The sequence below is a fragment of the Capricornis sumatraensis genome, chromosome 23, assembly GCF_032405125.1.
Source record: "Capricornis sumatraensis isolate serow.1 chromosome 23, serow.2, whole genome shotgun sequence".
Taxonomy (NCBI): domain Eukaryota; kingdom Metazoa; phylum Chordata; class Mammalia; order Artiodactyla; family Bovidae; genus Capricornis; species Capricornis sumatraensis.
This window is the reverse complement of record NC_091091.1, coordinates 42,429,601-42,551,496: the sequence shown is the minus strand read 5'-3', so window position 1 is coordinate 42,551,496 and position 121,896 is coordinate 42,429,601. Positions and strand designations below refer to the sequence as shown.

Genomic DNA, 121,896 nt, shown 5'->3' with positions numbered 1-121,896 from the left:
GGATTGAACCCACATCTCCTTTGAGTTGAATGCATTGGCAGGCAGATTCTTTACCACTAGCACCACCTGGGGAGCCCAAGCCAGCATGGGGCCCTCTGTGTTCAGTGCAGGCCCAACACCTAGCCCCCTGAAGGACTATGACTACCTGTCAGGATGTCCTCAGCCCTGCTGGGAGCTGCTGCTCCTGTGGGTCATTCCTGAGCTCATGTTGCTGCCACATCTCCATCCCGGGGGCAGAGGCAGAGCACTCCCACCTGTGCAGGGGCTTCTCCAGGGGCCCCCGCTTCCCCTTGGATGCCGCCCTCCAATCAGGTCCAGCCAGGGTCCCACATACAGCACCCATGCTCTCACACCACCAAGACCCCTGAAAAGCTGACCATGACTGGTTCACTTCATCCAGGTGTGGGTGAGGGCTGGCTGTTCTGCAGGGCATCCCAGGTGAGTGAAAGTCGTTCAGTCATGTCCGACTATTTGCGACCCCACGGACTATACAGTCCATGGAGTTCTCTGGGCCAGAATACAGGAGTGGGTATCCTTTCCCTTCTCCAGAGGATCTTCCCAACCCAGGGATCGAACTCATGTCTCCCGCATTGCAGGCAGATTTTTACCAGCTGAGCCACCAGGGAAGCATCCCAGGGAACACTGGTTAAGGCAGAGGGGGCCCAGGGAATGCATGCCAGAAGAAGGACAGACAGCCCAGGAAATGCTTAAAAATCATTATATGCGCAGCCCTGGGTCATGGCCATGCTACTGGACCCTCCTCCTCCAGGCCAGGCTGAGGGTGGCATCTCCTTGGAGGAGGGCAGCTGGCAGACCCTCTTCTTAGGCAACAAGCGAAACTGCACAGACTCTCTAGGTTGAACAGGAAGCAGAGAGGCCTGGGGGCAAGGGGCTGGGGGCCAGGCTTTACCTGTACTGAGCAGCAGGGCCCAAGGGATGACGCTGGACAGCTTCATCTTTGCAGCCTGGCACCAGCCTCAGCACTGAGCCTGGCCCCGGAGGCCTGGGGCTATATACACACAGCAGCTGACGCCTGACCTCCTCCTCCCCTGGAGCCCAGCCCCGCAGGGCTGTGGGAGCCCCGGGTTCTCGAGAAGGGAGGCGCCTGCTGCTTCCCCCCTGTCTTTGTCAGAAACTTTCTGTGTCCTTTCCCACCCAGACTGGGGAGTGATGGCCTGGTCTCTCCCTCTCCTGTTGTGTGGTCCTCAATGAAGGCTGGCAAATCAGCCACAGACCACCAGGGTGCCCTGTTTGCAGGGCCCTCTTCCCTGGGGCTCAGCTGCAGTGTGTCCACTTCTAGTTACTTCATAAACCTCAGTACGACTTGGATGGAGAGAAACTGAGACCCAGAGAGGCCGAGGGACTCGTCCACATCCCAGGGCACCAGTGGCAGACGCAGGACCAGTCTGACGTCCCGGCTGCCTGGTCTTAGGAGCCCTCCTGTGTCACTCAGGGCAAAGGCAGGTAAACAGCCCCCGTCTGCTCCAGGTGCGGGTCACGATTGATGGGGAAGCTGACGTACATAGCCTGTGTGTGGTGTGTCCACAAGGGTGACCTGGGCGCACGTGTCGGAATTCTTTCTATATTTATTATATGGAGACCACGTGGCTCAGTCCGATGATTGTCACAGTTGTGAGAACCCAGCAGAAGCCCCTATGGAAAACAGTGTAGCAGTTCTTGAATGTTCCACGCTAGTTTCTATATGGCCCAGGTTTCTACTAGGTATTTACCAAGGAAATGAAAACGTGCGTCCAGACAGAAAATTGTACATGAATATTCATAGCAGCATTATTCATAAGAAACAGAGTGAAAAAAATCCAAATTTCCATCATCTGATAAATAAATAAAACATGGTCCATCCCTAAAATGATAACCATTCAGCCATCAAAAGGAATGGCAGCCCACTTGCCTTCCAAGGACCATTACCAGCTACATACACACCAACCAGGAGAAGCCGATGTCCAGTTTCCTGATTAAACAGCTCTGAATTTTACCAAGTCTTTCAAAGCATCTTGGTGATTACAATTGTTTGAAATAATGTCCTCTATTAAAATGTGCATTTCTCCAACTCCAGGACATTCGGCCACTTCTCCAGTGTTTCCAGTCCAACCCCACTTCTTGTGAGAAATGTCTGTTCATACATATGTTTGAGCCAAGCTTTTATTACTGTCGCATCATTCATTCTTCCTCATGAGCTGCAGAAACTTCCTGCTCTTTCTAACTCATACCTTTCTTTACAGGAGCCCTAATGGGCTCCCAGTGGGAGGGACATTCCACCTCCAGCAGAACACAGGGAAGCTGTCTGAGCCATCTGCTCATTCAGGCTCTTCTGACTGATGAATGGAGGAGGAAGTTTAGTGGACAGGGTCTCCCTCTCAGAAAACAGTGCTGATTCTGCGCCAGTTGGTTAGGCTCCCTGGTTGCTATTTGTATAAAATATAATCATTCCTCACAGTTCTCCTTCCATCTAGAATCTCCCTTCCCTTTCCATTCTCTGTTGTCCCTTGCAGTTCCCTACACACAGAATACTCCCTGGCTCCGGTCTGTGGACAGAACAAGGAGCACCCCATGGCTATAAATGCCTGGATGGAGGGAATGCGGGAGCCATGGGGGGGAGGCAGTTGCTTGTCTTCCATCCCAGCCCAAGCATCCTACCTTCAGTCCCCATGTGTCAGGCCCGCTGTCCTCCCCAGCAGCGTCCAAGCAGGGCTGTGACTGCCTGGGGAGAAAAGAAACTACAGTCCCTTTTCCAGGGACCCTCAGGAATCAGTCTTAGGTTCCTGAAGTGTCTGTGCCCCCTGGAGGAAATTTATGACGTAATAGTTTTTGAGGACTTCCGTCCCCAGATGTTTGTCCCAAAGCTCACGCCTGGTTTTTGAGGTTCCTAGACAAGCCTGGTCGCCTTGCTTCTAGCCCCTTCCCTGTGGCCTGCTCCCCAGCACACCTCTCCTCTCCTCTCCATGAGATGCGCTGGGTGTCTGCACCCGGTTCCCAGACCCTCCCTAAGTGTCTCCCACCTCATCAAATCTTCCCAGCTGCTCTCTTTCTAGACCATCCCATGGATAAGCATCGCCTCCTTCTCAGTGACCATGCTTTTATTCCCAGGGAGGCTCTGAAGTGTCTGTTAGGCATTTTGTAAGCTGCCTTCCCAGCCTGGATTCCCTCCTCATTGACAGAGAACTGCAGTTTCATTCCATTTCTGTTCCCCTTGTGTGTGCCATGGACCACGGGAAAAGCTGACCCCAGATCGAGCTCTGAGAGGAGGTCAACAGGGAGTCCTCGTCCTGGCGATGGTGCAGGAATGAGCATGTCCCCAGGTGAGGTCTGGCTGCAGGGGAGGTGGGAAAGGTCTGCTCCACGTCCTCCCAACTGAGGGTGAAGCCAAGTCACGAGGGAGGCAGAGCAAGAGGCTGGTGGGGCCGCCAGTCCAGAGCCACTGGGCAAGCTCCCCCCAAAGCCCCCTCCCTTCCAGCTCCAGGAGGCACTGCCCGTCCTTGCGGTTGACGGCGTTTGAGATGGGGGTCCCAGTCAGAAGGAACCTGACTGACAGGTGCAGAAAAGACAACCTTACCCCTTCAGGTTCCCAGGATACGAGGGACACAAAGGTTTTCTAAGATTCCCTAGAGAGTCTTAGAAGAACAACACCTCTCTTTTGTTTGAGCCCCAAGCTAAGCAGACCCGCTCTAGCTCTGCTTTTCTTTGGAGGGAAGGCCATCATTCCTAAACCTGCCAGCACATTATTGATGAAACGTGATGACAGCCGTCTTGTGGTATTCTTCACTCTGCTGCTGCTGCTGCCAAGTCGCTGCAGTCGTGTCCGACTCTGGGCGACCCCACAGACGCAGCCCACCAGGCTCCGCCGTCCCTGGGATTCTCCAGGCAAGAACACTGGAGGGGGCTGCCGTTTCCTTCTCCAATGCATGCATGCATGCTAAGTCGCTTTAGTCGTGTCCGACTCTGTGCGACCCCATAGCCGGCAGCCCACCAGGCGCCTCTGTCCACAGGACTCTGCGGGCAAGAACACTGGAGTGGGCTGACACTCCTAGGAATGCTCTTTATGTCTCAATCATAAACTGTATGTTTTGCTGTGTGTTCTTTCTAGTCATGATTTATGAAAGCAAACTTGTTTCCTTCAATGACTAATTTCTAATAGCTTTGTTACAACATTAACAGTTATTCAATTTTTTTGAGTTTGTTTCTGTATCCATTGAGGTGTTAATATGGATTTTAGTGTTTATTCTATTAATATGAGAAGTTACTTTCACAGATTTTTTTTTATTTCAAGTTCTCTTTGCATCTTTAGGATAAATATTTATTTTTAAGAATATTTTTTTAAATTATGGAATTTAGTTTCCTGAAGTTCTGTCCTATCCTTTTTATTGTATGTTTGCACCTATGTTCATAAATTTTATTTACTGATTTCCTTTCCTGTACTATCCTTGCCTATTACTCATATCAGATCATACTTTTATCAGATTTTTCTATATTTAAAATGATTTGGGTAGCCTTTTTGAGTTCTCTAAGATATTTTGAATAAGATAAAGATAATTGAAAACAACAATATTTCCTTGTAAAACTGCCTGAAAGTATGGCCTTTGAGCACAAAACTTTTTTTCGCTCTGTAGACAATTTCAGGGCATCAGTCATCACATTTTATTAAATAATCTCTGATGTGATTATGAATGGATTGTTTTCTTAATTTCTTTTTCTGATAGTTTGTTATTAGTGTGTAGAAGTGCAATAGATTTCTATATATTAGTTTTGTATCCTGCAAATTTACCAAGTTTATCAATGAATTCCAGTAGTTCTTGGGTGGCATCTGTACTATGGGGCTTCCCAGGTAGTGCCAGTGGTAAAGAATCAGCCTGCCAATGTACGAGTTCACTTCAGCTCAGTTGTATCTGACTCTTTGTGACCCCATGGCACGCCAGGCTTCCCTGTCCATTACCAACTCCTGGAACTTATTCAAATTCATGTCCATTGAGTCAGTGATGCCATCCAACCATCTTTCAACCCCTTCTCCTCCTGACTTCAATCTTTCTCAGTATCACCATCTTTTCCAATGAGTCAGTTTTTCACATCAGGTGGCCAAAGTATTGGAGCTTCAGCTTCAGCATCAATCCTTCCAACAAATACTCAGGACTGATTTCCTTTAGGATAGACTGGTTTGATTTCCTTGCAGTGCAAGGGACTCTCAAGAGTCTTCTCCAACACCAATATTCAAAAACATCAATTCTTTGGCGCTCAGCTTTCTTTATAGTCCAACTCTCACATTCATACATGAGTACTGGAAAAACCATAGCTTTGACTAGACGGACCTTTGTCAGCAAAGTAATGTCTCTGGCTTTTTAATACGCTATCTAGGTTTGTCATAGCTTTTCTTCCAAGGAGTAAGCATTTTTTAATTTCATGGCTGCAGTCACCATCTGCAGTGATTTTGGAGCCCAAGAAAATAAACTCTATGACTGTTCCCATTGTTTCCCCATCTATTTGCCATGAAGTGATGAGACTGGATGCCATGATCTTAATTTTTTGAATGTTGAGCTTTAAGCCAACTTTTTCACTCTCTCACTTTCATCAAGAGACTCTTCAGTTCCTCTTCACTTTCTGCCTGTGATCTGCATATCTGAGGTTATTGATATTTCTCCCGGCAATCTTGATTCCAGCTTGTGTTTCATCCAGTCTGGCGTTTTGCATGATGTACTCTGCATATAAGTTAAATAAGCAAGGTGACAGTATACAGCCGTGATGTACTCCTTTCTCAATTTGGAACCAGCCTGTTGTTCCATGTCTGGTTCTAACTGTTGCTTCTTGATGTGCATACAGATTTCTCAGGAGGCAGGTAAAGTGGTGTGGTATTCCCATCTCTTAAAGAATTTTCCACAGTTTGTTGTAATCCATACAGCCAAAGTTCAGTGCAACACATTTGACAAAATTCCTGCCAATGCAGGGGAAGTGGGTTCAATCCCTGGGTCAAGAAGATCTCTTGGAGTAGGAAATGGCAACCTGATCCACTAGTCTTGCCTGGAAAGTTCTATGGACAGAGGAGCCTGGTGAGTTACAGTCCATGGGGTTGCAGAGTTGGGCACGATTGAGTGACTGAACACACGTATTCTATGATGACATCTGTAAGCAGTGACATTTAGCTTCTGCCTTTCCAGTCTGGATTCCTTTTATTTCTTTTTATTTTCGGCTTGCTGTAACTAGGAATTCCAATACCACGTTGAATAAAAGTGGCAAGAGTGAGCATCCATGACTTGTTCCTCATCTTGGATGGAAATGCTTCCAACTTTTTACCACTGACTATGATATGAGCTGTGGACTTGTCATATATGGCTTTTATTATGTTGAGTTGTGTTCCCTCTATATACACTTTGTTGAGAGTTATATTTCTTTTTTAAAAAACTCTCAGGAAATTGTAATCCATTACATCCTGTGACAAAATATGCACCAAGTACCCTTCATTTCTCTGTCAAGTCTTTCTTATAATTTATGTGAAATTATCTCATATGTTAGGTGCTAAATAAAACTCACTTTGTACTATTAGAAAAAACTCTCAGGAAGCATGGTTTTTTGAAGCAGAAAACTTTGAATTGCTAGTTCTTTTTTTGACAAAGATATTTATTGAATCAAAGAAGTAATGAATGGATGAATGGGTAAAATACTTATTTTTAAAATCTGTCTCATTATGCTTGTTTCCACAAAACCATTTTTTGACCATGCCATACCACTTGTGAGATCTTTGTTTCCTGACCAGGGATCACACATGGGCCCCCGCAGTGGAAGGGTGGGGTCCTAACCACTGGACCACCAGGGAAGTCCCATCATGAGACTATTTTTTTAAGCAGTTTTAGATTCAGAGCACAGTTGTGAGGCAGGAACAGAGGTTCCCCACATAACCCATGCTCCACACATGCACAGCCTCCTCTACTATCATCAAAACTCATCAGAGTGCAGCATTTGTCATAACTGATGAATCAGAGTTGAATCATCTGAGGTTCATAGTTTACATGAGGGTTCACTCTCGGTGTTGAACATCCATGGGTTTGGACAACATATAATGACATGGATCCATCGTTATAATAGCACACAGAGAATTATCACAGTTTTCAAAATCCTCTGTGCTCCACATTGTCATCATTCTCCCTTAAGCCCTACAAACACTGGCCTTTTTATTGTCTTCATAGCTTTACCTTCTCTAGAATGTCAAGTAGCTATAATGGCACAGTGTATAGCTTTATCAGATTGGCGTCTTTCACTTATCAATAGGCCTTTCAGTTTCTTCCACGTGTCTTTTTGTGGTTTGATAGCTCGTTTCTCTTTAGTGCTACAAAATGTTCCATTTCTGGACGTAGTTCACTTTACTGACCCATTCACCTTCCAAAGGACATCTTGGTTACTTCTGAGTTATGACAATTATTAATAAAGCTGCATAATATCTGAGTGCAGACTTTCGTGTGAACATGTTTTCAACTCTTCTGTGTAAGAACCAAGATATATGATTAGATACCACATGTAACTGGTATCATATGACATTTGTCTCTCTCTCTGACTTACTTCACTTCATACGACAACCTCTAGGTCCATCTGTGTTGCTGCAAATGACATTATTTTATTCTTTTATGGCTGAGTAGTATTCCATGGTATGCATATATCTCTCTACATATGTATATATACACCACATCTTCTTTATTCTTTCACCTGTCAATGGGCTTTTAAATTGATTCCATGTCATGTCTATTGTAAACAGTGCTGCAATGATGTATATTTTTTAATTAGAGTGCATGTATCTTTTAAAATTATTTTTCTGTATTCATTTTTGACTGCACTGAGTCTTCATTGCTGCAGGCTTTCTTTAGTTGTGGACATCAGGGCTACTCTTCGTTGCGGTGAACAGGCTTCTTGTTGCAGTGGCTTCTCTTGTGGGGCACAGGCTTCAGTAGCTGTGGCACACAGGTTTAGCTGCTCTGTGGTGGCATGTGGGATCTTCCCGGACCAGGGATCGAACTCGTGGCCCCTGCATTGGCAGGCAGATTCTTAACCACTGTACTACCAGGGGAAGTACATATATCTTTTTAAATTAGAGCTTTCTCTGGATATATGCCTAGGAGTGGGATTTGTGGATCATATGTTAACTCTATTTTTAGTTTTTAAGGAACATTTGTACTGTTCTCCATATTGGCATCACCAATTTACATTCCCACCAACAGTGTAGGAGTGTTCCCTTTTCTCCACATGCTCCAACATTTGCTATTTGTAGATATCTTAATCATGGCAATTTTGATCTGTATGAGGTGATAATTCATTGTGGTTTTGACTTGTATTTCTCTAATAATTAGTGGTATTGATTCATGTGTCTATTGGCCCTCTGTGTGTCTTCTTTGGAGAACTGTCTATTTAGGACTTCCGCATTTTTTTGAGTGATTTTTCATTTTGTTTTGTTTTAATTAAGCTGTGTGAGCTGATCATACTCTCTTGGTAACTGTAGCATTGTAGTAAAATTTGAAGTCAGATAGAGTCAGTCTCCCAGTTTTGTTCTTCTCCTTCAATAATTTCTCATCTATTTGAATCATTTCCCTCCACAAATAAAGCTTTCAATCAGCTTGTCAATACCCACAAAATAACATGCTGGGATATCAAAAGGAGTTGCATTGAATTCGTAGCTCAATTTAGGATCTTGACAATACGGAGTCTTCCTGGCCGTGAACATGGATTGCTTCTCCATTCACTTAGCTGGCCTTTGATTTCTTTCAATGGAGTTTTGTAGTTTTTCTCGTAGAAATCATGAAAAAATTTTGTTTGATTAAACCCTAAGCATTTCATTTTGGGGTTCTAAAGTAAATTATATAGGTTTTATTTCAAATTTTTGCTTGTTCATTGCTAATATATAGGCAAGCAATTGACTTTTGTGTATTAACTTTTTCATTCTGCAGCTTTACTATGATCATGTATTACTTCCAGTTGTTTTTTTTTTAAACAATTCTTTCTTATTATCTAAGAAATGATCATGTTACCTGTGAACAAAGTTTATATCTTCCTTACCAATCTGAATGTTTTTTACTTACTTTCTTTGCCTATTGCATACTAGAAGCAAAACTTTTCGGTAATCAGTATGATACTGAAAATGAGTAGTAACAGAGGATATACTTGCCCTGACCCAGATATCTGTGGGAAAGCATTGTCTCTCAGTAAGTATGATGTCAGCTATGGGGTTTTTATACATATTCTTTAACAAGCTGAGGAAGTTTCCCTCTGTTCCTATTTCACTCTGAATACTTCTGATGAATGAGCTGAATTCTTTCAAGTGTTTTCATGCATATATTGTTCTGATCATGTGATTTTTCTTTTTTGCCTTTTTGATGTCCTAGATTACAATAATTGATTTTTGAATGTCGAACCAGACTTGTGTACTCATAATAGATCCTACATGACTGTGAACATAATTCTTTTTATACATTGCTGGATTCAGTATACTAGGATTTTGTTGAGAATTTGCACCTGTATAAGTTTTAAGTTATTTCAAAATAATTTTTTAAGAAATATCAGAAGTTATGCTTTCAGTGATACCATTGGTCACTTTAAGATTCCAATTACAGTCTTTGCAGGAGTGTTCTTAAAAATTAATCTTAAAAAAATTAATCTAGAATGCTAGGTAAATCCATAAAGACATAAAAGATTCATGGTTGCGAGGTAGTGTTAACCTTCCAATTGGATGGAGGGGGAGAGGGATGACCATTTATGGGCACGTGGCTTCATTTAGGGCTGCTGAAAATCCATTGCAAGTTGACAAAGATGGTGGCTGCCCAACATGGTGATTCAGAGAAGGCAATGGCAACCCACTCCAGTACTCTTGTCTGGAAAATCCCATGGACAGAGGAGCCTGGTGGGCTGCCGTCTATGGGGTCGCACAGAGTCGGACACGACTGAAGCAACTTAGCAGCAGCAGCAACATGGTAATTATACCAAATTCCACTGAAGTACACTTTAAAATGGTTCATCCTATGTTATATAAAATCCACCTTGTTAAAACATTCACGCAAAGAAGCTAATCCAGAGTGAATATCTGTTCCAGTTGTTGACTTCGTTGGCCAACATGTTTAGCATTTCATCTACTTTATGTGTTGTCGTTTGGTTTCACAGGTCCATTTGGAGTGGGATGTTTTTGTGAATCTCCGTGTCTTTCTTCCTCTGCCCTGTCCCCATCCTCCATCCCCACACTCTCCTCTCCTGTCTTAGCAGTTTTGCAGTGACCTCCATGTGACTCTTTCCTGGGCCATGAGCCCAGAATCAGCTGAACCTCCTGCAGAGGGACTGGGAAAGGGCAGCTCTAGTAGGAGATCGATCAGAGATCCGAGAGTACCAGCTGGGTCTGTCTTGTGCCTCCCACAGTGGGGCCCCAGACCCAGCAGATTTTCATCAGCTTCTCTTGGCTGATGGTCATTGGTTGGGTTGATGCTCATCAGTCCCCATGAGGTTGGCCCGCTCCTGGTCCTTCCAGTAGGTCCTGCCTGTGAGAGAGACAGGGGTCCCAGCTCCCATGTAACCCCTGAGCTTCACCCCACCAGCCATTAGTATTTCATCAATGTTTCCAGGTCTTAGAAACATTGTTCTTCTATTTGAAGCCACTTGAGCTTTTGATTTTTCTCCCCTATGTTATCCATATTGTCATGCATTGAATTGCAGGGAGGTTTTTACCCAAAGGCCAAGGAATGTTTCTCAAAGTGACTGGAAAGTCGCCTTTGTAAGAGCTGAAGTTGGGAGCAGTGAAGACCGCAAACTGCTGGCCTGGACCAGGTCAGCCAAAGATGCTCCAGAGTGACTCTAAAGTGTGAAATGACTTAGCTTTAAAACAACTGAGCCTATTTAAAGTCTTGAACATGTTTTTATGTTTACCCCCGAAGGAATTCAGAACTTCCCACTGTAAAATATGTTGATATGGCCTATTGACTATTTTGATTTAAAGACACTTGGAAAAAAGGCAAATCCAGAAAAATAACAACGTACACACATGCACACTCTGTCCTTCTTTGTTTTTCTTATAAGCAGGAAATAAGTTGCCATTGAAATGCATGCCCTTTATGCCAGAAGGAAATAACATTCTTATCATCAGGACATAAAGTTGAGTCCAGAGAATTTTACACACAGAGATCTTGATAAAATCATCCTATTTTATCCTCCCCACATGATGTAATTACTTTTCCACAGTTGCTTCTCTTTGTTGAAACACATATAGAAGCAAGTAAATTTCCCAATTTGGGGATTTTTCATTTCTTAAGAAGTCTCCCCTCACATTATGTTCAACTTGCACTAAATAAGCTTGTCTGCTTTTCTCCTGTTGAGTTGTCTGCTGTCAGCTGAAGTCACAGGCCCTGACACATAAAATCCTAATAGGGTAAAGGTAAACTTTGGCCTCCCCTTCAAGCTAAACTGGACTCCAGTTCAACAGCCTTATCTCCAGGAATGGTGTCCATCTGCTTTCCCGTGTTAGAGAACAGAGTCAGACACATTACTGACACAGTTACAAGCTGAGAACAAGTCCAGGGATGAGCCCTGGGCCTTATCTGACTGCTCTCCATCCCTGCAAAGCTCAGCCCAGGGTGAGCTCAGCGCCAGGGGCTTTGTGGACACAGCCTGTTAGCAAATGCCAGCTAGTCCTTCTGAGAAGGCAGACAACTCCCAAACGCCTTCTTCCCCCCAGGGAAGTCAGAGCAAGACTAGCCTCCCTTCCAGGAATTTCCTCCTGAAATGGGCTTCCTGTTAGAACTGGGTCCTGAGACTCCAGCCACCAGGGACCCTTCTTAATTAGAGACTTTTTTTTCCATTTCTTCTGCAGGTGGAGACTGAACATGAGTGATGACTCAACGTCCTCAAATGGTGCTGGAAGACAGTGTCCAGACCACTCCAGATCCACACTGACACACATACACACACAGGCACGCACAGAGACACACACACACACACCGCAAAGCCCCACATGCTTTTGTAACTCAGGGTCTTGATCTTGTCCAGAGCAAAATCTCAGGTTTTCTCACCCATCTGTTCTTAGCTCCTAGAGACCAAAATCACAAAAATGACCAATGACCTGAGCCACGGGTGGTCTCCCAAACTCTGTGCTGGGACCAAGGCAGGTAGCAGCCACCTTAAACCCTGCACTGTGACCTGGTCTCCTGCCTCCATCTCCTTCCTGTCTGCTTTTGGTGGTTGTCATGGGAAGCTAGACACCAGGTCCCCTGTAGCCCTGCCGCCAGAAGTCTAGGTTGACTAACCCTCCCAGTTTGTTGGGGACAGAGAGTGTTCTCAGGACACAGGAGAGCTGTGCTAAACTGAGAAGGTCCCAGGGAAGCAGAGGTGAGTGGCCTTCTCCCAAACAAGAGTGATTTAAATGAGGATCCACTGGCCAAAGGACAGAGGACAGAGGTTTTATTGGCCACATGGCCAACCCTCTGCTGCAGCATCCGCCTGGCCCCTGTCAGCCTGGTGGGAGATGCCTTCACAAAAACTTCAAAGGTTCCCACTTCCTGTATTCCCTGACTCTCCACCAAATCCACTCTCCTCCTCACACCTCCCAGGAGACCATATGGGAGGAAGGAGATGTGTCCAGGGTCACTGCTGGTTTCTCTCCTGTGACCCCTTGTAAGCTCCTGACATTTTACCCTCTCAACCTACAGTCCCAGCTTGACCCTCAGGCCAGCCTCAGCCTCCTGAAACTACCTGCTCCATCAAGGACTCGTAGCAAGAAGGAAATGTCCCCAAGGCTCTTCTACAGAGGCTGTAATGTGTCCTGGGAGGGGAGGCAGGCAGATGTGGGGGTGGGTGGCAGTCTGCCCACCCACGATCACCTTGCCTATGAAGACCGCCAAGGGCTGCGAGTGGCAAAGGCTGGGAAGCTGTGTTGGTCCCGTCTGCCCACTGCTCACTCCACAGTCTCCTCAGTCTTGGGGTCACTACAGAGCAGGGCCCCATGGCCATTTCCATTCCTGCGGGAGCCCCTCTAGCCGTCCACCAAACACGAAGAGGTCCATGCTGGCTGCAGCCCCGGAAACAAGTGACCAATCTGGCAGCTGCTTTGAAAAAAGTTCTTTATTCAGCTTGCCCTTTAACAAGGAAAGGCTAAGCTATATACACCACAGGCCAAAGAATCTGGTTCCTAAAAGGTCAGAAAAGAAATTCTATCCACAGCTGCAGGCGGAATTTTTAGGTCCCCGACCTGCTTGCCTGAAATTTTGTCCCTGCGCTGAGCCTGTGTTTTGGAGGAAATCTGCGCTCATCTTTCTCACCCCCCTCCTCCATCCACCCCCACCATGCACCGGGCCAGAGTTTAACACAGTTATGTGCGCTGGGTACCAAGCTCCGGACACTGATTTCTTCCCTCCTCACGCGCTCCAGAGCACAGGGACTTGGGTCTGAGCACCGCGTCCTCCTGCTTCACATCTTAGTGCTTGGAGGCTGGGCACGGGCGGCCCACACTCTCCGCCCCAGTGCCAAGGCTGCCACGGCCACGACCATGACCACGAGGACCCCGGCAAAGATGGTGGCACTGTGGTAGCTCCCGTGGGTGCTGGTCTCCTCCTCCGTGTCCACCACCCGCCGGTCTGGGAAGGAAAGGAGACTCGGGGTCAGGATGAGCCCAGCAGGGAAGGAGAAGGGGAGACAAGTAAGGGCTAGGTGGGGGAGGGGGTGTCCCAGGGCACGGTGATGGCAATCAGAACCGTTTGGCGGGAGGGAAGAAAAATAAAGGGAGAGAGGTGTGCTTTTCAGGAAAGTGAGGCCAGATTGCCCCCACCTCAAGGCAGCTGAGTATCAGCCCTGGGAGATTTCACAGTGTCTTGTCAGCTCTCAGGAGCAATGAAGGATTCTAAGCAGAAGGGCAGAGATGGGCTTTGGGATAGTCTTTCTGGCTGAAGGCTCCTAATGAATGTGAAGGGAGGGAGTTGGGGCATTTGACCCCATCTGGGAATGGCTACAAAGTCCCAGCAAGAGGAAGAGACATAGGACTTAAGTTACTGCCCTGCCTGTGGGAATAGAGAGAGGGGAGAGATAAGATTGGTCCCCATTGGCACCCTTTGCCTGGTCCCTGCCCCACCTTCCTTCTCTCTGTAGCTCCACCCCTCAAGGCGGGTGACATATGATGGAGCTGTGTCTCCTCCTGCTGGAGCTGCAGGGGTTTTGATTTATTTAGTTCTATCTCCTGGCACACAATAGATCTTCCAGAGATGATCTTCCAAAGATCACACCAGTCCACCCGAAAGGAAATCAACCCTGAGTATTCACTGGAAGGACTGATGCTGAAACTGAAGCTCCGATACTTTGGCCACCTGATACAAAGGGTCAACTCATTGGAAAAGACCCTGATGCTGGGAAAGATTGGATGCAGGAGGAGAGAAGACGAGATGGTCGGATGGCCTCACCGACCCAGCGGACATGAGTTTGAGCAAGCTCTGGGAGATAGTGAAGGACAGTGCCCGACTGAGCAACTGAACAACAAAGATGCCTGGAATGCTGAAAATGTGAGGGAAGAGCCTGGAAGCAGCCAGACTAGGGCAGGGCCTGGGTCTGGGCCCTGGGAGGGAGGGAACTGTCAAAGAACCTCTGTGAGGAGGAGCCTGTGCCTTCAGGGGGATTTGTGGCAGCTACTGCTGCCCCATCACTAACGCCACCACATTTGTTGGCCTGGCCCAGCCTGGAACAGAAATGATGGGAATCCCTCTGCAAACATAACCTCATCCACACCCACAACAGAACAGCACAGCAGGGGAGCTCTGCTCCCCATTCCAGGTGCAGAAAATGAAATGGCTTTTCCAGGGTCAACCACTGGGAGCTGTCAGAAAAAACCAGTCCTGCCTGCATCTACACGGCCCTGCACAGACCCTGAGGTCACGACCCTGAGGGGAAAGTTTGTCCTCATCATAGGTAATAACGTGATCATTAATGTTAACATTGATGACAATATGGCAGGAACAAAGTCACTGCTCTTTGCAGCCAATGACTTGTACCAGGCAGAGGCCAAAGCAGTGTAACTAATGGTGTTTTATGTAACCCTCTCTGCAGTCCTAAGAGTATTAATGTTTTTGTTTCATGGATGAGTGTGAGATTTGTATTCAGAACCCTCAGGATAAAGGTGTCAGGTGTGCTGTGTCCCAGGTTAGGACTGTCTTGACCAAACCCCTCACATGCATCCCCCCACAGACCAGAAGCCCTTGGGAGAACATGGGAACCAGGTCTAGTTCAACTCTGTATCGACTCTGTGTCATATAGCACAGGTGCCCTATTCAAGGGGAAATAGGACACCCACAGAAGCAGCCTGAGTCCCTGTGGTTCACGGTCCAGGGCCCAGGCAGATGGTGGGGTGGGAGGGGGGCCACCTACCCAGCTTCCTCTTCTGGGGCGAGGCCTGCAGCTGGATGGGTCCCAGGACGACGTCCACCTTCTCCTGGTAGGAGCTCACGTCCCTCTTACCCCTCACGATGCAGCCTCTTTTGCAGCGGGAGAAGGGGTCATACGCCCTGCACACGACCATCTTGCACTTCAGGTACACGGAGGGGAAGCGGTTCAGGAAGTGGAAAGAACTGAACTTGAAGCGGACGATGTTGGACGAGGGCTGGTGGTAGGGTCGGTAGGTCTCATCCTTCACACACCTGGAGGAGCAGAGGAGTTGCCGTGAGCTCGCAGCAAGGCGCTGCGCTCCTCACGCCACCCAACCATGCACGGCGTGTCCTCCGGGGAGGATGGCGGTCACCAGGCCACCTGCTGCCTTCACAACCCTCCTGTGGGCCACCTGCTGGGCAGGCTCTTTGTCCACTGCCCCATCTACCCCTGTTTAACCTTCCCAACAGACTGGGATAAGGGCTTCACTACGCTCATCTGATGGCTGAAGAAACTGGCTCAGAGAGGTGCGATTTTCCATCCAGGGTGATGCAGCTAGCACGGCACTGAGCTGGTTTCTCAACCGCAGTCTGCTTCAAAATCAGTGTTGCTCCTGCTATATGCATATCTTTGGAACCTTAAGGCTCGCCTGGAGTTTAGTCACTTGGTCTAATTTTACTTTACAGCTAGCCTGCTGGATGGCAACTGACAACTCCCTGAGTTCTCCAGATACCCAGAAATGATAGCCTGGCTGCTGAAGCCTGAGCTGCTGGAGCCCAGTCTGCCTTCCTTGCGCTCTGGGCTAGCTGGGCATGAGTTTATCAGGTATAGGCCGAAGTCCACTCCCAGAAGATGCTACTTACCCGCTCCGGATGAGATCGTAGGTCAAAGATGTAAAGTCATTGGGATTCGGTGATGCCACACAGGTGTCCACAAATAAGGCTAGGGAGGCTCTAGAACGGAGGATTTCAGCCTGAAGGTACAAATTCTGGTTTAGGTCCACATAGTATGGGCTGCTGGTCACTGGATACAGGAACGAGGAGGATGTATAAAAGGAAATGTTCACGTCAAAATTGCCGTATTGTATGTTCTCAACCTCGATGGTGTCATTAGTAACATAGACCGTGTTAACCCAGGTGTTCTGGAGCATCTTGCAGCTGACGTGAATTTGGAGGTCCCTCTTCCTGTTAATGACGCCGCCTGAAGCAGTCGCTTTGAGGAAGTTGGAGTAGGTAATGGTGTCATTATCCACCTGGAGGGGCAGGAAGGAGAGCAGACGCAGGCAAATGTCATCCACTGAGGGCATCTCATTGCTGGTTTGGGTTAGGAGGAGATTGAAGTGATGCTGCAAGACTACAAAATGCTCCCAAAGCCTCAGAGAGATGGGAGGTATCTGTCACTCTGGCTACTGTTACCTGGGGTAGACACACTTCCCAGCAAGGTTCTCTCCTTTCACACCTCCCCTTTCCTTTGCCTCATGATACAGACCACGAGGTTGGTGGTCCTCCCGGGAGCTGCTGCTCATGGAAGGATGGGTGTGTCTGGATGACCCCTACCCTGGCTGTATGACTAAGTTGAGTTCGATCTTCCTGGCTCGGGGCCCTTCGGGCTGTTCTGTTTCAGTCTCACTCTGGGAGAAATAAAGGGAAGCAGTTGTGAGGGAGGGGCGGCTGGCGGGATTCGATTTCACTGTGCTGTGGGGATGCGTGTAGCTAGTGCAGCTTGGTGTCTGAAGCTGCTGGAGCCCAAAGCAACAGAGATCCAGACTTATAGCCGTGGCAGCTCTCTGACCTCTGGGCGGGAACCTCCCCAGAGGCTCTTATGGGGTGGGCGCCATGGCAACACAGGAGCATTTCCATCATGCTTTGCCTCTCTGCTCCCCAAACCACAACACCATTTCCTAGTGCACCTTTCAGGAAGCAGCAGTAGGTCTCTCATGCTGCTTGATGGGCTTACATCTTGTAAGAACAACATCTCCAGGGGAAAGAGTCTCACAACCTGATGCTCTGTGAGCAACTCAAGGAAAGGGTGATGTCTAAGCATCTCTCTTTTCCCAGAGCTTGGTAGTGTTGATGATAGCATTATTAGCATCAATAAAAATTCATGGAATGGAGGAAAGACCTGGGACATAGAAGCCCAGCAAAAGTACTGTGATGAAAGAAGGATGGAGCTGGCAGTAGCAAGCCCAAATGGCCAAAAGGTCACAAGTGAACAAGTGCCCCTGGAAGCCCCACGGTCATGATCATCTGGCCGCAGGTGAGCTGAGCACAAGAGCAGCATTCCCAGGTGGAGACAGGGGAGGGGGGAGGAGTCCCTCCCAAATGCTGTGATGGTCAGAACCTTGCCTGGTACGAGTTCCCACCAGCTGTGGGCGCCTTTGCAGGAATGGACACAAAAATAGTGGCCTAGATAGAAGCCCTTGTAAAATGTAAGACAACCTTAACTCTTAAAACAAAAATGGAAGGGGGACTTCCCTGGTGGTCCAGTGGTTAAGACTGTGCTTCCAATGCAGGGGGCGAAGGTTCAATGCCTAGTCAGGGAACTGTGGTCCCACATGCCCTGCGGCTGAGTCAACAACAACAAAAAAAGTGAGTCGCTGAGTCACAGTCATGTACACCGTGAGGAACAAAAGTACATTCCTGGCCATTTGGGAGATTAGACAGGTTCCCTTCTGAAGCCAGCACTTGTACAACCGAAATATAATTATTCTTTAGAACAGCATGTGTTGCAGAGGCTTTCACTCCATATCTGAAGTTGCAGAGCTCAGCTCTGAGTTAGTCCCTTCCAGAAAGACTTGTGAAAAGAGAAAAGTTTAACAGGTAACTAAAGTGGTTTTAGTGGAGAAGGAAATGGCAGCCCACTTTAGTACTCTTGCCTGGAAAAGCCCATGGACAGAGGAGCCTGGTAGGCTACAGTCCATGGGGTCACAAAGAGTCGGACACGACTGAGCAATGTCACTTTCACTTTCAAAGTGGTTTTGCTGCTGGGGGAACCTTGCCTCTTCTCTCACCTTGGTTTCCCTTTTTTTCTGTCAGAACGAGTCTCTGGGCTGCAGGGGATGCCAGAGCCTGCACTTTGGCCTCAGGTCTGGAGGAGAACCTAGAAGGGCCTCTATGCCTTCCAGGCCTCCATGGGAACTGTTACTCGCTCAGTTGTGTCTGACTCGTTGCAATCATGTGGACTATAGTTCACCAGGCTCCTCTTGTCCATGGGATTCTCCGGGCAAGAATACTGGAGCGGGTAACCATTCCCTTCTCCAGGGGATCTTCTGGACCCAGGGATTAAACTCCAGTCTCCTACATTCCAGGCAGATTCTTTACCACCTGAGCTACCAGGGAAGCCTCTATGGGAAGTACGCTGTATTTACATTTTCTTTTAAAAAATGGGGAACTTTATATTGGCGTGCCAGTGATTAGCACAATAAACCACATAAATGTTGTCATCCTGTTACTCCTACAAAGCTGAACTGAAGTGTCTTCAGTTTGGACATACACATGGAAGTGTTTTTGAATCCATATTTGTCTCTGGTTTCCATGCTCAAGCTAGATTCTGAATGCACACCAAGCCACGTGGCATGCGGGTTTAGTTCTTGATCATAAGAAGCAGTTCTGACTTTAAATTAAAATTCATTATTAGACATCTGCCCAGGTGGCACTAGGGGTAAGGAACCCGCCTGCCAATGCAGGAGATGCAAGAGAGGTGGGTTCGATCCCTGGGTTGGGGAGATCCCCTGGATGACAGCATGGCAACGTACTCCAGTATTTTCGCCCGAGAAATCCCATGGACAGAAGAGCCTGGTGGGCTGCAGTCCAAGGGGTCACAAAGAGCCGAACACTACTGAAGTAACTAAGCACGCACGCCCACACTGTGCAAGGCAGGGGATGGATGGGGAGGGCAGGCTGTCCTGGCCTCTACATTTGCCCGACACCGCCTAAACAGGGTACCTGGAAGAGATACAGAAAGTTTCAGCTACAGATCACACTATCCTGTCTTTGAATCTCGGCTCGTGACCATGTGGCCTTGAGCAAGTGGCTTAACCTCTGTAAGCCTCTGTTTCCTCTTGATTAAATGGGAATAAAGGTTGTCTCAAGAATTTTGAAAGTCTCGTTGAAACTCAGAGTTCGGTGTCTGGCACACAAACTAGCCGTTAGTAATCTGATTATAAAGGCTTAGGCTCCGCACCAAGGGGCATAGGCTGTGGCAAAGATGAAGGAAATGTGGGCCTGCCTTAGAGGCATGGTTTGTAGAGGATACAGGTATTTAAATAAGCAGAAGAATAAGAATTAACCTATGTGGCCCACGACCATCCAGGTTAGAAGACCGGGGCTGCCCTGTGGCTTTGGCATCTCCTAACAGAAATGAAGGAACACAGATGGAATAGCCCAGACATCAGAGGCTCCAGGCTGTACATTTGGAGCCAGGAGGGGTGGCTGCCTGTGGCGGACCGACTCCCACTGACTAAACTCAGGACTAACCAGAATCCAACATGACTGATTTGCAAAATGCAAAAGCCAGGTGGACTAGAGTGTTTGCAGGGCGTGACTCATCTGTACGCTTCTCTGCACTTATGCCTCCATGACCCACTCAGGTCCTCCCAGAAAGAGATCCGATGGGAGCTGGGTGACCGCAGTGTTGACTGCAGACCCTCGGGCCCAGGCACCCGTCTGCCGTCCACAGGCTCATCTGGTTAGCTAGTCGAGAGTCCCCTGTCTCTGTCACTGTTCCTTGTGACTGGAACAGACAAGGCACAGCACCCTCATGGCCCCTTGCCTGGCACACAGCAAACAGGCAGAATGTCTTTGGTGACTGACAAACCCTCTGATCGTGTGTGTCACACACACTGTACACATTTGAGCATTTCATACTGTATATTCGCTGCAGACTAAACCTAATAAAAAACTTCCTAGGTGGCTCCATGGTACAGAATTCACCTGTGAATGCTGGAGACGCAGGTTGGATCCCTGGGTCAAAAAGATCCCCTAGAGTAGGAAATGGCAACCCACTCCAGTATTCTTGCCTGGGAAATCCCATGGACAGAGGAGCCTGGGGGGCTACAGTCCCTGGGGTCCCCAAAGAATCAGACATGATCCAGTAACTAAACAACAACAAACCTAATAAAAGCATTTGCTCTGTGTCTGTTCCTTGACATCATGAGAAACGCTGGGCTGAGTGCAGCACAAGCTGGAATCAAGATTGCTGGGAGAAATACCAATAACCTCAGATAGGCGGATGACACCACCCTTATGGCAGAAAGTGAAGAAGAACTAAAGAGCCTCTTGATGAAAGTGAAAGAGGACAGTGAAAAAGTTGGCTTAAGCTCAACATTCAGAAAACTAAGATCATGGCATCTGGTCCCATCACTTCATGGCAAATAGATGGGGAAACAGTGGCTGACTTTATTTTTGGGGGCTCCAAAATCACTGCAGATGGTGCTTGCAGCCATGAAATTAAAGGACATTTACTCCTTGAAAGGAAATTATGACCAACCTAGACAGCATATTGAAAAGCAGAGACATTACCTTGTCAACAAAGGTCCGTCTAGTCAAGGCTATGGTTTTTCCAGTTGTCATGTATGGATGTGAGAGTTGGACTATAAAGAAAGCTGAGTGCTGAAGAATTGATGCTTTTGAACTGTGGTGTTGAAGAAGACTCTTGAGAGTCCCTTGGACTGCAAGGAGATCCAACCAGTCCATCCTAAAGGAGATCAGTCCTGGGTGTTCATTGGAGGGACTGATGTTGAAGCTGAACCTCCAATACTTTGGCCACCTGATGCAAAGAGCTGACTCATTGGAAAAGACCCTGATGCTGGGAAGATTGAAGGCAGGAGGAGAAGGGGATGACAGAGGATGAGATGGTTGGATGACATCACCGACTCAATGGACATGGGTTTGGGTGGACTCCGGGAGTTGGTGATGGACAGGGAGGCCTGGCGCGCTGCGGTTCATGGGGTTGCAAAGAGTCGGACACGACTGAGTGACTGAACTGAACTAAACTGAACTGTTCCCTGAAAGACAAGATCTGGAAGTGGTTACTTTGGTGGCACTCAAAAATTCAGAACTAGAATGGAGAGTTTGAAATAAATTTGCATGGAGTTAAATGCAACAACTCCAAGAGTGCCAGCAGGGCTATACTCATCATCCCCAACATTCTCATCATCCCCCCTATACTGCTGGCAGTAAGAGGCCCGACATTCTCATAATCCCAGAGCTCCATCTGCCTTTTGCAGGCATCGCCCCCACCAGGCTGGCCCATCACACACTGACTCTCCATTTCTAAGCTTTGCAGAAATGGAATCACAGGGCAAGGGATCTGGCATGCCTGCCTTCTTTCACCCATTGCCACATTTTTGAGATTCTCGGAGTCTGACGTCAGCCCTGCCACTACCTACCTGGCTAAGGAGCCTTGGGCAACCTGCTTGACTCCTGGAAGCCCAGTTTCCCTGCTTTTCAAGTGGGATGACAGTGAGGGGAGGCTTGTTGCTTGTATCTTGTTGCTGGAGGACTTCGGGAGTTTTACCGGGACTAATCTCAGGGTCTGTCACTTGTAGGGTGACAGGATCGAGGAGTTTCCTGGGACATGGGACTTCTCCTTGCTAAAATTGGCCAAGCCCCAGGTCAGCCAAGACAGCTGGTCACCCTAGGTGGTGACAGTCCAACAAGTGGCACCTGGAGAGGCGGATGTATTGTGAAGCTAATAAGCTTAAGGGCTTCCCTGGCGGCTCAGTTGTAAAAAGCATCTGTTTGGGTTTGATGCTTGGATGAAGAAAATCCCCCGGAGAAGGAAATGGCAACCCATTCTAATATTCTTGCCTGGAGAATCCCATGGACAGAGGAGCCTGGTGGGCTATAGTTCATGAGAGCTGGACACAACTTAGCGACTAAAAACAACTAAGTTTAGGCTTCAGCACCCCCATCCCCACCCCAACCCCATGCACAGGTCCTCCCAGGGGTCAGCAATGCGCTGGCACCACCATGCGTTTCTGTAAGATTTCTAAAAGTAAGATATGCTTGCGTTCTTTCCACAAAGGAGGCGCCCGTCCCTCTCACCCACCCCAACCTCGACCTATGTAAGCTCTAGGACCTTCAAAACCTGGAACTGCCTCTGGGAGTTGCTACTGTTCTTGCTGACCTGATGGCAGCCTACCAGGCACCCTCTCTGCTGGACACTGTGGGAGAAAACTCCCCACTGACCTTCTTTTTCTGTTTGAACGTGGCTGCAGCCACATCATGACACCAAGGAACACATTTATATCCTCACCCAGATTATGTTCTGGTTATACCACAAGTCATGTTTTCTGGGTCCCCAGGATTTCCAAAGCATAGCAGCCGTTGCTAAGAAAGCTTGCTTGGCAGGAGGTGGGGGGAGGCTCCAGGCTTACCTGCTGGGTGGTGCCGCAGCCGGAGTAGGGAATCATGAACGTCACCTGGCTCGACGTAATCTGGGGCTGACACTGGTAGCTTGTGTCCGAGCCGGGAATGGCAAGGTCCCTGGCAGAGTAGCCCAGGGATTGGAGGTAGCTCGTCTTCACATTGGCTTGCATGTGATTTTGCAGGCAAAGCAGCTCTGGGGGCCAAAGGCAGATGGTGCAGTCAGTCAGCGCACCTCCCTCTAAGCCCACAGAAAAAGACTGAGATGGCTGACACATGGTCTTCCTGTGGACACAGCTCACCACACCCCCAGATGCCCTGGGGCTCAAGTCAGTTTCATTCTCCTGAGACCCCTATAAGGGCACAGGAACAAGGATTCCTCTGATGGAGAAATGGAGGCAAGATGCAAAACAACAAAATGTTTCTGCCAGGTTGCCATTTATCCTTTTGGTAGGATAGCACTTGGGCCTCGCTGGTGGCTCAGATGGTGAAGAATCTGCCCACAATGCGGAAGACTCAGGTTCGATGACTGAGTGGGGAAGATCCCCTGGAGAAGGGAATGGCAACCCACTCTAGTAATCTTGCCTGGAGAATCCCATGGACAGAGGAGTCTAATGAGCTACAGTCCATGGCATTGCAAAGAGTCAGACACAGCTAAGTGACTGACACACACACACACACACACACACACACACACACAGAGTAACACTTGGGGCAACCTTCAGGGATGTTGGGAAATCAACATCCTTAGCTGTGGACTTAGCATAGGTCCTGCAGCTAAGGGCAGGTCAGTGCTTAAAATCCTGACCACAAAGATAGCCAGCACATCTCCTTGCCTGGCCCCTGGTCAATCTGTACATCAGTCCATTTAACAGATCCAACCGTGGCCGCCAGCCTCTGCTGGATGTGGCTGAGAGAGCAGCTCAGACCACTTTCAGGAATCAGCCAAATGTGCTAGGTCTCAGGACAAGGCCAGTGTCCCACACTCTGGGAAGGCCACAAGGTCTCAAGCCAGGTGGTCCCCTCTGCCCTTGGCACTGACATCTCACTGTCTGATGACAGCATCCTCTCGCCCCTTCTGCTTCGTCTCTGCTGACCACAGAAAGGCCAACCCACCACCCATCAGCCAGTCCTGGGGAGCCGGAGTCCCCAGACCCCTTGCTCTTGGCCCCCTTCTGCCCCACACCAAGCCTTGATGACCTGATGGGGCGGCTCTCTTTTCTCCTTCCACAGCCCTGGGATGGCTGAGCCACCAAAGGCGCTCAGAGGCATCACCCTGGATGGGCGAGGACTTACTTGTGTTCCCATTGGAAGGAATGGAGAAGTATTCAGCTGAGAACCCTCTCTTGGTAACGGAGGTGTCGCTGACGAAGCGGATGGAAATGAAGTTGGACGATGAGGTGAAGGAATCCCTTGCCCCGTCACAAACCCGGGCAAGCAGCTGGGAACTGTGGTGGGGGCCGTCGTACACTTCGATGTAATCGTAGTTACAGCCGCCTTCCAGCCTGCAGAGATGGAAGGCACAGTCTGGCTTCACTTTCAGCCAGGATTTGATGCCGGCGGTCAGAGGTGTTACATCTCTAAGCCAGAAACTCCGACAAAATTAATAATCGAAGGGAATAGACTTTCATTTTTTACCGGAGTAGAGTCAGTGTATAATATTACACATGTTATGGGTGTAAATATAGTGATTACAATATTTAAAGGCTATACTCCATATATACTTATTTAAAAGATATTGGCTCTCCTCCCTGGGCTGTATTGATACCATAGAGCCTTGTAGTTTGTTTTCTACATCATGGTTTGTACCTTTTCATCCCCTACCCCAAGTGCCCCTCCCTGAACCCCTCTCCCCACTGGTAACCACCAGTTTGTTAGACTTTCTTAAATCCAAAGGGGGTTCATCCTCCCATGACCTCCATACATCGCTCTTAGTCCTGCCTTTTGGGGTCATGCATATGAAATCTACAGCTGCTCTCTTGACAGCCCTTCACCGTTGGTAAGAAAGAATGACATCCCACCTTCAACTTTATCTTTTGTCAAAAAGACCCCAGTTTCCCATAGAATTTTTTTCTTAAAATCCATGAATTCATAGTGACAGAAACAAATAATTGAACAAATAAATACTGGGCAAGTCAGATAACCTCTCTGCAGCTCAGATTTCTTATTTATAAAGGTGAAATCTCCCAATGCAAGTATACTAAAGAGAGCGATCATGAGGCTCTAACAGTGGAAAAGTGCTTCCTAAAATGCCACAAATGGTGGTCATTATTATTAAGATGCTGGCTCAGAACTAGTCACGGTCAACCTTCCTCTGTAGAATTTCATGAGCTTTAAGTACAATCCCCCAAATGAATAGTAATGATGAAGAGATTAAAATAGCATCATATCTTTTGCAAAACTCCACACGAATTCCCAAGGCAGAAACTCCCAGGCCACTGCAACCAGAAATCTAGAGAAAAAACTACTTTGTTCAGTGGTGACTTTTAGAGAAAAAATGATGGTACCGCTTTCCAGGACTCTACAAGCTACTGGTGTCTCTGTGTGGTCACCCCAGCCCCTTGAGCCAATCATATATCCCAGTGGTTCTGATGTTGTCTCCTCTTCTTAAAACAAGGATTCCCACCCTTCATTGGATGAGCAACAGATAACCTATGCTCTGCCACAGGAATTATTCCTCTTCTGCCCGAAACCACTCCCCCAAGAAAGAGGGAGCCGAGAGAAAAGAGTTCAGAAAAACTAGTGTGGTTGTTAATAGGATTCTTTGTGCTATTACTACTTCTAACAATAATCCCTCCCATTGGTTTGCCCAAGTATTTTCATATATTTCTCCTGTGACTTTCCCAGGAACCAGGAAGGGAGGGGAGTGGGTATTTTATTATCCTCTTTTGAGGCTCAGGAGATTTAAATGATTTCCTGAGGTCACGCAGCAAAGTAGTGACAGGCCTGCAACCTGACCCAGGACTCTGATCCTGGAGTCCCCTCCGCGGCTGCTCCTAGGCTCAGTCGAAAATGGAACCCGTAGGAAAAAAAAAGGGCAGTGGGGCAAATATCTCTTCTGAAGCGCCATTTCTCTCCTCCTAAACTGTCTGCAAGGTGCTCACCACACCGTCACACGCACTTACTGGACATCTCTGAAGGTCACAGTCACTCGGTAGTTGTTTTGAACTTCAATGTCCCACACACACTTGGCGTTGTTCGGATAGTTCCTAGGGTAGAACGGGCTGGAAACGTTCCCTGAAGATTGGGTCAGGAAGCCTCCGCAGGAATAATTTGCTGTTGGGACAAAGGGAGAAATGCCGATGACCCGCAGTGTACACCGTGCAGTCACACGGGGGAAATCCACCAGGAGGCGCCTATACCTGGACTACCTACTGAGGGTCAGGGCGGTGCCCCTACAGGGCGGCTGTACTTAGGGAAGCCATCTCCTCACGGTTCTCCTCATCCCTCCCCAGTGTCACTGTCATCAAGGAGAAGGGAAGGGGGACTGGTCAACGGGGCTCAGAACTTACTGGCTGGGCTGGTGACGTCATAAACAGGATCTGTTGACAAACAGAAAAGATAATGATCAGTTTCCTGGCACCCTTGGCTCAGCTGCTGAGTCCCTGTCAGCTCTGTGCTGGAAATGTGCCAACCCCAGGTTCCCAGCGAGATGCCAGATGCGGGACTTGCCCTCTGGGAGCTCACAGCCTAAAGAAGAGGCTGAAAAAGAGCGAATCCCAGCCTCCAGGGATGGGACTGTGACAGAGCAGAGCCCAGGAGGTGCTAGGAGCTGGGAGATTTGGCTCCTGACCCAAACTGAGGAGGAGAAGGGGACGGGTACACAGGGAGGTGAGGCCAAAAGGTCAGAAGTGTGTTCCAGGCAGAGGGGACAGCATGTGCGAAGGAACGTGCTGGTATGAGAGTAGGTATGAGAGTAGCTGGCATAACTGGGGAACCCGATGTGGGTGGAGCAGGGATGGGAAGGGTGGCAGGAATCAACTCCACAATGGGAAAGAATTTGCAAGCTGTAGAGATTATCCTGAGCACTGAGGATCTGCGTCCAGATGGTGCTAAGGATTCCAGCCTTGGGGCAGGGACAGACCTTGGCATTAGAGCATTGCAGAAAATGGGTCATGGGGAGGGGCAGCCTGAAGCTGCTGCTCTGCTATAGGAGACCAGGTGGTGAGGAGGGGAGGCTGGGGCTGCAGAGGAGAAATCTGGGGCATGGTGAGGGGGCAGTGAGGGGCGGTTCAGCACCCACTCAGAAGCAGGCTATTGGGAACTTTCGTTGATTACATGCCAGGCTCCGTCCAGGCTGCACTGACCTGGGACTAGTATCCCAGACAAGGGGCGGGATCTACACAGTGGGAGACTTCACCTAGACACTGACCAGAGACCCGAATCACCGGATGGCCAGGTGATTAAAGGACAAAGAAGAGCCTGGAGAGAGGCGCAGCCCTCCTGGGGTTGGGACATCAGCTACAGAGACGCCACGTGGCAGAAAAGTCAGGAGCGGTGAACTCACTGGAGAGTGAGTGCCGTGACTGCAGCCCGGAGACCAGCAGCCAAGCCTGGGGAGAGGAAACCCAAGGCCTGCGGGCCAGGTGGGAAAATGTGATACTTACTCTGAGTGGTTGTAGTTGTTGAGGACAGCCAATCTAGAAAGCAAACCAAGTGATTTTAGGATATTGCTGGATCATGTTTTAATTCCATACTCAAGAGTTTGATGGAGAAAGTAAATTGTTCTCCTTACTTCAGGACTTCTCAGAGACTTGATTATACCAGTTTACACTGTGACCAGCCGAAAGGGGTTAGAGAACACACCACATCCAAACATACTTGCACCAGACATTATCCTTGTGTCATAAAGATCATTTGGGGAATTGCTCTCAACATGAAGGATTACTTAAGAGATAAACCTCTGTAGGGCTGCTATTCGGTCATGGTTCTATGATGGTGACAGTTCTGCATGGCATGACTGGGACACTTATTTTCATAGAAATGATCAGAGGACCTAATCCTCTCCACCCGACAGCAGCTCTGAACAGGCACAGGCAGCAGGAGGTGGCGGGGGACCAGAGGTTCCTCCAGGGACAGCTGAGTGACAGCTCTGGTCCTGGGGACTCAGCAGGTCACTGAACAGCCTCCAGAGTCTTCAGAGGTGCCAGGAGCCAGTGTGAGGAACTCTGCCCGTGGCAAAGGTCATGAGGAAGGAGGCTTTGGCATACGCAAAGGCGGGACTGAGCCTCAGGAAACCCCCTGTTCCCGAGCATCTACCCCCAAAACCAGAGCCTGCCTACTTTACTGCTTTAAGCTCCCACCTATACCTCTGACTTTACGGGGAGCTATCCCCCACCACCTCTATCGGAGAAGGAGTTAACCTACAGCTCCAGTTAATAAAAATTCCTGGGCATGACAGGGGTGTCTCAGGTCAAACCTCTCTGGTGGCAGACTAGCTTGTGTGACAGGATTATCCACACTCTTGCTACTATGCACATGATTGTTTACAACCTCTCAACCATAAACAGCACAGAGAGTTTGGAGTATTTTGAAAGTCTTAGTTAGCATTGGGTTTTTCTAAAGATAAAAATCATGTTGGTGAAGAGTTTTTCATTTATTGGGCCAATGTTTGCTGCTAAATCTCCATATTCCCTGCCCTTATAATGAATATAACTAGCATATAGGAGAAATAAGTATTAACCTTTAAGATTAATCATGTTAACCTTAGGCTAAGTAAATTCCTTTCTTAATTGTAACACACTACACCCTCACCCTATAGGAATGCAACTTTATCTGGTACCTTCAGAGGGTGGTGCCTGGTTTAAGAAAAATCACCCCTGGAAAATAAGTTTCTGGTTGACTGACCGTTATCAGAAAAGAACGGATCATAACATGTTAGCAGGCCCCCTGGCCAGAAGATGATGTAAAACCCCTAAGACCTTTCTGTATACATTTATATGAAGCACCTGATTTTGATAAAGGTCAGGACTATTGACTCCCTTGTGACTTTAAAATTTCCATTTGTCTCTATGTGTAACAAAAGGTATATAAGCAAACCTGAAAATAAATAAAACGGATCAGTTTCTGGAAAGACTGATTCCCCCGTGTCGTTCTTTCTTTCCCCTTCTGGCTGAATTCCCATCTGGAGTGTGGATGCTCACCATGTCTACTTACTTGCCCTGGCTTCTAAGACCCACGTGAGAGGGAGCCCAAGGCGGGGCACCCTCCGCTATTCAAGAGGGCACCGGTGGCCTACATAGTTATGGTGCAAATTCCTTGTCTTGGAGTTTTATTGGTATTCCATGTAAACCAAGTTATTCAGCCTCTTTTTCTCCACTAGTATTTTCCTACTACACTATTTCTTTCTAATCTCCCTCCATATCTTTAATTAAACAATTAATTCCTAGGATGCTGACTCCGTCCCCACTTCGAATTCCCTGGATCCACCAGGGCTGGACCCTGGCACGGAGGATAATGACTCCCCAGGAGGAGGCTGCTCTTCTTCTATTGGAAACCTGAGAGGTGGAATCCCGGAGAGGATTTGGTTGGGTGGGACTGCAGGGACTCACCCGGAGTGGAGGAATTGGTTGGTGCAACTGCAAGAAAGAGGAAGCGTGATCAGCCTCAGCTCCAAGTTGTTGTTGTTGTTTAGTTGCTAACTCATCTCGGGCACTTTAAGGACCCCATGAACTGTAGCCCGCCAGGCTTCTCTGACCATGGGATTCTCCAGGCAAGAATACTGGAGTGGGTTGCATTTCCTTCTCCAGGGGATCCTCCCAAACCAGGGATCGAACCAGCATCTTCTGTTTTTAGGTGAATTCTTTACCCTCCGAGCCACAAGGTAAGCCCATAAAGCAAATGGGAGAGTAATGGTAAGCTGGATAGCAGCTGAGCGTTCAGCACAAGGACCAGAGATGAAGTGGCCTCTGCAAGGTCTCCTGGAGTGCACAAGTCAAGGGGTACTCTGACAAGCTCCTTCCCACCCCCACACCCTGAACTAGCCACAGACACCATCAGTCACTGGCCTCCAGTTTCCACCACTCCGGTTTCCAGCAACTCAGAGGTGAAAGGGGCCTTCCACAAATGACATCACCCAATACCTGAGCAAATGACTCCAGCATCTTCATGGTGGCCACAATTGTGGAAGAACCAGCCTCGGTTCCGGCACTGCCAGAGATTAGACTCCGCCCCTGAGCACACCACGTCATCCAAGGTAATGGGGCCAGAGCCAGAGCCAAAGTAGGCATTTCCTGGGGCTGAGACTGCATATCCACAGCCCAGCTGTCTGCACACCACCTGGGCATCTTGAATGTCCCAGCTGTCATCGCACACTGTTCCCCACTGGCCACCATGGTAGATTTCCACACGCCCAGCACATGTGGGATGGGAGGAGTTCCAATTCACCAATCTCAAGCTGACGTCTGAAAGACACACGCTGTAAGTGGTGATGACCCCATCCCCCAGCAAATACCCAAAGCCAATTAACCCCTGGTTCTTTCTCCATCCCAAAAGTCACCCAATGACACTGATCAGTGAATAAACAGCTACATGATCCACCTGGAAGGGGCCCTTGACATCACAGAGTTCAGATCCCTCATCTTCTAGATACATTCTTTTCTGTATACGCTTCCATATTCTTTCCACACGGTTTATCACAGGTTACAGAATATAGCTCCCTGTTCTCTACAGTGGGACCTTGATGCTTATCCATTTGAATGTAGTAGTTTGCTTCTGCTAATCCCCAAATCTGCAGCCATCCCTTCCCCAAAACCCCATCCCCTTGGTAACCACAGATCTTTTCTCTATGTCTTGTACTCACTTCTTGGAAAGGAGTTATACCAAGCAGAAAAACCAGCGTTTTGGACACTGCCATCACTCCGAAATCGAACAGTCAATCGGTTGGAATAAGAAGTGAATATTTCCCTGGTGTAATGACAGATTCTCCTCGCTGAAGCATTGCTACTCAGCGGGCCATTAAGGATTTCAACATAGTCAAAATTGCAGCTACTGTGTTTCTCCAACCTGTATGGAAAACGGGATTCAGGTCAACATCAGGATGTCTGCTGCTCATAAACTTTGTAGATATTTTGGACTTTATGAGAAATGTCCTTGAATCTAAGATCTTCTTGCTCTTCCTTAATCAGATCAATGTACTGCCCAATATTGAGACTGATACTTCCTGGTGGGGATCAGAGAAACCTGAAATGTAGTCCACGGCACCCGAGGTGGGAAAGCCTCCCAGCCCAGAACCCAACCCAAATGACAAGGTAGTCCATGGAAGACGCCTCCTTCTCCAGGTGGCCTGGGGGTTACTTACTGCAGACTGTCGAAGCCCAGGTTTATGAGGTAGCCGGGTTTCACTTGTATTTCCCAGACACAGTCGGCATTGTTGGGGTAGTATCCTGGGTAGAATGGGCTGGAAAAGTTCCCACTGGCACTGAATAAGAAGCCGCCACAACTTGGAAAGGAACCTGCAAAGCAGAGAGAGAGAAACACCCTCATTGTGGCAGGTCTCTGGGGGTGTTGTGACCAGCGGTTATCTTCCAGATGAGTGTCCTCAGGAAGTCCTTTTCCCTCCAGCAGGACTTCTCAGTGCCTTGACCATTCCCACCTACTTGGAGACTGGTCCAAAGGACTGGTGTACACAGGAGCACACCTTTCCATTTTTGGCACCAGATGTTTTCAAGGGGCCCTAAAGATCATTTGGGGATCACTCTCAACGTGAAGGAGCATTTAACAGAGAAAGCCCTGCAAGGCTGCCACTCCATCTGTTTCGAAAATGGTCACAGTTCTGCATGGCATGAGTGGGACACTTATTTTCATAGAAATAATCAGAGGACCTAATCCTTTCTCTCTCACTGAACAGGCACAGGCAGCAGGAAGTGGCAGGGGACCAGAGGTCTCTCCAGCGACAGCTGAGTGACAGCCCTGGTCCTGGGGACTCAGCTGGTCACTGAACAGATTTGAGTCCTCAAAGAGAAATGACTCCCCAGGTAGAGTCTGCTCTTCTCCTTCTGGAAACCTGAGAGGATGGAATCCCAGAGACATACCTGGCTGGGTGGGGCTGCCGGGGCTTACCTGGAGTGGAGAAGTTGATTCCTGGTCCTGCAAGAAAAGAGGAAGCATGATCAGCCTCAGCATCCACGATTGGCTGCAATGACCCCATCAGTTTCCTGAGAGAGATGCTGAGTGCCCAGCCCCTCCGTGGCCAGAGAAGGGAGGCCTAGGAGTTGCACCAGGGAGCTGCATAGGAAACATCAATCTCACACATCATTCTTCACAAACAACAGCAAATATTTGGGCAATTTCACTCTTACAAACTTGACATCCCCTCCTCAATGTAAGGGATTGACCTTGCCATTGGCTGAAGACGACCATCACTGAGAGAATGGATCATGGGGAGGGGGCAGCCTGAAGCTGCTGCTGCTATAGGGAGCCCAGTGGTGAGGAGGGAAGGGTGAGGATGCAGCAGAAAGATCTGGAAGCAGGGTGGGGTAGTGAAGGGTGATTCAGCGGCAACTCAGAAGCAGGCTGTTGGGAGCCTTTGCTGGTGACACACCAAGCTCAGCAGTGAAGCAAGGTCCATCCAGTTTGTGCTGACCCCCGACTAGTGTCCCAGGCGAGGAGTTGGACATAAACAGGTGGTCAGCATCATCTAGAGACTGGCTAGACGTAGGAATCTCATCCTGGTCAGACTAGTAAATGATGAAGAAGAGCCTGGAGAGAGGCCCAGCACTCCTGGGGTTGGGACATCAGCTGGGGGACATCACATGGCATAAAGTCAGGAGAGGTGGACTCATTGGAGAGTGAGCACCCTGACTGCAGCCTGGAGACCAGCAGCCAAGCCTGGGGAGAGGAAACCCAAGGTCTGTGGGTCAGGTGGAAAAATGTGGTACTTACTCTGAGTGGTTGTGTTTTGTGGGGGCCACCAACCTACAGTGAAAAAAAAGTGACTTTAGGATGCTGCTGAAAATTTTTAAATTCCATCATCATCATTTTGGTGGAGAAAGGAAATCCTTGTCCTAATAAGGATGACTCGGAACCTTGACTATTCCTACCTACAGTGTTACTGGCCACGTGGGTTAAGTACATAGAAGTTCCCACCTGATTCAGGAGTAGATATTATCACTGTGGGAAAAGATCATTTGGGGAATTGCTTTCAACCTGAAGAAATTTTTTAACTGATAGATATTTGCGAGTCTGCTACTTGGTCATGGTTCTAAGTGGTCACAGTCTTCACGGCATGACTGGAGCACTTATTTTGAAAGAAATGATCAGAGAACCTAATCCTGTTTCCCCTCATAGTAGCTGTGAGCAGGCACTGGCAGCAGGAGGTGGCAGGGGGCCAGAGGTCCCTCCAGGGACAGCTGAGTGACATCCCTGGTCCTGGGGATTCCACTGGTCTCTGTACAGCCTCCAGAGTCCTCGAAGGTAAATGAATCCCTAGGAAGAGGGTGTTCTTCTTCTATAAATATGAATAGTGGAATCCCAGAGAGGAGCCTCACTGTGTGGGGCTGCTGGAACTCACCTGGAGTTGAGGAGTTGATCTGTGCAGCTGCAAGAAAGAGGAAGCATGATGAACCTAATCACGCAGGCTCAATACAAGAAACCCATCAGGTGCCTGAGATAGAGATGCTGAATGCCCAGTCCCTCCAAGGCCTGAAACGGGCAGCCTGGGATTTGTCCAGAACTGAATATGAAATATCAAGCTCAGACATCATTTCCACAAATGAAAAAAGTCTGAGAGGAATTTGCTCTTACAACCTGTAACCACACCCCTCCTCTGGGGGTCCAATACAGAAGGGGCTGCAGTGGATACATGAAATCCAGGACTGAGATCTATCAATGATGGAGGAAGGAAAATAGCTCATCTTCCATGGAAGCTCAGTGTGATGGGAGCCCGTGCAAAGAAGAGTTCTTCTTGGGAGAAAATCACTGACTAAAATGGAGGTCATGTAAACCAACCTGAGCAGATGACGCTGGCGTCCTCGCTGTGTCTGCAGTTGTGTGTGTTCCAGGGGTTGTGGGAGCAGCTCCAGAGGTAGGTCTCATACCCTGAGCAGCCCACGTCATCCAGGACAATAGGCCCTGAGCCCTGACCGAACCAGGCATCTCTTGGGGCTGAAATGGCCCAGCCACAGCCCAGCTGCCTGCAGACCACGTTGGCATCATTCACGTCCCAGTAGTCATCACACACGGTGCCCCAGGAGCCTCGGTACAGGACCTCCACGCGGCCCTGACACCTGTCACCTCCGTTCACCAGCCTCAGGGCCAAACCCGATTCGGTTCCTGGAAGGAGACAGGAAAAGTCACCCTCCTGTTTGCCCTGAAGGAAAAGGCACTGAGGACTGAGATTCAGAATTCTTCCAGGGAAAGGCTGCTGAGGTCTAGGTAGTGAGTCCATACGGATGTGACTGAGCGTGTGCATCACTCTTTATTTCCGATGGCTGTGTGATGGAATCCTGGACTGTGGACTGTGGACTCGCTCTGCAGGTTCTCTGATGGTATCCCCACATTCAGCAATTCAGGGACTGAATCCTGTCTCAGGATGCAGGTTGGAGGAGGGGAAGCCCACAGCCTGAGTGGGCAACCTACATCCCAGACCTCTGGGGTAGAATGAGCCTCTGCCACAGAAGACCGCTGACACAGCTTCCCAGTTCCCACCAAGGTGCCGAGTTTGGCCATGCACCCCATGTGGGAACCCACTCCGTCAGCCCGAGGTTATTCGGAACACTTTTCCACTCAGTACATATTCAGGTACTTTCACACACAACGTCTAGCTTGAATCTTTTTTTTTAAGCTTGAACCCTGAAACAACTTTGGAATTGCTGGATATCACTGGAGAACTTGGAGATGACTGGGGAGAAGGCACCTATTACCAGCAGGCTCTTCACAATCCTTGCAGGACTTTCTGCTCAACATCGAAAACAAGACTCTGTCCTCCTGTGGCAGGACACTTGTGGCTGACAAGTGCCCCTGGGCAGGAAGCAACCTGACACTGAAGCTCATCAACAAACCAGCAGAGGTCAAAAAGTGCGTGGGGACAAAGAGTATTGGAACTTCTGGATCCAGCTGTACCTGACATTTACCCTACCGCTCAATACTCTCGATATGTAGGCCGTGGGACCAGCCCCAATTAAGAGGGTGGGAGTGGCCATTCTAATACTTGCAAACAAACCATTGTGAGTAACATATGGCACTACATGTAGGTAAAGCTGATGTATAACTCTGGAAAGTGAAGGCAACCGTCCAGAGTAGATGCGGTGCTGCCTCAGAACCTGGACCCAAGAGGCAGGAACAGCACCCATGTCTGTGGACTGGAGTGTGGCTGCTGGGACTTTAGCAGAACCTGAATAACACTCACCATATTCAGTTGTCGGATACGACCAATCTGCAGGGGAAACAGAGCAGGATTACAAAGAAGGTTAGGAGAATCAAGGCTGTTCTCGTACCTATGACCGGGAACAGGACAGTGGGGTCTGAGGGGCTCCACCGCCAGAGGAGAAGAGGCCTTTTCTGGGAGTTTGCTGTGAGCCCAGAACGTGTCATCAAAGGTACACACTCATCTAAGGAGGCAGCACAGCCCACAGAGCCATCAGCATGTCCTGCTGACTGGGTATTTCTTGGTAAGAGCATTGCCTAGTCTCCATCTGGGGTGGAGGACAGGAAAAAGCTCTGTCCTCTCCATACACATAACTCTTGGTCCAGAGAATATGTTCAAACAGAAGTGACTCCAGTGACACCCAACGCTATCACCCAAAGCTCTGGGGAGACACTGTGTAGCCACAAAGTCCTGAAATCACTGAGCCAGTCCAGAGGAGGCCTGTGTTATGGCTCATTTGGACCTGTCTTTGTGGTCCAGATTGACCAGGGCAGGTACTGAGAGATGGAAAACCTCCACAGTCGCCTCCTGGGGCTACTGGATGAGGGCTCTGGGGGTGACTGTGGGGGAGGGGACATCCCGGAGTCAAGAGCCAGCAGGACTCACCTGGCACAGCCGTGGACAGGGTCTGGGTAGCTGGGGGACAGAGAACACAAGTCAGAAACAGTGCACAAATGGGCTTCACGTGGGCAAAGGGGTGATGCTAAGTTGCAGAGCCGCTGAGGTGTCAGTCCATGCATCTGCTCTGCCAGGGGTGGAAGGCGCCCTCTGTCATCCTCAACCCTCCCAAGATGGTCCTCCTGAGAAGTTCCAGCAGACTACAATCTATTATTTCCAATATCAAGGTAATGGACTCTATGTCTTGATGACAGAGTGGACCCGGAGCCAATCGTCAACCTCACAGCTTTTATACATCCACTGAGGCAGAGACAGGGCTCCAGCTCCAGGTCAGGTCCCGTGTGTGATCTGTCAGGCTCGACCTTAGCCAGTGACAAGCTGGTGCCTGGCACGTCACACAGGGGCCACTGCCCTGCTCACAGCAGACCTGGTACCTAGACCGTGCTTCCAGGCTCCTTGGATGGGCCACGGTCCAGGACTCAGGAGGCAGAACCTGAGTCTGACAGTCTCTCTAGGACTTTCAGCTGAAGGTCTAGAACAAAGAGCATCTTTCTCCCCGTTGGGATGGAGACTTGGAGCTGACCCCTGTCCCCATGACAGGAAGTAAAGTTAGAATGAAGCACAAACACATAAAAATCAGGGGTATAAACAGTGGTTAAGACAGGTAGTCCTGGGACCTCTGGACCCAGCTCTACCGGAAGACAGAACTATGACTACATGTCTTGGACATGAAAGTTACTAGGTCCTAGCCCAGCTTGAGTGTCAGTTGAAATTCTGCCACATGGAAACTGAAACAGCCTAACAAATACATTCTCTAACGGATAGGTCGTGGTTATCCACAGTTCAGATGAGTAGATGGAATCCCTGACATTGAATGAGGTGGTGAACACAGAGCTTTAAGCCAAGATTTAGACATTGAACCCTGATAGCGCGGCAGCATCAAGTGATGCTCCCCATAGTCAGCTGTCGGATCCCACCAGTCAGGAGGGGAGACAGAGCAGGATTACAAAGAAGGCTGGTAGAATCAAGGTTGGTCTCATTCCTATGACTGGGAACAGGACAGTGGGATCTGAGGGGCTCCACCTTCTGCGGAAGAGAAGCCTTTTCTGAGAGTTTGCTGTGAGCCCAGATCGTGTCATCAAAGGCACACACTCAACTAAGGACGCAGCACAGCCCACAGAGCCATCAGCATGCCCTGCTGACTGGGTACTTCTAAGAGCATCACCTAGTCTCCATCTGGGGTGGAGGACAGGAAAAAGCTCTGTCCTCTCCGTACACATAGCTCTTGGTCCAGAGAATATGTTCAAAAGGAAATGACCACAGTGACACCCCACTCTGTCACCCAAAGCTCTGGGGCGACACTGTGTAGCCACAAAGTCCTGAAATCACTGAGCCAGTCCAGAGGATGCCTGTGTTATGGCTCATTTGGACCTGTCTTTGTGGTCCAGAGTGACCAGGGCAGGTACTGAGAGATGGAAAACCTCCACAGTCCTCTCCTGGTGCTACTGGTTGGGGGCCCAGGATGTTACTGGGGGGAGGGGACATCCCAGAATTAAGAGGTAGCAACACTCACCTGGCACAACCGTGGACTGGGTCTGAGCAGCTAGGAGAGAAAGAAGGCAGGTCAGACACATTGTGCAGAATGGGCTCCACGCGGGCAAAGGGGTGATGCTAGATGCAGACCAGGTGAGGGGTCCTTCCGTGCACCTGCTCTGCCATGGAGGGCAGGGCCTCTGCCATCCTCAACCCTCCAATGCTCCCCGTGAGAGGTCCCGGCAGACCAGCATCTATTATTTCCAAAGTCAAGGTGATTGATTCTGTGTCTTGATGACAGAGTGGACCCAGAGACAATCGTCAGCCTCACAGCTTTTATGGGTCCACTGAGGCAGTGAGACAGGGCTCCAGCTCCAGGTCACGACCCGTGTGTGATCTGTCAGGCTCGACCTTAGGGGTTGACAAGGCGGTGCCTGGCAGATCACACAAGGGCCACTGCCTTGCTCACAGCAATCCTGGTGCACAGACCGTGCTTCCCAGTTCCTTGCTGGGGCCTCGGTCCTGGACTCAGGAGGCAGAACTGGGGCCACTGGCAGCCCCAACCCATGCCCTCTGCTCAGAGACCTCCTGGCAGTTGTTCTAATTCCCATCTACATACCCAGAGGCCAGACAAACCTAATATACTAAATAACAAAGCACTGGAAGGATTTCAAGGAAAAGGGAAATGTAGAGAGTGCTTCTCGAGGGGATCAGAATGTGAGCAAGAAACACCTCCAGAGAAGCACACCCAGCTTATTGAGACCCACCTGAGCAGATGACGCTGGCGTCCTCGCCGTGTCCGCAGTTGTGTGTGTTCCAGGGGTTGTGGGAGCAGCTCCACAGGTAGGTCTCATGCCCTGAACAGCCCACTTCGTCCAGGACAATGGGCCCTGAGCCCTGACCGAACCGGGCACTTCCTGGGGCTGAAATGGCCCAGCCACAGCCCAGCTGCCTGCAGACCACGTTGGCGTCGTTGGTGTCCCAGCTGTCGTCACACACGGTGCCCCAGGAGCCTCGATACAGGACCTCCACTCGGCCCTGACACCTGTCACCCCCGTTCACCAGCCTCAGGGCCAAACCCGATTCGGTTCCTGAAAGGAGACAGGAAAAGTCACCCTCCTGTTTCCCCTGAAGGAGAAGGCACTGAGGACTGAGATTCAGAATTCTTCCAGGGAAAGGCTGCTGAGGTCTAGGTAGTGAGTGCATACGGACGTGACTGAGCGTGTGCATCACTCTTTATCTCCGATGGCTCTGTGATGGAATCCTGGACTGTGGACTGTGGACTCGCTCTGCAGGTTCTCTGATGGCATCGCCACATTCAGCAATTCAGAGACTGAATCCTGTCTCAGGATGCGGGTGGGAGGAGGGGAAGCCCACAGCCTGAGTGGGCAACCTACATCCCAGACCTCTGGGGTAGAATGAGCCTCTGCCACAGAAGACCGCTGACAGCTTCCTAGTTCCCACCAGGTGCCGAGTTCCGCCATTCACCACTCGTGCGAACCCACTCCGTCAGCCCAAGGTTATTCGGCACACTTTTCCACTCAGTACGTATTCAGGTACTTTCACACACAAAGTCTAGCTTGAATGTTCTTTTTTTTTTAAGCTTGAACCCTGAAACAACCTTGGAATTGTTGGATATCACTGGAGGACTTGGAGATGACTGGGGAGAAGGCACCTATTACCAGCAGGCTCTTCACAATCCTTGCAGGACTTTCTGCTCAACATCGAGAACAAGACTCTGTCCTCCTGTGGCAGGAGACTTGTGGCTGACAAGTGCCCCGGGCAGGAAGCAACCTGACACTGAAGCTCATAAACAAACCAAGCAGAGGTCAGAAAAGTGCGTGGGGACAAAGAGTATTGGAACTTCTGGATCCAGGTGTACCTGACATTTGCCCTACGGCTCAATACCCTCGATATGTAGGCCGTGGCATCAGCCCCAATTAAGAGAGTGTGAGTGGCCATCCTAATACTTGCAAACAAAACCATTGTGAGTAACATATGGCACAACTCATAGGTAAAGCTGAGGTACAACTCTGGAAAGTGAAGGCAACCGTCCAGAGTAGATGCGGTGGTGACCTCAGCACCTGAACCCAAGAGGCAGGAACAGCACCCATGTCTGTGGACTGGAGTGTGGCTGCTGGGACTTTAGCAGGACCTGAGAGACACTTACCATAGTCAGTTGTCGGATTCCACCAATCTGTAGGGGAAACAGAGCAGGATTACAAAGAAGGTCGGGAGAATCAAGGCTGGTCTCGTACCTATGACAGGGAACAGGACAGTGGGATCTGAGGGGCTCCACCTTCTGTGGAAGAGAAGCCTTTTCTGAGAGTTTGCTGTGAGCCCAGATCGTGTCATCAAAGGTACACACTCATCTAAGGAGGCAGCACAGCCCACAGAGCCATCAGCATGCCCTGCTGACTGGGTACTTCTAAGAGCATCACCTAGTCTCCATCTGGGGTGGAGGACAGGAAAAAGCTCTGACCTCTCCATACACATAGCTCTTGGCCCAGAGAATATGTTCAAAAGGAAATGACCCCAGTGACACCCCACCCTGCCACCCAAAGCTCTGGCGAGACACTGTGTAGCCACAAAGTCCTGAAATCACTGAGCCAGTCCAGAGGATGCCTGTGTTATGGCTCATCTGGAACTATCTTTGTGGTCCAGAGTGACCAGGGCAGGCACTGAGAGGTGGAAAACCTCCACAGTCGCCTCATGGAGCTACTGGATGGGGGCTCTGGGGGTGACTGTGGGGGAGGGGACATCCCGGAGTCAAGAGCCAGTAGGACTCACCTGGCACAGCCGTGGACAGGGTCTGGGTAGCTGGGGGACAGAGAACACAGGTCAGAAACAGTGCACAGAAGGGGCTTCACATGGGCAAAGGGGTGATGCTAAGTTGCAGAGCCGCTGAGGTGTCAGTCCGTGCATCTGCTCTGCCAGGGGTGGATGGGCCACCCTCTGTCATCCTCAACCCTCCCAAGAGGCTCCTCCTGAGAAGTTCAAACAGACTACGATCTATTATTTCCAATATCAAGGTAATGGACTCTATATCTTGGTGACAGAGTGGACCCGGAGCCAATAGTCAGCTTCACAGCTTTTATACATCCACTGAGGCAGAGACAGGGCTCCAGCTCCAGTCCCGTGTGTGATCTGTCAGGCTCGACCTTAGCCAGTGACAAGCTGGTGCCTGGCAGGTCACACAGGGGCCACTGCCCTGCTCACTGCACACCTGGTACCTAGACCGTGCTTCTACGACCCTTGGAGGTGCCACGGTCCAGGACTCAGGAGGCAGAACCTGAGTCTCTAGTCTCTCCAGGACTTGTCAGCTGAAGGTCTAGAACAAAGAGCATCTTTCTCCCCGTTGGGATGGAGACTTGGAGCTGACCCCTGTCCCCATGACAGGAAGTAAAGTTAGAATGAAGCCCAAACATAAAAATCAGAGGTATAAACAGTGGTTAAGACAGGTAGTCCTGGGACCTCTGGACCCAGCTCTACCGGAAGACAGAACTATGACTACATGTCTTGGACATGAAAGTTACTAGGTCCTAGCCCAGCTTGAGTGTCAGTTGAAATTCTGCCACATGGAAACTGAAACAGCCTAACGAATACATTCTCTAATGGATAGGTCGTGGTTATCCACAGTTCAGATGAGTAGACGGAATCCCTGACATTGAATGAGGTGGTGAACACAGAGCTTTAAGCCAAGATTTAGACATTGAACCCTGATAGTGCGGCAGCATCAAGTGATGCTCCCCATAGTCAGCTGTCGGATCCCACCAGTTAGGAGGGGAGACAGAGCAGGATTACAAAGAAGGCCGGTAGAATCAAGGTTGGTCTCGTTCCCATGACCGGGAACGGGACAGTGGGGTCTGAGGGGCTTCACACTCTCCGGAGAAGAGCCTTTGCTGAGAGTTTGCTGTGAGCCTAGTTCGTGTCATCAAAGGGACACACTCATCTAAGGAGGCGGCACAGCCCACAGAGCCATCAGCATGCCCTGCTGACTGGGTACTTCTTGGAAAGAGCATCGCCTAGACTCCACCTGGGGTGGAGCACAGGAAAGAGCTCTGTCATTTCCATACACATAGCTTTTGGTCCAGAGAATATGTTCAAGCAGTAGTGACCCCAGGACAGACCACCCTGTCACCCAAAGCTCTGGGGCGACAAGGTGTAGCCACAAAGTCCTGAAATCACTGAGCCAGTCCGGAGGACGCCTGTGTTATGGCTCATCTGGAACTGTCTCTGTGGTTCAGAGTGACCAGGGCAGATACTGAGAGATGGAAAACCTCCGCAGTCCCCTCCTGGGGATACTGGTTGGGGGCCCAGGACTTTACTGGGGGGAGGGGACATCCCAGAATTAAGAGGTAGCAACACTCACCTGGCACAACTGTGGACTGGGTCTGAGCAGCTAGGGGAGAAAGAAGGCAGGTCAGACATATTGTGCAGAATGGGCTCCACGCGGGCAAAGGGGTGATGCTAAGATGCAGACCAGGTGAGGGGTCCTTCCGTGCACCTGCTCTGCCATGGAGGGCAGGGCCTCTGCCATCCTCAACCCTCCAATGCTCCCCGTGAGAGGTCCCGGCAGACCAGCATCTATTATTTCCAAAGTCAAGGTGATTGATTCTGGTCTTGATGACAGAGTGGACCCGGAGCCAATCGTCAGCCTCCCAGCTTTTATGGGTCCACTGAGGCAGTGAGACAGGGCTCCAGCTCCAGGTCACGACCCGTGTGTGATCTGTCAGGCTCGACCTTAGGGGTTGACAAGGCAGTGCCTGGCAGATCACACAGGGGCCACTGCCTTGCTCACAGCAATCCTGGTGCACAGACCGTGCTTCCCAGTTCCTTGCTGGGGCCTCGGTCCTGGACTCAGGAGGCAGAACTGGGGCCACTGGCAGCCCCAACCCATGCCCTCTGCTCAGAGACCTCCTGGCAGACCTGCACTCTTTTGCCTCTGGTTTACACTGGGGCATGGAGCGAAATGTCACTTTCGGTTTCTGTTTTTGTTCTAATTCCCATCTACATACCCAGAGGCCAGACAAAACCTAATATGCTAAATAACAAAGCACTGGAAGGATTTCAAGGAAAAGGGAAATGTAGGGACTGCTTCTCGAGGGGATCAGAATGTGAGCAAGAAGCGCCTCCAGAGAAGCACACCCAGCTTATTGAGACCCACCTGAGCAGATGACGCTGGCGTCCTCGCCGTGTCCGCAGTTGTGTGTGTTCCAGGGGTTGTGGGAGCAGCTCCACAGGTAGGTCTCATGCCCTGAACAGCCCACTTCGTCCAGGACAATGGGCCCTGAGCCCTGACCGAAACGGGCACTTCCTGGGGCTGAAATGGCCCAGCCACAGCCCAGCTGCCTGCAGACCACGTTGGCGTCGTTGGTGTCCCAGCTGTCATCACACACGGTGCCCCAGGAGCCTCGATACAGGACCTCCACTCGGCCCTGACACCTGTCACCCCCGTTCACCAGCCTCAGGGCCAAACCCGATTCGGTTCCTGAAAGGAGACAGGAAAAGTCACCCTCCTGTTTCCCCTGAAGGAAAAGGCACTGAGGACTGAGATTCAGAATTCTTCCAGGGAAAGGCTGCTGAGGTCTAGGTAGTGAGTGCATACGGACGTGACTGAGCGTGTGCATCACTCTTTATCTCCGATGGCTCTGTGATGGAATCCTGGACTGTGGACTGTGGACTATCTCTGCAGGTTCTCTGATGGCATCGCCACATTCAGCAATTCAGAGACTGAATCCTGTCTCAGGATGCGGGTGGGAGGAGGGGAAGCCCACAGCCTGAGTGGGCAACCTACATCCCAGACCTCTGGGGTAGAATGAGCCTCTGCCACAGAAGACTGCTGACAGCTTCCTAGTTCCCACCAGGTGCCGAGTTCCGCCATTCACCACTCGTGCGAACCCACTCCGTCAGCCCAAGGTTATTCGGCACACTTTTCCACTCAGTACGTATTCAGGTACTTTCACACACAAAGTCTAGCTTGAATGTTCTTTTTTTTTTAAGCTTGAACCCTGAAACAACCTTGGAATTGTTGCATATGACTGGAGGACTTGGAGATGACTGGGGAGAAGGCACCTATTACCAGCAGGCTCTTCACAATCCTTCCAGGACTTTCTGCTCAACATCGAGAACAAGACTCTGTCCTCTGTGGCAGGAGACTTGTGGCTGACAAGTGCCCCCGGGCAGGAAGCAACCTGACACTGAAGCTCATAAACAGAACCAAGCAGAGATCAGAGAAGTGCGTGTGAACATAGAGTATTGCAACTTCTGGATCCAGGTGTACCTGACATTTACCCTACGGCTCAATACCCTCAATATGTAGGCTGTGGCATCAGCCCCAATTAAGAGAGTGTGAGTGGCCATCGTAATACTTGCAAACAAAAGCATTGTGAGTAACATATGGCACAACATGTAGGTAAAGCTGATGTATAACTCTGGAAAGTGAAGGCAACCGTCCAGATTAGATTCGGTGGTGACCTCAGAACCTGGACCCAAGAGGCAGGAATGGCACCCATGTCTGTGGACTGGAGTGTGGCTGCTGGAACTTTAGCAGGACCTGAAAGACACTCACCATAGACAGTTGTCGGATTCCACCAATCTGTAGGGGAAACAGAGCAGGATTACAAAGAAGGTTAGGAGAATCAAGGCTGGTCTCGTACCTATGACCGGGAACAGGACAGTGGGGTCTCAGGGCTCCACCATCTGGGGAGAAGAAGCCTTTTCTGGGAGTTTGCTGTGAGCCCAGATCGTGTCATCAAAAGTACACACTCATCTAAGGAGGCGGCAGAGCCCACAGAGCCATCAGCATGTCCTGCTGACTGGGTATTTCTTGGTAAGAGCATCGCCTAGTCTCCATCTGGGGTGGAAGACAGGGAAAAGCTCTGTCCTCTCCATACACATAACTCTTGGTCCAGAGAATATGTTCAAACAGAAATGACCCCAGTGACACCCCACCCTGTCACCCAAAGCTCTGGCGAGACACTGTTAAGCCACAAAGTCCTGAAATCACTGAGCCAGTATAGACGATGCCTGTGTTATGGCTCATCTGGAACTGTCTCTGTGGTCCAGAGTGACCAGGGCAGGTACTGAGAGGTGGAAAACTTCCACAGTCGCCTCCTGGGGCTACTGGATGGGGGTTCTGGGGGTGGCTGTGGGGGAGGGGACATCCCGGAGTCAAAAGCCAGCAGGACTCACCTGGCACAACCGTGGTCAGGGTCTGGGGAGCTGGGGGACAGAGAATGCAGGTCAGAAACAGTGCACAGAAGGGGCTTCATGTGGGCAAAGGGGTGATGCTAAGTTGCAGAGACACTGAGGTGTCAGTCCATGCATCTGCTCTGCCAGGGAGGGATGGGGCACCCTCTGTCATCCTCAACCCTTCCAAGAGGCTCCTCCTGAGAAGTTCCAGCAGACTAAGATGTATTATTTCCAGTATCAAGGTAATGGACTCTATGTCTTGATGACAGAGTGGACCCAGAGCCAATCGTCAGCCTCACAGCTTTTACACATCCACTGAGGCAGAGACAGGGCTCCAGCTCCAGGTCAAGTCCCGTGTGTGATCTCTCAGGCTCAACCTTAGGGGTTGACAAGGCGGTGCTGGCAGGTCACACAGAGGCCACTGCCTTGCTCACAGCAATCCTGGTGCACAGACCGTGCTTCCCAGTTCCTTGCCGGGACCTCGCTCCTGGACTCAGGAAGCATAACTGGGGCCACCAACAGCCCCAGCCTATGCCCTCTGCTCAGAGACCTCCTGGCAGACCTGCACTCTTTTTGCCTCTGGTTTACACTGGGGCATGGAGCGAAATGTCACTTTCGGTTTCTGTTTTTGTTCTAATTCCCATCTACATACCCAGAGGCCAGACAAAACCTAATATACTAAATAACAAAGCACTGGAAGGATTTCAAGGAAACGGAAATGTAGAGAGTGCTTCTCGAGGGGATCAGAATGTGAGCAAGAAACACCTCCAGAGAAGCACACCCAGCTTATTGAGACCCACCTGAGCAGATGACGCTGGCGTCCTCGCTGTGTCCGCAGTTGTGTGTGTTCCAGGGGTTGTGGGAGCAGCTCCACAGGTAGGTCTCATGCCCTGAACAGCCCACTTCGTCCAGGACAATGGGCCCTGAGCCCTGACCGAACCGGGCACTTCCTGGGGCTGAAATGGCCCAGCCACAGCCCAGCTGCCTGCAGACCACGTTGGCGTCATTGGTGTCCCAGCTGTCGTCACACACGGTGCCCCAGGAACCTCGGTACAAGACCTCCACTCGGCCCTGACACCTGTGTTCTCCGTTCACCAGCCTCAGGGCCAAACCCGATTCGGTTCCTGGAAGGAGACAGGAAAAGTCACCCTCCTGTTTCCCCTGAAGGAGAAGGCACTGAGGACTGAGATTCAGAATTCTTCCAGGGAAAGGCTGCTGAGGTCTAGGTAGTGAGTGCATACGGACGTGACTGAGCCTGTGCATCACTCTTTATCTCCAATGGCTGTGTGATAGAAACCTGGACTGTGGACTGTGGACTATCTCTGCAGGTTCTCTGATGGCATCCCCACATTCAGCAATTCAGAGACTGAATCCTGTCTCAGGATGCGGGTGGGAGGAGGGGAAGCCCACAGCCTGAGTGGGCAACCTACATCCCAGACCTCTGGGGTAGAATGAGCCTCTGCCACAGAAAACCACTGACACAGCTTCCCAGTTCCCACCAAGGGACCGAGTTCGGCCATGTACCCCTCGTGGGAACCCACTCCGTCAGCCCGAGGTTATTCGAAACTCTTTTCCACTCAGTACATATTCAGGTACTTTCACACACAAAGTCTAGCTTGAATCTTCTTTTTTTTTAAGCTTGAAACCTGAAACAACCTTGGAATTGCTGGATATCACTGGAGGACTTGGAGATGACTGGGGAGAAGGCACCTATTACCAGCAGGCTCTTCACAATCCCTCCAGGACTTTCTGCTCAACATCGAGAACAAGACTCTGTCCTCCTGTGGCAGGAGACTTGTGGCTGACAAGTGCCCCCGGGCAGGAAGCAACCTGACACTGAAGCTCATAAACAAACCAAGCAGAGGTCAAAAAGTGTGTGGGGACAAAGAGTATTGGAGCTTCTGGATCCAGCTGTACCTGACATTTACCCTACGGCTCAATACCCTCGATATGTAGGCCGTGGCATCAGCCCCAATTAAGAGAGTGTGAGTGGCCATCCTAATACTTGCAAACAAAAGCACTGTGAGTAACATATGGCACAACTCATAGGTAAAGCTGAGGTACAACTCTGGAAAGTGAAGGCAACCGTCCAGAGTAGATGCGGTGGTGACCTCAGCACCTGGACCCAAGAGGCAGGAACGGCACCCATGTCTGTGGACTGGAGTGTGGCTGCTGGGACTTTAGCAGGACCTGAGAGACACTTACCATAGTCAGTTGTCGGATTCCACCAATCTGTAGGGGAAACAGAGCAGGATTACAAAGAAGGTCGGGAGAATCAAGGCTGTTCTCGTACCTATGACCGGGAACAGGACAGTGGGATCTGAGGGGCTCCACCTTCTGCGGAAGAGAAGCCTTTTCTGAGAGTTTGCTGTGAGCCCAGATCGTGTCATCAAAGGTACACACTCATCTAAGGAGGCAGCACAGCCCACAGAGCCATCAGCATGCCCTGTTGACTGGGTACTTCTAAGAGCATCACCTAGTCTCCATCTGGGGTGGAGGACAGGAAAAAGCTCTGTCCTCTCCATACACATAACTCTTGGTCCAGAGAATATGTTCAATAGGAAATGACCACAGTGACACCCCACTCTGTCACCCAAAGCTCTGCGAGACACTGTGTAGCCACAAAGTCCTGAAATCACTGAGCCAGTCCAGAGGATGCCTGTGTTATGGCTCATTTGGACCTGTCTTTGTGGTCCAGATTGACCAGGCCTGGTACTGAGAGGTGGAAAACCTCCACTGTCGCTTCATGGGGCTACTGGATGGGGGCTCTGGGGGTGACTGTGGGGGAGGGGACATCCCGGAGTCAAGAGCCAGCAGGACTCACCTGGCACAGCCGTGGACTGGGTAGCTGGGGGACAGAGAATGCAGGTCAGAAACAGTGCACAGAAGGGGCTTCACGTGGGCAAATGGGTGATGCTAAGTTGCAGAGCCACTGAGGTGTCAGTCCATGCATCTGCTCTGCCAGGGGTGGATGGGCCACCCTCTGTCATCCTCAACCCTCCCAAGATGGTCCTCCTGAGAAGTTCCAGCAGACTATGATCTATTATTTCCAATATCAAGGTAATGGACTCTATGTCTTGATGACAGAGTGGACCCGGAGCCAATCGTCAGCCTCACAGCTTTTATACATCCACTGAGGCAGAGACAGGGCTCCAGCTCCAGGTCAGGTCCCGTGTGTGATCTGTCAGGCTTAACCTTAGCCAGTGACAAGCTGGTGCCTGGCAGGTCACACAGGAGCCACTGCCCTGCTCACAGCAGACCTGGTACCTAGACCGTGCTTCCAGGCTCCTTGGATGGGCCACGGTCCAGGACTCAGGAGGCAGAACCTGAGTCTGACAGTCTCTCTAGGACTTTCAGCTGAAGGTCTAGAACAAAGAGCATCTTCCTCCTTGTTGGGATGGAGACTTGGAGCTGACCCCTGTCCCCATGACAGGAAGTAAAGTTAGAATGTATCACAAACACATAAAAATCAGAGGTATAAACAGTGGTTAAGACAGGTAGTCCCGAACCTCTGGACCCAGCTCTACCTGAAGACAGAACTATGACTACATGTCTTGGACATGAAAGTTACTAGGTCCTAGCCCAGCTTGAGTGTCAGTTGAAATTCTGCCACATGGAAACTGAAACAGCCTAACAAATACATTCTCTAATGGATAGGTCATGGTTATTCACAGTTCAGATGAGTAGATGGAATCCCTGACATTGAATGAGGTGGTGAACACAGAGCTTTAAGCCAAGATTTAGACATTGAACCCTGATAGCGCGGCAGCATCAAGTGATGCTCCCCATAGTCAGCTGTCAGATCCCACCAGTCAGGAGGGGAGACAGAGCAGGATTACAAAGAAGGCTGGTAGAATCAAGGTTGGTCTCATTCCTATGACCGGGAACAGGACAGTGGGGTCTGAGGGGCTCCACCTTCACCGGAAGAGAAGCTTTTTCTGAGAGTTCGCTCTGAGCCCAGATCCTGTCATCCAAAGCACACACTCATCTATGGAGGCAGCACAGCCCAGAGAGCCATCAGCATGCCCTGCTGACTGGGTACTTCTTGGTAATAGCATCGCCTAGATGCCACCTGGGGTGGAGGACAGGAAAGAGCTCTGTCTTTTCCATACACATAGCTCTTGGTCCAGAGAATACGTTTAAGCAGAAATGACCCCAGGACAGACCACCCTGTCACCCAAAGCTCTGGGGCGACACTGTGTAGCCACAAAGTCCTGAAATCACTGAGCCAGTCCAGAGGACGCCTGTGTTTGGCTCATCTGGAACTGTCTTTGTGGTCCAGAGTGACCAGGGCAGGTACTGTGAGGTGGAAATCCTCCACAGTCCCCTCCTCGGGCTACTGGTTGGGGGCTCAGGGCATTACTGGGGGGAGGTGGGGTGAGTTAAAAGGCTGCAGGACTCACCTGGCACAACCGTGGACTGGGTCTGGGCAGCTAGGGGAGAAAGAAGCCAGGTCAGACACATTGTACAGAATGGGCTCCACGTGGGCAAAGGGGTGATGCTAGATGCAGACCAGGTGAGGGGTCCTTCCGTGCACCTGCTCTGCCACGGAGGACAGGGCCTCTGCCATCCTCAACGCTCCAATGCTCCTCCTAGGTGTCCCGGCAGACCAGCATCTATTATTTCCAAAGTCAAGGTGATTGATTCTGTGTCTTGATGACAGAGTGGACCCGGAGCCAATCGTCAGCCTCCCAGCTTTTATGGATCCACTGAGGCAGTGAGACAGGGCTCCAGCTCCAGGTCACGACCCGTGTGTGATCTGTCAGGCTCGACCTTAGGGGTTGACAAGGCGGCGCCTGGCAGGTCACGCAGGGGCCACTGCCTTGCTCACAGCAATCCTGGTGCACAGACCGTGCTTCCCAGTTCCTTGCCGGTGCCTCGGTCCAAAACACTGGAGGCAGAACTGGGGCCACTGGCAGCCCCAGCCCATGCCCTCTGCTCCTGCACTCTTTTGCCTCTGGTTTACACTGGGGCATGGAGCGAAATGTCACTTTCGGTTTCTGTTTCTGTTCTAATTCCCATCTACATACCCAGAGGCTAGACAAAACCTAATATACTAAATAAGCAAAGCACTCGCAGGATTTCAAGGAAAAGGGAAATGTAGGGACTGCTTCTCGAGGGGATCAGAATGTGAGCAAGAAGCGCCTCCAGAGAAGCACACCCAGCTTATTGAGACCCACCTGAGCAGATGACGCTGGCGTCCTCGCCGTGTCCGCAGTTGTGTGTGTTCCAGGGGTTGTGGGAGCAGCTCCACAGGTAGGTCTCATGCCCTGAACAGCCCACTTCGTCCAGGACAATGGGCCCTGAGCCCTGACCGAAACGGGCACTTCCTGGGGCTGAAATGGCCCAGCCACAGCCCAGCTGCCTGCAGACCACGTTGGCGTCATTGGTGTCCCAGCTGTCGTCACACACGGTGCCCCAGGAGCCTCGATACAGGACCTCCACCCGGCCCTGACATCTGTCACCCCCGTTCACCAGCCTCAGGGCCAAACCCGATTCGGTTCCTGGAAGGAGACAGGAAAAGTCACCCTCCTGTTTCCTCTGAAGGAGAAGGCACTGAGGACTGAGATTCAGAATTCTTCCAGGGAAAGGCTGCTGAGGTCTAGGTAGTGAGTCCATACGGACTTGACTGAGCATGTGCATCACTCTTTATCTCCGATGGCTCTGTGATGGAATCCTGGACTGTGGACTGTGGACTATCTCTGCAGGTTCTCTGATGGCATCGCCACATTCAGCAATTCAGAGACTGAATCCTGTCTCAGGATGCGGGTGGGAGGAGGGGAAGCCCACAGCCTGAGTGGGCAACCTACATCCCAGACCTCTGGGGTAGAATGAGCCTCTGCCACAGAAGACCGCTGACACAGCTTCCCAGTTCCCACCAAGGGACCGAGTTCGGCCATGCACCCCACATGGGAACCCACTCCATCAGCCCAGGGTTATTCGAAACTCTTTTCCACTCAGTACATATTCAGGTACTTTCACACACAACGTCTAGCTTGAATCTTCTTTTATTTTAAGCTTGAACCCTGAAACAACCTTGGAATTGTTGGATATCACTGGAGGACTTGGAGATGACTGGGGAGAAGGCATCTATTACCAGCAGGCTCTTCACAATCCTTCCAGGACTTTCTGCTCAACATCGAGAACAAGACTCTGTCCTCCTGTGGCAGGAGACTTGTGGCTGACAAGTGCCCCCGGGCAGGAAGCAACCTGACACTGAAGCTCATAAATAAACCAGGCAGAGGTCAGAAAAGTGCGTGGGGACATAGAGTATTGGAACTTCTGGATCCAGGTGTACCTGACATTTGCCCTACGGCTCAATACCTTCGATATGTAGGCCGTGGCATCAGCCCCAATTAAGAGTGTGAGTGGCCATCCCAATACTTGCAAAATAAAGCATTCTGAGTAGCATATAGCTCAACTTATATTAAAGCTTATCCATAACTCTGGCAAGCGAAAGCAACCATCCAGATTACATCCGGTGGTGACCTCAGACCCGGACCCAAGAGGCAGGAACGGCACCCATGTCTGTGGACTGGAGTGTGGCTGCTGGGACTTTAGCAGGATCTCAATGACACTCACCATAGTCAGTTGTTGGATACCACCAATCTGCAGGGGAAACAGAGCAGGATTACAAAGAAGGTCGGGAGAATCAAGGCTGGTCTCGTACCTATGACCGGGAACAGGCCAGTGGGGTCTCAGGGCTCCACCGTCTGGGGAGAAGAGGCCTTTTCTGAGAGTTTGCTGTGAGCCCAGATCATGTCATCAAAGGTACACACTCATCTAAGGAGGCGGCAGAGCCCACAGAGCCATCAGCATGTCCTGCTGACTGGGTACTTCTTGGTAAGATCATTGCCTAGTCTCCATCTGGGGTGGAGGACAGGAAAAAGCTCTGTCCTCTCCATACACATAAATGTTGGTCCAGAGAATACATTCAAGCAGAAGTGACCCCAGGACAGACCACCCTGTCACCCAAAGCTCTGGGGAAACACTGTGTAGCCACGAAGTCCTGAAATCACTGAGCCAGTCCAGAGGACGCCTGTGTTATGGATCATCTGGAACCATCTACATGCTCTAGAGTGCCCAGGGCCGGTACTGAGACGTGAAAAACCTCCTCAGTCCCCTCCTGGGGCTACTGGTTGGGGGCCAACGGGCTGACTGCTGGGGAGAGGACATCCTGGGTTCAAAAGGCAGCAGGACTCACCTGGCACAACTGTGGACTGCGTCTGGGCAGCTGGGGGAGAGAGAAGGCACGTCAGACACATAGTACAGAATTGGCTCCAAGGGTATAACGGGGGCGATGTAAAATGCAGACCAGGTGAGGGGTCAGTCCGTGCACCTGCTCTGCCATGGAGGGCGGGGCCGCCACTGTTCTCGACCCTCAGAGATACTCCCTCTGAGATATCCCAGCAGACTAGCACCCCTTATATGCAAAACCAAGGTGATTGACTTTGTGTCTTGCTGACACAGAGTACCCAGTCAATTGCCAGGCTCACACGTTTTATGGGTCCACTGAGGCAGTGAGACAGGGCTCCAGCTCCAGGTCACGTCCCGTGTGTAATCTGTCAGGCTCGACCTTAGGGTGTGACAAGGCGGTGCCTGGCAGGTCATACAGGGGCCACTGCCCTGTTCACAGCAGTCCTGGTGCCCAGACCGTGCTTCCCGGTTCCTTGGCAGGGCCATGGTCCGGGACTCAGGAGGCAGAACCGGGGCCACTGGCAGCCCCAGCCCATGCCCTCTGCTCAGAGACCTCCTGGCAGACCTGCGCTCTTTTGCCGCTGGTTTGCACTGGGGCATGGAGCGAAACAGCACTTTCCGTTGTTTTTGTTTTGTTTTGTTTTTGTAATTCTCAAACTACATATCCAGAGGCCAGATAAAAGCTAATATACTAAATAAGAAAAACACTCGGAGGATTTCAAAGGAAAGGGAAATGTAGAGAGTGCTTTGCGAGAGGATCCAAATGTGAGCAAGAAAGCGCCTCCAGAGAAGCACACCCAGCTTATTGAGACCCACCTGAGCAGATGACGCTGGCATCCTCGCCGTGTCCGCAGTTGTGTGTGTTCCAGGAGTTGTGGGAGCAGCTCCACAGGTAGGTCTCATGCCCTGAACAGCCCACTTCGTCCAGGACAATGGGCCCTGAGCCCTGACCGAACCGGGCACTTCCTGGGGCTGAAATGGCCCAGCCACAGCCCAGCTGCCTGCAGACCACGTTGGCGTCGTTGGTGTCCCAGCTGTCGTCACACACGGTGCCCCAGGAGCCTCGATACAGGACCTCCACCCGGCCCTGACACCTGTGTTCTCCGTTCACCAGCCTCAGGGCCAAACCTGATTCAGTTCCTGGAAGGAGACAGGAAAAGTCACCCTCCTGTTTCCCATGAAGGAAAAGGCACTGAGGACTGAGATTCAGAATTCTTCCAGGGAAAGGCTGCTGAGGTCTAGGTAGTGAGTGCATATGGACGTGACTGAGCGTGTGCATCACTCTTTATCTCCGATGGCTGTATGATAGAAAGCTTGACTGTGGACTGTGGACTCGTTCTGCGGATTCTCTGATATCCTCCCCAAATTCAGCAATTCAGAGACTGAATCCTGTCTCAGGATGCAGGTAGGAGGAGGGGAAGCCCACGGCCTACATCCGAGACCTCTGGGATAGAATGACATTCTGCAGCAGGAGACCGCTGACACAGCTTCCCAGTTCCCACCAAGGTGCTGAGTTCGGCCATGCACCCCACGTGGGAACCCACTCCATCAGCCCAGGGTTATTCAGAACACTTTTCCACTCAGTGCATATTCAGGTACATTCACACACAAAGTCTAGCTTGAATCTTCTTTTTTTTTAAGCTTGAACCCTGAAACAACCTTGGAATTGTTGGATATCACTGGAGGACTTGGAGATGACTGGGGAGAAGGCACCTATTACCAGCAGGCTCTTCACAATACCTGCAGGACTTTCTGCTCAACGTGGAGAACAAGACTCTGTCCTCCTGTGGCAGAAGACTTGTGGCTGACAAGTGCCCCCGGGCAGGAAGCAACCTGACACTGAAGCTCATAAACAAACCAAGCAGAGGTCAGAAAAGTGCGTGGGGACATAGAGTATTGGAACTTCTGGATCCAGGTGTACCTGACATTTGCCCTACGGCTCAATACCCTCGATATGTAGGCCGTGGCACCAGCCCCAATTAAGAGAGTGTGAGTGGCCATCCTAATAATTGCAAACAAAAGCTTTCTGGGTATCTTATGGCACAACTCGTAGGTAAAGCTTATCCATAACTCTGGAAAGTGAAGGCAACCGTCCAGAGTAGATGAGGAGGTGAGCTCAGAACCTGGACCCAAGAGGCAGGAACTGCACCCCTGTCTGTGGACTGGAGTGAATCCCAAGGCCTGTAGGTCAGGTGGAAAAATGTGTTACTTACCCTGTGTGGTTGTAGTTTTTGGGGTCCGCCAATCTAGAAGAGAAAACAAGAGATTTTAGGATGCTGCTAAAAATATTTAAATTCCAAGGTCCTCACTTTGGTGGAGAAAGTAAATCCTTGTCCTAATAAGGTCATCTCAGAACCTTGACTATTCCCACCAACAGTGTAACTGGCCATATGGAATCAGTACATAGAAGTTCCCATCTTATTCAGCATCAGATATTATCACTGAGGCCAAAGGATCATTTTGGGAATTGCTCTCAACATGAAGGAATTTTTTTTAATAGGCAGACATTTGTGAGTCTGCTACTCAGTCATGCTTCTAACATGGTCACAGCTCTGCATGGCATGACTGGGACACTTATTTTCACAGAAATGATCAGAGGACCTAATCCTGTCTCCCCTCATAGCAGCTCTGAAGAGGCACAGGCAGCAGGAGGTGGTAGGGGACCAGAGGTCCCTTCAGGGGCAGCTGAGTGACAACCCTGGTCCTGGGGATTCTACTGGTCACTGGACAGCTGTTGGGGTCCTTTAATTGACTGGAATCTGGTGGTCTGGAGTCAATGATAAGAAAGTGAAAGGAGGAAAAAAGCTAATATTCCCTGGGTATGCAGCTGGCCTTCGTGCTTCAGGGAATCAGCCAGAAATAGAGAGAAAGAGGAAGAGAGAAAGAAGGACGTGGGGATCCAAGTCTCTGGTGGAACAAGGGTGCTTTATTGAATTCTGTGTGAGTATATATACTGTATTACAAGCTAATACTTCTTCAGATAAAGATCAAAAGACCTGACATTACAAGTTATCAAGGAAACAAGGAGCAACTGAGACCATAAAGCCAAAAGGCAATCCGTATCAGAAGAGGGTCATAGATAATCCCTTTTACCACATGCAAAAGCTAATGAAGGAAATCCTAGGCAAGCATCCCAACTCTATGATCTCAGTCCTGGGAGTGGCTTGCCCCTCCTCTGGCTCCTGACAGGAACTGATAAGGAACAGAGGGCTCAAGCGAGATAGGAAACAGCACACAGAACCCTACTGTTAAACATTCCCTGACAATTCCCCCTATTTTATTATATTTGTAAAAAAGGTCCTGACCATTTGAGTTTGTTTAGTTTTAGCAATTTTTTCAGAAAAGCAATGGTAAACAACAAGTATAATTGCCAAGACAATCGCCAGAGTTGCAGTTCCAGACCCAATGCTGTGGGTGATGCTTTGGAACCATCCTCGTGGGTCTAGCCCAGATAAAATTCCCAGTGGTGGATGAGGGCAGACTTTTAGAGAAGGTTTCAAAGATTTCTTTCTGCAACAATTGTACATTCAGAGAGGCATTATCATGTATATTTTGTAAGTGAAATTTGATTTGCTCCTAGTTATAGGTACTATGATTGAATTGAACAGGAGTAGCACAAAATTGAGTAGAATTCCAATCACATTTTAGTATCACTTGTTTTTGTACATCTATTAATTGATCTCCAACCCATCTGATGACTGTTTTTAAGTTCCTGTATTTCATTCTGAATATCCTCATCTATCTGAGCCTGAGCGGCCCACATAGTATGAGCATCTTTAGTCCAATCTTGGATAAAATTATGTGTTTGAATTGAGGTTTGTAAAGCAACACCAGCAACGGCAACAATGGTGCAAATAGCTATTAATCCCCAAATGCCAAGAATCAGCCATCCAACGAATCATTTAGATCATCAGAGTAATTTAGTCTGTAACTGGGAAGCAAGCCCGGCCATGGGGCCTTCTTCGCAGGGCCATTGGAGATTTACTGGTAATCACAAATTACGTTGAGATAGAAGAATCAAAAGGGATTCACTTCTTAAGGAAACAGAAGAGTGAAGACAGGTGTACAATTTGCAATTTACACAAGTTACAGAACGTAAAGTCTCATTGAATTATAAGTTTCCTACGGCTAAAACAGAAGGACGGGGAATACAAGCTTGTGTGAAATATGATTGTATTTTTTATCTGTACTGCCGAATCCGCCTGTCCACACATCATTAGAGGAATTAATAGAAATGTAGGGTAAAAGAAGTAATTGAGCAATGTTGTCCCCCCTTTTGAACTGCCATAAAATCTTAGATGACATCATAATTTGAATTTCTCCTTTATAACGGAAGAATCTAAACTACTCCATTTTGTTAACAGAAAAACTCCATTTTGTAAGGTTCTGGGAAAAGAGCCTTTGGAAATCCCCTGACCTCACCCCACCACCCATGAGCCAATCGGACCCCAGACCAGAATCTCCTGACTTAATGTTCAGGAACTTGTGGTCTACCTAGGAAATAGGGACCAATCAAAAATCAACACACAACCCTTCGAAAGAAAGTGACCAATCAGATGTCCCCCTACCTAGAAATTCTTTTTTTCATGAACACTCCCTATATAAGCAATGTAACCCAAAACCCGGGGCTCCTCCCTATAGCCGCTGCGTCGGTAATGGTGGGAGCCCCAGCTCGAGCTTGGTAATAAAGACTCTCTTGCTTTTGCATCGGATATCGGCTCCCTGTTGGTCATTGGGAGATTTCGCGACTTGGGCATAACAATAACTTGAATCGATTACTCCAGGGTGAACAGTAATTCCTTTAGAAGTCAAACTAGACCAGCCAAGTAAAAGACCGAAGGTTTGTGGGGGCAGACTTTTGGAGGTTGTTTATCAGCTTTCTTAGGGCAATCCCTTTTTAAATGGTTCTTATCCCCGCATATAAAACATCCCTCATTTCCCTTTTTAAAGCAAGCAACCATTGTTTCAGCTGGCATTTACATTTTTTGAGTTTTTGATCCTAGATTGCGACATGCCTTCAAATAATCAATAATAGTCCCTGTCTCACGAATTGGGGCTATAGCCTTTTGACATTCCTGATTTGCATTTTCATAAGCAAGTAATTTCTCTAGTTGCCTTTTGGCTTCTTCTCCGATTACAGTATGGGAAATAGTAGTTTCTAATCTAGCTAAAAAATCAGCATAAGTTTCATTAGGTCCTTGCAATATTTTAGCGTAGCTACCTGTAGGCTCCCCTTGAGGAGTAATTCTATCTCAAGCTTCAAGGGCCACTGTTTTTAATTGTTCATGCAACAAAGGAGGGCATTGTATTTGAGCTTCTATAGCGTCAAACTGTCCGGTGCCAGTTAACATTTCAAAAGTAATTTGATTTTGGGAAGCACCAGTTCGAGCGTTTTTGATAGCATGATCTCTGGCTATAGCTTGAAACCACATTGTCCATTGAAGATATTCTCCTGGTTTAAGGAGAGCTTTTATTAAAGTTCACCAATTATAGGGAATAAATGTTGCAATAGAAGACACCATAACATTTAGAATTTCTCTAGTAAAAGACGAATGTGGGCCATATATAGTTACAGCCTTTTTCATTTGTTGCATGTGAAAAAAGTTAATACCTTCATATTGAGGTATTATTTGCCCTTGAGCATTAGCATTTCTTAAAACTTGGAAGGTGGAAAAACCATCAGCTTCAGAGACTTGTGATTGTAAAGCCAGCGATTCAGAGAGCCTCTGTCACAAAGGAGAGTGAATAGGTAGCAATTTTTTGCAAATATGAGTTTGTGCTAAGGCCTTATCATTATTATCCAGAAAAGTATTGCCTGTTTTGGTGTCAAAAAGTGTCTCAGGAGAGTCATCAGAATCATTAGGTTCCAGCAAAGGAGAGACTTTTGGATTTGTGCCTGTTGGCAGAGGAGGAGCATTTGGAGTAGCCTGGGGAGAGCTTATAGGAAAATTCTGAAATATTTTATGTTGTTCTAACTGGGCCTTTTGTAAAGTTTCATCATCTAATTCATATTTATATAATAAGTGTTCTGTCTGTTGTCGAATATCGAGAAGGCTAGAATTGCCTTGAAATGGCAGAATTAAAGCTTTAATGAGAGCCCACAGGGGCCAGAAATCAATTGGAATATTTTTCCTCATCTGGCGGCTCATTCAACATTCTCTTTTACCCAGTACCAAATTTCTAAATTAAAACTGTCTTCATAAGGAACCAGGGATTTTGTTCAACTATTGTTTGAAGACGAGTGTCTACTCATTGGCGTGAACTGAAAGTCTCTGAACTTTATATAAATGATGAAGTAAAGTAGAAAAATGAAGGGGCTTTCCAGCTTTTTGGCCCATGTCCTTGTACTTACTGGCCTCAATAGGCCCTGAGTCACTCTGTCTGAAGTGCCGCGTATATCAGGCCCCTGTTTTGGGCACCACTTGTTGGGGTCCTTTAATGGACTGGAACCTGGTGGTCCAAGTCGATGATAAGAAAGTAACAGAAGGAAAGAGGCTAATATTCCCTGGGTTATGCAGCCGGCCTTCGTGCTCCAGGGAATCAGCCAGAAATAGAGAGAGAGAGGGAGAGAGAAGGAAGGACATGGGGACCCAAGTCTCTGGTGGAACAAGGGTGCTTTATTGAATTCTGTGTGAGTCTATATACTGTATTACAAGGTAGCTTCTTCAAATAAAGATAAAAACTCCAGACATTCCAATTTACCAAGGAAACAAGGAGCAATAGAGGCCATAAGGCCAAAAGGCAATCCATATCAAAAGAGGGTCATAGATAATCCCTTTCACCATACAGAAAAGCTAATGAAGGAAATCCTAGGCAAGCATCCCAACTCTATGATCTCAGTCCTGGGAGTGGTTTGCCACTCCTCTGGCTGCTGACAGGAACTGATAAGGAACAGAGGGCTCAAGGGAGATAGGAAACAGCACACGGGAATCCTACTGATAAACATTCCCTGAAAGACAGCCTCCAGATTCCTCAGAAGGAAATGACTACCCAGGTAACTGCTCTTCTCCTTCTGGAAAACTGAAAGGTGGAATCTCAGAGAAGGGTGTGGCTGGGTGGGGCTGCAGGGACTCACCTGGAGAGGAGGAGGTGATCTGTGCAGCTGCAAGAAAGAGGAAGCATGATCAGGCTGAGCACCCAGGTTGCAATGCAAGAAACCCATCAGGTCCCTGAGAGAGAGATGCTGATGCCCGGTCACTCCATGGCCTGAAAAGGGTGGCCTGGGTTTTGTCCAGGATAACTGAATATGAAACATCAAGCTCAGACATCAGGCTTCACAATATAAGAAAGACTGAGGGGAATTTGCTCTTCCAACCTATAATCACCCCCCTGCTCTGGGGGTCAATACAGAAGGGGCTGCAGTGGATCCATGAAATCCAGGACCAATATCTACCAACGATGGAATCTGTGAAACCACCCATCTTCCATGACAGATAAGTGTGATTGGAGCCCAGTGCAAAGAAGAGCTCTTGTTGGGAGAAAATCACTCACTAAAACGGAGGTCATGGAAACCAACCTGAACAGATGACGCTGGCGTCCTCGCTGTGTCTGCAGTTGTGTGTGTTCCAGGGGTTGTGGGAGCAGCTCCACAGGTAGGTCTCATGCCCTGAACAGCCCACTTCGTCCAGGACAATGGGCCCAGAGCCCTGACCGAACCGGGCATCTCTTGGGGCTGAAATGGCCCAGCCACAGCCCAGCTGCCTGCAGACCACGTTGGCATCATTGGTGTCCCAGCTGTCATCACACACAGTGCCCCAGGAGCCTTGGTACAGGACCTCCACCCGGCCCTGACACCTGTCACCTCCATTCACCAGCCTCAGGGCCAAACCCGATTCGGTTCCTGGAAGGAGACAGGAAAAGTCACCCTCCTGTTTGCCCTGAAGGAAAAGGCACTGAGGACTGAGATTCAGAATTCTTCCAGGGAAAGGCTGCTGAGGTCTAGGTAGTGAGTCCATACGGACTTGACTGAGCATGTGCATCACTCTTTATCTCCGATGACTGTGTGATAGAAAGCTTGACTGTGGACTGTGGACTCGCTCTGCAGGTTCTCTGATGGCCTCCCCACATTCAGCAATTCAGGGACTGAATCCTGTCTCAGGATGCAGGTGGGAGGAGGGGAAGCCCACAGCCTGAGTGGGCAACCTACATCCCAGACCTCTGGGGTAGAATGAGCCTCTGCCACAGAAGACCGCTGACACAGCTTCCCAGTTCCCACCAAGGGACCGAGTTGGCCATTCACCCTACGTGGGAACCCACTCCATCAGCCCAAGGTTATTCGGAACACTTTTCCACTCAGTATGTATTCAGGTACTTTCACACAAAAAGTATAGTTTGAATCTTTTTTTTTTAAGCTTGAACCCTGAAACAACTTTGGAATTGTTGGATATCACTGGAGGACTTGGAGATGACTGGGGAGAAGGCACCTATTACCAGCAGGCTCTTCACAATCCGTCCACGACTTTCTGCTCAACTTTGAGAACAAGACTCTTTCCTCCTGTGGCAGGAGACTTATGGCTGACAAGTGCCCCCGGGCAGGAAGCAACCTGACACTGAAGCTCATGAACAATCCAAGCAGAGGTCAGAAAAGTGCGTGGTGAAAAATAGTACTGGAACTTTGGATCAAGCTGCACCTGAAATTGGCCCTACGGCTCAATACCCTCGATATGTAGGCCGTGGCACCAGCCCCAATTAAGAGAGTGTGAGTGGCCATCCTAATACTTGCAAACAAAGCATTCTGAGTAACATATGGCACAACTCGTAGTAAAGCTTATCCATAACTCTGGCAAGCGAATGCAACCATCCAGAGTAGATGAGGTGATGTCCTCATACCCTGGAACCACGAGGCAGGAATTGCACCCATGTCTGTGGACTGGAATTTGGCATGCTGGGAGTTTCAGTTCAGTTCAGTCGATCAGTCGTGTCTGACTCTTTGCGACCCCATGAATCGCAGCACACCAGGCTTCCCTGTCCATCACCAACTCCCGGAGTTCATTCAGACTCACGTCCATCGAGTCAGTGATGCCATCCAACCATCTCATCCTGGGTCGTCCCCTTCTCCTCCTGCCCCCAATCCCTCCCAGCATCAGAGTCTTTTCCAATGAGTCAACACTTCACATGAGGTGGCCAAAGTACTGGAGCTTCAGCTTTACCATCATTCCTTCCAAAGAAATCCCAGGGCTGATCTCCTTCAGAATGGACTGGTTGGATCTCCTTGCGGTCCAAGGGACTCTCAAGAGTCTTCTCCAACACCACAGTTCAAAAGCATCAATTCTTCAGCGCTCAGCCTTCTTCACAGCCCAACTCTCACATCCATACATGACCACAGGAAAAACCATAGCCTTGACTAGATGGACCTTAGTCAGCAAAGTAATGTCTCTGCTTTTGAATATGCTATCTACGTTGGTCATAACTTTTCTTCTAAGGAGTAAGCGTCTTTTAATTTCATGGCTGCAATCACCATCTGCAGTGATTTTGGAGCCCAAAAGAATAAAGTCTGACACTGTTTCCACTGTTTCCCCATCTATTTCCCATGAAGTGATGGGACTGGATGCCATGATCTTCGCTTTCTGAAAGTTGAGCTTTAAGCCAACTTTTTCACTCTCCTCTTTCACTTTCATCAAGAGGCTTTTTAGTTCCTCTTCACTTTCTGCCATAAGGGTGGTGTCATCTGCATATCTGAGGTTATTGATATTTCTCCCGGCAATCTTGATTTCAGCTTGTGTTTCTTCCAGACCAGCGTTTCTCATGATGTACTCTGCATATAAGTTAAATAAGCAGGGTGACAATATACAGCCTTGATGTACTCCTTTTCCTATTTGGAACCAGTCTGTTGTTCCTTGTCCAGTTCTAACTGTTGCTTCCTGACCTGCATACAGATTTCTCAAGAGGCAGGTTAGGTGGTCTGGTATTCCCATCTCTTTCAGAATTTTCCACACTTTATTGTGATCCACACAGTCAAAGACTTTGGCATAGTCAATAAAGCAGAAATCGATGTTTTTCTGGAACTCTCTTGCTTTTTCCATGATCCAGAGGATGTTGGCAATTTGATCTCTGGTTCCTCTGCCTTTTCTAAAACCAGCTTGAACATCAGGGAGTTCACGGTTCATGTATTGCTGAAGCCTGGCTTGGAGAATTTTGAGCATTACTTTACTAGCATGTGAGATGAGTGCAATTGTGTGGTAGTTTGAGCATTGTTTGGCATTGCCTTTCTTTGGGATTGGAATGAAACCGATCTTTTCCAGTCCTGTGGCCATCTGCTGAGTTTTCCAAATTTGCTGGCATATTGAGTGCAGCACTTTCACAGCATCATCTTTCAGGATTTGAAATAGCTCAACTGGAATGCCATCACCTCCACTAGCTTTGTTCATAGTGATGCTTTCTAAGGCCCACTTGACTTCACATTCCAGGATGTCTGGCTCTAGATGAGTGATCACACCATTGTGATTATCTGAGTCATGAAGATCTTTTTTGTACAGTTCTTCTGTGTATTCTTCCCACCTCTTCTTAATATCTTCTGCTTCTGTTAGGTCCATACCATTTCTGTCCTTTATCGAGCCCATCTTTGCATGAAATATTTCTTGGTATCTCTAATTTTCTTGAAGAGATCTCTAGGCTTTCCCATTCTGTTGTTTTCCTCTATTTCTTTGCTTTGATCGCTGAAGAAGGCTTCCTATCTCTTCTTGCTATTCTTTGGGACTCTGCATTCAGATGCTTGTATCTTTCCTTTTCTCCTTTGCTTTTCACTTCTCTTCTTTTCACAGCTATTTGTAAGGCCTCCCCAGTCAGCCATTTTGCTTTTTTGCATTTCTTTTCCATGGGGATGGTCTTGATCCCTGTCTCCTGTACAATGTCACGAACCTCATTCCATAGTTCATCAGGCACTCTATCTATCAGATCTAGACCCTTAAATCTATTTCTCACTTCCACTGTATAATCATAAGGGATTTGACTTAGGTCATACCTGAATGGTCTAGTGGTTTTCCCTACTTTCTTCAATTTAAGTCTGAATTTGGCAATAAGGAGTTCATGATCTGAGCCACAGCCAGCTCCCGGTCTTGTTTTTGTTGACTGTATAGAGCTTCTCCATCTTTGGCTGCAAAGAATATAATCAATCTGATTTCAGTGTTGACCATCTGGTGATGTCCATGTGTACAGTCTTCTCTTGTGTTGTTGGAAGAGGGTGTTTGCTATGACCAGTGCATTTTCTTGGCAAAACTCTATGAGTCTTTGCCCTGCTTCATTCTGCATTCCAAGGCCAAATTTGCCTGTTACTCCAGGTGTTTCCTGACATCCTACTTTTGCATTCCAGTCCCCTATAATGAAAAGGACATCTTTTTTTGGGTGTTAGTTCTAAAAGGTCTTGTAGGTCTTCATAGAACCATTCAACTTCAGCTTCTTCAGCGTTACTGGTTGGGCCATAGACTTGGATTACCATGATACTGAATGGTAGTTTAGCAGGATCTGAATGACACTTACCATAGCCAGTTGTCGGATTCCACCAATCTGCAGGGGAAACAGAGCAGGATTACAAAGAAGGTCGGGAGAATCAAGATTGGTCTCTTTCCTATGACCAGGAACAGGACAGTGGGATCTGAGCGGCTCTACCGTCCGAGGAGAAGAAGCCTTTTCTGAGAGTTTGCTGTGAGCCCAGATCGTGCCATCAAAGGTACACACTCATCTAAGGAGGCAGCACAGCCCACAGAGCCATCAGCATGCCCTGCTGACTGGGTACTTCTTGGTAAGAGCATCGCCTAGACTCCATCTGGGGTGGAAGACAGGAAAAAGCTCTCTCCTCTCCATACATATAGCTCTTGTTCCAGAGAATATGTTCAAGCAGAAATGACCCCAGGACAGACCACTCTGTCACCCAAAGCTCTGGGGAGACTCTGTGTAGCCACGAAGTCCTGAAATCACTGAGCCAGTCCAGAGGAGGCCTGTGTTATGGCTCATCCGGAACTGTCTTTGTGGTCCAGAGTGACCAGGGCAGGTATGGAGAGGTGGAAAACCTCCACAGTCGCCTCCTGGGGCTACTGGATGGGGGCTCTGGGGGTGACTGTGGGGGAGGGGACAACCTGGAGTCAAGAGGCAGCAGGACTCACCTGGCACAACTGTGGACGGGGTCTCCATAGCTGGGGGACAGAGAACGCAGGTCAGAAATAGTGCACAGAAGGGGCTTCATGTGGGCAAAGGGGTGATGCTAAGTTGCAGAGCCGCTGAGGTGTCAGTCCATGCATCTGCTCTGCCAGGGATGGATGGGCCACCCTCTGTCATCCTCAACCCTCCCAAGAGGCTCCTCCTGAGAAGTTCCAACAGACCAGCATCTCTTATTTGCAATATCAAGGTAACTCACTCTATGTCTTGATGACACAGAGTATCCAGTCAATTGCCAGCCTCCCAGCTTTTATGGGTCCACCGAAGCAGTGAGACAGGGCTCCAGCTCCAGGTCACGTCCCGTGTGTGATCTGTCAGGCTCGACCTTAAGGGAGACAAGGCGGTGCCTGGCCGGTCACACAGGGGCCACTGCCCTGCTCACAGCAGAACCGTACTTCCCAGTTCCTAAGGTCCAGGACTCAGGAGGCAGAACAGGGGCCACCTGCAGCCCCAGCCCACGATCTCTGCTCAGAGACCTCCTGGCAGACCTGCTCTCTTTTGGCTCTGGTTTGCACTAGGGCATGGAGTGAAATGTCACCTTCCATTTGTTTTTTCTTTCTTTTTCCTTTTTTGGTTCTAATTCCCATCTACATACCCAGAGGCCAGACAAAAGCTAATATCCTAAATAAGCAAAGCACTAGGAGGATTTCAAGGAAAAGGGAAATGTAGAGAGTGCTTCTCGAGGGGATCAGATTGTAAGCATGAAACCACCTCCAGAGAAGCACACCCAGCTTCTTGACACCCGCGTGAGCAGATGACGCTGGTGTCCTCGCTGTGTCCACAGTTGTGTGTGTTCCAGGGGCTATGTGGGCAGTTCCACAGGTAGGTCTCATGCCCTGAGCAGCCCACTTCGTCCAGGACAACGGGCCCTGAGCCCTGACCGAACCGGGCATCTCCTGGGGCTGAAATGGCCGATCCACAGCCCAACTGCCTGCAGACCACGTTGGCGTCGTTGGTGTCCCAGCTGTTGTCACACACAGTGCCCCAGGAGCCTCGATACAGGACCTCCACCCGGCCCTGACACCTGTGTTCTCCGTTCACCAGCCTCAGGGCCAAACCCAATTCAATCCCTAGAGGGCAGCACAGGGAACCACTTCATGTTTCTCTTGAGGTCACAGGCCTAAGGCAGGTTCCAGATTCAGGGGACTTCTAATGGCTTTAGAGCAAAGTAGTCCATCCTAAAGGAAATCAACCCTGAATATTGACTGAAAGGACAAATGCTGAAGCTGCAACTCCAGTACTTTGGCCACCTAATGGAAAGAGCTGCCTCATTGAAAAAGACCCTGATGCTGGGAAAGATTGAGGAGGGGAGGAGAAAGGGGTCAACCGAGGATGAGATGGTTTGATGACATCACCAACTCAATGACCATGAGTTTGAGCAATTCTGGGAGATGGTGAAGAACAGGGAAGCCTGGCTTACTGCTGTCCATTGGGTTGCAAAGAGTCAGACACAACAAAGTGACTAAACAGCAATAAGTGGCCACAGTTCCTTGGGCTGGGGGTCACCTTTGAATATGGCTGTGAGTTAACCTTTGTCACAGGGAAATAAACAGAGACTTTCTTCCCCCAGCCCAGGCTGCCAGGACTTCAGGCTCTCCTGGCTGTAACTCTCAGCTCTCTTACTGGAGGGGCCTCCGGGGTGGGTTACAGGACCTCTGCACCCCAGCCTAAAGGACCATGGTTCCTGCAGAGTGAACAAAAATCAATGAGGCCTCATATGGACTCAGGTAGAGCCCAGACAAGCTGGCCCCCTCAACAGATTTCAATTGCCTCTCCAGGCTCTGCAGCCAGTGACCTTGAATCCTAGCCTGACCCGAGGTCAGCATGCATTGGTGAGGATAACATGGTGGGCATGGAGCACGAGGAACAGGACTTCCTTAGAGACAGAAAACCAAGCTCTACTGGATCTCCTTAGAGATGTCTCTGCAGGTTGATCCCTCCCCTATCTCAGAGTCAAGGTCCATGGAAGAGACACCCATTCAGAGAGGCCTTGTTCAGAAGCCCTCCCCTTAGAGAGCTGAGCACCCCCATCCCTTACGCCTTCTGCACCTCTTCTGGACCAGATATAGACCTCTGGGTGTGGCAGGGGAATCAGCCCACAAGGATCCCACATAACAAACATCACCTTCTGTTGCGCTCACTGTTGAGAGTTCCTACGTGGCAAATATAACTGCAGAGTGGAGAGAAGGAAAGGTCATTGGGTTGTGGCTCTCCTCCAGGGAGGACTGGCCCTCAAGCTTGGCTTGGAAATAGGGCTGGAGGCAAAGATACAGAAGCCCTGCCCACTGCCCCAAGGCTGTGTTCCTGCTGAAGTTCCTGTTCCTCTGCCAGCCCTCATTCAATGTTGGAGGCCACCAGGGACATTCTTGGTTCCTGTTACCACCTCAGCTCTCAAAGGGGAGGGCTTCTGAACACGGCCTCTCTGAATGGGTGTCTCTTCCATGGACCTTGACTCTGAGATAGGGGAGGGATCAACCTGCAGAGACATCTCTAAGGAGATCCAGTAGAGCTTGGTTTTCTGTCTCTAAGGAAGTCCTGTTCCTCGTGCTCCATGCCCACCATGTTATCCTCACCAGTTGTGAAAGCATAATCTCCATTCAAAAAAATCACCCCATCGATGAATGGCCCAAATCTATTCACAAGACCAGACTTGAAATGGGCTTCCCTGGTGGCTCAGCAGTAAAGAGTGTGCCTGCAACGTAGGAGATGCAGGAGACCTGGGTTTAATCCCTGGGTCACAAAGATTCCCTGGAGGAGGGCATGGCAACTCACTCCAGTATTCTTGCCTGGAGAATCCCATGGACAGAGGAGCCTGGCGTGCTATAGTCCTTGGGGTCACAAAGAGTCGGATACAACTGAAGCAACCCAACACGCACGCAAACTTCAAATACCAGCTGCCTATTTCTGTGGTGCAAACATACTCCAAGATGACGACATCTACTGTCACTGATATATTCCCAAGGGTGGCCCCAACTAGGAGGAAAAATGTTCCCAAGATGCATCTCCAAAGCCAAGATACCTGCTGCAACATGACTGCTTGGACAGACATGCTCTCTTGGGGGACACATTCTCAGGTGATGACTGGATTTCACAGCCACATCCTATGCTTAGTGACATGTATGTACACACAGCAGCCCACACAGTAAATGCCAGAGGTTGCTCTGAGTGTGTGTGTGCTCAGTCGTGTCTGACCCTTTGCGACCGCATGGACTGTAGCCCACCAGGCTCCTCTGTCCATGGAATCTTCCAGGCAAGAATACTGGAGTGGGTCACCATTTCCTACTCCAGGGGATCTTCCCAACCTAGAGATCAAACTCGTGTCTCCTGCATTAGCAGACAGATTCTTTATCACTGTGCCACCTGGGAAGCAGGAGTAGCCAATTGGATGGCCTGTAGGCTTTTCCCAAGGTGCGTTCTGGGGGTATTTTTAGCTCCAGCCACTGCCCACTTCTGATCATTTCTGTGAATTGTCCCTGCAGAAATCCAGCTTTCACCTGTGCCTTTCTCCTGGAGGTCAATCACCAGAAACCTGCTCCTCAAGTCCCTCCCAGGCCATTCCTGGACCCTCAGGGCATGCTCTGAAAGGGCAGGGATTGGCCTCAACACAGCCAGGACCCAATAGCAGGATCAGCTGCCCTAAGTGAGTGCATGAAAGATGCTAATGTACCAAAGTTGGCACAAAGGGTGTATATGCTCACTGGGGAGAAGGATGAGAGAGGATCCATTTAGAAAGAATCGTGGACAGAGCCAAAGAGACCTGTTCTGGGTTCAAATCCCTGCCCAGCCACTGGCCCACCACGTGACCTGAGACACAGAACTTGACAAGTTACCCAACGATGCCCTGGTTCCCCCATCTGCACAAAGTTAATTATCCTGCTCACCTCAAAGTGCTGTTAGGAAGATTTCATGGCAGTAGCACTTTCTGTGTGCACTAGTTTGCTGGGAGCCAGTACCAGGAGTCCCGCCCGTGGCATAGGTCATGAGGTTAAGCGGTCCGACAGGCAAAGGCGAGTCAGGCCTTAAGGGAGCCTCGCTGAATTTTCTCGAGCATCTACCCCCAAAACCAGAGTCTGCCTGCCTTACTGCATTATGCTTTCCACCTATTCTTCTGACATTAAAGGGGGGCTGTCCCCCACCACCTTCCTCTAAAAGGAATTAACTTAGAGCTCCAGTCAATAAGTCTCCTGCATATAAAAAGAATGCCTCGGCTTAGACCCCTCTGATAGCTTTCTAACTTACCTGACTGGTCTGTCTGGATTTTTACAATTATACATACGATTGTTTACGGCCCCCCAACCGCGAGAGGCATGAAGCTTAAAGCATCTTAAAGATATAGAGCCTTTTCTAAAAAGCTAAAAATTATATTGGTGATGGGTTTCACTGTTGAGTCAATGACTACTGCCAGGCCTTCATATTCTTTATCTTTTAGGCACCTTAAGGATATTAATCAATGTAATTGGGATATAGAAAAAGGAATATAGTAGTTTTTTATGTTAGCAACACTAGACTTTTGACTTAATTAATTTTCTCTTTGTTATAAATCACTGTACTCCTGTTTCTTTGTTATAAATTGTTGTGTTCTTGCTATGTAAGAATGTAAACTTAATTAGTGCTTTCTGAGAGTGGCACCAGATTTTGGAAAAAAACAACACTATTAAGGCAAATAAGTTTTCTGGTTGACAGACCCCTATCAGAAAAGGGCCCTAAAATGCTAATAGGCCTTTTGGCCAGAAGATGATGTAAATCACCTAAGACTTGTGCATACAGCTAGGTATGCAGAGAGAAAGCCTGGTCTTGATAAGAGTCAGGGCTGCTGACGCTGCATAACTTTCTATTATCCATTGATCTCTATGTACAACTGAAAGTATAAAAAGCTTTCCTGAACAATAAAGGATGGGCCAGTCACTGGAAAGACTGGTTTCTCCTGCGTGGTCTTTCTCCTTCTTTTCTGGCTGAATTCCCATCTAGGGCGTGGAGGCTCATCATGTCTACTTACTTGCCCTGGCTTCTAAGACCCACGCGAGAGGGAGCCCAAGGTGGGGCACCCTCCACTATTCAAGCGGGCACCAGTGGCCTACGTAGGTGGTGCAAGTTTCTTGTCTTGAGACTTTATTAGCTTTCCACGTAAACCAAGTTATTCACCATCTTTTCTACACTAATTTTCCTACTATACTATTCTTTCCTAATCTTATATTTCTAATTAAGTAGTCCTTTCCCAGACACTGACTCCGTCTCTGCTTCAAATTACCCTGGATCCACCGGGGCTGGACCCCGGCACTAGTTGAGCACTTATTCTGTGCCAGCCAGTCTTTCAAATGCTTTTTAAATATATATATATCTTAACTCATTCTTTGTAAGAAAATAATTTTGTGCAGGGTACAAAGCAAGTCCTTGGGAGATGTTAACTGTGCTCAATAGAACTGGCATTCATGGCAAGAAGAGGCACTGATTCTACCCCCCTCCCACCACCTCCTGACTCCAAGCTGAAGCTAATCTCATGAAATGAATAACTGACAGGTAGAGAGAAGAAGCAACGGCACCCCACTCCAGTCCTCTTGCCTGGAAAATCCCATGGACAGAGGAGCCTGGTGGGCTGCAGTCCACGGGGTCACTAAGAGTCCAACACAACTGAGCGACTTCACTTTCACTTTTCACTTTCATGCATTGGAGAAGGAAATGGCAACCCACTCTAGTGTTCTTGCCTGGAGAATCCCAGGGACAGGGGAGCCAGGTGGGCTACCGTCTATCAGGTCACACAGGGTCGGATACGACTGAAGCGACTTAGCAGCAGCAGAAGAGAGAAGAAAGCTAAGCACCGAAGAATTGATGCTTTTGAACTGTGGTGTTGGAGAAGACTCTTGAGAGCCCCTTGAACTGCAAGGAGATCCAACCAGTCCATCCTAAAGAAAATCAGTCCTGAATATTCACTGGAAGAACTGACGCTGAAGCTGAAGCTCCAATACCTGAGGCAGAAAGCTGACTCATTTGAAAAGACCCTGATTCTGGGAAAGATAGAAGGCAGGAGGAGAAGGGGACAACAGAGGATAAGATGATTGGATGGCATCACCGACTCACGGACATGAGTTTGAGTAAACTCTGGGAGTTGGTGATGGACAGGGAGGCCTGGCGTGCTGCAGTCCATGGGGTTGCAAAGCATCGGACACAACTAAGTGACTGAACTGACTGACTGACTGACTGACTGAGAGAGATGAAGGGAGAAGAAGGACACAGGGGACTTGTTGGGTGTGTGTCTAGGACGCACCAAGGGTCTTGGCACCGCTGGACTCCTCCTGCTCCATCCTTGCATTCTAAAGGGCAGGCCCTTGTCCTGTGGCCAAGGCTGCACTCAACCTCAGTTCACCGCATCCCTGGCCGACCCAGCCAGCGAGCAAAGCCCCGGGGAAGGCAAGTAAAGAAAAAATGTTTTATCATCACTTATAGTCTGGAAATTATCTTGATCTAGAAAGAAATACAGATTCATCTTGGTCGGTTCTGCTGCTTGTAAATGACACAGTCACAGCAAAGGGCTTGAGGTTCACCTTACAATCACGCCAGGGGGCGCTGTGATTCAGTCTTGGGCTTGTGAGCCTGCAGCATTCTTGCTAAAAGCGTTTGGGGTTTTGTAATAGAACTTCAGAACAAATGGGTCGGCTATGGGGCATTCAGTAGTTTTAGACGTAATAAAGTACATGTCTGTTTACCAGGCCCCCTAACAGTAGTCAACAGTCCCATGCGATCTATGCTCAGAAATCACCCAGCTTATTTCATTCTCCTGAATACTATCTTTTCTGCTGAGCAGACTGCATCGATCTCCAAGTCTGAGGATTTTGTGGATGGGAACCTTGTCTGAGCCCTCTCCATGGACTAAGCGGAGGATGTCCAGCCTAAGGGGATGGTAATGGCAACCCACTTCAGTGTTCTTGCCTGGAGACTCCCGGGGACAGGGGGGCCTGTTGGGCTGCCATCTATGGGGTCGCACAGAGTCAGACATGACTGAAGTGACTTAGAGAGGGACAGGATGGCACAAAATGGAGGCTGTGCCAGACTGCTCGTTGCTTGGTGTAACAACAATTCAAGACGTGACCAAGGATTAGCATCCCGGAAATGTGCTCATGGATCCTCTTCTGGATTCGCCTCCATCGTCTCCATGCAGATTTAGACAAGGACTTAAAAGGCAAACAAGGACTGCGTTTGAGTGGCAGCCACCCACCTGCCTGCTCTTCACTCGTTTGCCCCCAAAGACAAATGCTGTTCTACTGCCAATGGCAGCTGACACTTCTAAACTCCATTGATCAGAAGTCCTTTTTTTTTCCCTAGAGCTTCAGAAAATACGTCAAAGGCACAGTTTGGGAAATGGAACTTAGAGATAAGCCCCCATCAGGGCATTATGATGCTTAGATAAAATATTAGGGTGGGGGTGAGGGTAGGGTGACTAAGTCAGCCGAAGTCTATATTTGTTCCCTTGAGTGCCTGGCATCAGTGCCAGGAATAACAGAAAAATGCTCTTCCTTCCTCCTCTGTCTGGCCAACTCTTACACCAGCCCTATACCTCTGTTTACCTGTTACTTCCACGGGGTGGCTTTCTCTGATGGCTTGAGCACATGCCTCTTGCCAAGGATATCTCTCCTCAGCACCCATCATAGCTGTACTTGTAACTGTGTGTTCAGAGATTACTGTATATCTTTCTGTAAAACCCTAAGTCACTACAGGGGCCTGTCCGGTTTAGAAGGATCCTGGTAGGACTAGCTCTTGACAGATGAGGTGGCATAGATGTTGAGCCCATTGTGAAAGATGTGTGAAAGTTCAGTGTTAGCAACTCTCTTATCGAAAAGTCTTTACATCAACAAGCCAGACTTATGATGTAGCCAATAACCATTTGGGAAAATGTTTAAAAGCTGCATTCACTTGACATTAAGCATAACGTAGACATTAAGAAAAAATAAGTTTAAAAAGGTAGCACTTAAAATATATGCTTAGATCTTCTGTCACTTGCTTTGGAAATTCTTAGTCAAATCTTGTAAGCACATTGCAAACATGAAAGCTTAATTCAGTCCTGGGCCATGTAGCATGCTTGCTCAAAATGGGGTCTGCAGACCATCTTTATTTTCGGTTACATAAAAATTCAGATTCCTAAGTCCCACCCCAGACCACCCAAATCCAAGTGTCTGGGGTGGGGAGGTAAATTCTAAGGACCTGCATTCAACCAAATACCCTAGTTGATTCTGATGTGCACTGAAGTTTGAGGCAAAGGCAAAACAAAATCAAAGAAAAAACTAACTGTATAACCACAGTCCATTTGTGCTGTAGCTGAAAGAAGTTTCTATTGCCTTTGTATTTCCATAAAGGACACAAATCACATTATTACCCAACCCTCATACCATTCACTAAATTCCAGAGAGGCTGTGTTTATTCTTCAGATATAAATAGCTGTATAGAATGATAAACTTTAAACCAAATACACCATACCGTTTCAAAACCCTAACCATGTGTTGTGGGAGGATCTGACTCAGAAACTATAAAAGAATAAAAGAAAAATCAGACATGTGCATGTTTCATGCATAAGGACCCTAACCAAGAAATCCACCTTTGAGCCATTGCTTTTCTTATAGTTGGCTCTGAATTAAAGATCTAGCGCAATGAGAGATCTAAGCTCGCTTCCAAAATGCCTGCAGGGTGAAAGTCCACAAAGACTTGGTTTTGTTGTTGTTGTTGTTGTTGTTTTAAAAAAGGAAGTCTGCACCTACGCCATCTCTTCTTCCTTGCACACACCCAAGGAGGCCCATTTTTAAAAGCTTAATCATGGTAGATGATTCTGAACATTTTCTAGCCTGAGAACCTGCGGTCATGCTCCAGAGTTCTACATCATACTCAAGAATTTTACAAGTGTCGTCTCAGCTCATCCTCATATAACCCCATATAGGGAAGCTGGCTTGAGTAGGTGACCCAGATCAACTGACCAGTAAGTGACAGCCGGACCTACACTCAGATGGTTGCTCTTAACCATTTCACTGTTCTACCTTCCAGTGCATATATATTTACCATTTGTATTATTTGTATTTGGCTCAAATCATAGTCTGTGCTTTTGCACAAGCAGGTATGCTCATGCACACACAGGACTGCCATAAAAGAGGAATTAGGGCGCATAGCAGTTAGCATTTAAAGCACTGACTGAGGCCAGGGTGCTCCTTATTTCCCCAAGACTTGTTAGCAGTTCTAGAGAAGAAGAGGAATGTGATTCTCACCGGAGAGGCTCAGCTAGACATGCTGACCCCCCACTCCCCCCGCCGCCCACTCCCCCCGCCGCCCACTCCCCCTGCCGCCCTGCTGGACACCCAGTGGGGCCGCCTGGGGGCCAGAGACCTTAGGGAAGGAGTGTGACTGGACAGACACTGGTATGGAGCCTGGGGGCCGAGCTCACGGTCACTATGGAGCCTCACAAGGAAGGAGCTAAGGGTCTAGCTGGACCCCATCAGAGGAAACCCTTCCTGTCCCACATCTAAAACCCAGCAGAATTCTCTGTGGCAGTCCCTCCTGAGCCCGTGGGGGTGGCCTTGGGCACCACAGCCGCCCCGCCTATCTGGAGTTCAGATGGACTTACCAGAGCTGAGTAACTCCCAGAAAGGAGTGTCTGTGGTGTCTCCCGCTGTTGATGTTGCTGGAAATACAAAGAAAAACAGCCAGATGAGAGCTCTTCCAAACACAAGCGTTAAAGCCAGACCCACACTCCCTCCCATCAGCTAATTCGAGCAGCAGAGGGGGTTGCATTGCTCTTTGCTTCGGAGGGTAGCTGGACCCATCATTCATTAATTCACTGATTCACTCAGGGAATATGGACCTGTCTCTGACCGCACGAGGGGCACAGAGGAGAGGGAGATGTAGGTAAGATGTCGTCCTCGGGAGCCCAGAGGCCAATGGCAGCCTGACTTCGTGCGCATGCTCAGTCGCTCTGCTGCTGCTGCTGCTAAGTCGCTTCAGTCGTGTCCGACTCTGTGCGACCCCATAGACGGCAGCCCACCAGGCTCCCCCGTCCCTGGGATTCTCCAGGCAAGAACATTGGAGTGGGTTGCCATTTCCTTCTCCAATGCATGCAAGTGAAAAGTGAAAGTGAAGTCACTCAGTCGTGTCCGACCCTCAGCGACCCCATGGACTGCAGCCTACCAGGCTCCTCCGTCCATGGGATTTCCCAGGAAAGAATCTTGGAGTGGGTTGCCACGCCCTCCTCCAGGGGATCTTCCCCACCCAGGGACTGAATCCGTGTCTCCTGCATCTCCTGCATACGTAGACAGGTTCTTTACCACCGAGCCACCTGGGAAGCCCCTGGCAGCCAGACTTGCTAACCAGTAATTCTCCATTTTGGCCAATGAGGAACACAGTGGAGGGGAAATGGAAATCTCAAAAGAAGCAATTCCTGAGCTTGGAAGAAGGGCAGGAGGAATCCAGAGAGGACAGGATCTTTCAACAAGGCTTAGAAGAAGGCATAGATATATGTCAAGAAAGAACAGGGTGAAAGTTGTTGAGTTGCCAGATGAAACTCAGAATGCCCAGTAAAATTTGAATTTCAGATAAACAATGAATTCTTCTTTAATGTAAGTATGTTCAAAACAGTACATGGAATATATGTATACTTAAAACTTTTATCTAAAATTTAACTTTAACTGGATGTGTTATATTTTTATTTACAATATCTAGCTACTCTCCAGTATTCTTGCCAGGGAAATCCCATGGGCAGAGGAGCCTGGCAGGCTATGGTCCATGGGAGATCCCGAAGAGTCAGACATAACTGAAGTGACTTAGCACTCACTAGACGGAAGGCATTCCAGCAGGGGCAGTAGACAAAAAGTTGTCTTAACTGTCCTTTAGGTAACTAACCCCCGAGCCAGATCCACTGAGCTCTCCATCCTTTCTTTAGACCTACTGACCACTAGCGCTGGTGGGCTAATTTCTAGTACACTTAGCAACTTGCATTCCAACCGAGTTGTGTGATCAGTGAATGACAGATATGAGTCCTGAACCTGTTTATGTTGATTGTACTTGATACTAAAATAAATATTAAGTAAATTGATCAAATATGGTACAAATAGAAAGATGTCTTTCAAAAAAATAAGGCTGAATGCTTTGGAAATAAAATTAAGGTGCTAAAAAGAAATTGAGTGGGTTAGGCAGCAAAAAGGAGATATATATATTTAAAGCAATTGAACTTATACCCTCTTTGTTCATTCAGTCACTCAGTCATATCCCACACTTTTGCGACCTCATGGACTGTACCTCGCCAAGCTCCTGTGCCCGTGGGATTTCCCAGGCAAGAATACTGGAGTGGGTTGCCATTTCCTACTCCAGGGGATCTTGCTGAGCCAGGGATGGAACTCTCATCTCCTATGTTGCCAGGCAGATTCTCTACCACTGAGCCACCTAGGAGGCTGCTTTGCAAAGGTCTTTCATTTCACACTCTGAAGAGACTAAAAGTTAAAAGTTATAGATATGCCAAATGGGAGCAATTTATACAAGAAAGCTGCTGCAGAACTGCTGAAGACCTCTGCTGAGAGAGAAGCCTGCAGCAACAGATTGGCGAGTCAAAGTGTGTTTATATGTTTTAAGATAAAAGGAAACATTTTAAATGTGTATCTATCATATTTTGTGATTTTAAACAATATTTTTGCAGGAAAAAAACAACTGCCTGACCCAGTCACATTAGAAAAGGGTTTTTTAAAAACAATGGTTCTTAAAATGGTTCCATGCATCTTCAGCACCAACCAGCACCTGGGAATTTGTTTGAAAAAAAAAATGCAAATTCTTAGGCCTCCCCCAGACTTAAGAATTTACCCTTGATGTGATGTCCAACAATATGTATCCATTCCAGGTGATTCTGACACACATTAAGGTTTGAAAACCACTGTCTATGGCCTGCAGCAAAAGTTTTTTGACAAAGTGGTAGGGAATAATGTATTCAACAATCATGCTGCTTGCAGAAAGTGAAGAGGAACAATGGGCTGTTGATGAGGGTGAAAGAGAAGAGTAAAACAGCTGGCTTGAAAAACTCTGCATTAAAAAAAATAAGATCAAGGCATCCAGTCCCATCACTTCATGGCAAATAGAAGGGGCAAAAGTGGAAGCAGAGATAGATTTTATTTTCCTGGGCTCCAAAATCACTGCAGATGGTGACTGCAGCCGTGAAACTGAAAGACATTTGCTCCTTGGAAAGAAAGGCAAACCTGGGCAGCAGGTTAAAAAGCAGTGACATCACTTTGCAGACAAAGGTCCGTAGAGTCAAAGCTATGGTTTCTCCAGTAGTTGTGTACAGATGTGACAGTTGAATCATAAAGAAGAGTGAGCGCTGAAGAACTGATGCTTTTGAATTGTGGTGCTGGAGAAGACTCCTGAGAATCCCTTGGACTCCAAGGAGATCAAACCAGTCAATCCTAAAGGAGATCAGCCCTGAATATTCATTTGTAGGACTGATGCTCCAATATTTTGGTCACCTGATACAAAGAGCTGACTATTGGAAAAGACCCTGGTGCTGGGAAAGATTGAAGGCGGGAGGAGAAGGGGGCAGCAGAGGATGAGATGGTTAGATGGCATCCCTGATTCAATGGGTATGAATTTGAGACAACTCTGGGAGATAGTGGAGGACTGAGGAGCCTGGTGCACTGCAGTCCAAGGGGTGGCAAAGAGTTGGACATAACTTAGCGGCTGAAAACAAACAACAGCTGGATGCCTGACTCCAGCAGGCGGGGGGAATGTTGAGATGACACAGTGCTGCCTCTGGAAATTGGGTCTAGTGGATGAAACTTAGAGACAAACAGTTAGAGGACAGGGAACTGAGAGCTCCGTCTGCGGGATGTCAGGAGTCCAGAAGGAGAGCTCCTGGAATGGAACCAGGACTTCCGAACAGACAGCACCAGGCAGAGGGGAAGACGTGGATGAAAACAGGCTCCAAGGAAGTAAAGCCCTATAAATAAACTTTCTTGAGGAGCAACCCATAAGAATGAAACTGCCAACTCTATGTAAAGCCTCTTGGCTGTCAACTCAGATGAAGAGATGAATCGGGTTTCCGGATGGAAGGACTGAATATAGGACTATCAGTCGTTCTAAACTAATGCATAGGTTTAATATCATTCCATCAAAAAGTTTCTCTTGGATTGGTCTTTAAAAAACAATTTTGAAGTTTATCAAGAAAAATAAATAGGCTAGAAATGACTAATAAGTTCTTGAAAAAGAAAAAAAAATACTGATGTGGAGGGGAAAGGGACAATGTGGGTTTGGGACTGGGGGTCTTACCCACCTATGAACCTGGGAGACAGGTGCCTTGAGTTCAAATTCTAGCTCTGCTATTTATTTGGTCTCTAAACTTGGGCAAGCCATTTATTCTCACTCAGTCCTAGTTTCTTCACCTGTAAAAAGATAGTTATACTAACCTACTTCACAAGGTTATTGTGAAGACAAAGGGAGAGAAATATATCAGGTGCTTAATTAATATAGTGTTTGCCATATTGTCAACATTCAAAAAATTATGATTAGGTCCAAAATATTCAAAATAAAGCTATAAAAATTAAAGCAAAGTTTAAAATTTAAATTATTTTAGGATCACTTTAGATATTTACTTCACACCAGAAGGCAAAATAATTTTCAAAACCAAAGAACAGGATTTTATTAAACAAATGAAAACAAGAAACTAATTAAATGTTTATTTGATTTTTGTGAAATTTCTAGATTTTAAATCAACAGGAAATTACAAAGAAAAATAGCAATAAGTTTAATTATGTTAAAATATTTGTGCAGAAGGAAATCAAAATTTAAAGGCAAATAACAAATTGGGAAAATATTTGTCATCAATATAATGGACAAAGTGGAGAGAGTTTGTTCAATATAATAGACAAACAGAGAGAGTTTCTATAAACAGACAAAGATGATACTAATTTTCACACACACACACAAAAACAGAGGATAAAAACAGACAGTTCAAGTAAAGGAAATTAAATGGCTTAAAAATTTTCACCTTCACTATAAAGCAAAGAAATGCAAAGTAAAATAACTGTACATCAATTTTTAACCAACAATTCAGCCAAGAGTTTTGAATGGTAATATTCAGATTCAGCAAAGTTGTAGAAGATTCCATTCTCCTTTTTTACTATTGGAGAAAGACTTGGTAGATTGCTAGAAAATAATGTACCAGTATGCTTTAAAAGTCTTAAAACGATCAACTCTTTGACTCAGTAATTCCACGTCTAAGAATCTAGCCAAAGGAAATCATAATTTACTTAATATGGACAAAGATGCATGAACAAACATGATCTTCACAGTATTATCCATTATAATTACAGAAAGAATCTGAAAAGGGATGATAGAAATAGGGAAAGGTTGGTAAAAGGGTACAAACTTTCAGCCAGATGATGAATAAGATCTTAGGATCTAATGTAAAACATGGGGCCTATAGTTGATAAAACTGCATCTCTTATACAACTGAAATTTGCTGAGGGCGTAGAACTTAAATGTTCTCACCAAAATAAAAATAGATATGTGAGGTGATGGATATGTTCTCAGCTAGATGAAGGAGAATCTTTCCACCACGCACACGCATATCAAATCACCACAAGGTGCTCTTTAAATATCCTGTAAATTTCTTGGCCAATCATACCTCAATAAAGCGAAAATTTTTTAAAAAGAATAAAACCTGAAAAAAAAACTTCAATTTCGGAAAATCATGACTGCATGTTAAAATGTTCAGAATACAAGCTATAGGAAAACTGTATGCTAAATGCTATCCTTTAGGGACTTTCCTGGCTGTCAAGTGGTTAAGACTCTGAGCCTCTACTGCAGGGGACATGGATTTGATTCCTGGTCAGGGAACTAAGATTTGGCATGCCATTCGGAGAGGGTGGGGGCGTGGAGGGCGGGGAATGATATCACTTCCATACACATGTAATTGGAAAGAAATACTTATTTTAATAAAGCCAATCTCAGGTGATAGGATGAGTGTGTTTTCGCCTTTGCTCTGTATTTCTCTAGTTCCTATACTCTCCACCCTAACTGTGCATTAAAAGCTGTGGTTTGAGGCTGAATGCGGGAGATGTGGCAGGCAATACAGGAGGCAGATTCTTTTAGGTTCAGAAGGAAGTGGGGTCGTAGGCTAAATGAAAAGAACAAGGATGAAAGAAAAAAAAGATAGGAAAAAATGAAGCTAAGGATAAAGCAGAGAGGGAGGAAGAGGAAAGAAAGAGAAGGGGAGAGGAGGGGACATGTAGGGAGGCAGATGAGATACTCTTATCTCTTGGCAATTACAGCATTCCCAGCATTGAGCTAACTGTGCTACCTGCAGTATCTCATTTTATCCTCAGGATATCCTTTATCAGATTATTACAGTGTCAGATTATTACGCAGTCTACTTTATGGAAGTGAAACCCAAGGCTTAGGGATGTAAAACAGCTTGTCAAAGGTCACACAGCGCTGACAGTGAAACTGATGCCGGAAGTCAAGGGCACTGACCCCAGAGTAAATGTGCTCATAGCTCAGCTCCACCGCTTCCCAAAATTCAAGTGCAAATGAGATTCCATTTCAACTTGTAAGAAAGCAAAGCATTCTGAAATAATAATCTTTAGTGATGGAGGGTTTGTGGTCAGCGTTGCCCCTGACAGCACTGGGGTTGGTAGAGTTTGGGGTGGTACCAGTGTGGGAGGATACAACTGCAGTCATCAGGCAGCAAATGGGCCATTTCTAGGGAGGAATTTGAGGCACAGTGAGGGTGTGTCTTCTAATTATTACCTCCCAGCAATGGACAGGTATTTGGGATTCACTGTCGGGTTGCCTATCTCAGGACAAGGGGAATCTGGTCACTGTAGTCCTATTTCCCTTCCAACCCAGCTTTGGGGACTCAAAGAATAGCTAGTCCACCCTCCGTCCCTGCCCTCCCCTCCTCAAGAGCCCAGCTCATACACTGCACTCCATGCTCAGTAGTCACGAGTATCCGCTGGGAAGCAACATTCCTGGTTCTCCTGTGAATGACCCCGTTATCTACCCGGTGATGCTCTGTCTCCACCATCTCCATGCCACAACACTGCACTGGGTTTAGGGCAGCCAAGAGTGGAGAAGAGACTTGTAGGATACTGTATGGTATCACTTACATGCAGTTTTAAAACAACACAAATGAATACACATGCCAAAGAGAAACCAGCAGATTTAGGGGTTTCACTGGTGGCTCACTGATAAAGAATCTGCCTGCCAATGCAGGAGATGTGGGTTCAATCCTAGGTCAGAATGATCTTCTGGAGGAGAAAATGGCAACCCACTCCAGCATTCTTGCCTGGAGATTCCGACAGACAGGGGAGCCTGGCAGGCTGCAGCCCATAGGGTCGGAAAGAGTCGGACACGACTTAGCAGCTATACAGATTGCTCCTGATATGGGGTCTTGTTTAATTACTAAGTCATGTCTGACTCTTTTTGCCACCCCATTGGACTGTAGCCTGCCGGGCTCCTCTGTCCATGGGATTTCCCAGGCAAGAATGCTGGAGAGGGTAGCCATATCCTACTCCAGGGGCTCTTTCCGAACCAAGGATTGAACCCACGTTTCCTGCATCAGCAGGCGGATTCTTTACCACTGAGCCACCTGGGAAGCCCCAGTATGGTGTCTGGCTCTCTTTAAACGATACATAAGGATGAGATATACTTTTCAGGACCTGGCCCAGGGCACAGAGAGGTCTCAGGAAGGGTCCTCCTGCCCCTCCATTACGGCCAGCAGGAGCCTCTGTGAGGCTCCAAGGGATGCACGCTATTGTACTAAGTGAGCCAGACATGGTCCTTGCCCTCCAGGGACTCCCTGCATAGCAGGATCTCTAGAAAAATCCACAGAGTTAAGATGCTATCAGAGAATAAGAGTGGCAAGCATAGGATGACACATGGCTTGTGTGTGTGTGTGTGTGTGTGTGTGTGTGTGTGTGTGTGTGTGTGTGTTCAGCGTACATGACAGGGTTCCTGGATGGGACAATGCCCATGGTAATTAAAAAAGAGCAGCTAGATTTAGCCAGAGGTGAGGCGGTGGGGAGGGGAAGAATAAGACTGTGTTCCAGGTGAAGGCAACTGCATGAGAGACACCATGGCAAGAGGCAGCTCCTGAGGGTGTAAGGCGGCCGGGACAGATGTGCTCTGCACTGTAAGACATCCTGCGGGCAGAACAAATAAAATTATGGGGTGGAAAACAGCAGGGGACAGGTTGGAACTGAAACCCTGGTGGGGGTTGTCAAGCCAGCTATGGAGAGACCTGAGGCTGGAAACGAGGGTCCTGGGTGCCTGGCTGAGACTCAGGCTCTGGGCGTGGCCTTGGACTTCCTCTTCATTCTGGAACACTCCACACCTAGATTGGACTGAGTGACCTAACACCCAGGGGGTAGCTTGCACAGTAAAGACAAGTTGCAGCGAAGAGAGCTGATGAGGGAATAATTAGACATCTGCAGGACCTATTTAAAGGATAACAGAAGGGCCTACCCCAGCCCAATGTCAGCCACCTAAGGACATCTCACAATTTCCTCCTTCTTTCTAATGTGTTAATTATTGCCCAGATCCCCAATAAACTGTGAAAAGAGGAAGTACAAGCATTAAAACTTTTCCAGGAATTAGTTTGTAAGCAATTATTACTTTCTCATTTTGACCTTGAAGAAATGAGACCAAGGGAAGTTGAGTTTAAAAAAAAAAAAAAAAGATTATTTCAGAATAACTTGCCAGAAAAGTTGCAGAAAATACACAGTTTCCATATCCTCTTACCCAATCTTCCCTCACGATAACATCTCATATGATCAAGTTACATTTGTCACGATTACCAAACCGATGAGGGTACACTCCTACTAACAAAACTCCGGGCTTTATTTGGATTTCACCAGTTTTTCCTTTTTCTAGGATCCAATCCAACATACTACCTTGCATTTAGGAAATCGTGTTAGACTTATGCCCAGAAGAGTCACGGTGGATGGCACCCAGACACTCTCCACATGCCAGACACCGCATGGGTGACCCCATGTCTGTACAGCCTTATGAAGCTGGAACACAACCCCATTTTATCAGTGAGTAAACTGAGGCTTGCAAAGGCCCCAGAGTTGGTAAATGGCAGAACCAAAGACATTGCCAGGAGCAGGAGTTTCATGGCCCCTTTAGGCCAGCACAAACCTGAACTCTTTGACTTTTTCTCAAGAATTGGTGCAAAGACTAGAACTGGGCAGTGTCTGCTGCCTGGGCTTCCCCAGCACGGAGCTTCTCCACAGGGCTCCAGCGCTGAGCTGAAAGCCACCGTTCATCTCCTCAGCTGAGTTCTTCGCAAGAAACAGTGGGAGCTAACCAGCCAAATCCTCTACTCAAATGCCAGCAGACCTCCTCCAGGTTCAAATCCTGGCCCAGCCCTGCAACAACTGCTGACCTTGGACAAGACACAGAACCTCTCTGAGCCTCAGTTTCCTCATCTGCAGGGTGGATACCCAACTTGGGAGTTGTCAGCAGATTTAAACAAGAAAAGGTAGGTGTCTATCTCGCAGAGTACCTGGTACAGAGCAACCACTTTGCAGAGGTTTAATTCTCAAGGCTAAAATGCAAATGCCGGCATGCGTGTCTGTGCTGTGTGTGCACATAACATGCAAAACCACAGCCCCTCAAGCAACTCGTAGAGGGTGCCGTAAGCCCCTTTGTAGATAGTGAAGTGAAAGTCACTCAGTCGTGTCCGAATATTTGTGACCCCATGGACTACACAGTCCATGGAATTCTCCAAGGCAGAATACTGGAGTGGGGAGCCTTTCCCTTCTCCAGGGGATTTTCCCAACCCAAGGATCAAACCTGGGTCTCCCACATTGCAGGCAAATTTTTTTACCTGCTGACCCACTAAGGAAGCCCAAGAATACTGGAGTGGGTAGCCTATCCCTTCTCCAGCGGACCTTCCTGACCCAAGAATTGAACCGGGGTCTTCTGCATTGCAGGCAGATTCTTGACCATCTGAGCTATCAAGGAAGCCCCCTTTGTAGATAAGGACAGGCCAATTCATTCCCTGTCCCTTAGGGGCTGACTTGAACTCCCCGTCACTTTTCAGAGCCAGTGCAAGTCTGGGGATGAACTTCATATTGATAAAAGCCAGAGCTAAAAACACTGCCTTCCATTTTCCAGTATTCTGATGGAGGCACAGTCTCTGGCCCCTAGTCTGTCCAGAGCCAGTACCTGCCGAGGTCCTCCTGACAAGAGGGGAAGGCAAGTGTTGCCCGTCAGTGAGTTTCCTGTCACAGACCTAGACACAGACAGAGAAAGATAAGAGAACAAGAGAGAGAGACAGACAGGAAGGGAGGAATGATAAACAGACTGGCTAAACATCCTGTTCACTTAGCATCTCGGTAAAACGACATTGCGGTTCAAGGCCTCAGTGATTTACCCAGGGCTCTTTCATGTCCATTTTGCCACTTGATATTCTAAGAACACAAAGATGTGCTTGAAACTAATCTCCAAATCATTTATCTAAACCAGTCACAGACAGGGACTTCCCTGCTGGTCCAGCGGTCAAGAATCTGCCTTGCAATGAAGAGAATGCAGATTTGATCCCTGGTCAGGGAACTAAGATCCCATATGCCTCAGGGCAGGCAAGCTCATGTACTGCAACAGAAGATCCCACGTGATACAGCCAAGGTCCCACGAGCCCCAAATAAGACCCCACATAGCCAAATAAATAAATAAAAATTTAAAAATAAAGCAGTGACAGACATAGACTTGGAATCTTAATGATCTTTTCTGTGCTCAGCTATGTGATCTGATTTTGCTTGGTAAATGTTAATTATCAAGCCAGACACACCAGCAGATAGAAGTCACATCACACGCATTTACAGGGCAATCTTTGCTGGCCATGTTCGTCAATACACAAACCACAGGCTTAATCAATGATAACAAAGCTTTAGTTTTAATAATATACATTTTTCCTTAATTTCAGGAATTTTTCTAAAACCAATCAATCATTTCCTTAGTTGAGTGAGTCACTGAAGACAATTGACATAGTGATTGGCTTTTTCTAACTACAACTGTTGCATTTCTCAGCCAGAAACAAAGCAAGAAATCTTTGCAATTACAATGATCATCAAAGAACTATCCCCCCGTTCTTGATATAAAACTCCTCTTGAGATGAAAGAATAGCACTAAGAAACAGATATAATTTGCCATGATTTGGATTTACAGCAGTGAAAGACAAATGTAATAATTAGATATAATACCTGTAGATAGAATTTGACCCAATAAAAGACATATTTGAAGGATGACTGTGGAGATCCCCATTTTGCTGGGTTCTTCTCAATCTCAGTAAAAATGCCTTGATATTTATAGGTTCGTAGTTAAAAGGAGGCGTGTCCTCCAGGACACTATATTTGTACTGGTGCCATAAAGATAAAGGAAGTCAGGGGCTCTTCTAACAATCGATGGTTAATCTGTGGAACAATTTAGGTGGGTTAGACTGATTGTTGTGTAACAGTCTGGCAATTTCCCAACTGCAAAAGTGCTGATATTAGCAGTGCAATTTCCAACTTCCTTCTAGGTGAACCTCTAAGTCTCTCAAGTGCTCCCTGAATATAGGCTTGACTTTAATCTGGGAGAATGTGAATGAATTTGTGGGAAGTCTGCTCCAAGGCTGAGGGCAGAGCAGGATGTGGGCTGCTGGGCAAATACAGGACACAGTGCCAAGGGGAAAAGCATCTCTGGGATGGTTTGTCCTGGCAGGGCACTCTCTTGTTGGCCCCTGGCCTTGAAGAAATGAGGATGACATTGCAGACATGATTGGAGAGGAGAAGACATGAGAGATATCCATGGATTCCACAGGCTTATATTAGCTTTAGCCATCATCTTCCGGGTCTCATACTCATTCCATAACCCAGGAACTGAGAAACATGTGACCTTGAACTGAACCACTTCCAACCATCCACAGGCTTTGATTTCATGCCCTTGGTATTCGCATTGCCTGACCCTTTCTTGTTCGGTTGCTCAGTCATGGCTGACTCTTTGAGATCCCGTGGACTGCAGCACACCAGGCTTCCCTTTCCTTCACCATCTCCTGGCATTTGCTCAAACTCATGTCCACCGAGTCAGTGATGCCATCCAACCATCTCATCCTCTGTCATCCTCTTATTCTCCTGTCTTCAGTCTTTCCCAACATCAGGGTCTTTTCCAATGAGTCAGCTTTTCCCATCAGGTGGCCAAAGTATTGGAGCTTCAACTTCAGCGTCAGTCCTTCCAAGGAATAGTCAAGGTTGATTCCCTTTAGGATTGACTGGTTTGATCTCCCTGCTGTCCAAAGGACTCTCATGAGTCTTCAGCACCACCAAAAGCATCAATTCTTTAGCACTCAACCTCTTTATTGTCCAGCCTGGCAAACCCACCAAACCTGCCTCCGACCTCCTCCAACTTTGCCCACAATCCCTCTCCTATGTAGATATCACTTTGAGATCCCTGGTCTTTATCACCAGACTCTGGTAAAACTCCCACAACCTACCTAGAAGGTTTCCTGTTGTTCTTTTTTTTTTTTTTTTCCTCCCTAAATTCTCTTGAAGGTCGGTAACTCTTGGTCAGAAGCATATGGCTTTTCAGGACTTGCCTTTGTTATCCTGGCCTGAGTGAGCCCCGTCTTGCCTTTCAGCTGAGATGTGGACACTATGAGATGACACCTCAGCTTTCTTGCCGTGAGTTGTGAACCCCTGATCTTCCGCAGCTTCATTCTGGAAGGATACTAGGAACCCATGTCTTGTATTGGTCACCAGGCAGGATTTCGGGCCAGACGTCTGCATTAGGCTCCATCCAGATGAAAGTTACGTTCAACATTGGATTTCTTTTTTCAGTCCTATAGCTTTTCCCGTTGTTCCCCAATTCCTCCTCTCCCCTTGATGAGAAGAGGCACGTTTCCGAGGGACTTGACTGTTTTCCATTGCCCTCCTGGCAGCCCAACAATTGATGAGTGTCAGGTGACAGGAGAAGAGAACCAGGATACACATCTGCTAGGGAGCCCGTAAGACCAGATACCACGGTGGATTCCTCTTATGATTATGACCAGAATGGTTATGATTGCTTGTTATTGCTTATTATGTTATGATGGTTATTATGAGAGGAGGTTATGATTGTTTGGATCCAGAAGAGTTAGGTTTAGGATCATAAAAAAAAAAAAGGAGTGCCGTGATTGTGCGCCTGTCCTGCACACAGCAAAAAAAAAAGGAATAAGAGTCGGGAATACAAAATATCCACGAGGGAGGAGGGGGTACAAAAGGTCCCTCCCCCGCAGAAGCAGACTGTCTTGTCTTAGAGACAGACCTGCATGGTGACCTTTGCAAGAGTATTAGTGCCAGTTGCTAAGGGGGGAAAAACCATATGACTCGATGGCAGAGGCAGTTTCTCTAAGGAAGTGAGACAAAATGCAGTCAGGAGTCAATTTGGCAACCAAGAATGGGAAGACCAGATGAGGAACAGAAGTGACCTTCCAGGACAGTGAGACAGTGGAGGCTGGGGGAGGGGAATCCTGCCCCAAAACTGGAGAGGAAGCCCCATGGATAACTCAGTTCAGAGCACAAAGGACAGCAGCCCTTCCTCATTCTTGTCATTGCAATGACTCCATCCTCTACCCCCTGTGGTCAACAGTAAAGATCCTAACACAACGAGGGCTTGTGAGCTTTTTGTTCAGAAGATACCAGGAAGAAGGAAGCGGAGGGTACCTACCCATCATTCCGAAGCCCACTGGGGAGGCATCCAGGTGGGAATACGGGTGAGGTCAGTGGAGCAGGAAGGAGGTGGGAGTCCTGGGTGTGCAGGAAGAAGACCATGGGGCCCCGAGCCACCTGCCACCCCCATGTGGGTCCTTCATCACCAGGACCCCGTCCTGGACCAAGGCCCACAGCCCTTTATCAGACCCTGTTCAGAGAGGGTTTCCTCTTGTGCAGAAAGGAGGGTCCTGGGGGGACACACCCCTTTCAGAGGGCTCACCTCTCTCTCCCCATCCTGCTGACTAGAAGCATCTACGTCAACAGCGTGTCTGGGGAAGAAAAAGCCACAGAGCTCCATTTCCTAACAAAATCTGCCATTAAGGACAGCAGGAAGAAGGAAAATTCGCTGAAGCTCCGAGACTCGGCCCTCAGACCCTGTTCCTCAATGACCTTCCCCAGGTGGTTACGACCTGTTGAACACCTGCTCTTGCAAACCCCGGAAGGTAGAACCCAGGGCCAGACCTCAGTCCAGGAGGCATGGCCTTGGGAAGAAACCTCTGTAGGGGTCATTCACGGCTTTCTTTAAGCAGCAGAACCCTTTGCTAAACTGAAAATCACAGGGAAGCTCCAAGTAGGAACAGGTCAGTGGAACCCTCTGGGTGTAGCAGGGGAGTCCCTGCCAGCTCAGGGAGCACCCCCAAGTCCTGTCCTCCCAGAGGGCAGCCTGTGGCAGGGCTAGGGGTTCCCTGAGGGAAGCCAGCCCCTCTCTTCACAGGACCTGGGAACCCAGCGAGTCTCCATCCAGACACTGTGCTGGGGTCCCCAGGGGGCTCCCCAGAGCAAGCACCTGCCCTCACCTTGGATCATCTAAGCCCCTTTCCCCAGAGGTTGGCTCTACATCCTACCTGCCACCGTGTGACCTGGAACAGACCTGGGTGGGACGAGTCGGGCTCTGTGGCCTCTGAGGCATCACCATTTGCTTCCGGACCTTGGAGGATGGCTCCCCTTCGGGGGTCAGGTTGACCCCTAATATCTAATTTCACTGTTGCTGAGTAGCCAGACTTAATTGTCAGCCACTGTTACCGTTTTAACAACCCTTTGGGCACTGTGTACGTGATGCAGCATTGCAATGTCACTCAGCTTTGCCCTCCGAGAGCCTGCCTTCCCAACCAAGCTACCAGGGACCCACACCCCACCCCAACCTCCAGCCTGAGGACCAAGCTGAGTCTCATCCTTTCCTCTGTAGTCGGACGCCTCAAGTTGAACAGGTGCTCGGTGGGCATTGGCTGTTAGAGGTGGCCGTCAAGAGCAGAACCCTGCCCTCCCGCCTTCCAGGGTCACCAATAGCCTCGAGGAGGGGACACCGAGGTCCAGGGAGGGAAGGGACTGGCAGAGCCAAGCCAGCATTCAGGGTGGCAGAAACTGCCTCCCATGAGAAGTATGGAGCTCAGGAGGACTGATACAGCTCCCTGGTGAGTACAGTCCAACCTCAGAATCTTCCAGTCACAAACACAGCCCTCTAGTGGTGCTTGAAAATAGGTAATAGAAGGCTCATCACATTCTTCTCATCTTTCTCAGGATAGCACTGAAAGCCCTCACCACGGTCTATAAGGCCCCACTCAACCAGCCCCCATGGCCTCTCTCCACCCAGCCCATCCTACCAATCGTCAACCCCAGGGCCTTTGCACTTGCTGTCTTCCCTGCCTAGAAGACTTTCCCCCCAGGAAGCTATGAGCTCATCCCCTCCCCTCCTTCAGGTCTTTTCTGACATATCGCCTCCTCTGGGCAGCCTTTCCTGGCCACCCCTGCACTGCACTCCCTCCCACTTTCCCAGCTGTCCCTCTCTCCACAGCTCTTCTCACCAGATGGCCTCCTTATATGTTACTTCCTCATGCTTTTGCCTGTCTGCTCACACAAGCTCCACGAGGCAGGACTTTGTGTCTGTTTTGCTCACTGATGTATCCCCAGAATCTCAGAACAATACTTAGCACATCGTAGGCGCTCAAGTAATACTTGTGGAATGAGTTGACTGAATGAGTGTGGAAAGAGGAAGACCAGGGCTCTTTACCCAGATGGCTTGAGTGAGTTCTACATCAACTAAGTGTCAACCACACGCTATAGATTATGCCATCCATTCATCTGTTCAGTCAACAAACAAGTGCTGATCACTTACAACGTTCCAGGAACTGCTCTAGCTAATGGGGCCAAAGTCCAAAGTCAAATAGACATGACCCTTGCTCTCGTGGGCTTATCAGGTGATGCTAGTGGTAAAGAACCCTCCTGCCAATGCAGGAGACATGAGACACAGGTTCGATCCCTAGTTTGAGAAGATCCCCTGGAGTAGGAAATGGCAACCCACTCTAGTATTCTGGCCTGGAAAAGTCCATGGGCAGAGGAGCCTGGCAGGCTACAGTCCATGGAGTCTCAAGAGAATGGGACGCAACTGAGCGTGCATCCACTTGGAACTGGCCTCCTGGGCCTTGTAACTAAGGTAACACAGACAATAGACAAGAGGTAAATCCACAGGGAGAAACATTTCAGATTGAGAGGAGAATTGGGAAGGAAATGAGCAAGGTGATAGAGTAGTGAGTATCTGTAGTAGGGAGGGCTATTTGGATAGGGTGGTCAAAATCTCACACTAGCTCAATAACTGCTTCAAGGATTCCTCATCTGAGGCTCAGAGAAGTTAAGCAACTTACTGAAAGTCACAAAGAAAGTGGCATAGCCAGAGCTTGAAGTGAAGTCTGACTCTAAAGTCTGGTATTTTCCCACTGGACTCCAAAGCCTTTTCCTTTCCCCCAGAAAACTCTGTTCAAACAGTCTGCCTCATGTCTAAGTGCCCTCTACCGCAGGATGCCCTGCTGTGCAGAAACACTCAAAGGAACAGATAGGGCAGGAAAACTGGCTCTGGGGTCATCGGAACAAGTGCAGAATTTTTTGACATATGCCCCACGAAAGATGCTAAGTGGCTTCTCCCTGGAAGAGTGAAGGGAGAATATTTTTAAAGGCAACACTACATCTAGTCCAACACAGTTAAAAGTGGTATAGGCAGCTTGTGGTGCCCGGCAAGCTTGCAGCAAAATGGGGGAGGAAAAATCATAGTTGTGACCATCTCCCTGAAGTTATTTCCTCCTTCACTTTTTCCTGCTAAGGTTCATAAGGTTAACGAAGCCCAACACACTGTCTCTCCAGGGGGGTTATGCAACTGAGCAGGGAACCCTCCCTCGAGAGTTGTCATGCTGAGTAAAATAAGTCAGAGAAAAAGAAACACCACACAGCATCCCTTATTTGTAAAAATCTACAAAGAAACGGCACAGATGAACTTATTGACCAAACAGAAACAAATTTATAGACTTAGAGATGCACTTATGGTCACCAGAAGTGATAGGTGGGTGAAAGTGACTATTAGGGGCTTTACGGTGGACATGTACACACTGCTCTATTTAAAATGGATAATCAGCAAGGACCTCCTGGATAGCACAGAGAACTCTGCTCAATGATATATGGCAGCACGGATGGGAGGGGAGTCTGGGGGAGAATGGATACATGTATATGTATCACAACACTGTTAACTGGCTATACTCCAATATAAAATAAATAGTGGAAAAAAAAAAAAGAGTGAAGGTCCAAGAGCAAAGTGAAGGAAACCCAGGGTGTCGGGGAACAATGGGAATGGCTGTTTCAGGCTGGGCTGCCCATGGGTTGTCAGCATCACGCAGGGTTAGCCTTTTCAACTCACCCCAGTGCGATCAGATTCTAGAAAATCCAGTTACACTAATTACAGTCGCCAGACACTAACTGGTGAGCCAGGAAGACCAACTCATTCATTTGCAATAGGAATATCCTTTGACTAAAGAATTGTTTTGCTTGAAAGATCAAATTATATGCCAATAATTTGCTTGGGGAACAAAGAATGAGAACAAGGAAACTGCGCAATGCCCCAAAGAAACTCTTATCGAGATAATGGACCCTTTCTTGGGAAGTCTCTGCATAAAGAACTGTTTTGGGTTCCTCTAAACGCTCGTCATTGTGGTCACCCTCCTACATCCCTAGCCTGGGGCCCCTGATAAGTGAGACCTAAGGAGACTCAGATAGACCACCTCCCACCAGAGCACAGGAGAGCTTGGGCCACAGCCAAATTGGTTCATTTCATAATTTTTCATGTTCAATTCAGTAGCTTCAAAAAGGTGGCATTTAACTTATAAGACAAGAACTCAGTTACTTTAGGAGAAGTCTTGTGGTCCAAAGGGGCTGGTGATGAGTCTGTTGGAGGGTGTCCTGAGCTGTAGGAAGGTCCTTCATCCCCATCTCCTTCAACACCTTTACCTGTGACTGGGAAACAACACAGAGGGAGGGATGAAACGGAAATGGAAGATGCCACTCGTATGCATGACAGTCTAGGAAGACTGAACCACCGGCCAAGCCAACCGTGATTAAATGCACCCAAATCACTCCTGTCCTTGAGTCTAAAAATCAAGTGCACCGGTCCTGGAAGGTGAAGGTGGGTGATTCTTATACACATTAGAATCGACCAGAAATGTAATAGGAGTGCAGCGGAAAAAGGTGCCGCCAAAGGTGAATGGGTCTAAGGGCATCTTAATTGTTGCTCAAGGGAACCTGAGTGAGGAAGAGCCCACTTTCCTCTGGATGGTCCAGACTGTATCTCAAGTACTAGCTCAGGTTCACTGGGCCATTTGATACACTAATCCACTGGCTCCCACAGTGTGGTCCCTCGACCACCAGCATCAGCATCAATCAGGCACTTGTTAGAACTGCGGAGCCTCGGGCTGCAGAGTGGGCCCCTGTAATCTGAGCTTCAACAAGCCCCACTCCCCCACCCCCGGGGACTCTGAGGGTCATTCTGCACTAAACAAACCTGCAGGGAGCACTGCTGACACGGAAGGCTCACTTCCCCACCCAGGGCTCTGAGCTGCAGGGATGAAGCAGGGCCACTGGTAGTGGGGAAGAAGATGATAATAGTAGCTGAAGTCAGGAACGGAAGCTGGGGGCCGACTGGATGGCAGGGGCATGGGGACAAAGGGGACAAAGGAGCCCAGGATGACCAGTTCTGCTCCAAGTCATACGGAGACAGGGAGCCCAGGAGGAAGGGTGGCCACTGAGGACAATGAGCGTTTTTTGGAGGGGGCCTCTGCCCCTCTTCCTTCCTCCTCCTGACAGACTTCTTCTGCTCCCGAGGCTTCAGGGACCTTGACATACCCACACACCCCAGTTCTCTCTTCCCAGTCCCTGCTTCCCCCTCAAACTTCTAACTTCCTGCTGGTCACCTCCACTTGCACAAAAGCTTAACCTGCCCCTTCAGCAGATGCAGCCCTGGAGGGGATGGGAGAGGGGACCCCCAGAGAAGATTCACCGAAAGACTCAGCTCAGGCCCCTGGACTGGGGTGTCCTCTTCACCCAGGGTGGGGCAGGGAAAACCTTAGATGCTTCCAAGGGTGGGAGGTTGGAAGGCAGATGAAATGGAGGGGTCATGAGTGTGATGAAAAGTGAGAGTGGGGCTGGGGATGGAGGAGGTGAACTTGGGAGGCACCAGGGAAACAAGGTCTGGACCTGTCCCCATCCGTGTGAGTGGCCTAAGGACAGGGAGGGTGGCTGGAAGTGGAGTCTGGGAGCATCAGGCTGAGGTTCTGGAAGTGGCTACGGTCTGGGTGTGGCCACAGGACTAAAGGAAGTCCACTGGGCAGAGGGCGTCTCAGCACTGAGGCTCTGCTGGGCTCTGCACTCCGACACAATCCTGACCTCCTGTTCCCAGACATTTGCTTTCTCAACCCCATCAGGTTTCAAATAAGTTTTATTTGAGGGGCCTTTTTGTCCCCACAAAGCTGCCATGTTTTATTTGCTAAATGAAGATGTTTTTAAAGCCCAGTTTTCATTATCACTGTTTCATAAACTAACAGATGTTTAAACAAAAAGAATCAGGGATGATGGATCCGATTCAGGGACCGCCCCTCCGAGAAGGAGGTCTCCTTTTTGCCACAGACTGGTCCCTCTTCATCTTAGTATCACTGTCCACATCCCAGCATCTGGGGGCCAGCGGCAGGCATCCTAGTTGAGAGACACCAGGGCCAGCACAGCCAAAAGGCCAGCCCTCTACCCCAAGTCTGGCCAGGCTCACAGTCCCTCTGCCCCCTCCAGTCTTTTATCCTCACAGAGCTGGAGTGAGCTTTAAAAGCCATGAAATGAATCCTTGCCGAAAGCCTCCGGAGGCTATCCTAGGGCATTCCTTGTAAGACAGAGCCCCGCAGCAAAGCCTCTGGAGCAGGAACTATGTGTCCAGTCGTCCCAGGGCAGTTCTGCTGGCACTTTCTATTCCAGGGCTGTGACACCCGCAGCATCCCCCACTTACACCAGTGTCCTGGTTTGGGATGAGCTCATGTGGCCACCTCCTCCTCCCATGTCTGGCCCCGGCTCACTAGCCTCCAACCCGGCTGGCCTTCCTTCTTGTCCTCAGCTGCACCCCGTGCCCTTTCCCCTCGAGGTCTAGAACTCTCTGCCCACCTCCTTCTCTCTCCTTCAACAAGGAGTATGGGTCTTTCAGACCAGTGAAACAGCACCGATTCAGAAGAGGAAAGTGGTGTGGGCATCACAGGAGGGGGTGTTGCTGGGGATAAATGATCCAGATCCAAACCCAGACTGACCATCCCCAGTGCTGTGGATCGCCACACCTCTCCGTGCCCCAGGGTTGGAGGGAAAACACAAGGGGAGCCTAGGCCCTCATCGGGCCCCTGGCAAAGGCATCAGGCCCAAGCCATCACTCTCAGACTTGGAGGTGCTGTCTCGGTCCACCCTCTTATTCTGATCCTGAGAACAGAGGCAGTGGTTCCAAACAGCAGAGTGGGCCAAGTGGAGCATCCTAAAGGACCCTCGTCACCCAGAAGGAGAGCGTTTTATTTAAAAAGGAGGACCATCTGTTGCCCACATTGGCTGAAGAGCCCAGTGTAGTCCAAAGTCAGCTCAGGCACCACATGCAGCCCCAGGGACAGGGAAGTTGTATCCATGGCCCCTCGGCTCCAGAGAACTGGTTCACATCAGGTTCCAGGCAGTGGTTCAAATCCACTGCTTTGTTCATCAACCACCCTCAAGTCAGTCTTTGCTGTGGCCTTGACAGGGGGTGTTGAAAACCGCAACACATGCTGTAAAAACTCCAAGGAAATTGGAACAAAAAAGAGTCGTAAATGGGTACAGGGCAATGACAAGCACATAGCACTCAGCCAAACCAAAGAAAACAAAACTACCTTAAAAACAGCACAGCCATAATGGAGTTCTTATGCATGGCCAGTGAAGAAGGAAACGTGATTGATGGCTCCACAAAGCTATCACCGACTCTCAGCTAGTTCCTTGAATGAGAAATGTTTTGACCATACTTCCTTCTTCCTTGTTACAACATGAGACCCAGAGAGCCAGTGCACGTGTGTGGATGTGTGTGCGCGTGCTCTGCGTGTCTGACTCTTTGCAACCCCATAGACTGTAGTTCACCAGGCTCCTCTATCCATGGGATTATTCAGGCAAGAATACTGGAGTAGGTTGCCTTGTCTTCCTCCAGGGGATCTTCCCGACCCAGGGATAGAACCTGCGTCTCCTGCCTTAGCAGGTGGATTCTTTACCACTGAGCCCACTGCACTGCACACACATGTGGGCAGTATCCCTCAGAGACCAACCATTTGGCTCGATTTAATTGAATGAATATTTGATCAGGTTGAGAACTGAGCAGCGGGAAACCCTGTCCAGGAGGGAGCTGGCTCAGGTCAAGGGAGCCAGCCTGACTTTACCCAAGACTGGAGGAGAGCTGTGTGTCCTACATCAAGGCATTGGAGGTCTGGGCTCCATGTAGGGGCTCCGAACTGGGAGGACCCAGCGCCAAACACTTTCCTCTTGCAGAAAGCACCAGGGCCTAGGGCGGGATTTACCTGGTTCTCATTCAACCAGAAAAGGCTGCTCAGAATTCTTTCCCTTCCTCTGTCATTGCTTCACATATTCTCAGAAAAATGGATTAATCCCTCTTCCTTCCTCCTTGAAACCTTTTTCTCCACACCCACGGGGTCAGCCCCCCTCCCTCTCCACCTTCCTCCGGCTCACATGTCATGTTGGACTGAGCCCTAATTATTCCGTGCATCACCACTTGGGCCCCTCTTTTGAAATCAGGAAGCACGGCTTCCATTTCCCAGCACTGCACACCCAGCAAGATCTCAAACAGCACTTGAGGACCAACTTCAAAAACCGCCGTGCTCTAAGCACCCTGAAATTGACAACAAAGCTTCATATACACTCTTCAGGTGAGACTCAGCCCGCGTCACAGATGAAGAAAACTGAGGCTCACAGAGGTGAAGTAGTTACTCCCACGATCATGGGGAGAGCTCAGGACACAACTGCCTCACCCAGACCCTACAAGCTTCCTCATGATACTGTTCTTGCCTGAGATTCCCAGACAGGATGTGATATTTCTCTCCTAATTTGTTTGCACCTGCCTTGCTCCTAAACAGTTTGATGCAATTTTCAAAATCACATACAGTGCAACAGCAAAGAAAGAAATGTTTAACAAGACCATAAAAAGTAATGATAAGCTAGGAAAACAAAGCTAGAGTAAAATTTCAACCCCAAATTGAGAAATGTCATAAGAGGCTCCACTAAAGGAACTTAGCTGCTAGAACACAGTTAGAATTGTGACTCCAAGCTTCCTAGCAGGCAAAGCAAAGAAGGAAACAAGATCAGTGTAAAACTGAACTCATCTGCTTCTCTTAGAGACATTGGTTCTCTTGTTTCCAAGGCCTTGAAAAAATGTCTCCCAAGTGGCCTCATGGACAGATTACCTAGGTGAAAGATGGCGCCCAGAGTGTGATGAAGAGGAGGGTGAGAAAGTTGGCTCTCCTGTACTGCTTCCTCCAACCCATCTCAGCTCCAGCAGAGCAGAGGTTACACTTAGAATCCCATGGTGGCCCATGAAGCCTGAGATAGACAGCTCCTGCATGTCAGTTCACGGCCATCAGGAATTTTGACTTTAATGCTATTAAAATCTTCCATCCTGTCCTATTTTCTAGGACTTGAGGACAAGTTGCAAAAACTGCCATGCTCTCAGCACCCCGAGCTTGACAACAAGGCTTCATATACACTCTTCAGGTGAGATTCAGCCCACTTCACAGATGAAGAAAACTGAGACCCAAAACTCCCAACAGGCTTTCACTTTTCTGTGCAAACAGACACACGGAAGTCTCAGTCCCAGGTAAGAAACCCCGGATCCCCATCCATTTCTCGTCTCACTCCTCCTCCTCACTGCTAGCAACACTTGGTGCCCTTCCTGGGCTGAAAATCCCCGTTGGAGGTGGGTTTTCTTCTTAAATTTCTATTTTCTCAAGAATTCTCCTGTAGATATATATGATGGAATATTACTCAGCCATTAAAAAAATGAAATAATGCCATTTGCAGTAACATGGAGAGTGTCATACTGAGGGAAGGAAGTCAGAGGAGTAGAAATATCATATGATATCCCTTATATGTGGAATCTAAAAGGAAATGATACAAACAAATCTATTTACAGAACAGAGAGAGACTCACAGACTTATAGAATGAACTTATGGTTGCCAAAGGGGGACGGGTGGGAGAAAGGGATATTAAGAAGTTTGGGGTGGACATGTACACACTGCTATATTTAAAATGTATAACCAACAAGAACCTACTGTACAGCACATGAAACTCTGCTCAATGTTCTGTGGCAGCCTGGATGGGAAGGAAGTTTGGGGGAGAATGGATACATGTATATCCGTGGCTGAGTCCCTTTGCTGGTCAACTGAAATATCACAACATTGTTAATCAGCTATACTCCAATACAAAATACAAAGTTTAGTATAAAAAAAATCAACTACAGAAACATTCAGTGTAGGACCAGAAAAAGGGTCAAGTGTTTTTGAAACTCAATGGGAACAATTTTGTTTCAGCAAAACCACATTATTCACTAGATTGGATTAATATCATTCAGTCGAGTGTTCTTGGGTGGGTAGTTCAGTTAGTATTCTGAGTATACATCGGTCTTTGGTAGGCTGAGTTCTATAAGTGAATTTGCATATGACATTTCTTCTTTGTATATGTTTAAATAATAATAGAATAAAAATCATTTAAGTCAATACCAGAGGTATTGAATGGCTGAATCTCTTTACTGTTCCCCTGAAACTATCACAGCATTGTTTGTTAAGTGGCTATATCCCAGTACAAAATAAAAAGCTAAAAAAAAAAAAAAAAAAGGAATTCTCCTGTAGAACTTTTCTCTCGTCTCTCCTTGAAAGCAGAGAGATGGGACAAGTGCTCTACACTCAACAAAAGAGGAGGGCTGGGTCCCCCATGTAAAATATACAGAATGCCATGATGATGGCTGGGGACTTATCTGGTGGTCCAGTGAAATGCTGACTTTCTATAAAGCATATTAAAAAACAGAGACATTATTTTGCTGACTAAGGTCCATCTAGTCAAGGCTATGGCTTTCCCAGTAGTCATGTATGGATGTGAGAGTTGGACTATAAAGAAAGCTGAGTGCCAAAGAATTGATGCTTTTGAAGTGTGGTGTTGGAGAGGACTCTTGAGAGTCCCTTGGACTGCAAGGAGATCCAACCAGTCAATCCTAAAGGAAATCAGTCCTGAATATTCACTGGAAGGACTGATGCTGAAGCTGAAACTCCAATACTTTGGCCACTTGATGTGAAGAGCAGACTCATTGGAAAAGACCCTGATGCTGGGAAAGATTGAAGTCAGGAGGAGAAGGGGTTGAAAGATGGTTGGATGGCATCATCGACTTGAGGCACGTGAGTCTGAGCAAGCTCTGGGAGTTGGTGATGGACAGGGAAGCCTGGAATGATGCAGTCTGTGGGGTCACAAAGAGTCGGACACACCTGAGCAACTGAACTGAACTGATGATGATCATATGGCATGGATTATACTGGATTATACTGAAGTCTTGCCGCTGGATTAATAGCCAAGTGGAAAGAGGAAGAAGGAAGAAACAGCACAGCAAAAGCATCTCAACTGAGATGATTTCTAATTTCGAAAATGTTAAAAATGGAACCTAAAATCTGTGAGTCAACAAAATAATTCGATTAAAAAAGATTGTTTTCTGGTATTTCTTCCCAACACAAAAGGAGAGTTCAGACATCCCCTACTCAATACCCCTCCCAACCCCCTCTCTAGTCAAAGCTCTTTCCTGCTCCATCCGTTGCCTCCTTACAGATTTCTAGTGGATCTTAGAACCTGGCAACTCTTTGATAACCCCTGGCTTTTCAGCAGTAAACTATAAAGATTGTTTCGAGATAAGAGGAGGTAAGAAGGCCAGATTTTTTAAGTTTGCTTCCTGGTTGAACCAGAAATCTCTTTGTCTCCATTGCTTTGTGGCCCAAATATGAAGAGGTCCCTCCCTGCGGATGGAGATGCTTCCTCCAGGGTCTAGTGGAAGCTCCTCATTGAACCATAGAAACCTACACAGGGCAGGAGCTCCTTAAATTTCTCTTTTGTTTTTCAACAGAGCTACACACAGTGGTAAACGAATGAGATTCCTTTGTACTGGTTCTAAAATCAGAGGCCAAAGAGCTGTGCTGGGGGTGGGGGTAAGGACGGGGGTGCAGTTGTGGTTAATTGCTAAGTGGTGTCTGACTCTTGTGATCTCATGGACTATAGACTACCAAGCTCCTCTGTCCATGGGATTTCCCAGGCAAGAATACTGGAGTCAGTGGATATGGTGGGGGACAGAACCATCAGGGTTTAAAATACAGATGCCTGGGTCCCACACCCCCAAGATTCTGATACATCAAGTTTGGCATTGGATCTGGAGATCTTTTGCTTAAACTTCCTAGATGATTCTGATACACACCAGAGTGTGGGAACCGAGAAAGGACAGCTCTGACCACAGCCTCCTGGCTGCAAATATGGAAGGAAATTCACATTGCAGCAACAGGTTTATTTGGGAACAGGAGAAAGGCGGTTTGGGGGCTTCCCTGGTGGCTTGGTGGTAAAGAATCTGCCTGCCAATGCAGAGAACATGAGTTCTATCCCTGGTCTGGGAAAATCCCACATGCCACGGAGCAACTAAGCCCATGTGCCACAATTATTGAACCTGTGCTCTCGAGCCCAGAAACTAACTACTGAAGCCCCCATACCCAGAGCCTGCGGTCTGCAACAGCAGAAATCAGTGCAATGGGAAGTTCACGCCCTGCAACGAGAGTGGCCTCTACTCGCCACCAACGAGAGGAAAGCCCACGCAGCAGCAAAGGCCCAGCACCGCCAAAAATAGCTGAATGAATGACTGAATAAAGAAATTAAAAGAAAGGTGGTCTGGGCTGCAAGGCAACAGCTTCAAACAGCTCATGGAGAAGTCTGCACTTAATTCTGTAGGACATGGAGTCCTGGCAGGGTTTTGAGCAGAGCGATGGGGGACCTCTTTTATGAAGAAACAAGAAATGACAGTGTGTATCAGCACGTATGGAGCATCCTGTTTATCAAGCATCGCCACACCTGCCATACTGTGCAGGGGTCTGGAAACCTACAAGGAAGAATAGAATAACCCCTGCCCCAAGAAACATACAGTCCAGGTGGACAGAAAAATCGCTGGCTCATCAGAAAGTAACAGGTGGAAACCTTTCAGTTCCTTTGAGATCTTAGAGACCATGGAAGATTTTTACTTTAAGAAAAAAGACTTAGGGAATTCCCTGGCGGTCAAGTCATCAGGACTCCATGCGTTCACTGCTGAGGGTGCGGGTTCAATCCCTGGTTGGGAAACTAGGATCCCACAGGCCACACAGTGTGGCCAAAAAGAAAAAAAAATTAAAAAAGGAAAAAGACTTGGATGAAATCAAAGACCTTTAAAAGCGTGAATGTGGAGAACAGAAAAGAGTCAGATCTATAGCAGTGAAAGATTTGGGAGCTGGGAGCTGGCAGTGCCTAGGCATGTATAAGTTCAAGTCATCTACACTTTTTCATAGCTAGAAAATCACTGGGTGTTTGGAATTATTATTTGCATAAATACATTTTATTTAAAAGGCAAAAATGAAGTCATCAGCAGTTCACAGGTCACCTGTGCTGTTTGGGGAGTGAATGTACCAGGTGGCTCTCTGAAGCCATCTTCCACGGACTCAAGGGATCAGCTGAGGTTTAGAGCAGTTTAGGGCTTCAGCTGGACCTCATAGATGCTGTCAAAATCCCTGACATTTCTGGGAGGTATGTTTCCAGATCTTGTAAATGTCTGATCACAAACTACTTTAGAAAACTCTAATGTATTCACAGAACAGCAGCCAGCGTGAATTGAAATAAACTATAATTTGAGTCATGAATTATCACTTGTGCATCAATTTAAAATCGTCTCATTGACAAATTGCTGCAACGAGTGATGAAAATTTAATTGTCTGGTCATTTGTAATTTCATAGTGAAAGAAATACTCCAATTAAAAAATAGCAAAACATTTCATTTTATTAGAAAGGGAAAAATATGTGAACATAAACTCTTTTACCTTGTGCATGCTCAGTCACTCAGTGGGTCTTTGTGACTCCAGGGACTATAGCCCAGAAGGCCCTTCTGTCCATGGGATTTTCCAGGCAAGAATGTTGGAGTGGGCTGGCATTTCCTCCTCCAGGGGATCTTCCCGACCCGGGGATTGAACCCAGGTCTTCCACATTGCAGGCAGATTCTCTACCCCTGAGTCCCATGGGAATCCCCAAACTCTTTCATTCTAATATTTTTTAAGAAGAATATGTTTGTGTCTTTATCACAAGCCATAGTGATAATTGCTCTACAATATTCAAATGGAACACCACATTAATATTTCTTAACCCAATAAAATTCTATCACAAATCTCCCACTCACTACTTTTTTTTTTTTGACATGCTGTGTAGCTTGTGGGATCCTGGGTCCCCAATCAGGGATGGAACCCAGGCCCCAGCAGCGGAAGCTCGAAGTCTGAACCACAGGAGCACCTGAGAAGTCCCCTGTTCATCAATATTGATGAGAAGGCCAATGCCCATCATTCCCCAGGCATCCTCCTGCCTCCTGAGATGGTACCAAGGTCTCAGGCTCTTCCTAGGTGGTCTCAAGTTCCCCCCACCCTATCCCACCTCTTATCCCCGCCCTGTGGTTGACAGATAACTATGTTAATCCTGATCCTCCTCAAGCATACATCACTATAACTTTGTAGAAACAAGTCTTGATTGACCTGCATCCTGCCCAGGCCTCCTGGCTTATTCAGTGGTGGGCAACTCGAGTGCCCAAGCCCCAGGCTTAGAGCCCACATCTTCTCTGGCCCCCAGACTGCCGCCCCAAAATTTTGGCTTGTGATTGAAAGCAGCCATAGCCCTCTCCCGCACTTCTACAGAGCAGCAGCCTAAATTTTCTTTCTGGAACAGGATACCACACCCTGACTGACAAAATTTTTAAGGGACAAAGACAAAAAATAACTTTGTGTTTTGACCATACCATAGACTATGTTTATTCAGTGTATCAATTGCTTGGTGCTCAGTGGTGTCCAACTCTTTGCGACCCCATGGGCTGTAGCCCGCCAGGCTCCTCTGTCCATGGGATTTCCCAGGCAATAATACTGGAGTGGGTTGCCATTTCCTCCTCCAGGGGACTTTCCCAACCCAGGAATCGAACCTGTGTCTCCAACTCATGTATTGACAGCCAGATTCATTACCACTGAGCCACCTGAGAAATGTTTTGATTACACCATGTGTGTGTTACTCACTCAGTCATGTCCGACTCCATGGACTGTAGTCTACCAGGCTCCTCTGTCCATGGAATTCTCCAGGTAAGAATACTGGAGTGGGTTGCCATCCTCTTTCCAGGAGATCTTCCTGACCCAGGAATCAAACCAGGGTTTCCTGCATTGCAGGCAGATTCTTTACCATTTGAGCCAAGATTACACCATCAGTTCAGATCAGTTGCTCAGTCATGTCTGACTCTTTGCGACCCCATGAATCGCAGCACGCCGGGCCTCCCTGTCCATCACCATCTCCTGGAGTTCACCCAGACTCACGTCCATCAAGTCCGTGATGCCACCCAGCCATCTCATCCTCGGTTGTCCCCTTCTCCTCCTGCCCACAATCCCTCCCAGCATCAGAGTCTTTCCCAATGAGTCAACTCTTCGCATGAGGTGGCCAAAGTACTGAAGCTTCAGCTTTAGCATCATTCCTTCCAAAGAAATCCCCGGGTTGATCTCCTTCAGAATGGACTGGTTGGATCTCCTTGCAGTCCAAGGGACTCTCAAAAGTCTTCTCCAACACCACAGTTCAAAATCATCAATTCTTCGGCGCTCAGCCTTCTTCACAGTCCAACTCTCACATCCATACATGACCACAGGAAAAACCATAGCCTTGACTAGACGGTCCTTTGTTGACAAAGTAATGTCTCTGCTTTTGAATATACTATCTAGGTTGGTCATAACTTTTCTTCCAAGGAGTAAACGTCTTTTAATTTCATGGCTACAGTCACCATCTGCAGTGATTTTGGAGCCCCAAAAAATAAAGTCCGACACTGTTTCTACTGTTTCCCCATCATTTGCCATGAAGTGATGGGACCAGATGCCATGATCTTCCTTTTCTGAATGTTGAGCTTTAAGCCAACTTTTTCACTCTCCTCTTTCACTTTCATCAAGAGGCTTTTTAGTTCCTCTTCACTTTCTGCCATAAGGGTGGTGTCATCTGAATATCTGAAGTTATTGATATTTTTCCCAGCAATCTTCATTCCAGCTTGTGTTTCTTCCAGTCCAGCGTTTCTCATGATGTACTCTGAATATAAGTTAAATAAGCGGGGTGACAATATACAGCCTTGACGTCCTCCTTTTCCTATTTGGAACCAGTCTGTTGTTCCATATCCAGTTCTAATTGTTGCTTCCTGACCTGTATACAGATTTCTCAAGAGGCAGGTCAGGTGATCTGGTATTCCCATCTCTTTCAGAATTTTCCACAGTTTATTGTGATCCACACAGTCAAAGACTTTGGCATAGTCAATAAAGCAGAAATAGATGTTTTTCTGGAACTCTCTTGCTTTTTCCATGATACAGCAGATGTTGGCAATTTGATCTCTGGTTCCTCTGCCTTTTCTAAAACCAGCTTGAACATCAGGGAGTTCACGGTTCATGTATTGCTGAAGCCTGGCTTGGAGAATTTTGAGCATTATTTTACTAGCATGTGAGATGAGTGCAATTGTGCAGTAGTTTGAGCATTCTATTGCATTGCCTTTCTTTGGAATTGGAATGAAAACTGACCTTTTCCAGTCCTGTGGCCATCTGCTGAGTTTTCTAAACTTGCTGGCATATTGAGTGCAGCACTTACACAGCATCATCTTTCAGGATTTGAAATAGCTCAACTGGAATGCCATCACCTCCACTAGCTTTGTTCATAGTGATGCTTTCTAAGGTCCACTTGACTTCACATTCCAGGATGTCTGGCTCTAGATGAGTGATCACACCATCATGATTATCTGGGTTGTGAAGATCTTTTCTGTACAGTTCTTCTGTGTATTCTTCCCACCTCTTCTTAATATCTTCTGCTTCTGTTAGGTCCATACCGTTTCTGTCCTTTATCGGGCCCATCTTTGCATGAAATGTTCCCTTGGTATCTCTAATTTTCTTGAAGAGATCTGTAGTCTTTCCCATTCTGTTGTTTTCCTCTATTTCTTTGCATTGATCGCGGAAGAAGCCTTTCTTATCTCTTCTTGCTATTCTTTGGAACTCTGCATTCAGATGCCTATATCTTTCCTTTTCTCCTTTGCTTTTCGCCTCTCTTCTTTTCACAGCTATTTGTAAGGCCTCCCCAGACAGCCATTTTGCTTTTTTGCATTTCTTTTCCATGGGGATGGTCTTGATCCCTGTCTCCTGTACAATGTCACAAACCTCATTCCATAGTTCATCAGGCACTCTGTCTATCAGATCTAGTATGTTTATTCAATGTACAACTTTCTAAAGGACAAGTATGATTTTTTTTTTACCTATCACTTATTTATTATTTTACTTTACAATACTGTATTGGTTTTGCCATACATCACCATGAATCCGCCACGGGTGTACACGTGTTCCCAATCCTGAACCCCCCCTCCCACCTCCCTCTCCATATCATCTCTCTGGGTCATCCCAGTGCACCAGCCCCAAGCATCCTGTATCCTGCATCGAACCTGGACTGGCAATTCGTTTCTTATATGATATTATACATGTTTCAATGCCATTCTCCCAAATCACCCTCTCCCTCTCCCAGAGTCCAAAAGACTGTTCTATACATCTGTGTCTCTTTTGCTGTCTTACATACAGGGTTATCATTACTATCTTTCTAAATTCTATATATATATGTGTTAGTAAGAAACAAGTATGATTTTTAAATGTTACAAAATAATAAAATGAATGGCTTCCTATCTTAACCCAGATTCCGACCTATTCCCCTAAAGAATATGAGTCTCAAAAAGGCTCCAGAAAAGATTTTAATTATATTTTCTTCATACAGTAGAAGTGTCTTTTAAACTTCATGAGTAACACTGTGTGAATAGAACCCTATTTGTATGGAAGCTAGGGAAAGTGGCCATTTAAAGGAATCCATCAGCTTACCAGGTGGCTCAGCTGGTAAAGAATCTGCCTGAAATACAGGAGACCTGGGTTCAACCCCTGGGTCCCGAAGATCCCCTGGAGAAAGGAATGGCTACCCATTCCAGTAGTCTTGCCTGGACAAAGGTTCCATGGACAGAAGAACCTGGCGGGCTACAATCCACGGGGTCACAGGGAGTCATACACAACTGAGCCACTAACACTTTCAACACTTTCAATCAGGACCCCACTATTACATTGAAAAATTGTTTATTAGTGATTTGGGGATAAATGTAGCTCAGTTGCTAAAGAATCCACTTGCAATGCAGAAGACCCCGGTTTGATTCCTGGGTCAGGAAGATCTTCTGGAGAAGGGATAGGCTACCTATTCCAATATTCTTGGGCTTCCCTGGTGGCTCAGATGGTAAAAAATCCACCTGCAATGCAGCAGACCTGAGTTCAGTCCCTGGGTTGGGAAGATCCCCTGGAGGAGGGCATGGCAACCCACCACAGTATTCTTGCCTGGGGAATCCCATGGACAGAGGAGCCTGGCGGGCTACAGCCCGTGGGGTCGCACAGTTGGACAGGACTGAAGTGCCTAAGCAGCAGCAGGAGCAGGCTTCTGAAGTGCCAGGTTGCTCAAAGGTTTAGTTGACTTTACTTTTCTAGATTAGTTAAACCATTCATCCCATTTTGGCCAAAAAACAGAACTTTAAGAGGCAAATTTCTTGTCCTTGTCACAGGAGAGCAGGAAGACCCAGCCTTAAACCCATAGCAAGGCATGGCACCTTCACTCAAGTTTTCAAGACCTCTTGGCTTCCCTGCATGGAAACCGCCCATCTGCCATTCCCGGTCCCCTTTGAGTCTCAGGATCCCAGAACTAGCAACGACCTCAGTGAACATCCACATCCAAACCTTCTCCTGCCCCCATTTTATGGATGAGAAAACTGAGCTCCAGGAAAGTCAAGCCACACACCCAAATTCAAAGAAATGGCTCCAAGCCCTCCTGCTTCGCATGGGTCACCCTGCCTCTGTGAAGGCCTCTCAGCTGCTGCAGGCCAGACAGAGATGCTTGTCATCCAGACCGTTCAGCTGCGGGATGCATGTGCCAGGAAGGGCAGGTCACATGAGGCCACTGTAGGGAAAGGGAGGCCTCTCCAGAAGCTTCCAAGCTATTCCCAGGTCACTCAGGTGAGTGTGCTCCGAAAAGGTGGAGCCAGCCCTATCGGTGAGAATCCACCGCACCCCGGAAGCCCCAGGACAAGGGGCAGATTATCTGAGTGCTCTTTGTGTGGCAGGGAGCATGGCAAACGTTGCACAGGAGTCAGGGGCAGCTTCCTGTTCCCGCTGCCAACGCTGATTGCCCAACTCCCCTCTGTCACCTTAGCTCCCACACCCAAGCTGCCAGTGCCCGAGGGACGGTCCTTCCACATGGTGAGGCCTCAGTCTTTTCCAGCCTTTTCCTGGTCAGCCTCCCTTTCTTTTTCAATCTGCTCCTCTGGAGCCAAAGCAGCTGACCTCCTAGCCTCCCCTTGGCTTGATTTAGGGGTCTCGGTACTCAACCTGTCACCAGTTTACTTCACATCTGGGTAGCCCCATCTCATATTCAAGTGTGGGCCTGCCAAAGAGCCAGCCTGAGACCGCCCACTCCACTGGTACCTGCCTGTCTCCGTCTTGATTACTGTCCTGCTGGCCTGTGCCTGAAACAGGCAGCCCTCCCCACGTGTCTCTTTCACAGCTTTCCTGTATCAATCGCACTCTGGTTTTCTTTGCCTCCAGCTGTGTCCAGGGTGTTGCCACCAGTGGTCATCAAGAGCTTGGGAACTAACACTCAAAGCTTCAGGGGGTGCATTTAGAGGGCCTTTGTCAGGGCACTGGGCTGGGGCTTTGGCAACCACACCGTGTTCATCACAGAACATGTGTGTGTAATGTCTGGGAATCTTTGGACAAGAAAGGACTCACAAGAAGTCAACATATCTGTCCCAAAGTCTTCAAGCTAGAGTAATACTTTAATATCGTATGACATCCCTTTAGTGTGAAATCTAAAAAGAAATGATACAAATGAACTTACTTACAAAACAGAAACTCACAGACTTAGAAAACGAAAGTCTAATGGTTTCAGGGAGGAGGGAGTGTTGAGGGGGAGGGACAGTTAGGGAGTTTGGGAAGGTCATATACACACTGCTATATTCAAAACAGATAACCAGCAAGGACCTATTGCATAGCAAATGGAGCTTTACTGAACGTCATGTGCAGGTTAGATGGGAGGGGAGTTCATGTACCCCCTTCACTGTTGACCGGAAACTACCACAACACTGAATCAGTGAGATGCTGTGCGGTGCTTAGTCCCTCAGTCATGTCCAACTCTTTGCGACCCCATGGACTGTAGTTCACCAGACTCCTCTGTCCATGAGGATTCTCCAGGCAAGAGATCCCCATGCACAGACCCCCTGGATTTATCCATGGGGATTCTGTCCATGAAGATCATGCTCTTCTCCAGGGGACCTTTCCAATGCAGGGATCAAATCTAGGTCTCCTGCATGGCAGGGGAATTCTTTACCAGCTGAGCCACCAGGGAAGCCCAAGAATACTGGAGTGGGTAGCCTATCCCTTCTCCAGGGATTTTCCCAACCCTGAAATCAAACTAGTGTCTCCTGCATTGCAGAAGGATTCTTTACCCACTGAGCTAACAGGGAAGCCCTAATCAGCTATATACCAACACAAAGTAAAAAGTTCAAAGTTTGAAAGGAGAAAAAAAATTTTTTTTGGTTTGAAAAACCTTCAAAAAATGAGGCTCCACTACTCTTAGCTATCCTTTTCCATGGGAAATAAAACACGAAGGATATGAGAATACAAGTTGCTAAACCATGCCCCAAATAAGGAAGTGTCTCTTTGTCCCAGTACTGCACGGGCGAGGTTCCCTCTGACTTCCTCTGAGACCTGCAGAAACAGGAATGGGATGGATGGTCCGAGTTCAGGCTGGCTGAGAGGCACCCTTTCCCTAAATAAGCACATGTACACAGGTGTGCAGGCCCAAACACAGGCCAAGAACAAAAAAAAGATTCAGGTAGAAGCTGGATATTAAATGAAAACTGTCATTCAGGATTTTTTAAAAATTCATTTTGAGTATTATAGATGGTGTTTTTTCTCAGGTCCACTTGTGATATGAATTTACCTTCTGCCACCTAGCAGATTTCATGGTTCCTTTCCTAGTTCTAAGTGGGCCACTCCTGGATTGTAGGGATCATGCTGATAGTCCTTGTGTCATAGTTGACCCATCACAGTGTAAGGGACAAGAAAGGATGAGCCTTTTTGTTTTTTTTTCTGTTCCAATTTAAAAAAAAAAAATTGAGGAAGGACTCTGATTGGCTGAACTTAAGTCCAATGCTCACTCTGAGCCAATCAGCAAAGGCCAGTTGCTTTGGTCTCTAAGAACATGGGAACTCCTGCTCCAGTGGATGAAGCAGTTTCCAGAACCAAAAGGAAAGCTATCATCAAAAGAATTGAAGCCAAACACTCAAGACAATAGACATTCACAATAAAGTATTTGTGAACCTGAATGTAGGTGTAGTGAGCTAGGACAACGCCACTGCCTGAAGACACATTACAAACATAGTAGGTAAATAGACCTTGAACAGAAGGTATCAAAATGTCAATAGCTGTTACATTAAGATGGTAGGTGGTAGAAACTATATACCTTTATATTTTTCTAAAAAGAGTTAGAATTATGTATTAAGTTTAGAAATTTAAAGGCAAAAATAAAATTTAAAATGCAGAATTTATAGCTTCCACATCAGCAAAAGAGGAAAAGGGAATATGAAAATATTTCACCAATCTAAATGAAGGCAGGACTGGAAAAAAAAAATACAAACAAGAAGGATGGAAAGCACCAACCATAAAAGAAAATGCTTAAAATAAGTTTAAATATATGAGAAATAACAAGAAATGTCAATAGGTTATGTTCACTCTTCAATAGAAACAGACTATCCATTCTTATTTTTTTTTAATGAGGCTATATCCTATCTATAAAAGTCATGTAAAACTGTTTCTAAAACTAACTGACATAGAAATACTGAGAAAAGATACATTGTAGAAGTACTAAAACCATAGTTTGCATAGTGGTATTAATTTGTAATAAAATATGATATTAACTTGGACTTTCCTGGTGGCTCAGTGGTAAAGAATCTGCCTGCAATGCAGGAGACCAGGGTTTGATCTCTGGGTTGGGAGGATCCCTTGGAGGAGGGCCTGGCAACCCACTCCAGTACTCTTGCATAGAGAATTCCATGGATAGAGGAGCCTGGTGGGCTACAGTCCATAGGGTTGCACAGAGTCAGACAGGACTGAAGCGACTTAGCAGCAGCAGCAGCATGATATAACTTATAGTAAAATCAATACAGATAAGGTAGAATGCTACATAGTAATAAAAGAAACATTCCACCAAAATTTGATTGCATCTACCAAAATAGTCTGGAAACGCATTAAATAAAAATGGATACAATTGAAAGGTGAAAATAATAAACCCACAATCTGCTGGGGGATCTTAGCAGGTTTTTCTCAGACACAGATCAAGCAGGCATAATACTGTTAAGAATATAGAAGAGTGGTTTTAAAAAAAGGGGACTGTCGAGGGGAAGCTATTAGTTAGCAAACCCTGATTAAAAGCCAACCATTAACGCAATTTCAGGTAAATCATAAAAGGCAGAAGTTTTTCTGCTGTGGACTTTCAGTGTCCTTTATCTTATCAATGTGAAAATAATCAGTGAAGAGCATGACTGAAAAATGGTGTCTATTGAAAAGCGGCAATTTAATTATTAACCTAATACAAGACACAGTTATAAAACTTGTCAAAGGGTAACGATTTCAAAAAAAAAAGAACGAGACAGTCCTTGATTTAAACCTTTCATTGCTTTAAAAAATTGGCATCAAACTGAAAGAACAAGGAGTCCATTTATATCACCTGTTGGTGTCTGTTGTAAGACCTGCTACTTATTGACTAATGGCCTGGTCATCCTTCAGAAACTTTCTAGGGCAGTGATTCCCATGTAGAATTTTGGCAGCAATTTGAAGAATGCTGCTGCTGCAAAGTCACTTCAGTCGGGTCCGACTCTGTGTGACCCCATAGACGGCAGCCCACCAGGCTCCCCCGTCCCTGGGATTCTCCAGGCAAGAACACTGGAGTGGGTTGCCATTTCCTTCTCCAATGCATGAAAGTGAAAAGTGAAAGTGAAGTCACTCAGTCGTGTCCGACTCTCAGCGACCCCATGGACTGCAGCCCACCAGGCTCCTCCGTCCATAGGATTTTCTAGGCAAGAGTACTGGAAGAATAAAAAGACTCAAACAACACTAGAGATTACAACATACTCCTATGAAAGCCTTCACAGTTAACGTGATATTCACTCGGCTGGCCTCACCACCGTATCTCTGTTTGATCAGAATATTTGTTGCTTGGACTGTATCCTCTTACATACTCATGGGCACATCTGCCGCTGATCCAGTGTCACACTAAGCCCCGAAAGTCTTCCGGGAAAGAGCTACCTTGTGTCAAATGCCCTGCTTAGTTCACTGAGCCTATGATCAATACCCCTAACAAAATAGTTCTTTTATTATTCAAAAAAAAAAAAAAACATTTTAACTGTTTATCCGACTCTTATCCAAGAGTTCATAGCCCACTGAGGTTCCATTTGGGATCCATAGTTCTAGAGTCTCATTACCCTGACATCCTTGAAGTTTTCCTTTAAAACATTTTGTTTGGACTATTGCCCATCAGGTTCCTCTGTCCAGGGGATTCTCCAGGCCAGAATACTGGAGTGGTTGCTGTGCCCTCATCCAGGGGATCTTCCCGACCCAGGGATCAAACCCAGGTGTCCTGCATTGCGGGAGATTCTTTACTGTCTGAGCTACCAGGAGAGAAAAATATTTTGCTTTCATTTAAGTCAGTTCCTGAAAGGAAAACAAAATTGAGTAGTTAACTTGCATGATCCATTCAATAAGAATTTATAGAGTGCCAGCTCCATGTCAGCTCCTGGGCCAAGCGCTGGGCTTGAAAATGAACAATACAAGGTCCCTGCCCTTAAGGAGCTTCTGATACAATGGGGAGAATTATAAAGCAGATAATAACAATACAGTGTGATAAGGTAACCAAGGAGACTCTGCTGGCACCAAGAGGCCTCTTGCTGGAGGGACTGGCACACAGAAACAGCATTAGTCACCAAGGTAAAACCTCAGCCAAGTCACGAAAAAAAAATGTAGGTAGTAAGGAAGCAGGGGAGGGGATGGTGGGTGGGAAGGGCTTTCCAGATAAAAGGATTAGCATGTGCAAGGCCATGAAGATAAGAGAAAGCGTGGGCACCCTGCGAGAACTGCCAGGGAAGCATAGAGTGGGTGGAGGCATGCGGTAAGAGATGGCAGGTCTCAAGTGTGCCCCTGAACAAGGACAAAGGTGCATTCGTGGCTGTAGAAAGAGGCTTGGGTTCATCTCTACAGCCATTTCTCTTGGATCCAGAACCTGTAATACTCACCTCTTTGCTTTATCTTCTTTGGAGTTTGAATCAATTTTCTAGGCTTTCAACCTGTTTCTAGCTACCACCAGACACATTGAGAACCTTCCATACCCATTGTCTACAGAAAAGACTTCCAAGTTTGACATTCCAGGCTGTCCACAACCCCTACCCAATCTACCTGCCTCCACACACACTTTCTCCTCCTGATCAACCATGTCCTAGTAACAGAGCTTACCCTTCCTCAGCTCTTCTCATTTAGTTACAAGAGACTGCTTTCCTTCTACAAATTCATTTGTCCCCCAAGACCTACCTCAAGCTGCCGCCTTTGGTGGAACCCGAGAATGTGTCTGCCTGACTTTTCCTATATGCCATCTTGGCATTGTCAAATTTCTTGTAAGTTTATCTCTCCTTTCCTGAGCTAAACTGTGAGCTCCTGGAGGCAGGGGATGTGAAGGCACATGGGATATTTTTTTAAAAATAGATTGGGTTAACATGGGTCAGAACTTGATTTTGGCTCTATCATTGTTAAAACAAAGATTCAAGGCGAGGGAGTGTTCAAACCTAGCACCAGAGATGACTCGATCTAACAAGAGTGCAGGAGAACAGACAAGACCCCAAGCTCTCACTGTGAGATTCAGACTATTTCATAATGGTTTCTGCTCTGCCAAGATTATCTCCCGGCCACCAGTCATATCAGCAAATGCATCTGACATCTCTAAAGGCCTGACTCACTAAGCAGAAAGATATGGAGACTATTTAGCTCTGAAAGAGATCATATAAATCTATGAGGGGAATTTCCCCTCTTACTGTATAAACTTTGGCCTTGTTTGACTATACTGAACATACGTAAGATATAGTCATAGTAAAAGCAGCTCTTTAATTTTTTTCTAGTGCAAAATGACCAGGAAGCTCAAAGAAAAGGAAATAAGAGGAATAAATTTTTCTCTTTCCCTTTCCTGAGAACACAGAACATAAAGAGAACAGTGAGCAGGCCTGAACATTCCTAGTTTTTTTTAAATTTTTAATTGCTCCTAACTCTGAATGTCTGTAACTAAATTTGCTTTTCTGCCCCCTAACTCTGAAGGAGCTATACTTTCACTCTATGCTAAAGACATCCCCTAGCTGGTGGTTTGGAGAAGGAAATGGCAACACACTTGAGTACTTTTGCTAGAGAATCCCGTGCACAGGGGAGCCTGGAGGGCTGCTCTCCATGGGATCGCACAGGGTCGGACATGACTGAAGCGACTTAGCAGCAGCAGCAGCAGCTGATTTACCTTGCAACACCCTTCCCCTTGTAGTTACATACCAGAAGAAGGACGCAGAGCTACTGAAAACCCAGACTCAGTTAGTGGGTTACTGACACCAGTTTATGACTGTCTTTGAAACAACGCAGAGGAGGAAATCAAGATCTTATCACCTTTGCTCCTCTTCACTGACTCCTGACTTTGAGTCCTGGCCGTATATAAGCCTCTGGACTCCTCATGGGGGCTGGAGCGGCACAGTTATTGGGGCATGAGCCTACTATTTTCCCCTCTCCACTGGCTGAGATAAAAGCCACCTTTCTATTTCCTCCAAACTCTGTCTCCGTATTTTTCATTCAGCTTCAGTGGGCAGAGAAGGCCAAGATTTTGGCCAGCAACAGCAACAAAGACCCAGAGCAGCTAAAAATAAATATAAATAAATAAATATTTTAGATAAAACTGAATAGGAGTAGATAAAGGGACTGAATGTCATTTCAGTCCCTCTTTACCCATCTCTTTGCTTATTTATGGTTCTTCCTCTGGTCTGGAAGCCCCAGGAAGGTAGGGCTCCTGCGTTCTTTGTTTGCTGTACAGCACCTCACACAGAGTACATCCAATAAATATTTGTGGAATAAATGATGATTCCTGGTTCTCAAACTACTATTCTGGGCAGAAACTCTGCCATCAACCAGTAGAAGTGTTTCTATGAGTTGTTTTTTTTTTTTTTTTTGAATGGATCCACAGGATGAGTCAACTTTGAAAGAGCCAAGGATTGGTGAAAAGTACTAACTGCCAATGTCATTCTGCATCCTGCCAAACGGCAAGCATTGTGCACTGGTATGCACTTGAGGGCTTACTCAATTGTGTCTGATTCTTAGTGACCCCTTGGACTATAGCCCACCAGGCTCCCCTGTCCATGGAATTCTCCAGGAAGGATACAGGAGTGGGTTGCCATGCCCTCCTCCAAGGGATCTTCTTGACCCAGGGATTGAACCAGCATCTCCTGTGTTTCCTACATTGGCAGGCAGATTCTTTACCATTGTGCCACCTGGAAAGCTCTTGTGGTTCATTGAAGTGCTCCGTAATTCCTTTCTGATTAATTTCCTTTGAGCCAGGGATTCCGAAACCTGGTCCGATGGACCTATAGGCCCCTATAGGGCCCCACAAACACTTAAAATATTCGGATGTATGCTTCTTCCTAGGTATAGAATTCACAGCTTTCATCCATGTATCAGAAGAGTCTGAGCTTTAGAAGTTGATGTTCTCATCTAACCAGCTATTATGGGTGGAGGCCCAAAGTACAAGAAGCAGAGCAGTGAATTCAAGTTCTGCAGTCAAGGTCACTCCCAGGAGGGCACCCAACTGGCTCCGGGAGACCAGACAACAATGACAGCAAGTTTTGTTAGGCTCAGTGCACTGTGCCACAGTAACTCATTTATCCTCCCAGAGCTTATGAGAAAAGCACCGATGTTACCACACACCCACTTTACAGATGAGGAAACGGAGGCTTGGGAAAGTTAAGTAAAGTAGCCTGTTATCACTAATAATAAGTGTGTGCTTGGATTCAATCCCAGGTCTAAGTGGTGTGCAGCCTGCATGATTAACCACCGCCGCATATTTGTTCCTCCCATGGTCAGAAGAACTGGTCGTCTTTTATGAAAACCACAGAGCACTCTGATCACAAAGAGCTGCCAGCTGCCCCCTTTGCTGTAAAAATCAAGTTCAAGCCTGGTACCAGAAGGCCCCAAAGGTGTCTCCAGCAAACTTTGATTTTTAAAAAAAGAAAGGGAATCCAGACAGGTTCCCAAGAGTTCACAGTGTGCAGAGCTCTGACCCTGGAGCACGCATATTTCAGAGACTTTGTGTCTTAATTACAGGTAAACAGGTGCACATAATCGTCTCTGTTGACTCTTTTCGGGTTAGTCATTTAATTATGGTCTGCTAAAGGGTGAGAAAAACCCACGCTCTCCACCCACTGTCAAGATCAAAAGCTTACAATTCAGCTCAGTTCAACCACAATCTAACACAATCTATCACTTACAAGTCAGTAGGATCCAGGCAACTGTGGGTGGGAAAGTGGTCATTTTAAAGATGAATAAGTCATTTCATATACTCCTCTTGGCAAAAAGTAAGGATGCAGGATACCTTTTATGTAATCAATAGAGCCCTGAACATGAGGCACAAATCTATGGAGTCAGATGGAAGCATGATGGCAATGATGAAGAGGACCACTGACACCTCCATTTCACAAGAACCATCATGGGGCTGGCATGTTAAACCTGCTGTCCCCAAACACCACAGCAATTCTAGGAGGTAAGTTTTCTTGGCCTGCTTCAGAGCTGAAATAAAGTGGAGAAAACTGCCCAGTGGCATAACATAATAACTAAGTGGCTGAGTCAGGGCTTGAACCCAATTCTCTTTGCCCTCGGAGTCCTGCCTTCTTCCAACCCTCTTGTCCCACAGACCTTGTGCTGTAATGTGAATACCCTCTGTTTTATCTGCTTTGTGTATCCAATACTTGGTCTGCCAAGAAGCATATTCAAAAGAGTAATTTTTAAAACACAGAGCAATTCTAGATTTGAGCACCACACAACATGGATTTGTGATCTAGGAAGAGTTAAGGGTCGCATGCTGACCCTTCCTTTTCAATATCGTTTTAAGGAATCTTCCATGTGCAGTTACCCATTCACTGGGTCATGAGCAGTTCACATCTTCCCCCTCAAGCCCAGGGCTGGCGTTCTAGATGCCCTTCTGGGGAGATGCCTAAAACTAGCTGATCAAGCTGGTTTCGTAAATGTGTTTGAAACACCTACTGAACATCCAACATCATCCAGTGTATTCATCTTTGTTGTTGTTTAGTCACTAAGTCATGTCTGACTATTTGCGATCCCATGGACTGTAGCCCGCCAGGATCCTCTATCCATGGGATTTCTCAGGCAAGAATACTGGAGTGGGTTGTTGTTTCCTTCTCCAGGAGATCTTCCCAACCCAGGGATCGAACCCACGTCTCCTGCACTGCAGGAGGATTCTTTACCACTGAGCCACCAGGGAAGCCCGTGTTCATCTTTACACGACAATTAATCATTTACGGTGTTTTGTTACATCTTAGACCATGCCAGTAATGCACAGCACAGAAATAATCTGCCAGAAAGATTAGTTTTCATTGCTCCAGCATGTTAGGAAACTACCAAATCACTGACATATAGGTTATCGACCACTTAGATTATGAGAAAACACCACGTCCCAAGAGTGACTTTATTATTAATAACTTTGATTCTCAAACGTTTATCAGGCAAAGTCCAGCATCCTCTATCTGTCAAATGTCAGGCTCCTAAGAGTCAGATATTGTATTATGAAGTAGTCGACTAGTGACGTAAGTTAAGCGGTAGAATAATAAATGTCTATTTAGGGAAACTGATATCTGCTGGAGATGCCATAAAATGCTTCCTATGGCTACTCATAGTAACTGTTATTGTTTAGTCACTGAGGGAAATTAGGAGATATCTTTTATCCATACTGTACTGTATTCTACAAAAATCGAAGACGATAATCAGACATAAGAATTAATTGGTCCAGCCCAGGGGTCCTGAGGTCCCAAACTTCTTGCTGATTAACTTCATAAAACTGCTAAAATTGTTGCTATTTTGAAAATTTTCTGTCCAATAAACAGAAAAGGCACACTATTCTCAAATCTTAGGTACCATCGGAATCAAGAGGTCTGGGAAGGGGTTGCTAATCTTAATGGTTGCTCAGGCGATTCTGATACAGGTGACCTTTGAGACTGCACATTAAAGGGCCCCTCCCCACCCCTGGTAGGATACCCATCAGCAATGCCCTGGGACTGACCTGCACCCCAATGTAAAGAACAGTAATGTGAATAGTTCCTGGTCCTTATTCCTCATTATTCCTTTCAGAGGCGAAGGCTGAGGTCTAAGGATAAAGGCCATTTTAACTTCTGGGAAGGTGGCTAATTTGTTCAGTTGGCAGTGCAAAGGCAGGGATAAGTGATCGTGAATCACAGAGGCAGGTAGGCTCAGAGCAGTTTCCTAGAAACTCAGAGCCGTGGCCTCACTGTCTTCACCTTATCCCTCCCTCCTGCCTCTCACCAAGTCTTCCCCTCGTTCATGACCCCTAGGCTCCAGAGCCTCCCCTTCTTCTTGTCCCTCTTCTTTAAGCTTAAAGAAACGTTTATCTTCACTGCCGTTCATTTAAAAAGTGGAGAACGTCTATTTTATTTTAAGTTTTATTTATTTAGTTAGTTTGGCTGCATTGGGTCTTGATTGCTGAGCATGGCAAGTGGGGGCTATTGTTGTGGAGCACAGCCTTCTCACTGCAGCTGCTTCTCTCGCTGCCGAGCACAGGCTCTAGGGCCCAGGGGCTTCAGCAGTTGTAGCAGGAGAGCTCAGAACTTGCAACTCATGAGCTCTAGAGCATCCGCTTAGTAGCTGTGGCTCACGGGCTTAGTTGCCCCTCGGCGTGTGGATTCTTCCTGGACCAAGGATGGAACCCGCGTCCCCTGCATTGGCCAACTTCTTTCCCACTGCGCCCCAAGGGAAGTCCTGAGAACACCTATTTTAATTTTGCTAACCAAAGTTGCTTCATTGTCAATGTGCTTTCCTTGTGTGATGGGGCCCTCAGTCACTAGCTAATTCCTACTCCTCTCTTTTTTGCCAGGTTTGGAGCTGGGATCTCTAAAAGTACAAAGATTTCAGATGTGCTTTTCTTGAGGGCAGAGAGATGTTTTATTCATCTCAGGTGAGCGCTCAGAGATGGGGAAAGTGCTCAAAATATAGCTACTGAATTAAGCTGGTCCAGGCTTCAGAAACTCATATCCTGAATGGGGGCATAGACACAGGTGCAGGGGGAAACATTTTCTCATTGCGGGTGTAACAGACTACCGAAAACTTGGTAGTTCAAAACAATACAAATTTATTACCTTATGGTTCTGGAGGGCAAAAGTACAATATGGGTCTTATGAGGCTAAAATCAAGGTCTTAGCCAGGCTGCATTCCTTCTAGAGGCTCTAGGACAAACCCTTTTCTTTCCTTTTCTAGTTTCTTCTTGTTTAGTCGCTAAGTTGTAGCTGGTTCTTTGCCATCCATGGACTGCTGTGCTCCAGGCTTCCCTGTCCTTCACTATCACCCAGAGTCTACTCAAACTCATGTCCATTGAGTGGATGATGCCATCCAACTATCTCATCCTCTGTCACCCTCTTCTCCTCCTGCCTTCAATCTTTCCCAGCACCAGGGTCTTTTCCAATGAGTCAGCTCTTCACATCAGGTAGCCAGAGTATTGCTTTAGCAGTCCTTCCAATTAATATTCAGGGTTGATTTCCTTTAGGATTGACTGGTTTGATCTCCTTGCAGCCCAAGGGACTCTCAAGAGTCTTCTCCAACACCACAATTTGACAGTACCAATTCTTTGGCACTCAGCCTTCTTTATGGTCCAACTCTCACAACTGTACATGACTACTGGGAAAAAAAAAAAAAAAACCACATAGCTTTGGCTATACAGACCATTGTTGGCAAAGTTTCGAGTTTCTGGAGGTGCCCATAGTCCGTTTGCTCCTCTCTGCCAAGCATTAATATAAGTTTCCATCAGCGAAAGTTTAGCTAAGTTTGGGGACACTGAAGGGGCTTTACAGAAGAGCAAGGGCTTCCGTTGGAAACACCTCCCTCATCTTTCTGCATCTTCAGGAAATTTCTCGCCAACTTCCTGCCAAGGTCTGTATCTCTTTGTCCTCTGCCCTTGCTTTTTCTGGGCTTGTTCACCTCTGTCTCAGGGCTGCCCGGGAAAGACCCAATTTGCTCTTGTCTTCTTTGACAAAGCAGCCGTCTCCTCCTTTTTCCTTTTCCTCCCTGTGGATCAGGAATTTCACCCGAGCTGGAGCTTTCACCTTTTCAATCCCAAAGGCCTCCAAAGTTTTCCCCCAAACAAAGAACTGTCGGGTGTAGTGTGAGCCAGGCTGTTCCTAGGGCTGTATGGCAGCCGCAGACAGCACTGGATTCAAACAGCCATGTCTCCTTTTCTCGTCCAATCTGTAAAACCACACTGGCTCCGAGTGGCTATGAAGTGTGGGTACACAACCCTGTGAGCCAGCATCATGCTGCCTTCCAGCATGAAGTGTGCCTCCCGGAAGGAAGGATCGAGTGTCTCAGGAAGAGACCTGTAGTAAACCTCCTGCTCTTTTTAGCTGAGCATCTGGGTTAATGAGAAAAACCTCACTTGGCTCACCTCGGAAATAGGGCCGATGACACCTACACTGCAGGGTGTCATACGGACCAAATGCAAGAGTCAACACATTTCTTTTTCTTTTTTTAATTGAAGTATAGCTAATATATAATATTATATAACCCACAGGTGCACTATATGAGAGAGTGAATCATTCGGTCATCTCTGACTCTTTGCGACCCCCATGGACTGTAGCCCTCCAGGCTGCTCTGTCCATGGAATTCTCCAAGCAAGAATACTGGAGTGGTTTGCCATTTTATTCTCCAGGGGATCTTCCCAACCCAGGGATCAAACCCACATCTCCTGCATTGCAGGCAGATTCTTTACCAGTGACTCACTGCTGCTGCTAAGTCGCTTCAGTCGTGTCCGACTCTGTGTGACCCCATAGATGACAGCCCACCAGGCTCCGCCGTCCCTGGGATTCTCCAGGCAAGAACACTGGAGTGGGTTGCCATTTCCTTCTCCAAAGCATGCAAATGAAAAGTGAAAGTGAGGTCACTCAGTCGTGTCCGACTCTTCGCGACCCCATGGGATTTTCCAGGCAAGAGCCCAATACAGTGAGTTGCAATTTTTAAAAAGGTTATACTCTGTTTATAGCTGTTATAAAAGACTGGCTACATTCCCTGTATTGTAGATATCCTTGTAGCTCATTTATTTTTATATGGTAGTTTGTACCTCTTAAACTCCTACACTGGTATTGTCCCTTCTCCCCACTCCCCACTGGCAACCACTGATTTGTTTTCTATATCTGTGAGTCTGTTTCTTTTTGTTACATTCACTAATTTGTTTTCTTTTTTAGATTCCACAGATAAGTAATATCATACAGTATTTGTCTTTCTTTGTCTGGCTTATTTCACCTAGCACCATGCCCTCCAAGTCCATCCATGTGGTTGCAAGTTGCAAAATTTCATTCTTTTTTTTCTTGGCTGAGTAGTATTCCATTGTGTATGCATATCACAGCTTCTTTACCCATTCATCTGTCGATGGACACTTATGTTGCTTCCATATCTTGGCAATTATAAATAAAGCTGCTATGAACACTGAGGTGTGCATATCTTTTTGAATGAGTGCTTTTTGGGTTGTTGTTGTTGTTTTTATAAACACTCAGGAATGGAATTGCTGGGTCATATGGTATTTTTATACTTGCCATTTTTTCGAGAAGCCTCCATACTGCTTTTTACAGTGGCTGCACCAATTTACATTCCCATCAATAGTGTATGCAGATTCCCTCTTGTCTGCATCTTCACCAACACTGAGAATCAACACACTTCTATCTTCAGCAAATGGTCATTTTCGTGATTATTATTATAACCTGGCAAAAACTCCCTGATCCAATTTTTAAAATTTCATCCTCTTAAAACTCCATGAGATAGCACACACACGTGCATACACACACACACACACACACACACACACACACACACATGCACACACAGAATTAAAGGTTCCCTTGGCCAAGCTCACCTAGCTAATGAGTGGCCAAGCTTGGACCAAAACCAAGGTGCCCCACCTTCCCCCATGCAGAGCCACTCCTTGGCACAGCCTAAACCCAAAAGCCTCCAAGCTGACGCACGGCGTGACCAGAGGTGAGGCGGGGAGGAGAGCGGACTTCCTTCTCAGATTACTCAGTTCGTCCAGCAGCTGGGTGTGGCTGATGTGGGTGCTGACCCTGGCCTGACCCAGACTTCAGCACAGCTCCTGACGCCTTGGGCTGCTCCGTCCTCCTGGCCTCAGAACCTGTAAGTCAGTTACCAGGACAGATGTTTCCCATCTGGGAGCTGAGTTTCTTCTCTCTGGATCAGATGCAGTGGTGGATTGGGGTCCCTAACAATGTCCAGGTTGAGCCTTTTAACAGGGAGCTTCCCCTCTGCTCCTGTGTTTCACTGGTTCCAGGGTCCTTCCCTACCGACTTCCGAGGCGATAGGGGCAGTTTAAAATAAAAACACAGTATATATAACAGTGGACATTCGAAAACTCTGGGATAGAAGCCACAGCGAGAGGGGAAGGGTGAACAGATGCGATTGAGAGTGGGTCACATGGCCATTTCCGGCTGTGGAATCAGCTTGGCTTCCAGCCTGCATTAATCAAGTCTTGTGGTTGCAAGAAATAGAAAGTGACTGGACGCAACTCACACACAAAGGGAGATTCATTATACATCTGGGGTGTCTCATGGTCTCCAAGGTCCAGGACGGGCTGGAAGGCAGGGGCTCGGACTGCTTAGGACTCTCCTTCCCTCATCTCTGCTCCGCCAGAGCTCTCCCACTCGCCTCTTGTTTCATTGTCTCCCCCTCTCTCTGCTTGGATTTCCTCTGCTTATCAAGGCAACCCCTGGCTGCCAGCAGCTCTCCAATTTGAATCTGCTCCGTTAAAGTGACCCACAGCCTTAATCCAGAATCTCTTGGTTCCAACCTAAAAGGCCAACAGATCAGAAAGCAGAGCTTGACACAGCCATTTACATAAGTCTGAGTCAACTGCCTACAATAAAGCATGGGTGTCCTCAGCAGTGAACATCAGGGGACTTGGAAAGGAGGGACATGGAAGCCCTAATCACTCTCAGAGGTTCCAGGGCCCTGATGCCCTCACTGTGCCAGGACGCAGGAAATGGCTCTTAGAAAAGGCAGCCTGGACGCCCATTCCACTTTCCACGTGAGTTGGGTGAAGAGGTGAAGAGGTAATCCTGAGAAAAGTGGTGAATGGAGAGAGGATGCTGAACAGAAAAATCAACAGATGCTCAGTGCAAAGTTGTTAATACTTAAGGTAAACAGCATCCACAGAGGGTACCCCTTACTTATTTCTGGCATTTGCTGCAGTCCCAAACATTTCAACAGAAACTCAGCTCACCAGGAATCTCTCATCTAAAACTGGAAACAAACACATTCAGAGGATGAGCGGGATGGTAAAGAGGTGGGAGACTGCACCCAGGAAAGCTGCATCTCCTTCTTAAATTGTGTCTGGTTAGCCTAGCTATCGGGGCTTCCCTGATAACTCAGTTGGTAAAGAATCCGCCTGCAATGCAGGAGACCCCTGTTCAATTCCTGGGTTGGGAAGATCTGCTGGAGAAGAGAAAGGCTACCCACTCCAGAATTCTGGCCTAGAGAATTCCATGGACTGTATAGGCCATGGGGTCACAAAGAGTCGGACACGACTAAGTGACTTTCACTTCTCTTCACTTAGCCTAGAGAATGGGGCTTCCCTGGTAGCTCATGTGGTAAAGAATCTGCCTGCAATGCTGGAGACCTGGGTTTGATTCCTGGGTCAGGAAGATCCCCTGGAGAAGGGATAGGCTACCCACTCCGGTATTCTTGGTCTTCTCTGGAGGCTCAGATGGTAAAGAATCTGCCTGCAGTGCGGGAGACCTGGGTTTGATCCCTGAGTTGGGAATATCCCCTGGAGGAGGGCATGGCAACCCACTCTGGTATTCTTACCTGGAGAATCCCCATGGACAGAGGAGCCTGGCGGGCTATAGGCCATGGTGTCACAAAAAGCTGGACACGACTGAGCAACTAGGCACACAATCTAGGGAATGAAAGACAGAAGGAAGGATGGACATAGCTGCTGCCCTTGAGTGTGCAACGTGCTGGGGGTTGGATGACCTGTATGACCCCCACAGGCAGAATTGGGGCAAAAAGGTAAAATTTACCAGATTACAGATTTTTTTTGGACCCAATATAAGACAGAGCTGCTTTTTAGAGACTGGAAGGAAAGGATAGCCCATGGTGCTAACTTGTATGGGAAATTGGGTTACAGGAGTCCTAAAATTGCTTCCAATCTTTGAGTGACACCCCCAGGGCTGACCCTGTTCACTGGGTAACAAGCCCTCCTTTTATGGGGCCAATTGGAAGGGCTGCCATCCTTGGCCCCTGGGGAAGATGCTGGACACAGTGTGTCCTGCAACAGGACTCATCCAGGG

General features: G+C 47.8%; 1 protein-coding gene across 1 annotated transcript; it reads right to left on the bottom strand.

The window, feature by feature from the left end:
• Positions 1–13,113: 13,113 nt before the first annotated feature.
• On the bottom strand, positions 13,114–84,049 carry DMBT1 (deleted in malignant brain tumors 1). The gene is made up of 40 exons (XM_068961510.1): positions 84,000–84,049; positions 73,385–73,441; positions 63,735–63,764; positions 63,112–63,138; positions 59,153–59,476; positions 58,712–58,738; positions 53,850–53,882; positions 52,453–52,776; positions 51,644–51,673; positions 51,022–51,048; positions 49,620–49,943; positions 48,843–48,872; positions 46,645–46,671; positions 45,240–45,563; positions 44,440–44,469; positions 43,817–43,843; positions 42,413–42,736; positions 41,618–41,647; positions 40,036–40,065; positions 39,416–39,442; positions 38,013–38,336; positions 37,286–37,315; positions 35,701–35,730; positions 35,077–35,103; positions 33,678–34,001; positions 33,241–33,267; positions 32,613–32,645; positions 31,791–31,817; positions 31,030–31,183; positions 30,532–30,734; positions 29,813–30,133; positions 29,282–29,308; positions 27,338–27,370; positions 26,243–26,272; positions 25,856–26,006; positions 24,027–24,235; positions 22,742–22,926; positions 16,227–16,615; positions 15,367–15,635; positions 13,114–13,592 (listed from the first exon to the last, which is right to left on the bottom strand). Exons 3-40 carry the CDS (start codon positions 63,760–63,762, stop codon positions 13,426–13,428), a joined length of 4,953 nt encoding a protein of 1,650 aa, XP_068817611.1. The 5' UTR covers positions 63,763–63,764; positions 73,385–73,441; positions 84,000–84,049; the 3' UTR covers positions 13,114–13,425.
• Between the last annotated feature and the right edge of the window lie 37,847 nt (positions 84,050–121,896).

Bases quoted from the DNA above. Each gene is read 5' to 3' on its own strand.
- DMBT1 (XM_068961510.1), bottom strand. From the start codon at position 63,762: ATGGAGACCCCGTCCACAGTTGTGCCAG. The intron at 44,470-45,239 runs GTGGGTCTCAAT...TCTGTCCCCCAG, and splicing joins CGCCAGCGTCATCTGCTCAG to CTCCCCAGACCCTGACCACG. The intron at 41,648-42,412 runs GTGGGTCTCAAT...TTTCTCCCCTAG, and splicing joins CGCCAGCGTCATCTGCTCAG to CTGCTCAGACCCAGTCCACA.